Source organism: Tursiops truncatus, chromosome 6 (assembly GCF_011762595.2).
Source record: "Tursiops truncatus isolate mTurTru1 chromosome 6, mTurTru1.mat.Y, whole genome shotgun sequence".
NCBI lineage: Eukaryota > Metazoa > Chordata > Mammalia > Artiodactyla > Delphinidae > Tursiops > Tursiops truncatus.
Genome location: NC_047039.1, coordinates 18,158,608 through 18,280,503, shown reverse-complemented (window position 1 = coordinate 18,280,503; position 121,896 = coordinate 18,158,608). Strand labels below are relative to the sequence as shown.

The 121,896-nt window shown below is 47.3% G+C and overlaps 1 protein-coding gene across 3 annotated transcripts; it reads right to left on the bottom strand.

Moving 5' to 3' along the window:
* Window positions 1-7,383: 7,383 nt before the first annotated feature.
* On the bottom strand, window positions 7,384-56,984 carry LZTS1 (leucine zipper tumor suppressor 1). 3 transcript variants are annotated; one of them, XM_033857732.2, is made up of 4 exons: window positions 56,755-56,984; window positions 14,588-15,055; window positions 12,583-13,374; window positions 7,384-11,155 (listed from the first exon to the last, which is right to left on the bottom strand). In XM_033857732.2, the coding sequence occupies exons 2-4, from the start codon at window positions 14,930-14,932 to the stop codon at window positions 10,517-10,519; spliced, it is 1,776 nt and encodes a 591-aa protein (XP_033713623.1). In that variant the 5' UTR covers window positions 14,933-15,055; window positions 56,755-56,984; the 3' UTR covers window positions 7,384-10,516. The 3 variants fall into 3 exon arrangements, with proteins under 3 accessions (XP_033713623.1, XP_033713622.1, XP_073661971.1); XM_033857731.2 differs by having other exon boundaries at window positions 56,760-56,984; XM_073805870.1 differs by lacking the exon at window positions 56,755-56,984 and adding an exon at window positions 17,763-18,715.
* Window positions 56,985-121,896: the final 64,912 nt, after the last annotated feature.

Genomic DNA, 121,896 nt, shown 5'->3' with positions numbered 1-121,896 from the left:
TGCCTTTCCCCGTTGAGAAGCCCCTCCACCCCCTTCCCACCCACACCCACATACACACACCTCTCGGGCCCCAGTTTTCAACATCAACTTTAAAAACACTAGAAACTAGAGGAAAGGAGCCGTGTCTTTTTTTTTTTGCTGGTTTCCCTTCTGTGTGTGTGTGTGTGTGTAAGAAAAGTTAATTAACTTAATAGGCTTTTTCCTTTCCTGATAGAGTTATGCCCTTTGGGAATCTGTAGGTAGAAATACCCTATGAAACTAAGATATTTGAAAGATGGCAGTGTGAAATTGAGCCTGAGGACGGTCTGCTTTTCTCGGGCTCAGGAAGCAGGAGGAGGGAGGTGGGAACCAGATTGGGAAAAACAGGCTTTGGGCTGGGGAGACTTTACTTAGGTTTTCCCGTAGCTGTGTCCTTCTGTGATGCCAGCTCTCGCTGGGAGCTGGCCGGTTGGCCTCGCTGGGGCTCCTCCCGCTTTCTAAGTATAGTCTTTGAGGCCCAGCCGGCTGGGAGCCAGAGCCAGAACTTCCCTGGAAAGCATTTGCTTGCGCAGGGGCCAGGCCAGGGAAGCTGGTGCAGGAGGCTGGCGGGGCTGGACTGTGAGCAAAGGTGCTCAGATCCCCCCCGTTTCTTATTTCCTCGGGTGGGCCTGGCTCCCTCGGACTCCCTGTGTGTACATCAAAGTCTTGGAAGGATGGTCCTGAGGCTCCTTCCAGGCTGACCTCTGGGTGGGCGGCCCTCTCCTCCCCTCTGGTGGTGACCAAAGTGGGGACCGGAGCAGGCTGAGCTCCAGGCTGCTCAGCCGGGCGTTGGCAGGGGCTGGGGGTCAGCTGGCCCCCCAGGAGCCTGAGGCACTCAGGGGAGTGGGGGACAAAGGCAAGGTGACCTTGATGAGCTGACTCCCTCGCTGCACCCATGCCCAGCTCCCCCGACCCTGGAGCCCAGCAATCTCACGTGACCTCACTCTTCTCCAGCTTGGGAAATACTTCAGAAACCAAGTCACTTCCTCCGAGGTCACCTGTCCTGGGATATCTCTACTTCCGAAAGCTCAGCCCAAGGACGTGCATTGCTAACAGTGGAGTTTCAGGACTCTGTGAGGGAAGGGCCTTCTTGAGGGGAAGAGGGGCCTCTCAGCCTGTGGGAAGGTGGGGAAGACGAGTTCAGAACACAGCCTTTTATGGCTTGTCAGTGACCCGGGGGCTGTCGTAAGGGTAGAAGGAAGAGGCAGCCTCCTGTCAGAGCGAGAGGCTCGGCAGTGGCCACAGTCAGGCCTCACACACTGGGGGGTCCTGGTCTCTCCAAGCCACAGCTTCTTCATACATAAAATGCACGGTTGCCGTGAAGGGTAAACACAGTGTGGATTTGGTAAGTCATCCAGCCGCAGCCCAGGAACTGATAACTTCCCTTCTAGGGGTGGACCGCACCCGCTAGTTGCCACCCCGTGGCCTGCTCTGCTGTGCCCGCCTTCCAGCCTGGAAGAGCCAATCAAGTCAAGGGAACCCTGGGCCTTGGACCCTCAGGCTACGTGCTGCCTCGCTCTCGGCCCGCAGCCCAGGAGGGTGCCACCGGGTGATGGATGCTGGCAGGCAAATAGTCCTGTTATTTTTGTTGCAACGAATTTAATTTGCCTCACCTGTCACCGGTTACAAACGCTGTCGTGAGCCTACTTACCTCTAAATTAGCCGTAACTGAGGCAGTAGGGGGATGGGGAGAGCAGAAGGGAGAGTGCGGTGGGGACTCTGTGTGTGTGCATGTGGGCACGTGTGTGTACACGCGTGTGTGCAGGGCAGAAAGAGGGGAGGGGCCGTGAGAGCTGAGAGGCTGCGCTGGGAGAGACAGTGAACTGGGTTCTAACTGGCTCCCTTCAGGCAGGGGGTTTGATCATTGCCACAGGCTTGCTCGGGCCCAGGCCCTCTCCAGCCCCTCTACCCCAACTCCTAGCAAATCCCTCTTTGTTCCTTTCTTCCCCCAGCTGTGTCCTTTCTCCCAGGAGCTTCCCCTGACAAGCCAGCCTTCTGGAGTTGAGAGCTGGGGAGAAAAACTGGGGGTGGTAGGGAGACAGCTGACCAGAATAAAGTCAGCCGTTCCCCAAGGCGGGGAGCTTTGCTAAGGCTGCCGTAGCCTGGGCCACCACTGTAGTTTATCACAGTTTGAAGCAGTGACATTATAGTAATAAATAATAATAATTATGGTAACAATAAATTATGAAAGCAGTAATAAAATTAATAGCAACACTCGATCTAACTTTTATCGGCATCATCTCACTGAACTGTCAAAACCACCCTCTGAAGCACAGAGAGTTTAAGTCACTGATCCAACATCACACAGCTCAGCAGCAGTAGAGTCTGGAGGTGAACTCAGCTAGCTCTGAGGCTGCACTTGACCCCTTACCATGCTTGCCATTGAGGCTCCCTTGGCCAGTCTCACAGTAGAACACAGAACTGGGCAGCAGAGTGGGTTTGTTTTTTTTTTTTTCGTAAAGATTGTGACTGATGAGAAATGTCTTCTTGTTTATTGAGATTGTGTTGATCGTAGTTGTGCTGTTTCAGGGACCACGCTTTGACCTGTGGTTAGAGTCTGGTTTGCTGAGATAGGTGTTGTAAACATAAAATGTAGGGACTTGAAGCCGGCTAAGGGGACTGAACTTTATTCTGAGGTTAGAGGGGAGCCCCTGAAGGTTTGGGGTAAGGGAGGAGCATGGAGGGAGCAGCACTGAGGGGATAAACCTGAATGTTTTGTGTCAATGGATTTAATGGACCAGAGTGGGAGCAAAGAAACCAGCGGGGATCTGAGAGCTGTCAAGGTGACTAGCTCTGTAATTCCCCAGCCGCATGATCTTGAGAAAGTCCTCTCTCCTCTCTGGTCTCTCTTTTGCACATCTGTAAAAGTGAGATGGTTGGAATTAGAAGATATCTAAGATGTCTTGGGCATTCTGTGATTCTCTGGATGACCTCAGCTGGGCCAATAGATGCTGGAAGAAAAGAAGGCACTTTTTTTCCCAATTAATTATTAAGTTTTGGCTGCCTTGGGTCTTCGTTGCTCCGTGCAGGCTTTCTCTAGTTGTGGCGAGCAGGCGCTACTCTTCGTGGTGGTGTGCGGCTTCTCATTGCGGTGGCTTCTCTTGATGCGGAGCGTGGGCTCTAGGTGTGCGGGCTTCAGTAGTTGTGGCTCACAGGCTCTAGAGCACAGGCTCAGTAGTTGCGGCTCATGGGCTTAGCTGCTCCGTGGCATGTGGGATATTCCCGGACCGGGGCTAGAACCTGTGTCCCCTGCATTGGCAGGTGGATACTTAACCACTGCACCAGCAGGGAAGTCCAAGGGGGGAGGCTTTAAGGAGGAATCTAGAGAATCTAGGATCTGATTGGATAGGATGATGGAAAGGTGGAGTGTGGGGTCAATGATGGCTCCCAGTGCAAGGAGAGATTGATGGGACATCATGGGAAAACAGTCTGTATTATACAGTAGGCTGATAAACTTCTGCTTGGGGACCCAACAAGGCAGGCCCCTCCCACCGAAACAAATATATATATATATATATATATATATATAAATTAAAGCTGAACATTTCTCTGTCAAGTTATGTGGAAAGATGCTATTTTACATTTAGCATCTATGTAAGGATTGTGCCATTTCACAAAATTTGGTCCTACACATGGAAGAACAATGTTTAATGCTTCAGACTTCTCAAGGGTTTTCATAGGAATTGCTGGGCAGAATTGTCTTTGAGGGAGAGGAAGGTGAGGTTAAAGGCTGCTCAGGGCTGGGAATTCCCTGGACGCCCAGTGGTTAAGACACTATTTGCAGGGGGCACGGGCTTGATCCCTGGTCAGAGAACTAAGATCCCATATGCCACGCAATCAAAAAGTGGGCAGAAGACCTAAATAGACATTTCTCCAAAGAAGACATACAGATGGCCAAGAGGCACATGAAAATCTGCTCAACATCACTAATTATTAGAGAAATGCAAATCAAAACTACAATGAGGTATCACCTCACACCAGTTAGAATGGGCAACATCAGAAAATCTACAAACAACAAATGCTGGAGAGGGTGTGGAGAAAAGGGAAGCCTCTTGCACTGTTGGTGGGAATGTAAATTGATACAGCCACTATGGAGAACAGTATGGAGGTTCCTTAAAAAACTAAAAATAGAGTTACCATATGACCCAGCAATCCCACTACTGGGCATATACCCAGAGAAAACCATAATTCAGAAAGACACATGCACCCCAATGTTCATTGCAGCACTATTTACAATAGCCAGGTCATGGAAGCAACCTAGATGCCCAACGACAGACGAATGGGTAAAGAAGATGTGGTACATATATACAATGGAATATTACTCAGCCATAAAAAGGAACGAAATTGGGTCATTTGTAGAGACGTGGATGGATCTAGAGACTGTCATACCCAGTGAAGTAAGTCAGAAAGAGAAAAACAAATATCATATACTAATGCATATATGTGGAACCTAGAAAATGGTACAGATGAACCAGTTTGCAGGGCAGAAATTGAGACACAGATGCAGAGAACAAACGTATGGACACCAAGGTGGGAAAGCAGTGGGACGTGGGTGTGGTGGTGTGATGAGTTGGGAGATTGAGATTGACATGTGTACACTAATATGTATAAAATGGATAACTAATAAGAACTGGCTGTTTAAAAAAATAAATAAAATTCAAAAAAATCCAAGGTCAAGGTGAAAAAAAAAAAAAGAACCTGCCGTATAAAAAAATAAAATTAAAAGAAAAAAAGATCCCGCGACCAACAACAAAAAAAAGCTGCTCAGGGCTGCAGGGGATGTTTGGGGGCAATAATGAAAGATGCTGAGGTTACAGCAGTGCTGTGAGACACCTGGCAAGAAAAAGTCTGCTGAGACTCCCCCCACCCCGTCCTCCCAGAGAATGTAAGGTTTCCAGGAGAGAGAACTTGGGGTGCAAAGGAGTTCAAGTTAGGAAAGGACAATGGCACAGTCTCCCTAAATGTAGAAATTAGGGGATATTTTGGTTTTCCAACCTTTTGTCCCTGAACCAATTCCCCCCGCCCTTCTAGATACAGCACCGCCTAGGCCCTACCAGCTATATCATCCTGTTTACTTCCTTCATGTATCACTTCTCAGAATGCAAAAATCACTTGATTTATTTGTTTAGCTCCAGAGTGTAAGCTCCATTAGGAGAAAGACACGACCACTTTTGTTCGCCTCTGTACAATTTCTGGTCTCTAGAACAGGGCTCGTCATAGAGTAGGGGCTCAGTCAATATGTGTTGAATGGATCCATGCAGGCACACATGAGTAAACGTCATGGTGATATTTCAGGCCTTGAGCAGCCTGGGCTGGGGAGAAGTTTGGGGCAGCATGACCTTCCTCATATAACTCAGACCGCACCTGCTGCAGAGGCTGCTTGGGGACCATCGCTGGTTCGCCTCCCCTGATGGGCCCAGCACACAGTTTCTCTATGGCTCCGTGAGAAACCCTGAGAAACTATATATATATAATATATATATATTTTATATATATATATTATATATATTTTATATATATATTATATATATTTTATATATATTATATATATTTTATATATATATTATATATATTTTATATATATATAATATATATATATAGTTTCTCTTTTGTTCTATTTTTTTCTAAAATAATCAGGTTTACGGGGGCTGGCAGTACTCAAGGAGGGCTTGCAGCCTTGACAGCGCTCCAGAGCAAGTGGGGTGGGGAAATCCTTTGCCCCCCACTTTGCTGCCCTTCCTGCAGCTGGAGCAGTCTTCCCATGACCCCATCCCTTTCCAGGCACCCCGCTTTTCTGTTACCCCAAGCCCTATGGACGGAGAGAGGCTTGTTGGTGTGGCAAGTAAGGGGACTGCCAGAGGGCATTTGGGTTATCTTTTCCTATGTCACGTAATAAATCACCCTGGGTTTATTAGGTGGCTTAAAAACACTGCCATGTAATGTGGTCTGGTCAAGATTCTGGGAGGGCCGAACGGGGGGAAGCAAATCTCTGTTCCATGGAGGTTGGCTGGATCCTGGTCACTCACCTGGAGCCTCGGTGGGAACACAGGACCCCTCCAGCGCCATGGGGTCACCCCAGCAGACTGAAGGGGCTTCTTACATGGCAGCTCGGGGCTCCCAAGAGTATGAAAGGGGACGCTGCCAAGCTTAGGCTGCCCTCTAAGCTTCGGCTAGGACTGGCAGAGCCTCAGTTCTGCTGACTTTGACTGGTGAGTGAGTCCCAGGGCCCGCCTGGTCTAGAGGGAGGGCGCTGCGCGGCGTGATCCGTGGGAGGTATATTCCAGTGGGCGTCACCAATGAAGCAGCCTGCCAGCCTCGGGCCAGGGCCAGGAGAAGGGGAAGTGTCACCCCAGGCCTGACATGACCCCTTTGCCCCCACGCTAAGGCCTTGGAATTAAGACAGATGTGCGCTCCTGTCCAGGCTTGGTCAGCTAGCTGCCTCGCCTTCTTTGGGCTTTGACGGCTCACCGTACCCTGATCCTCCATCTCGCCGGCCTCCTGTGCTGTCCCGTCACCTGCACGGACAGGCAGGGAGACCAAGGCTGTGTGAACGCCTGCTCTGGAATACATTTCTTGTCTTTCCTCTCCTTGCCACTCCTTTTCTGTCCCACCCTTGCTGCCAAGGCCCCCGCCTGCGCACCACCTTCCTGGAGACCCTGATATTTCCCACCCAGAGGCACTGTGTCGTGTACTCTTCGTGTGTTCCACACGCTGCCCTGTGTTTTTAACTCCCTCGTTACACATCCCTTCTGTCTCCTGCCACCTGAGTAGAAGAGCCCTCTGAGCCTCGGATCTGGGCCCAGAGCAGTAGGGAATGCTTGTCGGGGTGAACGAGGCAGGTTGGCACCGAGAAGCCTGGACAGATGGCCACTGTGGTGACTGCACCTTCCCAGCTGGGAGGCCCTGGGGTGGTGGTAACAATAGCCACCCTGGTCTCCTGCCAAAGAGGCCATACGCAATAGGCCAAGGAGTTGGCTGGTAAGGTGAGCAGCTGGATGAGAGAGGCAGGGAGGCCTGAGCTTGGGGCTGGGGTTAGGGGGTCTCTGTTGGAGAACTCTCGGCCTTTGCAGGGGACCATGGCCCTTGGTCTTCTCTCCCCCCCTCCCCAGGGTCTGCCCAGGGCCTGGTCACAGATAAGGTCACAGGGTTGGTGAGGGGTAGGGACCAGCTGCAGGCCTATCTGATACCAAGGCCCCTGCTTTCCTACCAGCCAACACAGTCCTCATCAAGGCTGTCCCCCTGCCCCCCACCTCCACTCCGCTCCTTCACTGACGGGAAGGGACATCACCTTTCTTATTCCAAGTGCAAAGGCCCCAGGGAGCTGCCGCACCACAGCCAGGGGAAGGAGGGCTGTTGGGGAGGGCATGAGAAATGGCATTCTTTATTCATAAATAAAAACATAAAATTACCAGAAATAGTTTACATGGCCAAAAGGGGGCATCAAAAATAAGATAACTCAAAGCTGTGAAAAGCAGAGCAAACCAAACAAGACCCGACCAAGAGGAAAAGAACTCTATACGTATTCTTCCAAACGCCAGTCCGTCCACAGCCAGCCCGGCCCGGGGCTCCACAGAAGGGGTAAGGGGGGCAGCGCATCCGAGTGCACAGGTGCACGGCCTCCTGCCACAGCAGCTGCCGTTCCAACAGCCCAGCCTGCCTTCTCCCTGGGATCCCTCTCTCCCAAGAGATGGCCCAGCCTGGGCCGGCGCGAGAGCAGGGGCAGAGGCTCAGCAGGTGCTTGAGGGGAGAGGTATCCCCCTCCCAGTCCCCACGGAGCTCAGTGCCCCTGGGGGTGGGGCACGCTCGGCAGGGGTTACCCGAATACAGAGGCCAGAGGAGAAACCCAGGGTGGGCGCTGCATTGAGGGTCCGGTCACTCCGAGGCCCAGAGGCAGAGTCCCCTCTTGGGGAGGTGGTGCCGGTGTCGCTGTCTTGCTGCAGACAGTGGAGCATTTCATCACCCTGTGGGGAGCAGCAGGGGTGACCCTGCGGCTCTGACCCTGCGAGCAGGTGTGTCAGTAGCCGTGCTCAGAGGGAGGGGCGGCGAGCTCCCACCGGCCCCGGGCCAGGCTGCGGGGTTGACTTTACCCGTCCCCGCTCAGCCTCTGCAGCTCAGAGCCTCCTTCCAGAGAGACTAGGTGGGGCAAGGTCCAGAAATAGCAGGGAGCTTTTTGCACAGGGAAGGGAAGGGAAACCACACTGCAGTGAGGTCGCTATATTATACAACACTTGCACTCTGGTGCAACTGGTGCCACTGTGGACCACCCTGCGGTCTTGGGCTGGTGGCAGCCCAGGGAGGGCTCCGCGAGTTGGCCTGGGGCGGGGATGCGGGGTGCAGGGCACGGTCACACCGCAGTGGAGCCCCTTGGCCGCCTTCCCCGGGCTTAGCACCCACCTCTTCACAGCGTGGTCTTGAGGGCACAGCGACGGGCTTTTGGCTGTTCTTTGTGGAGGGAGGGGTCCTCCAGCCTGGGGAGGGGCAGCAGCCCCTTTCTCTATCCCGTGGGGCAGACTCACTGGGAAGAAGGACTCAAACAAGGCACAGGCTGGTGGAGATGGAGGGACCAAGGGCCGTGGCACACGGGGACGGACATCTTTGACTTGGGGGTTTGCATGTGCCCAGTGGAGGGGACTGGCCCCCAGGCAGGGAGAGGGCTCTTGGCCTGTCGATTCCAGGTTTAAACCTAGCCTAAGACTAAGAGTAACGGCTTGAAATTCCAGAAAACCTCCTCTGTTACCTGAAGGCAGGACAGGCACAGCTTAATGCAGGGATTGGAAGGCAGAGCCAGCAGCAGGGAAGGTGGCCCTGCCCTCAGCCCAGACTCAGGGAAGGAATGGTGGCCCTGGAAGGATGGGGGGACAGCAGGAGAAGCAGCTTCCCACTCCCACCCCGGGGCTGGAAGGGCCAGGAGTCGGGGACAGAACTGGGGGCACCGGTCTGGGACTGCTGACTACCCAGACGTCCTGGTCCCTCCTGCCTCAGTGAATCCCTCTCAGCATGCAGGAGTGAGGCCCAGGAATCCGGCGACGGCTGGCTGTCCCAAGAACAGCAGCTGCGGCTAGAGGCAAAAATAGAACGTGGAACAGCCTGGCTGCCTGCGAGATCGGGCTTGCTTCCGAAAAGAGAAGAAAGGAAAAAGAAGAAGAAAAGAAAATTCCCTGAACCAAGCAACTGAGGAACCACCTTTTCTCTGCACATCTTCGGAAGAGAAGCCCAGCCTCCTGCAGGGCCTGGGTCCTTGACTACGGGGCTCAGGTGGGGCTGCAGGTGGAGAGGGCCAGCTGGTACCCCCCGGGGCTGTTCGGAGGCTGTGTTGGCACCTCTTACTCTCTTTGGCCACTGGCACTCTGGGGCCCCTCCCTGACCTGTACAGACTCTGCACGTAGCCCTGGAGGTGAGAAGGGGAAGGGCGGACAGTGGGAGAGAGCTGCAGGTGAAGGGGGGGAATGCCCAGCCCAGACGACCCTGCACCATCTCAGGGGACACAGGTTATTCTGCATCCAAGCAAAGGCTTGGTTCTTGGGAAAGAAAAGCAGCTCAAGGTAGCTGCTGGCCAACTTGAAGCAGGTGGGGGAATCCCTACCTCTGGTCCCATGATGAAAGATCTGGAGGCTCCCCTGGGAACAGCTCCAAGTCACACCCTCCCTGTGTGAGGGACAGGGACGTCCTCAATCTTTCCCTCCCAGCACCCACCCCGGGGCCTCGGGTCTATGGCTTTGAGAAGAGTAGTCACAGAGGTCAAAGGCCACCAGCCATCCAGAGGCTGCTCATTTCTGGTCAGCAGGGCCAACAGGGTCTGGCCATTACTACCTAGCTTCTCTCTCTGACCCACTCTGGGTCTTGCTGAGTCTAGATAATCCTGGGCTGGCCCAGCTCTCCCCTCCTTTCTGTGGCCTGCCAGCGTCGGGAAGCTCTGATGTTGCGAAGTCACGTTCTCCACACCTCACTCCAACCCCTACCCCTCCGTGGCCAGGGGAAGACAGCTCAGGTTACGACCAGGTCAGATTCCAAAGCTTCTGGTCACCAATGCTTGTGTTCTATTCCCAAGGCATCCCGATGTGCTGGGGACCGGGGGGCAGGGGGGCGGTTCGGGGAGGGGGGGGCGAGAAAACAAGTTGTGGGAAGAGAGGTGGAAGGGAGCTTCCATCCTGGGGAGGCCACTGGCCTTCATGGTAGTCACCACCCTCGCGGGGAGAGGGTATCTCTAAGTAGTTTGAACAAAGGCCAAGGTTTAGGGAGCCCTTAACCAAATGATGGAGATCCGGGGACTCATCTCTTGGCAAAGCTAGAGGTGGGGCAGGCTGCAGGGATGCTAAGCATTGGAATGTGGGCAAGGCGGGGAGAGGCCGTGTAGCAGCCCCTCCCCTCCCCCCTCCCCTCGAGGTCTGTGCTTCTCTCAGAGGCCTGAGCAGGGGAGATGGGGAGGGGAACCCCCACTCATGGGCTCAGCACCCCTGTCTCCCAATGCCAGGTCCCCGGCTCCCTCCCAGGAGGCGCCTCAGATCTCAGTGGCGATGATGTCCTCATAAGGGATGTCAGCCCCTTCGAGGTCAATCTCAAAGGGCTCCCCAGCACCATCGGCGCGGGCCAGCTGCTGCAGCGTCTTTTCCAGGCGCTGGTTCCGCTGGTACATGGCCAGGTAGCTCTGCTGCAGCTGCTTCTGGTACTGGATCACCTTCTCCTTCTCCTCCTTCCATAGCAGCCGTTCATGCTGGAAGCCCGAAGACATCTGGTCATGGCCCTGCCGCTCCTCCCTGAGCTCGGCCCGCAGCCGTTCCAGCTCCCGCTGCAGGGCGGGCACGTCCTCGGCGGAGGCAGGCCCCAGGGCGGCCGTGTCCCGGCCCCGCGGCAGGGCGGCCTGGGCCTGAAGCTCCAGCAGGTTCACCTTCTCCCGCAGGAGCTCCGCCTCGTTCTTCTTGCGCTGCAGCTCGTTCTCGCAGACCTCCAGCTCCAGGCCCTTGGTGCGCAGCGCGCTCTCCAGGTCCTGCGTCTTCAGCTCCAGGCCCTCCAGCCTGCCCCGCGTATCCTTCAGCTGCGCCTTCAGGTTGAGGATCTCGCTGGCCTTGGCGTTGATCTCCGTCTGGGACTCCTTCAGCTGCTGCTTCAGGAGAGAGATCTCGCCAGACTTCTGGCACACCTGTCGTGGGGCGGGGACAAGAGAGAGAGCCAAGGGGTGAGAGGTGGCACCTGGGTGTTGTGTCCTTACTTGTAAACTGAGGATCAGTCATAGTACCTATTTCTTAGGGTTGCTGTAGAGATGAAATGAAAGAACCTAGGGCCTGGCATTAATAACCACTCTGTGAATTATTATGATAAATATGTTTGCAATATATTTCTGTGTTATTGTGAATGTTTGATTTATTTTATTTATTGTTTTACCATACAGCCTGACTGGATAACCTGGGAGTGAGGTCACAGCAATGTCCAGCTTGGCTCTGGATTAGACAAACAAGGATGGATGCGTTGTGAAGCCAGCACTGGCTTATGCCTCTGACATGCCCTGAAGTGTCCCAAGTCCTGGCTGAGAAACCATGGCTGGGGTAGGGTCTGCTGTGCCAACACTGATGGGAAAGAGGAGAGGGAGTGGTTCCATGGCTAAGGTCCTGTCCTCTTCGGGAAACCCGGCAAACAGAAAGCGACACTCCCTTCCCACCCGTCTAGTGCCTCCATCCGTCACTTCCACTGAAAGGATCCTTTCCTCCTACCCCTGATAACACCTGTTGCTCTAATTTCCAGGATGAGCACAGGCAGCTCAGTGCAAACAGATGCTGTGTGGCCAAGGGTGTGTCACCTCGACCTCGGGGGGTGATGCTGGTCTAACCAGACCCAAGGAGCCCTCAGCCCCTTCCCAGGGCAGGAGTCTTTGGGGTGAATGCCGTGCACACCCCCTCCCGGTCCCCTGCACCACCTCTCAGGTGAGAAAAGAGAGCAGGATGAGGGGTTAGGCTGTTCTCCAGCGAGGCCAGGCCCAGGCGCTTCACTTGCAGGTGTGCCTGAGTGGGTGCATGTGTACGTGAGCCCCTTTCTTCCTGTTCTACGTTTCCACCTCAGCCCACCAGATAGAAGCCCTTCTCGCACTTCTGTGAGGAATTCTGTCCCTGAGACCCGCACAGATGCGGCCACTCCTACCAATGGGTGGAGTCCCTTGCCTCAAAAGTCACAGACGATAACTGTGCTCTCTCGTGGCTCTGGGGCCAGCATGAATTCAGGATGGCCTGTGGTCCTCCTGGGCCTCTGTGAGCAGATGCAGTGAGTTGGCCCTCAGACAGTCCAGCTGGGACTCGGCTCTCTCGCTCCAGCTTCTCTGCCGACGACTCGGTTAGTAAGTTCAATTCTGGCCACGAGGCACCGGGGTGGGGAGAGGAGGAAGCCCGGACTAAGAGTACCCCCAACTTGGTTTACCATGGAGCCCCTCATCTGGGTCATGAAATGGGTACTTCAGCCCAGTTTTCCCGGGCAGTTGTGTTCCCCCCCATTGTCTAGAGCCTGCAGGAGACCTGGAGAAGGCTGGGGGGTGGGGGGCGCTGGCACCGAACCCCTGCCCGCCCACGCCCACATCCTCACCTCCCACTGCGTCTCCTCCAGCGCGGGGACGAAGCTGGTCTTCTCCTTCTCATAGGACCTGAGCTTGGTCTCCAGCAGGTCCTGCTCCTTCATGAGGCTTTCGAGCTCCTGCCGCAGCTGCCGCTTCTCCTGCTGGAGTTGGAGCACCTGCAGGTGCAGCACCTGCTGGGCGCGCTGGCTCTTCTGTGCCGCGGGCTTCAGCTTGCCCTTGGGCTCCAGCCCCTCTGGCTCGTCCTTGCAGCGCCGCGGTCGCTCCTCGTAGGCCTGGCTGGCGGCCAGCCCCTTCTCCTCAAAGCTGCGGTGCAGCTTCTGGAGCTCGCCCTCCCTCTCCAGCAGTTTCTGCTCCAGGTCCTGGACGGTGCACTGGTCCGTGGAGATGGGGGAGCGGATGGAGCCCTTGTCCGCCCTGCTCGGGTGGGCCAGCTTGCTGCCCCCGTCGGAGAAAGACAGGGCCTTCAGGCTCATCATGTTGCTGTCCTGGAGGAGGATGCCCTGAGTGATGTTGTGGGCTGAGCCCCCAAAGCGGCTGGCGGGCCCCACCGGTGTGACCAGCGGGTCCAGCTGGTAGCTGCTGGTGGTGCTGTGAGTAGGCAGGCTGGACATGGAGTTCCGGCCGGAGTCAGACAGTGCCCCGGAGCACAGGCCGGGCTTCAGCCCCTGCTCCTCGGGCTTGTCTGGAGGCGCAGGGTGCAGCTGGTGGCTGGCGCTCTCGGGGGACGAGTGGAGGATGGCGCCCGACCGTGGCAGCACCGGCTTGAAGGCCGTGGGTCTCACAGCACCCTTCTCCAAGTCCTGGGGAGGAAAACAGGCATATGGATCCCGCGGCTTCCCCTGATGCACCCCCAGCCGGGTAGGCGTGCCGGCCACGTGGCACCTTCCCGGTAGGGAGCCATAGGTGACCTCACCTGTTGCTCTGAAGGAGCCAAAGGTGGTGAATCTCTCCCGAGGAGGAGAAATTCCTCTGTGCCTGGGGACGTCCTGAAGGGTCATGAGGCACTCTGTATGGTGAACTACAAACCTGTCACCATCTTGACCCACCTTCCACCCCAAGATACCAAACGACTCTTAGATTCACTGGCTGAGACCCCTGTGCCAGGGCTCTGGGGCTCTGTGTGGTGCACGTAAGAACACTGGACGTGTGTCCTTGCCCCTTGCAGTCAGCCAGGAGCTGGAACACTGGCCGTGACCTGCCCTGGAGGCTGGGGGAATCTCTTGAAATGATCATCCTTTCCCTAAAGCTGTCATTTTCATTATTAGAGGACTTCACAGTTCACAGGCTCTTTACTTTCAAAAGCTTAAAGCTCTATGCAAACATATGGGGCCATTTCCTAGCACATCAACACCAAAGATTCATCTTCCCAGGTGAGGCCAGGGCACTGAATAGGAACAATGTTTTCAGTGTCCACTGGCGGGACCCGTGAGAGCTTGAGCCAGCATGAGGGCTGGACCTCTGAGTACGTGGGACTCTTTGCCCTCATCCCTGCTAGACTGATGATGAGAACAAATCCACAGGCCTTAACCGGTCAAAGATGCTTTGGGGCCAGCCTGAACTGGAGCTGCTGCCCAACCAGGGCAGAAAAGGAGGGGAAAGCCCACCTCCATGAATCCTCTAAGGAGGGAAGCTGCCAGCTCTCTCCAAGTGCCCTCTCTACCTGTTCCTCCACATGGTCAGCGAGCCCCCTCTCTTTCCCATGAGCTTGAAAATGTTGCTGTCCGTCCTACCCTGGCAATCCTGAGTTATAGCCCAGCAGAGCTCAGGAAGGCTTTCATTTCCCCTTTGCTCTCTACTGAAAGCTCACCCAGGACTTCTGCAGCAGAGGACTGACCAACGTGCCCATTCCTTTGTCCAATCTTGCTCTCTGCTGTGGCTGAGCACTCCTGCCCTCTCTGCATCACTCAGCCTCTTGGAGATGTATGCGTTTAGACCTCCACCGCCACCCCTCCCGGCCCCAGGCCTCTCTCCTGCCTTTCCAACCCAGCCACCCACACCAGAGACCCCGCTTACCATTTCTAGCTGGTTGGAGAAGGGCATGAGCTTGGGTGGGGTGGACGGGCCAAAGTCCACCCCGGCCTGGCCCCCTAGGTCCCCACTGGACAGTGCAGTGTAATCGGGGTGGTGGGAGCCCCGGGCCTTCTGGCTGACCTTGATATAGAAGAAGTCTTCACTCTTGCCCAATTTGGAGCTGGACTTCCCATGACCCGAGTCCTGGGAGAAGCCAAATCTCAGCAGGCCGTCTGAATAGCGATTGAGCTTCTTGAGGTGGGAGGACTTGCGCAGTTTGTACTGGGAGGCCCGGCAGTGCTTACTGTGGAAGCCATGGCCGGAGATGAGGCTGCTGACGCTGCCCATGGTGACGTGGGGCCGGGTACAGGCAGGGCAGAGCGGGGGACCTGGCGTGGCTGTGGCAGTCCTGGCTCCGCCAAGAGGCTGCGGTCATAGCAGAAGCCTCACAGAGCCCGGGAGAGCTGAGACCTGGAAGGAGACACAAGCGGGAATCAGCCTGGGACGGGGCCGGTCACTGCACAGTCCCCACCGGTGACTTACAGAGGAGGCATTCTGACCGTGAGATCTGGGCAACAGAGAAATGCATGTTTCTCCTAACAGAAGCTCAGCCCTGTCTCTGTTATTGTCTCTGTTATCTCATTCTTCCTTTGTCCTCTACTTCAGCAAACATCCACTGGGAGCCTACATCGGGAAGGCCCTGTTCTCAGCACTGGGATGCAGAGGTGACTAGAACAGTCCCAGTCCCTGCACTCATGGGGCTTGTGTGTAGCCTAGTGTGGACTGGCCACAAACAGGTCAATGTGTCCGACCTCAAGTGATCTAGGTGCTACGGGGAAAATAAAGCAGAGTGAATGGGATGGCATTCTGGGAGGTGGTTATTTTATGCAGACGGTACGAGGGAGGCCTCTCTGTTGAGTATCATTTGGAGAGACCTCAAGAAAATGAGGGAGCAAGGCACATGGAGATCTGGGAGGAGAAGGAAGAAGCTCAGAGGCAGCCCCAAGGACAAAGCCCTGAGTTCCTGTGTGGAGGAACTGGGCTGGGCATTTGTGAGATTAGCAAGGAGACCAGTCTGGCTGGAGGGTGGTTAGCAAGGGGGGCGCAGGGGATGTAGACGTCAGAGAGCTAGCAGGTGTCAGGCAACAGAGAACCTGGCTGGCCATAAGGGCTTTGGCTTTTAGTCTGATGAGCTGAGGAGCCCCCAGATGGCTTTAAGCAGCGGACAACCTGATCTGACTTCGGCTGTGGAGGGTCACCCTGGTTGCTGAATGGAGAAGAGGCCATTGAAGGGACTGGGTGGAAAGTGGTGGGCCAGTTAGGGCAGATGAGGGACTCACATGGCTGGGCCAAGGGCGGTAGTTATGGATTTAAGTTTAGATGTAATTTTAAGGTTGAGCTGATAGGATTAGTTAAAAGATTGGCTGCAGAGAGTGAACGAGTAGAGTCTAGGATGACTCTAATAATTTTGTCTAAGCAACTAGAAAAAGTAAGTTGCCATTTATTGAGATGCAAAAGACCACAGAAGGAGCCAGTCTGGGATGAAGTCGGGGTGGAAAATAGGAGTTTGGTTTAAGACATTAAGTTTGCAAAGCCCATTAGACATCCAAGGAGTGATGTGCAGTAGGGAACAGGATGGCTGTGGAGCGGGGGAAGCTGCAGATTTCCATGTACAAGGCGTTTGTGCGGAGAAGCCAGGTTTGAGACTAGATGAAAAAGCAAAGGCAGGAAGACAAGAGAAATGTGAGGACTGGTTCACGGAGGCCAGGAAGGTGAGGGGGAATGAGAAGGCTGTGAGAGAGATGCAGGAGACCCACGAAAAGCAAGGATGAGGATGGTGTCAAGTGCTGCTGAAATAAGATGGTGACTGAGAATCGGTCAATGGATTTGGCCATGTGGAGGCCACCAGTGACCTTGACAAGGTGGTGGAGTGGTGGGAAGAAAGGCCTGACTGGAGAGCGTTCAGGAGTAAAAGAGGGGAGAAATAATTGTATCCGTGGACACTGAAAAGTACGTGATAGACTTGGCTTGCATTCCCAGTTATGCTCCCTGCCAGCTATGACTCAGGAGGTAAACACTTTCACATCTTTAACCTTCAGTTTCACAGACACTTAAAAAATTCTTTTAAAGTAATAGGACTGCATCTCATAATCAATGCTGAAAACAGTAACAACGACCTTGCCAGTCACCAGACAGAGGAATGCACTGGAAGGCAACGCGGGCACTCTCGCAGACACAGGCAAATCGCGAAGCGTCGGTCACGTGATTTTCAGAGCTCGGAAAGGCTGTGTGGCTGTCATGCATTGGGAAGGGGTATTTCTCAGTCAGTCGAAAGACAGATGATCCAATTAAATGGGGGGACTACAAGTTTAATAAAATAGGAAATGCAGAAGGAACCCTGCATTCTTTATTATGCTCTAAATTACCCTGTCAATCCGAAAGGGGCGAGAGACAGCCCAGGTGGGTGATGAGGGTGTATGGGCACAGCTGAGGGAGCCAGAAGACTCTGAAGGTGAAGGCTCAGATTCAAACGTGCATTGTCATCTTGAAGAATAAAGTGGTTATGTTATGAGTGAATACATTCTCTATTCCTATCCTAAAAGTACAACACAACAAAACAGCATTGTGTAAGCGTAATGTATTTTTTCCTATGAAAAGCTTTTATTAAACTGATGGCCTCTTAGAATCAGGGAACCACGGTGATGCCTCATGCGGTCATTATGAGCAGTTTATTGGATCCCATCAGAAGCTAATAGGTCTGGTACATTTATTGAAAGCCTAGTACATAGTTGGTGCTCCATAAATGGGAGGTATTTTCATTGGTATCTATGATTTATATAACTATAATTGTTCTCTCCAGCATTCGTCATCCCTGTGTTGTCTTCAATGGCCATATCTCATTTTCCAGAACTAGTTCTCTTCCTTCCAAATGCAACTTTCCTGTATCTCATTCCCTGAGAGCACAATTTAGGAGTATGAAGTTACTCTGCTAATTTAACAGCTGACAGTGACAAAATGTGTTTCTCATGCCCCAGGTCATCCATCTCTTGCTTAGCTGAGGCCTCCAGGTCCTATGAGGCAAATATTCTATTGCTGTCCATGTGTAGGGAATCTGTTTTTGGCCAAAGGACTCTCCTGCACTCTGCACATTCTACCAGTTGGGCAACCGGTGACTTACTTTTTGTCCATCCAATTACACATTTGTGAGCATCTACATGGATAGTGTTGTAGAGATAAGGCCACTGGCTACGGCATCAGACAGATTTGGAGTGGAAAATTAACCTCTCTTGAGTTTTCTTTGCTTACAAAATAGAAACAGTCATTATTTCACAGGATCAGTATGAGGATGAAGCAAACTCACAGAAGTCAAGTGCAATGCTTGGCACATGGTGGGTGTGTGTGATCAATACAAGGACAGGACTAGGGTGCCATCTAGAAGCATGTAACAGTTGGAGCAGAACGATAACACTGGGAAGACATGTAAAATGAATCTGTCTGCAACTCATACAACTCAATAACAAAAAAACAACCCAGTTGAAAAATGGGCAGAAGACCTAAACAGACATTTCTCCAAAGAAGACATACAGATGGCCAATAGGCACACGAAAAGCTGCTCATCATCGCTAATTACCAGAGAAATGCAAATCAAAACTACAGTGAGGTACTGCCTCACACCAGTCACAATGGCCATGATTAAAAAGTCTACAAATAACAAATGCTGGAGAGGGTGTGGAGAAAAGGGAACCCTCTTGCACTGTTGGTGGGAATGTAAATTGGTGCAGCCACTATGGAGAACAGTATGGAGGTTCCTCAAAAATCTAAAAACAGAGTTGCCATATGATCCAGCAATCCCACTCCCGGGCATATATCCAGATAAAACTATAATTCCAAAAGATACATGCACGCCTATGTTCATAGCAGCACTATTTACAATAGCCAAGGGGCTTCCCTGGTGGCGCGGTGGTTGAGAGTCTGCCTGCCGATGCAGGGGACACGGGTTCGTGCCCCGGTCCGGGAAGATCCCACATGCCGCGGAGCGGCTGGGCCCGTGAGCCATGGCCGCTGAGCCTGCGCGTCCGGAGCCTGTGCTCCGCAACGGGAGAGGCCACAACAGTGGGAGGCCCGCGTACCGCGAGGAAAAAAAAAAAAAAAAAAAAAAAAAGCCAAGATTGACAGATGAATGGATAAAGAAGTTGTGGTGTGTGTGTGTGTATACACACACACACACACACACACACAAACACACACACACACACACACACACAGTGGAATACTACTCAGCCACAAAAAGGAATGAAATAATGCCATTTGCAGCAACATGGATGGACCTAGAGATTATCATACTAAGTGAAGTAAGCCTGACAGAGAAAGACAAATATCATATACATACCACTTATATGTGGAATCTAAAATACGACACAAATGAACATATCTACGAAACAGACTCACAGACATAGAGGACAGACTTGTGGCTGCCAAGGTTGGGGTGGATGGGGGAGTGATGGATTGGAAGTGTGGGATTAGCAGATGCAAACTACTATATATATAGGATGGATAAACAACAAGGTCCTACGGTATAGCATAGGGAACTATATTCAATAACCTGTGATGCACCATAATGGAAAAAAAATGAAAAGGAATATGTATATGTATAACTGAATCACTCTGCTGTACAGCAGAAATTAACACAACATGGTAAGTCAACTATATTTAAATAAAATTAAAAAAAATAAAACATATCTGTTTGCAGCTCTCCTGCTGCACCGCCATCTCCTCTCACTTGGGCCTTGAGTCAGCCTCCAAATTTGTCTTTTCCCAATCTGCTCATCCTAAGCATCTGGAGGGTCACAGTCCTCATGCTCCCTGCTGAAAACCTTTCAAGGTTTCCTACTGTTCTTAGAGTGAAGCAGACACTTCACGAGTCCTGCAGGCCCCGGCAGGCCCTGGTTTTGCCCACCACTCCAGCCACCTCACTGCAATTACAGCCACACTCATTTCTTTCTGCTGGTAGAACACACCAAACCTTTTTCCAGAGAGGAGCTTTTGTGCTTGCTGTTGTCTCTGCCGACAATTCTCTTCCCTTAGCTCTTCCTCTTAGCACAGATCTCCCCTTCTCACCCTTTAGTTTTCAACTCAAATATCACCTCTGCCAGGTGGTTTTCTCTGGTTACCCTTGGAAAAATCCATCTTCCTCATTCCTCTCTGTTAAGCCAACCTGTTTATTTCCTTCGTAACACTTGCTTTCACCTATAATAATCTTATTTTTAAATGTGTTTATGGTGTGTATCTCCACCAGAATTTCAGCTCTAGGAGAGCAGGGACTTTGTCTCTAGAGTCCTAGGACAAAAATGAGGGAAATGAGGTGAAAACTCAGAGAGGTTAGATGACATGACCCTTGTCATTCAACTGGCCAGTGACCAAGGTGGGATTTGAACCCAGACCCAAATTCCATGATCTCCATGTGATAGCAGATTGCTAGGGACTGTAGGTGAGGCTCAGAGATATTAGGGATCCTGTCCTGGAAACCAGGCCAGTTTCAATGGTTGGCAGAGAAAAAGCCTAGAGGGGAAATCAAGCTGTGGCCTCCAGCCATAGCTTCATTTCTCCTTTGGGCAGGTGACAAGGTCTCAGGTACAGGTGAGCTCCTTCGTTGACCTGAACGGCAGCCAGGATGATGTGCAAAGCACAAGTACTGTGCTGAGCCCTAGGGGACTGAGAGGAAGAAGACAAATGACGCTAGGGAGCAAAGGCGAGGCGTGGGTGAAGGATGCTGGCTGCGATCCTGAGTGCATTCCTGTCCCTTAGCCCCGGATCCCCTGCTCTCCACTCCCCAGGTCTTAACACACAGAGGCGCTTTGAAGTTTGAGATTATCCCCAGACGCACTTGAAGCTAAACTAATTACCTTTAAGTGTCTAGACTTGTTTGGTTTTCAACTTGGAGAGAGCATCACAGAAAAGTTGGCTGTGATCCATCCTAGTTCCCAAACCCTGGGTCTTCCCACCTCCACCCCACCGGACTTGCTGTCTCTGCTCAGACACAAGGGGAAAGGCACGTTTTTATTCTTGGGAAAGAAATCCCCACTGGCCGGGAGGGCGTACCTGGGGTGAAAGTGAGCAATCAGGCTGATCTTGGAGATTCAAGAAGGGGAAAGGAAGAGGGAAGAAGGACTGGAGAGGAAAAAGTAAGGGAGCCACAGCACCTCAAGCGGAGCACGGCTCAGTAACCTTCTGCCTGGCCTCTGACTGATATTACGGAAGAAATCCAGCAAGAATTAGACTTTAGGTCTTAAGAGAAGAGAGTAAAGAGAACAGCCAAAAACAGCTGGTGGAGGGACTTCCCTGGAGGTCCAGGGGTTAAGACCCCGCACTTCTAATGCAGGGGGTGCGGGTTCGATCCCCGGTCGGGGAGCTAAGATCCCACATGCCTCACGGTGCAGCCAAAAAAAACCCCCCACCACCAACAAAAAAAAAAACAGTTGGTGGAAAAGCACCCCCTAGGCTACACGTCTCAGAATCTGGCCCCAGGGAAGTCAGGAGACTTGCCCCCAGAACCAGTGGCAGCCTCCCCCTTCCCCACATGACCTATCCCACTGAGTGTGGCTCCTGAACCAAGACAGGCAAGGACCACGGAAGCCTGGGAAGCCCTTGGCTGTGAGCTGCTGCTACTCCCACCGCAGCTGCCCTCTCCCCATCCGTCCTGCACTCTCCTTCCCAAAGGGAACCAGGGCTCACACCAGGGTGACACATTCCTCTTCTGTCCCTTTCTGGAATATGGAGATTAGAGGCATGGAGTTGAAAAGGGATCTGTCTGGACTCAGGAAGTTGAGAAATACTACTACTCACCCTCCCATCACAGGCTGGAGGGGAAGCAGCTACGGCCTTGCCCACATCAAACCCCAAACCCACACTTCCGGGCTGGGGAGAGCAAGGATCCCTAGCTGCCCTCCTGTCCGCCCTCCCCATCTGGAAAGGTCACCCACGAGATCAGGATGCTAGCCTCTATGGGACTTCCCTGGCAGTCCAGTGGTTAAGACTCCACACTTTCAGTGCAGGGGGCATGGGATCCCTGGCCAGGGAACTAAGATCCCACATGCTGCGTGGTGAGGCCAAAAAAAAAGGATGCTAGCCTCTAGCCTTCATGCCTCCTCCTCAGCTTGGATCATTTCCCTTCCTGTTCCCATTCCCTACCTTCTCTCCTTCCTTCCTTAACGCCCTCCCCACCACCACCCAGGCCAGGCTGGGGGGCATCTCTACCAGTACTCTGCCTGGTACTCACCTGCCAGGGGCCTCCATCCAGGGCACCCACTGGGCATGGGCGGTGGTGCTGCCAGTGGAGCAGTGGGAGGGCTAGCTCGCACCCTGAGGGAGCCTCCGCCAGCACCCAGGGCTAGAGGGGCCGGTGCTGCCCACCCTAGAAAACACCCAGCCAGGTGTGTCCTCTATAAGTGCCGAGTAATGTCACCTGCAGGCTGAGCAGAGCTGATGAGGCTGCAGTGTCGGGGTTCATTTGGTCATTTATTCAACGAATATTTCTTCAGCATCTGACAAGTGCCAAGTACCCTGCAAAGTGCAGGTGGAGGGGCAAGGAAGGAAGGAGAGGAGTTAAGTGCATAGAAGAAAAAAAAGGAAAGCCAGCCATTTTAAATATGCTTTTGTGTGTGTGTTGTACAGTAGTTAAATTTCTGTGCAGAAACATAAATGTCCTGAATTCTTATATTGGTATTCTGTATTGGTTAAAGAATATCATGCATGTAATTTATTTAGAAATGCAGAACATTCTATTAAATGTATATGCATGTTGTTAGGATTATACCAAGGTTTCTTTCATTAGGAGCAGATTGTTTTGGCATAACTGTAACTTATGAATGAATGTTAAATAAAATACACAGATTTATTTTCATTATAAAAAGAAAGAAAGAAAAGCCAGAGATAAAAGGGCCAGGTGTGTGTGTGTCCACTACTTCAGCTGCGGTGTCCAGGCAAGGCCTCTGAGAAGGTGGCTTTCAAGAAGAGCCAGCCAGTAGAATGGTCCCCTGAAGGCGAACCACAGGTGCAGAGGCCCTGAGGTAGGAATGGGCTTGGGTTTGGGGGGTTTAGAGCAGGGGGTCTCCAGTGGGGTGATCTGGCAATATCTGGAGACAAGGCATTTTTGACTGTCACGATCGGGGGGTGTCACCGGCATCTGGTAGCTGGAGCACAGGACAGCTCCCACGACAAAGAATTATCTGACCTGAACTGTCGATAGTGCTGAAGTTGAGAAACCTGGCTTTAGAGAACAGAAAGAAAACATGAGTTTAGAGCCTCAGTTCTGCCACTGAGTGTGGCTTGGAGTAAGTGATTTCAGTTCTGTGCCTCTGTTTCCTCACTTGTAAAATGGAAGTAACCACACTTGCCCTGTCACAGGACTTTATTATGAACACAAAAAGAAGTGAGAGCGCAGAATGTACTGGAAAAAATCACCAATGCTGGTCATCGTGTTATGTCTCATTGTTCTCCAGGACAATTCTCTGAGCCATCTGATTATACAATGGGGTTTATCTGAGAAGAGAAGCACCCCGGGGCTGCACCCCCAGAACAGACCCTGGCCTGGCCACAGAGGTCTCAGCGTGAATGCTCACCCCCATTACACCCGTGAACTGGGGAGCAGGCACAGACTGGGCTGCAAGATGTAATCCTCCCCTCTGTTGGTGCAAAGCCTTGAGCCCTCTCTGGGCTCAGTTTCCAACCACAGCATGAGGGGCTAGATTCATTTCAGCTCCTTTTTGAGACCTAAGAATTTAATGAGAGTCATCGATCCCTTCCTCCCAAAAATGTACCCCCCCACCCTGCTCCAACTTTTTGGCTATAACTTCCTAGCATTCCTTGACCCCGAATACCCTTCGATGCACCCAGTTTAAAAAGAGATTAATACATCCTGCTCTGGGGGATCAAATGTGAGCTTTGGGGTTCCGGGGAGGAACGAATAACTTGGCCTTAGATTATTGACGTAACTAATGACTCCCTGCTTCCCTTCAGGGACCAGGGAGGTGGAAGCAAGGGGAGGAAGTGAACTAAAGAAATTGTGTGTCACCTCAGTGCAGCCCTACCTCCCACGCTCAGACCCCAGGGTCCTGCAGCCTATTTCCCAAGACTTGGACAGACCTCGGACCTACTTCAAAGGGAGTCAGAAGGTGGAAGGCTGGTCGGAGGAGGCAGCGACCTACCCTGGGATGAACCAGGCTCCCTCGGGCAAGGTTTTCACCAAAGCTCACCCCAGTTCCTGATGGGCCACTATTAGAGATTTCTTCTATTTCATTCTAATTTTAATCGATTTTTAAAATACCGAAATCCTATAAAAAAATCACCTAAGTAACTCGTGCAGAACTGACAACTGTTAAAATGTTGCCATATTTGTTTCGGAAATAAAACATCTCCAAGTGGAAATCCCCCTTCCCTACTCCTTTTTCCTGCCCCACATCTCCCTCCCCAAGGGGAATCCTGATCGTGAATTTTGTGGGTATATTTGCTTATCATTAAATGTATTTTTAACATATAAGGATACTCTACCTATTGCTTTGGTTTTTGCTTTATAGAAATGGTATCCTGTTTTGTGTATCACTCTGCGACCTTGATTGCTTTATTCAACACTTTATATCCGGGGTCCATTCGTGTCCCTTCTTTGCCTGCAGGAGCAATGATCTGATCCTCACACTTCCTTCACCAGTCCCTACTCAGATGTTCCCATTTCATTGCAAGAACCCTCTGGTAGATGATTACTTCTCCACATACCTCGGAGTTGAGTTTTTCTAAGATTTATTTTGAGTCTTGGAAGATGTCTAGTTTTTAGAGCACCCCCCCTACCGCCTTAAGCTGAAACCCCTGAGGAGAGGAGGCATCTGAGTCCCTTATAGACCAGTACATCAGAGGGCACAAAGAGTGGGAGGAGAGGCCCCAAATCACACTTCACCATATTATCCGGGGGTGGGGGAGCCTTGGCCAAACAGAGAGGTCATCCAGCTGCAGGTGATGGAGGACTTCCTTGCTCTGAGGCAGCCTGGAGGCTGAGGACAGCATCTTCCATGGCCGAATCCCAAACTCTGGAGCCATGCAAGACCTCAGAGATCCTTTACCCCAATTCCTTCACTGCACAGAGGCGACACGGAGGTCCAGAGCAAGGAAGGGACTTGACCAGGTCATGTCACAACTTCTGGACCCGAAACTAGTATGCTTTCCATTTTATCAACAGCACAGGAACAACTGGGTTCCATTTTCCAGACTGGAGGGCTGGGGACCGTTCCTGGCTCCATGTGGGGCATGTGTGTGAGGATGGGATGTGGGGAGTGTGTGTAAGGCTGCCTGATACACATGGGATTCCATCCTGTGGGCGGGCGGCACTGATCCATTCAGAGATGCTCAGCCGTGGGTGTGGTGCCTGAGAAGACAGAAGAAGCTGCCGCGGGCTCTGCGTGGGCCCCAGCCGTGGGTGGCAGAGGTGGCTGGCCTCCAGGAATGGCTGGTGGCTGCTGGGCTGGGACCGGAGCTCTGAGTGCATCACTAGTCCAGGACAACTTCTAATCTTGGCCATGGCAACCACACCTTTGCGTTCTCATGTTCAGTTCCATCTGTGGGACTTAGAGAACTTCACACTCACTATTATTCATCCACATGGTCCTCAGGGTAGACCACGTGCAAACATCAGGTGGCGAGAAGGAGAGGGGCAAGTCCTCTCACAGAGAACTTGAACGTGGACCTCAGCTTCCACGCATCATGCAGGATCTTAGTTCCCCGACCAGGGATCGAACCTGCATCCCCTGCAGTGGAAGCTCGGAGTCTTAACCACTGGACCACCAGGAAATTCCCTCAGCTTCCTTTATTTTAAAAAATTTTTACTGGAGTACAGTTGATTTACAATACTGTGACCCTCAGCTTCCTAAAGGAAGAAAATGACCCTCTTCCAGACCTGCTCTTGTCTCCTTACTGAAGGAAGCCCCGCCTATCATGGGAAACCCCTTCCTCTGGGCCCACAGTTGCTACTCAGCTCACTTGGCACTCAGCCAGCACAGTCTGCAGACAGTTCTTGCATTACTGAGTTTTTCAGAAGTGAAGGGTTATCTCTCCAATGATCTTTAAACCGCCTTGAAGGCCAGGATGGCGCCAAAGCTTCCTAGTATCTGACATCGTATTGAGTATAGTGCTAAGAACACAATCGGTGCTAAATAGATGTTTTTAATAAAATCAGCTCACAGGGAGCTCAGGCATTACTGGCCAAGCTCGTGGAAAGGAAGACATGTGACTTCAACTGGGGTCCCACACATGTGGATTGGAAGCCAAGTCTATAAAACTAGATTCCAAATCTGGTTTCAACCCAAACTTTCATCTCTTGGACTTCATTTGAGTCACCTGGTCACCTTGGGAAGAAGGAAATTTACCCTCTCCTTGACCTCCTACTCCTTTTCAAAGTTTTGGGCCAAGACAAAGAAATATCAGGCAGAGTCTCTGTTTTCAGTGGGTTGGTTGAAAGACAAGGCAGATACACTTAAAAAGAGTTTAAAAGGCAGCACCAGTATAACTAAAGATGCAAGATGAACTGGCAAGACTGTGCTGGATTAGAGCCAGCTCTCTGCCTCCAGCACGTGATAAGTTTTTAATTTTTTCTCTTGTTTAGAAGTGAGGTAAAGATTCTCACTCTACTTCCTGCCTGTTATGGACTAAATGTTTGTGGCCCCCTAAAATTCATATGTTGAAGCCCTAACCCCCAATGATGGTGTCAGGAGGTAATTAGTTTTAGATGAAACTGTGGGTGGGGTCCTCATGATGGGATTAGTGCCCGTATAAGAAGAGACTGGACTCTTGTCTTCTCTCTCCCTCTCTCCCCATGCCACTGCCCCCATCCTCCCCTCCTTGCTTCCTCCCTCTCCCTCTCCCCTCAGTGGGAGGACAAAGTAAAAAGACAGCCATCTACAAGCCAGGAAGAGAGGTCTCACCAGAGACAGAATCTGAAAGTGCCTTGATCTTGGTCTTCCCTACCTCCAGAACTGTGAGAAGTAAATGTCTATTGTTTAAGCCCCCCAGTCTGTGGTACTTTGTTATAGCAGCAGAGCCGACTAGGACACGGTGCCCCCCCCCCCCCCCCACTGCCCAGACACCTGGCAGAAGATGCTTATCTGGGCCGACAGGTCACCCTGTTTCTGGCATTGTCCCTTCCTTACATTCGTCCCTCCTGCTTCTCTGTCCACATGGTGCTGATAGCCCCAGAGTGTGCAGATCTGCCATTCTTCGTGGGGAGCTCTATAATGGATGGACACTCGGTGGGAAGTCAGGGACTCAGAGCTCTAATCCTGGTTCTGGGACCAGGTCTCTTTCTGGCTCCATCTGCTGTGACTTGCCTGCCCCTTCAGGTAAACTCCCTCAGGGCAGGGCCTGTGCCTGCACAGTTGTGGGTCCACAGGAGGGAACCGTCATGTACGATGCATTCATCAGGTCCCATCCATGGAGTGAGCTCTACCTGCATTATTGCATTAGGCCCTCGACAGAGAATCACAGATTGATGGATCTGTTTTGTCATCTGGCAGAAGAGATAACCTTTCAGCATCTCAATTTCCTTCTGTGTTAGATAAGCACAGCTGATACCCACCTCACAGAGCAACTGTGAGGATTAAATGAAATCGTGTTTATGAAAATGCTTGACCACAATAAGAAGAACAGTACACGATGGATGAATTTAAACCAAAGTGCTTGTGAAATAATAAAGCAGTACGGAAAGGTGCTAGACCTAGATCCTCCTATATCGTGAAGTTAAAAGAGCAGGTCTTTAGGGAAGGACTACATACCCCCGCCCCCACTATCTCCCTGTGGTGGCAGGCTGGGACTTGGCAGCTGCCAGACGGGCCTCTCAGTCTCCAGGAGGGTAGCTGGGGCTTGCAGAGATGTGACAGCAGTCCCGTGGCATCTGCCAGCTGGGCTTGGGGTGGGGGGTGCTGGCTGTACTACGCTGGTGGGCAGGCCCCCAGCCAGCTCCCAAGCAGAGGTCTCTCTGGGGCTAAATGGGGCGCGTGCCCAGGATTAATTGACTCCCCTTTCAAGATGTCTCTCCCTCTGCCCCTCTGCCCCTCCCCTCAGCATGTTGCCTGATTCAGCTTTCCTTATCTGGAATTCCAGTGCTAGTATTCCTGTCCTTGACCTCTCCTCCCATTTGCTGTTCTAAAGGAGGGTCAGGGCAGGGGTGAGCCTGGGAGCTGGTTAATCATCTCAGACTAGTCTGCAAACCTCCCAGCGCTTGGCTTGCTAATGCCTGGAGGGCTCCACTTGCAAAGCTCAGTACATTTTCTGTTTTTTTCTTTTTTTTTTTTTTTGGAGCGAATGGATGAATGAAAGAGAGGCGAGGATGGAGGAGGGAGAGGGTGGGGAGTGTGGGCAGCGTGAGGAGAGGTTGAGGGTGCGGAGGGGGGGCAGGGGCCCACGCGGCTCTCAATTAAGTGCACTTGGGTTCCGTGGAAAGGCAGAGTGAAAGGGAAATCGCTGGCAGGCTGAGTCATTCCACTGGGGTGAACAATCGGAAGCAATTCTGCTTCCCACTGCTGGGGAGGAATCAAAAGCCATTCTGCCCCGCAGCCTTTTGTGTGCAGGCCTTGGTGCTCAGCTGCTGGCGGAGCCTTCCTTCGACTCGGTGGGCAGCTTGTGTGCTAGCAGCGCTGATTGACAGTTCTCCCCAGGAACACTATTACCCACCGATCCCAACCTGCCCTTCTCCCTTCCAAAAATACAGCCACAGTTACATGCAAAGCTCATGCAAATTTAACCCCACAGCTGCTAGTGCAGCGGCTGCTCCCACATGAGGGAGCAGAAGGCGAGCCTCATGCACATTCATGACTTGGGTACCACCAGGCACCAGGGCCCTATGAGCTGGGCAGCGCCGGTGAGGGGAGCCGCTTCTCCTCCTAGCGAAGGGGGCAGCAGCTAAAGAACCAGATCTTAAATGGGGGAGTGGGTGAGACATCCAGGAGGTCTGGGAATCTGGCTGGACTCCTTCCCATCTCCTGGAATGTTCCTGGAACGTTCCTGGAATGCTCCTGGAACCCAGGACCATTAGGACTTTGGAGGGCAGAATGCAGGGGACAGATGGACCCCCTCTCTGCCTCACCCTTGCCACCCTAGAGTGCAGACTGAGTGGGTACCTTTTGGAAGGGTAATTTGCAGATACTAGGTCTGCATCAGAACCAACAGGGTCTCGGACAGGGATTCAAACTTAGGTTTGACCTATTTACCATCTTGGTGGTTCCCTAAAGGATTCTGAGTTCAGGTTCAGGTTCAGGTTCAGTAGGGACGAATCTGTATTAAATTAGCCATGTGGGCCCTGGGCTTAGGAGAGGGCAGTGGCGACCCACTGTTAGCTATGTGACATCCCTGGTCCAGGTACCAAAGTTGGTACCTGGTTAGCCTTTGGCAAATCATATGACCCAGCATCTTAAATTCAGTGGGAGGTGTCTCAAGTTCCCTCAGGATCTCTGACGCTGTGGAATGCCTTTGTGGCTCCACCTCTACAGAATTTTGACCCTTCCTTTCTCTGCCCCAGCCCCACACTGTGGTCCTTTTCACTCTTCAGACCAGGTTCCTTGGTCTGAGGAAAACCCAGCAGGGGAGCGACCTCATGTTCCATATCATCACAGGAGCCAGGGAGAGGGAAAGGCAGGGAGCCTCTCACTAATGCAGTGCCACTTGAGCAGAAAAAGGGCTCTAGACCCCTTCCACGGCATCACAGAGACACCCACCTAATTACTCCACCTGCGTATGAGGCCTGTCCTAAGGGGGCGGGAGCCCCCGGGCAATCTGCAGGATGGGAAATAAGTTGGTACCAGATCACAGGTGGAAAAACAGAATGCAGAAAAGCTCTTAGAGCCCAGAGGTGCTGCTTCAATGTTCCATGATAAGAGGCTATGAGGCCCAAAGAGGTGGGGTGACTTGTCCAAGGCCACACAGCGAGGCAAGAGCAGAGATGGGGCTGGAAGCCTGGTCTCCTGGCTTCCTAGCCAGCTTTCTCCCCACTTACAACTTTCTTTAACAAGAGAGAAGGAAGGGCTGGAGTGAAAATATCATTCTATGCTGCGAGGTACTGCTTTAAAAATACTCAGATCAAAGGATCTAGACCAAAGATGAAACGAAGTCCCCTACCCCGCATATCAGCAACCTGTGATGTGTTACCATCAGCCATAAACAGGGGCCGAGCGCAGGTGAGAAATGGTATCTTTCCACAAAAAAATCAATGGCAAACTGGAGCTCATAAGTTTGGTTGGTGCAGGGGCATGTCAAGGGACAGAGGTAGCAAAACAGAGTAGAAAGAAGCAGGTAGAGTAGAAAGCCCTCAACCACCTACAACATCCCTGGGAGAGCTCTGCTTCAGGAATAGAAGAGGGAGATCTTACAGCAGAAGGCACTGAGTCTTCTAGAAGGCAGGTAGGTGTGGGAGAAGGATGGCGGGTAGGTGGGGGAGGGGAGTGCTTGTCCTAAAGAAGCTCCCCTTCCCTCCTCACTTCTGCCCTCATCCCCACCACAGACTGGCTTTTATACACACTGAGTGTATTCAGTATGTGTGAATGTGTACATGGGGTGCAGTGGAAGGAGGCGGGGGGAGTACCTGGTAGGTTTCAGAACTCAGAAGGGGATTGGAATTGGGGAAGCCCTTGCTCTGGATGCCGGAAATGACCTAGAATAGCTTGAAGAGTTTAAACTGGTCCCTTAGGGAGTGTGGCCTTCGGTATTTGGAGTTGTCCATGTGCACCTGAGTGTGTTTTGTGCGCTCAAAGGCATGGCCTGTCTGTTGAGATCTCTGTGCACAGCAGGGGGACACGCCCCCCTCCCCGACCCCGGCCGCCACCATTCCTGATGAGTCTCGACATGTCCCGAGTTAATCCTCTCTTGACGCATCTGATGTGTCTAGCTGGGGAATTCTGACTTCTGTGTCACCTCTGCCCTGATTTCTCAGCCTCCTGCTTCCTCCTCCAGGGCGTGCTCCTGGCGGTGAACTGGCAGCCTCACATCCAGCAAAGGAGCCTCTGGTGAGCATCAGGCAGCCCCCCTACCTTCCCGGAGCCTGCGGCCCCCACTGGCCCTGACAGTGAGATAATTAACCTCTCTTCCAAGCCCAGGGATCCCACAGGGCTGGCCCAGGGCTGCCCCTAAGTCCTCACTACTGTCCACTCCACATCTGTGACACTTTACCTGTTAGGGGTACTACCTGACAGAGCCACAGGTGTGTAAAGGGGCTCTGAAGTGCCACGTGGAGACGCTGGGCCTTGGAGGTCCCTCCAGCTGCGCTCCTATCCCTCTTTGCCCTTCACGTTGCAGTGATGCTGAAGAGCTCCTGGTTCCCTGAATTGCCTCTCAGTGCTTTCTATCACACTCCTCCCTCTGCCGGGATGACCTCCCTGACCTTGGCTGCTTAGCGGGGAAAGACGGACAAGTACCCTTCCTCCCCCGTTGCCTTCTTCAATGTGTCTGAAGGAAGCAAGGCCAGCTCTACACCCTGCTAGCAAATCAAATCCAAGACCACAAATACCCACTTCCTGCACTCTGGGGGAGGAAGACGGCTGGGCACACGGCAGCTGCTGCTGGAGATCTCAGAGCAGATTCTGAGATCTGGGCAGGAAGAGGGCACCTCCACCTGGGGGTTCTTAAAGAACCCTCTGCAACATCTCCTGTGCTGTCGTTTTGAGCTGGTATAGCACATTGGGTCACCCAATCTCCCAATGCCTCTATGGACAAAAACCATATCTATTTCATTGGATTTCTATGAGGATTAAATGAGCAATGTCAGGAGAACCCTACACTCAGCACCCAGTACATCGTAAGCACTCAATAATTGTTAGCTATCATTGTTCAGTATCTCAAACACTATTCATCTTTCAAGGCCCGCCGCAAGTGCCGCCTCCTTCCCAGATGAATTCAAGGCATGTCAATCTCCAGATTCTTTTGGACAATGGATCTCAAAGTGTGGTCCCCAGACCAGTAGCAGCAGCTTCACCAAGGACCTTGTTAGAAATGCACATTCTCAGGCCCACCCAACCCAGACTACTGAGACCCAACAAACTGTTTTAATGGCCCTCCAGAGGATTCGGAGGCAGGCTAAAGTTTGAGAACCACTGTTCCGGTATTTTCTTTGTGTTCTATCATCATACTGATTATAGCCTGATTATAGCTTACAATAAGCTCCTTGAGGGTAGGCATCATGTCTTATAGTCCAAGGAAGCTGGGGAAGTCCTTGTATTTTGAGTTCCATGAACATTTAAATTAGATTTTACCTGAATAATTCCTAACCTTGCACCTCCTCCCCATCTTCCCTATCTGCTCAACCTTCCTATCCACCCGAGACCCTGGGGAAAATATTACTCCACTCAGTAAAAGACTATCTCCCTCCCTTCCTCCCTCTCTCTCTTCCATCTTCCCAGGTGGCCACTTGGGGCTCATAAAATTGACAGTGAGTAGAGAGTAGGGGTAGAGCACACTTCTGGAGTGTCAGGAAACTCCAGATATTTCAGAGTTTGGACGAGGGGTATAAGACATTGTCCCTGCCCCGGGACTGTTATGAAGACTTCTTGGGCTGAGCTGTCCTCTCAAAATGCAAAACCAGGGCACAGGGTTCTGGATCTCATTCCCTAGCACACAGATTCCTTCCAGGATACCTCTGAGTAGCCTGAGTATTGTGACCCATTGCATTGTAGCCAGGTGGAAAAGAGCAGAGGGTACCAGGACTTCCCGATCACCATTGTATTGGCTATGGGGCTCCTTTCCGGGGCTTGTGGGCAGTGTCACTGAAAGATGGGGGTGACTACAGCCAAGGAGACATGCATGAAGCATCAACATGCCAGCCAGACTTGGTTCTCTCTCTGTCCAACTAAAGCCACTGATTCGCAAGCATAAGCTTTCCCAGGGACACAGAAGCTTTGAACACAGCACAGGCTGTAGGTAGGGTGACCAGATAATTTGGACACTTTAAGAGCGAATAGGATCACTAGTATTAAATACACCAGGACAGCAGACATAAACTGGGATGTGTGGTCACCTTACGTATCAGCCATATTTACTCCCATGAGCACCAGGCCAGGGGTAAGGATGTCAAGGAGGGAGTCTGACATCTCTTGAGCCCTTGTCCCCTCCCCTCAGTCACTTAGCATTTCGTTGACTACACAAGGGACAAGGAATGGGAAGCAGCTAGGAAGTAGTGAGTCCCAGCCAAATGGACCACTTACCAGGTGCTTTCTGTACAGTGGTCCGTAGGGAGCTGTGGCACCATATACTTCAAGCACCTTTGCACTGGGTCCTGACCTCATCTGTCCTCACAGCAACCCTGGGCAGGTATTGAAAGCAGAGGGGTCACAGCTAGAAGAGCTGGTTCTAGAACCCAGGACTTGCTGGTCATGGGCCAGAGTTCATCCGCTGCCTCAGAAAGCCTAGTCACAGGCTAAGCAAGGTGAAGGCAGGATTGATACACCGGCGGGGCAGGCCCACCTGCATGTCAACCTCCCAGTACATGTGTCAGCAGACGCTGCTGGGAGCACCCCTGTCTTTGTTCGACGTTCCCAAGTATTTGGTGAGCACTTATTATGTGCGTATAATGATGATGATGGTGTGTCATCGTCAGGGCCCTGTAGATAAAGCAGTGAGCGAACAGAGTCTGCCCTTACCGACATGTAAAATCATGTCAGGAAGTAACAAATCCAGCTTGCCTTCAAGGCCCTGTACAGTCTAACCTCAATCTCCCTTTTCTCTTCAGCTCCCATTGTGGCACTTCCCAACTGGTCCCAATACACAGGGTCATTGACACTCAGGGGTGCACCTGACATCAAGAGTGACCTTGCCAGCATCCCTGAAGCCCTCGGGATTTTCCTGTCTCCATGCCTTTGCTCTTGGGGCTTCTTCCCATCTGAAGCACAGCTCCTTTCTCTCTCTCTCTCTCTGATCCAGCCCTCCCCAGTTTCTTCTGCTCAGCAGACTTTGTATTGTTGGGCAGTGCTTTTGTCAGCTAGTGAACTCCTTTGAGCCCAGATTCTGAGGGACACAGCAAAGGATCAAGATCTCCTAGTAAGCCTGGGCTTTGACTACCGACTTTTGTACTTCTCAAGTCGTATCTATTAAACCTTCTTCACTCTAAGCCCTGTACCCACCTCTGCATCTCACCCCCTGCAGGTGACTTCATTTCTACAATACAGAGCTAAGTAGAAGCATTGGGAGGAAACGCCCTCAATTCCTTCAACTCCTAAACTTACCTCCAATTGACACGATTCCTGCCTCTTTTTGCCTGTCACAGTGAACTGTCCTCGCATCAGGCTAAGCCTTCCAGCCGTGGTATGATTCCATCAACTCCAACCTTCCTAGACGTCTGGTTCTAAGAATTATGTTCTTTTCCCTCTATTTCTTCAAGTTCTTGCTTTCTGTTATTCTCCCCCACGAGCACTTAAGCATGCACGAGTCTACCAACTCCAAAGAAACATACCAGCTCTTGAACTCCATTTTCCCTCCAGGAACCATCGTCTTTCCTCCTGTGCACAGCCAAGCTTCTTGAGAGAGAAGGCTATCCTCACCTTTGCCCCTTGCTCCTTCCCACTTGGCCTCAGTCTACAAACGCCTGGCTTCTGTCCCTACCAATCCACTAGAACTGCTCTCCAGGGATGTTGCTAAGCCAACGAATAACTTTTCAATAATTATCAAACTTGACTTCCCAGTCACTCCATATTTTTTTTTCCCCACTCCATCCTTTTGGAGATACTCTTTCCTTGGCTTACATGATATTACAATCTCTTGACTTTCCTCCTATCACCTTTGACCTCTCTCACTGTCACTTTTATTTCTTTCACCCTGAAATGCTGGTGTTCTTCAGGGTCCATTGTGAACCCTGTTCTCTTCCCCTGGTTGGCCCATCTTTTCCCATGGCTTCAACTGCATCCACATGGTGATGAATTTTGCATCCAGGTCTGCAGCCCAAACCTTTCTCCCAAGCTCCTGACTTGAATATCCAACTGCCTGCTGGCCATCTTCACTGGGATGGGCTGACACATCTGAAACTAACATGTCCGAAATGGGATTCACCATTCTCTCCTCCCTGCCATTACCCACCTTCCCCCCACACGTCCCTCCTTCTGGGCTCCTAGGCTTGGAGAATGGCACAGCCCAGCCAAAAATCTTGATTCTGAGAAATCTGACCAAGCCAGGAACCCCTGATTCCTTCTTCTCTCTCACTCTTATATCTGATCAGTGACTAAGTCCTATCTTATTACTGATTTCCCTGCAAATCCACTGCACTGTCTTAGTCTAAGTTTCTATTCTAGTTCCCTTGGGATATTGACAGGCTTGTTTTTTGCTCTTTTCCAAGCTTGCCCAAGGATTCCCTAATGTGGCAGAGAAGGCCTTCGAGATTAGGACTGTTTATCTTGTATCTTCATATTATATGGTACCACAGCCCTCCCTTCCCTCACCTCCTCCCATTCTGACCGACTTGAGCTCTGTAATTGTATAGTATCTTCCACTGAGCTTCTCCCAGGTTTTCCCACACTGCTCCCTACACCTAAGTCCCCAGGACTTTGCTGAGACAGGGCTTCCAGTCTGAGGCCTTCCTACATGTCCTCAACATACCCTCTGCTTATTCTTATCACGGCCTCAATCACCCCACAGTGCAAGTCCTCTTCATTCATGTCTCTTTCTCCACAGACTATAAGACTGTTTTCTTCAGTGCTGTATTCCTAACTCCTAGCATCGTACATAGTCTACAGTTCCACAAACGTTTGCTGAATGAATGGAGAAGCATATGTTTAAAAATCATACTCTATTTCAGGGTGCATGGGTTCTGTGAGCTGCGACACCACAAAACAGTTCACAGCGGTGTTTATGAAAATTTCATCCCTAAGCCCCACCCTGGGGGGGGGGGGTCCCTGGAATGCATTAGGCAACCTGGAGCACAGCTGTGACCATCCCAGCCCTGCCACGCTCTAGAGGAGGCTCCTTTGTGTGGCACTAGTGCCTCAGTGGCACCCTCGTCTGAGTGTCCGGACCAGGGCTAGGGGCGTGTTGGAGTTTGTAGGCCTGTGTGTTAGACCTTCGTCGTGCACTAAGTGAACAGCTTAATGATTTGACCTGCTAATTGTGTGTGTGCGTTGCATTCAGTGCCCCTATCAGTGTTGGGTTTTTCTAAGTCATCTATACTCTGAGCTCCACTTTGTGCAAAGAATCTGGGACTCACAGAGTGACCACCTGTCCTGTTGTGCTAGGAACTTTCCTAGGATGCGAGACTTCAGCCCTAGAACTGGGAAAGTCCCAGAAAAACTGGGATGAGTTGGTGGTCTTATCGAGTCTGGAAGTTGGGATTAGTACAAGAGAAGATTGAATTAGTCCTGGTGATACCCTGACCTGCCCCTTGGCCTCTGAGTCGCTGCCTGGGGTGATGTGATCAGAAACCAAGGTAGCGTGGCTGCCTCCATTACCTCTCAGGCTGTGATCTTGGGATCGTGGAGGGAGCTGTCTGTCGGGCTGTGTCATGAATTGGGGGGCAGGGGGCAAAGAAGAATGTGTATGGAGGGGATAGGTGAATCATTAAGTTGGGGGGGAGAAAGAAAGGGAAGAACTGAGCATATGGGTTGGCCCCCATCCCCATCCTTCCCACAGACACCAGAGAGACAGGTAAGCAGCAAGTGGGGGAAGGACCTGAAAGAGGTGGAGGAGGTCTAAGAGGATCTGGGAGGGGAAGGGTCCAAAAGGCTGAGGGCAAATCTCAGGGGAGGGGAAGAGCATGGAAAGAAAAAGATGGAGAGGGAGGAAGATGGAAAGTGCCATTTGGTCCAGTCTGCTCTGGAGGGACCAGACAGGGATGCTGGGCTGGGGGTGGGGCTTCATTGTGATGTAAATGCAGTCATAGTGAGGAAGGGTGAGGGTTCACTGCAAAAACAGCAGTGGAGATGAATGTAGAGATTATATCAGAGCTGCTGGTTATGGAGATCTGATTTCTTTTGTGCAGATGTCACATGCCGGGTAAGCTGTTATTAACTAGAAGAAGTCAGGGCTTAGCAGAAGGGAGATGTGTGGTTGAGTGCATCTTAGCATGTCAGGAGAAATCACGTAGCCTGCAGAAATGAAGGCAGCTTTCAGGGACAGGGGCACATTTTAATAGGAAGAGACATCTGTAAAGCTAGTAGCTACTACTCTTTCTTCCATTACCAACAAAAAAAATTTTTTTAAATAGTAATATATAGATAGATAATGACAGCACAATTAAACGAATAAAAAACCAAAAATTAAAACAAAAAACAAATTTAATTAAAAAAATAAAATAATTTAAAATAAATAATGAAATCCTGGGATATAGTTGTTTTGGTTTATTCGTTTTTTTAAAAATTTTTAAATTTAATTTTATTTACTTTTTTATACAGTAGGCTTTTATCAGTCATCAATTTTATACACATCAGTGTATACATGTCAATCCGAATCACCCAAACTGTCCTAAAAGCACCTACCTTCTGCTCTGTTTCTACCCACCGCAGAGCCAAGAATCTCATGCAAGGTTCCCAATGACAGGATGTATCTGGGCCCTCTGTGTCTATTGCCAATCCTGGCTTAGCGCAGGGTTTGGGGCTTCTGGGACTGGAGGGAAGGGGGCAGTAAGAGATTGTGTGTGAGAGCCCCTCCATGCAACCAGGAGCAGCCCGTGCCTCAGCAAAGAAGGGTAGAAATAGCCCCACTGACTGTGAGTCCCTTGGAATGTCTCACCACGGTATCATTTAGCACAGTGCCTGGCACACAGTTGAGCTCAATAAATATTCAGTGAAGGTGTATATAAAATAGATACCCAACAAGGACTATAACACAGGGAACTATTCTCAATATTTTGTAATAACCTATAAGGGAAAAGAATCCGATAAAGAATATATATACACACGCATATATATATATATATATATATATATACACACATATATATATATATGACATAACTGAATCACTTTGCTGTACACCTAAAAGTAACACAACATTGTAAATCAACTATACCTCAATAAACAAAGTTTAAAATAACATGTTTTTTAAAAGTTCAGTGAATGAATGAATGAACTTCCTGACTTAGGTCTCTCCTAGCGCAAATGGATCTTCCCCATTGCAGCAGCTGGAAGTTTCATTTCTAAAACACAGACCTGATTGCTTGAGGCTGAGATCCTTTACAGCCCTTGGCAACAATTGTCCTAATTTCCTTCCTCAGAGACCTGCACTCCCAGGGTGCTCATGATTCCACATGATCTGGTCCCAGCCCCCTTTTCCAGCTCTGTTTCGCCTTTCACCCTCCCCTCGTTGCTCACCATTTCCTCCAAATACCACTCAGCACATCCTGCCCTCAGAGCCTTGCTCAGGCTGTTGGCTTAACCTAGAATCTCTTTTACCACTTGTCCCTGTGACCCCAGCCTTCAGCCTGTGATAACCCACCCTTTAAAGTCCCACTCAAATATCATTTCCTCCGGGAAGCCTTCCCGTGTCTTCCTTGCTTCTTTGTGTGTCATTTCACAACAGGGGGCCTGGAGAGAGCTGATGCCCCACACTGATTTCACCTTCCCTTGCTAAGTCTCTCGTTCTTTACCTACATCCTACACTAGTTTTTGAGTTTCCTGAACACTAATGCTGTTTTCTGTGTCTCCACAAACTCGGCCAAACGACTCTTAAAGGAAGGAGGAAGGGAAGCCAAAGAGGTTGGAAGAAGAAATGTTAGTGGGTTGGTATTTAAAATGGCAGATCCCTAGCTTTTTGCCTCAGAAATTGCTGTCGTCAGCACTGAACTTCCTTCTCCTGGTTCAGCTTCTAACCCAAGAAGTAGAATGGCTACTGAAAGAGTGGCGCTGAAGGAGCCCTGGACCACCCTCCTATCAGGGCGGTAGTGAAGATGCACTCATTCCCTTAGGCCCACCCCCCCCACCCCACCCCCACCCTGTTTCATCAGAGAAAAGAATTGGCCTTGACCCTCTTAGAGCATACCACAATCAGGCTGCGCCCTTCCTCCCGCCTTAATCTGCCCAGTAATAGTGCTAATTGGAGGGACTTGGGCTCCTTCTGCAGCCTTGTTTTGTCAGGCGTAAAAGTCCTCTCTAATTTTCTGGATGCGGATACTGTTCAGGCTGGCACCCTTCCTCGCGAGTTCCACTGTCATTCAGGCCTCATGAAAGGCCCCTGCAGCTCACTCATTCACTGTACTTCATTGTCGCCGACCGTTCATTGACATTCATTGGGATAATTCCTCCCCGGCGGCACATGCATGGAGGCGTGTGCACATGTGTTCAGACCCCATGTCCCATTAGCAGTGAGGACACTTGAAGTAAGAGGGCAGCGCCGCCTGAATGCAGAATCACCCTCCCCCTCTAATGGCTGGGGAGTCCACCGCACTAATGTGATTTCAAGAAGGACCAGGAGAATTGGTGGCCTCTGCGGAGCAGGCAGGGAGGAAGGGTCGGGGGTGTTCCTAGTCTAAAACACTGTCAGCTACATCACTCTGGACAGATGGCTTTCCCCTCCCGTTCCTCCCAGGACCAGCTGGTTCTGGAGACCCAATCTCCACCCTCCTTCTTGGCTGTTAGCCTGGCACTCAAGGCTCTTCAGAAGATGGCTCTCAAGTGCCTTCCAGGCATTTTTGCTGCCTCCTCCCTGCACTGAATTCTACTCCAACCAGCCAGGTCTGTCCCTATGATCCGTAGCTTACACTTGCTTATATATCCTCTCCAATCACTGCTTAGGGACTGCAGTAATGGGCAGAACACTGCCAAGCGTAATGGCAGGACAGTTGTTCCGTCTCCGCAACTCAATGAAAACAGTGTCTTTCAACATTTTTAAGGTAATAGTTAACAAGATGGTTGTTAGGACTATGGAGAAAGTCATTAGAGGCGGCAGAGCAAAAGTAAGTCCATGAAATAGATGATATAAGAAAAAACAATCAGTGGAACGGTGGTGCTTTCATCATGGCCTAATTCTATCACCTGCGCAGCAAACTACAGCCTCAGCCCCTTACCCACCTAGCCCCAGAATCAGGCTCATTTCTCCCTGATGTACTCTCTTGAGTAATGAAATCCCACCACCAGGCCTTCCAGGACCTACTCTAGCCCTGTCCTTCCATGAAAGACACTCCCTGATTCCCACCAGGATTCACAGTCCTTCTGATGCCCGTGGGCTTCTTGGCAGTACCCTCAACCGGCACTTAGAAGGCCTCTGCATGTGCACTATCATAACTACTCAGATGAGAGCCCCGATTTCTGGAGGCAAGAAGCAGGGGCTCATACCTCTGTAACTCCCCAGAGCAAGCTGTGGGAAAAGTCTGCACAACCAGCAGCTGCTCCCTGGGCTTCTAGCTGGCGGTGCAGATCGGTGCTTGCTTGCCTTGTGAGAAACAATGACGTTTGTTCTGCCAGGACAGATAGGACCTGGTGGGCCATTGCTCTTGAATGGGAGCATCTTGTAAGCAAAAAAGCAGAGGCTTTCAGGTCAGACTGATGTTGACTGTACTGTCACTGGTCATTGACTACTAGCTGTAAGGCCTTGGGGAAGCTACTCAACTGCTTTGAACCCCCAGCTTTTCCTTTTGTGTTTGTAAATTGCAGTTGAATTTCCTGGGCTAAGAAATTCTTTATTATTATCAGTGGTCCTATGTATTGCAGGAAGTTTACCAGCATCCCTGGCCTCTATATACTAGAGGCCAATCGTACCCACTCTCTGCCTCCCTCCCCTGCAATTGTGACAATTAAAAATGTCTTAGATGTTGATGAATGTTTCCTGGGGGCACAAAATGGATCCCAGCTGAAAACCACTGATATGTATACCCTGGGGTGGTTCTGAAGATAAGATGATGTGATAGCAAATGTAAAATAAAGTATCTGCATATAATAGGTGCTCAATAAGTGCTAGTCCCATTTGAAATTTTAAGTAGAATTTGGCATTTCCCTTCCACCCTTTGGGGCTTCGGAAGTGGGTGGGGTGGGGATGGCTCTAGAGAAAAGCTCTATAGAGGATGTCTGAGCCCAAGGACCTCTCCGGTGGCTTCACTGGTCTCAGAGGAGAGCTTTCACGGATGCTCAGGTGTCTTGTAAGTATCTGATGAGAAAGAGGTGGTGGGAGAACTCCCTGGTGGTCCAGCGGTTAGGACTCCACGCTTCCACTACAGGGGTCATGGGTTCAATCCTTGGTCGGGGAACTAAGGATTTTTGGGCGGTGCAGCCAAAAAAATAAAAAATATAAGGAAAGGGGTGGTGGACCTGGAGGCCCAGAGGGGCATGCAGGTTCAGCAGTTTCCTTGAGAAGACTTTTCCAAGCAGGCAGCCCATTTCTGCTTCAATTTCTCCTCCCCACCTGGTTGTTCAGGGGAGACATATGGTCCATTCCAGACAAGGGACCATGGCTCACATAGAGAAGCAGTTCATACCAGGAAGGAGTGTAGAAGTACTGCTGAGATGCTAGCTTGGCTGGAGCATCCTGGCTGTACCGCAGGCCCCCGAGGACAGACTGCTGGCCCGCCTTGTCCCCAGCACATCTGGCCTGTGTAGCTGCCAAGTTCTGTCTGCCCAGCTCCAGGCCTTTCCACTGGGGTGGGAAGACAGAGGAGAGAGCTCTCCAGAGGCTGCACTTCCTTCTGGACTAGAATCCATGGAAATCTTCCAAGTGTACAGTTGGGCTTTCACGAGAGGTAAAACTGACCCAACATAGGGAATCTCGGAGTTGCTCAAGCTATAGCTACCCCCTAACTCCTGCATGGGCTTTTCGGTTTGGTTTTGTTTTTTAACAGTGGAATAGTAATGACAATGGACAAGAGGCTTGAACTTGCTCCTCTGGGCCATCGACTAGTGTGGTCTTATATGGTCTTGAGTGAGTCATTCTCTCCAGGGCTCCCCTCAGTCATCTGCTCGTGGCCAGTGTGGTAACTGCTCTCACCAATACAGACACTTTGAGAGGCTCTGGTGAGATCAGTGACCAAACATGCTTTGAGTGGAAAGAAAGGATTGTTGGTGTACATCCACTGCCAAGTTCAGCCTCATGCTGAGGGAGCACAGGTCACAGCACAGCCATTTAAAGGGAGTCACTGGATGTAAGGACCGAGCTAAAAGGGTGAGCACAGACCAAAGCGGGCCGTCTCTGGGAGGCCGGAGGAGACTGTCCTCTGAAGATTAACGAGGTCACCGTGTTAGAAGCTGGGAGCCCGCAGCCCTCAGCTGGAGAAAGGGGTCCAGCAGAGCAGATGAGGGGGGCCAGCAGAGCAATGGATGAGGGGGAAAGAGTTTATTGTGTTTTGGTTTGGTTTTAATCATGAGAAAGGGTAACAGATATGTACGTTTCACATTTTTTTAAATGGGAAGTTGAGATTCAGAAGCCCCAGAGGTGTGTTCTTCATGTGGATGTGTCCCATGCATACGGAGCTGTGGTCCTGACCGGGTGGGTACCTGGCCCATCTGGGGTTCCTCCCTCTGCACCCCCTGCTTTGTCCTCCCTGAGTGCCTGCATCATCTCTGCTTGGCATGTGGCAATAACCTTTAAGAGGGCCTGCACCTCTCTTCCCACTAACCCTTCTTCTGCACAAAGGTCTTCTAAACACAGATTTCAACACTCACATCACTTGTCTTCCTGATAACCTTTCCTGCTCCCAGGGCCTATCTCATCAAGACCCACAGCAGCATCTGATAGTGTCAGCAAACCTCTCTTTTAAGATGGGAAATCAAAAGGCTTGCGTTTGAAACCTATCATACCATTGACTTCCTCATGGACAGAACTTGGCCAAGACTCTTAACTCTCTGAGCCCCCTTCTTATCTCTAAAAAGGGCATAAAGATCTTACATGTGACCTCATAGCTGTGCAGTGAGGATCAATGACACGGTGGATGTGAAATGGCTTTACAAACTGCAAAGTGCGGTACCAACATTCCATCCTATTCAGGTCTCCGGGACCTTTCTCAAGGTCGATTCAAGGTGGTTTTCTTATGGTTCTTGTGCTGTTTCTCTCCATTGGGATTCTCCCTCCTTTAATTGGCCCAGCAAATCCTGCCCTCGAGAGCTCACTGACTTTCCCAACCTGATGTTCTCCTTCCTTTACTAACTGCACCCTTAGTATCGAGTCCCTGCCGTGCCTCAGTTCTTCTGCACACAGGTAAGAGTTAGCAAGTCCCCAACAAGGTGCTTGGGGTTTACCCGTTATCTCAGCCCCCAGAACTGTGAGAAATGAATGTTTGTTGTTTAAGCCACCCAGACTACGGTATTTAGTTATAGCAGCCCAAGCTGACTGAGACACTCAGTGAGAAACTAAATCTATAAACTCGCCCACCTACTCTTTCTCTCCCTCCTTGTACTCTCCTTTCCTTCCTGGCTCTCGAGTGTTCCTGAGCTTGCCTGGTTCTTGACTCAGCCTCCCTATCTGGCGGAGTGATGTCACCTTTAGGACGAGGTTGGCAGTGAGGCCTCAGTAGTGCCCAGAGGTGGAATGGGAGGGAGAAGGGGGAGGGGGAATGCGGTCCTGGCTGTCTTCCTCTCCCTCAGGCTACCTGTGGCTAAGCCACCACCAGGCAGGGTAGGGTCTCCTCCACTCAGCTGCTCCCGGTGGGGTCCTCTGGGCCAGGGGGGGCTGCACTATCTTGCTCAGCTCCCCTCTCCCAGCCTCCAGGGCTTGGTCTTCCGCCTCCACTTCAGCTCTTTTCGTCCTTCCCAAAGAGAAGAGCGGGTGAAGCTGTCTGTGATGACAGAGCACTGAGCAGGGCTTCCTTCACACTGTCTTCCTCCCTCCCCCACACAGCTGGGGAATTCTTGAGTCTCTGCCTTGCTGAACAATCAGGACCTGGATGCCGTTGGGAGCCTCCTCTGAACAGGCTGATGGCCAGCCTCCCACAGCTCAAGAAGGAGGTCACCGCTGCCCAGGAAAGGCTGGGTGGGGGTGGGGGACAGCTGCCCTCTCCTTTCACCTCCTCTGGCCAGAGGAGGATGCCCAAGCTGGACAGCAGAGTCCAGGGATGTCAAGCAGGGGGACAGAGCTTCCTCTTAAGCTCCCATCTGCTATTTCCTTAGGCACTGGACGGAGCGCTCTATACACAAGACTGGATGCAAGCTGCACCCCAAGGTGCCCTGAGAAGGAGCAATAATATTATCCCCATCTGACAGATGCAGAAAACGAGGCCTCAGGTTTTATACCTGGCGAGTGGCAGTGCTTGGCTTTGAATGTGGCTACAGTCAACAGCGCACTAGTCCTTTATCTCCAGTGGTGTCAGGGTCAGGCACGCAGCCATCTGCCCAAGGCAGACCTCACCACCAGCCGGGGACACCGGCTCCCACGCAGGCTTTGCCAGCTCCTCCAGATATCACCCTAACTCTGGTCCCTCCTTCACCAACCCTTGTGCTCTGGGTTAGGTCTGTAACCCCCTTTATCTCCTTTCAGCCCTAGTCTTGGGCCCCTGCCGCAGCCTCTCTAAGCTTCAGTTCCTTATCTGTAAATTGGGACTGACAGTAGTACCTACTTCATAGGGTTTCTGTACTTACTGAGTGAAGTTTTATTAGTAAAGGAATGAGGATATAATTAAGAGGTCAGTAAATGGCAGCTAGGTTTTGTTTTTTGTTTTTTTTTAACATACGGGTCTTGAGATGCTACTGGGGTCTAACCCTAGGCTCAATCTCTTGGTATGTTTTCCTCAACTTTGCAGGTCCCTAGGCTCTATTTCTTTTCTTCCATTATCTAAAGAAATGGGGACACTTCCATTTTGGGTCTTTAGAGATTAGATTAAAAAAAAAAAAGATGAGTAATCACCTATCACTTGTTAGTCAGAATTGCTCTTAAAGTGCTCAGAAATCACCAATAGATAGTAAACTCCCGAGGACACTCTGATATCCCTGGGGACTAGCACAGAGCCTCCCAGGCAGGAAGAACTCAGCATATTCAAGGAGAGAAGATAGTCACAAACACGGTATGTCCAGCCTCTTGTCAGGGTAGTACAGAGGGTTAGAAGCTGGGGTGTAGCTAGAGCCACCTTCTCATGCCCGCCCACCCCCACCCCCAGCCCCAGGTGTGGATGAGATCAGACGCCTCTGTCTTCCCTGGAGGCATTTCTGTGAGTCTCTGGCCCTCGTGTCCATGCTGGCCTCCTCTTATCTCTTGCGTCTACTGTTCAGCCCACACTTTCTGCCACTACCTCCTTGAGGAAGACTGAACAGGACCTCCTGTGGGCATCCTTTTCACCTGAGTCCCGGGAGGAAAGAGGGGAGGACAGAGTGGGGGAATCCAGGGCACCACCTCCACTCAGTGGCTGGGGGCAGGAAGAGCCACTGAGTGGAGGAATGGCCCAGAGGCGAGTCCCATGCTTCCTTTGTTCTGGGCAGCTCACTTAGGTCTCTTCAAGCTCCCTGAGTCCTAGCATCTGACACCCCACAGCTGAGCTGGCATCCCCTCTCCCAGATGTTCCTAAAAGTCACGTGCCTTCTCCCCAACAGATCCCAACATGCTAGAATGGAGAAATTGCTGGACTCTGAAGATAGGATCTAATGTCAGATCAGGTAGAGGAAATCACCTCAGTTCTGTTTTCTGCACTAAACACACACACACACACACACACACACACACACACACACACACACACACACATCCACAGAGGAAGAGGAGAAAAAAGGCAATATTGAGCTCTCCTGGAAGGAGCATTAAACACCAGCTTGCTTGTTTCACTTGGGAGGATTCCGGTACGTGATCCTGGAGGGGAATGTGTGTCCCAAACAGGAGCAGCTTCTCCTGGGTCCCCCAGGTTGCCTGCTCCCGTCTTGTTTAAATGCCATTTAGGCAGAATAGAGGTCCCTCTGATTTTCCAATGCAGCATTCGATCCCTCAGTCTTTTGCTTTCTCCTATAGGAGCGTCAGCCAGACCTGGGCCATCTCGCAGCTGTACATCTCCCATGAACACAATGCAGAGAGAAAGGTTTCATTTTATTTTTCTTTCTCCCCCTTTCCTGACCTTATGTGCTACCTGATCCAGAAAATGATCCAGATGGGAAAGACATCGGCTTTGAAGCAAGAGGCAGGAGGAAGGAAGAAAGGGGCGCAGGATAAACCCCTCCTATCCAGCCGTTCACCCTGGGGAGAAATCCTCCCCGCCTAAACTCTGTCCCACACGTGTGCTCAGGATGATGTTGCAGGGTCTTCCTGAGGCAGAGGGAAACCCCGCTGACCGGCAGGACCCCTGAGCCCTCACCTCTCCCCCCTCCTCCCCTGCACACGCATTTGGCGTAAGCCAATGTGAGCCAGAGATCCACTTTCAGTGCTGAGTCTTGACATCAGGGCATTCAGTGATGTCTTGCTCATCTGTTCTACATAATTTCATTAAGTCAATTTTAATTTAGTCAAATTGACAAGGGGGATGGAGACCCAGAGTGACAGAGGTGTCAGGGATTCCCTCCCATATGTTAGCTACAACTAGCCCCCTTTGCCAGAGTAAGCAGATAAGGGAAGCTGTCACAGGTGGCATCGCCTGACCCCTTGGACATGTGCCTGGACCGAGGGCTCGTGACCCTCCTGCATAGACAACTCAGCCTCCTGCTGGGTTCCCTTCCATTAGAGCTGATGGAAAGGGGATGAGACTGACATAAATTGAGCTCCTAGTATGTTTCATGTGCTTTCACTTATACTGGCTCTTGTACTTTCCATAAAAATTCTATGTGGGACACAATACATTTTACAGATGAGACAACTGAGGCTCAGACAGGATAAGTGACTTGCCCAATGCCACACAGCTATTAGGTGGCAGAGCTGGGATCCGAACACTGGTCTGTCTGATTCCCAAATACACATTCTTTCTGCTGTCCCCTTGCAAACTTGCCCACAGGATTGGCAAGCATGAAAAAACCCATGCCTCAGCTTTAGGACTCACCTGCTCTCTCTACTAGGACTGTAGGTTGCATTCAGGTGAAGATGAACTGCTCTGGGAGCCTAAGGGCACAGGGCACGGGCTGGAGTGTTTCCTGGAGGAAGGGCCTGTCTCCAGGTATCACCTCACTGGAGACTTCACAGGACATTGCCACAGCTTTGCCCCTCCCTTGGCTAGCTGGGTTTTCAGCAGGCAAAAGGGAAGCTCTTGGGCAGGTACCTGGTTGAGGAAACTTCCAGAGGAAGGTGGGGAATGGTGTTCTGAGAGGTTCAGAGCTGTGGGCAGGGGATTCCTGGTACCCTGTTCTTCTGAGACTGAAGGAGGTCCCCGCTTGATGAGAGCTGCCTCTCCTGACACTGGGATGCACATCTGCCTCCTGTCTGGGAATCTCTCCTGATGTGGCGTCAACGCGCTGGTGGTCAGTGTGGCTGGGGGCACCTGCAATCCTCCCGTTCTGTCTGAGTTTGCTTTAAACTGAGTACACATGATACAGAGGCAAAGACCTTGTTTTTCATTTTTGAAAGGTTTTGAAAGGTGCCAACTGGTAGCAACAGCCACTGGCCTCGTAAACCTTCACTGTCATGTCAGCCGGGAGCTCCTCAGAACACTTAGAACAAAGGAACCGGCAGAGGAACAGAAGGAAACAGAACATCCGAAGCACTCAGAGAAACAAGAAGGAAGACAAGAGAGGAAAACGGAGGCCGTGGGTATCAGCTGTCACTGGAGTGCAGGGAGAAACCCACAAAGATGACTGAGAGCATCCCACTACTGACAAGCTCTCATACGTCCCCTGGGGCAAACCTGCCTGACACCCCAGGTTTGAGGATCTGATGAATCCTACTGGCCCCCAGTCCTTGTCCACAATTAGCAGTGGGTGAGTGCAAGGAGTCTGAAGTGGGGCACCAATCCTGGTTCTGCACTAACCAGCTGTGGGACCCTGAGCAATTAAGTCCCTTTCCAACCCGGGCCTCTGTCTCCATCCATTAAAACAAAAAAAGGCCCCCACCCCCTCCCTCCATGATTCCTTCCAGGTCCAAAGCTAGGAGGTGTTCCCTATGTCTCCTGTTATAAATAGGGCCTAGACACAAAACATCAACCTTTGATCTTGGACTAGGAACTTCCCTCTCCTTGAAGCCTTGGCTACCCCACATTTCCAGGCTGCATGGGATCTCTGGGAATGTGTGCTATCAGCTAGGAGATGGGAGGAGGCTAGAAAGGTGTTCTAATAACTAATGTTATTCCTAGAAAGAAGCCTCTCCACCTGAAATCCATCCTACACTCCACTGACAGATGAACTTCCAAAAACAAAGGTCTGTTCCACACCACTCCTCTGCCTATGACTCCAGTGACTCCCCACTGCCTACCAAGTCACATGCAAACTCACGAAAGGCCCTCCTCGACTTGACTCAACTTGCCTTTGTTTCCCTGCCACTTCCGGTCCCTTACCTGTGCCACCTACTCCTCCCATCTCTTCAAATCACACCCAGCCCACAGGGTCCTTCTCAAATTCTGTATCTTCCAAGAAGATGTTTTAGACCAACTGGGCTTTGTACTGTGATTTTTTAAAATGTGTCTGTCTCTTGTCCCAATACCAGGCCAGTGATGCCCCCCGGATTTCAGCAGAGTATTTGATGTGAACCTACCATTCTATGACTTTAAAAGAATTGAACTAAAAGAGAATTAAGTGGGTTCCTGGGGTCCAAAACGGCAGCTCTTAGAGCTAAGTAGAAAAAAGACTTGAGGAAGAAGATTTTGAGGGGTATAAAATGGTGTTTATGGGGATTCCCTGGTGGTCCAATGGTTAGGACTCTGCGCTTTCACTGTCGAGGGCCCAGGTTCGATCCCTGGTTAGGGAACTAAGATCCCTGCAAGCTGCATGGTGAGGCCCCCCCCAAAATGGTATTTAAGGGTCCTTTCCGCCCTGAGATTTTGTGTTCTATGCAGAGCAGAGGTGCATTGCTTCAAGGCAAGCTCTTTAGTTTCCCGATAAATCTTGGAACCCTGGCCTTGGAGGTCCTGATACAGCTCTAGCATAGAAATGAGTCCATCACCCAGAGAAGTTTCTAAGTCAACACTTGGCTGAGGCCCTGCTAGGAGGCCAGGGGAAGCTGAAAGCCTGGTGCTCCTGGTTATTCTGGTAGATGAGATGTCATCTCGGGAAAAGCCAAGCATCCTGCCCCTACCCGCCCACAGCCGGTGCAGAGCCTTTGAGCCGGGCAGCTGCAGGCCCTCCGAGGGGAGGAGTTCAGGCAGCTGGGACTCCTTCCTGGGCCCCTTGGGGTGGAGCCCTCCCTTCCCAGTGCAGGTGGAGGCTAGGGGCTCTGCCCAGCGGCTCTTGTTTTCCCCACCTGCCTGCAGTGCGGTTTGTCTACTGGCGCCGCTGAGGCGTAGGGGCTGGGGGAATTTGATCAGCCAGAAGGAGGAGGCTGTCTCCCCAGGATGTGAGCACAGCCTAATCCCTCCCCTCCTCCCTCCTCTGGGTGTACTGCTGAGATGCCCTGCCAGGCGGAGGAGCAGAAAGGAGCCGAGGCTGGAGTATCTGAAGGTGGCAATAAATCAGGGAGATGCCCCGAGTCCGTAAGCGTCCTTCGGAAACTCTGCCGCCCCTGACCTCGTCCCTGAGGTGGTGAGGCGGACACAACCCAGGCATCCTCCAGACACTCGGGACAGAGCTGCCCCTCGGCGACTGGCAGAAGGTCAAGGGTGGCCTCAGGGCTCCTTCGCCCAGACTTGTGCCCCTTGACATTCTCAGTGTGGTTCCCCGGTGTCCCTGCCTCCCTAGATGTGTGGAAGCTTCTGTTCTCAGGGTTTGCCCATTATCTTCCTTGAGAAAAGGGTGGGAGGGAAGGAAGCTGGGTTGGGGGGCCCACCGGGTTTCAGGGAAGCTTGGGTTGGCACTGAGTTCCCCTTCCAGCCTCTCCCTGGGAGACCAAACAAACGTTATCAGGGACTCAGAAAAGCTCCTGTCAAGGTCACTCTGCTCTGCCTGATGCTGTCGCTGCTGTCAGACATGAGAAGCGACTCTGTTGTCCACCCCCTGCCAGCCCCAGGGCACTGCCTGGGCTCTGGACAAGCTCTCCAAGACAGCCCCATCTCCTGGCTGGAGATCACTCCAGCCTTCAGCTCCAGGACAGAAGGCCTCCAAGTTTCTGCTTCCCTCTCTGATCTGTCCTTCTGTGATATTAACCCTTTCCCTCCCTGAAGTTTCCTCACGCAGATAGTAGACCAAGCCATGAAAGCTCCCTTGTGATTCCTCCTCTTCTCGTGTGCCTGGGATCCCAGACCCCATGGCCACTGGACAGCACAGGGAGATCTGAAATGGCTGGGTAGGAAGGGCCACCGTAGGCCTCACCCCCACCAGGCTCAGCCATGTGGGGGGCTGAGCCCTGACTGTGTCCAGGGCCTGGTGCTACACACTGGAGGCATGACACACTTTCTCTTTCAAGAAGTTTATCATCGGGAATTCCCTGGCGGTCCAGTGGTTAGGACTCCACACTCTCATTGCTGAGGGTCCGGGTTCAATCCCTGGTCGGGGAACTAAAGATCTCACAAGCCACACGGCACGGCCAAAAAAAAACCAGAGAAGTTTATCATCTAGGCAGGGAGGAAGGACAAGCTAAATTTTAATACATGGGAACAGATGCTCAAGGGGCGTGACAGTACCTATTGGAGAACTAAAGGACCAGACCAGGCAGGGGCAGCCCCAGTAGCGAGGGCTCCCCTCTCACCCTGAAATGCCTGGCTCTCCTCCTGGTCTCCTCCTCGCCACTGGGCCAGCACTCACTCACCTATGGCCCACTGCCCCACCACCCAGGGTGACTGGGGTCACGGGAACAGGTGTTGGCAAGCCCCAGCTTTGTTTCCCTGCCTCCTTCGATTTCTGTTACCTCCTTCCCTCTCCCCTTTCCTTGCGTGCCTATGCTCAATTCTCTCTCTCTTCAGCAGGAATATAATGTTCGGCTGCTTTCCACCCACTCTCTGAATGCTGCCAGGGAATAATGACTAAGGTGGTGGGTGGAAGTACAGCAAGTTGAGACCAATTTAGCAATCCAGGGTGCCAGGAGGAGGGTGATTTAGCAGCAAATAGCTTTGCAAACAGCAAGGAGAGTGAAGATGCCCCCAGAGCCAACAGACCAGCGAGCCAAGTGCGCAGCCCTGCCCGGGTGTCCAGGGCCGGGATTGCCTCAGCCACCTGGCAGTCTGTGCATAAAGGTTAGGTCAGGCATGGAGCCGGGTTTGTCCTGAGACACTGACTGATTTTCAGAGCCATGTTCACCCCCAATCTCAGCTCTACTCTTGACACCTTTGAGAGAGGTGTGTCCTTGTACACCCCTGGGGCTCGGAGTTTCATCCAGATGGACCCCTCTTCTTCTAGTGGATGCTGGGGCCTGGGAGGATATGCAGCCCTGAAGCCCGAAAGACTGCTCGGGGCATGGCAGAAATGGAGGTTCTGTGGTCTTGGGGAGGGGGCTGCCCAAGCACACTGCCGATCGTGCCCCAGAGAGAGGCCAACCTAGTGGACACAGGTGTGGAGCTTGCAGGGCCTGCCAGCCAGGAGTCTGAGGACTGGTGTTGTGGGATGTGACTGCGAGTGTGGGTATCAGAGGAGAGCTTCTCTGAGATGCAGAGATGATGAGAATGCAAGGGGTGTGTGTGTGTGTGTGTGTGTGTGTGCGTGTGTGTGTGCGTGTGTGTGTGTGTGTGTGTGCGTGTGCATGTGTGTGTGTGTGTCTGCCCGCAGCCATGTTGAAGGCAGTTATCTTCTCCCACAGTGATTAGCTGACATGGAAGCAAATCTGTGGGTGATCTGGGGAGGGCAGCTCTTTACTGCCTTCGTTCCAGACACTGAAAGAAGCCTACATCATATCTGTTCAGACAACCATTTGGCCTGTCACTTAGTAAGAAAAATCACCTCTCTGTTGGATTGATTAGGACAATTAGTTTTAGTTGTTAGTGCGCACGCTCACACACACACACACACACACACACACACACACACACACTCTGTCCTCTGTCTCTTCTATCCTCCCTTCGATCCTCACTGCACCCTCTTGCCACCTTCCCTCCATCCAATTCTGTCCTCATCTGGGAGGCAGCCTCCATGTGTGATCACCTCCCAAATCTGGTTTCCACACTGCTTACATTACCAGCAAAGAGACTGCTAATCTCTTTTTAGTTTGGGACTTATTTGCATATGGATAAGGTGGAAACACTGAATTAGATTATGGAATAAAGTTTGGTATTCTAATGAAATGTCGTTAATTCAGATTCTGTGAAGTCAAAATTTGCATAATTTCACTGTGGCGTGGACTAAACCTTATGAGTTGGCTAGCTATAAAGAGAAAGAACCGACATAGGATACATTACATTCCTTAAAGTGATTCTCAAGTAGAGACCCCATTATGCCAGATACTTCCTAGTTTATCACTTACTGAGCTTAACCTATATGCCTAACAAGTGCTTAGGGATAAGAAGTGGGGGGGCACAGAAAAAGGGAAGAAAACTCTTTAAGACTCTCATCAAGCTTGAATTATAATAATTACGGAAGAAATCGAGTTCTTGTAACTTTAAAAATCTCTTTTCTTCTGCACTTTAAACACCTAAATCCATTTAATGAGGCCTAATGGTTGGGTGGTTACAGCCCTGATGGGGAATCAGGATGGCCTGATTCAAATTCCAGCATTCCACTTAAAGTCTTGGGTGAAACCCCTTTACCTCTGACAGGCTCACTCAATTTTCTCATCTGTCAAATTGTTGAAGAAATCTGCGTTGTAAATAATAATATTGATAATAATAATATTCCTTTTAAAATTAAAAAGCGCTACTAAAATCACTACAACAGGAAGCCTAGGGATGGTTAGGCCGTCTTGTGGGAGTCTGTGTCCAGCAGGAAGCAAGCACGTGAGAGAAGCAGGATGGAGATCGCATATACAGCGGCAGCTTTGCCGATCAGCAGCTAGAAGCCCAACTCGCCCCCGCCGAACTTTGGCTGACACATCCCTGCCCACTTTTCTGGACCCTGGGAGGGGGCCATCCATGGCCAAGCTGCACACTTGTTCGGCTGGAGGCAGTTATAAGAGGTGAGTGACCACCCACCCTGCATTCTCCAGCTCTGTCTGGTCCGGGTGGCTGGCTAAGCCGGGCAGAAGGAGGTAACAGGCTCCTTCTGGGGCTCCCCTTGGAGAGAGAGAGATCCATCTCCTAGGCTCTCAGCTTGCATCTGGGAGCTATGACCTTGCTGCTGCTACGCTTCCTCTCTAAAGGGAAGGTATAAATCCCTTCCTTAGGTTCAACTTCAAGGTTCCGTTCATGGCCACCTCCACCCTGGAGAGTTCTAGCTTACCTCCCCTCCCGGGGAGCAGCTGCTGTGTTCAAAGTTAGCATGATCCAGTTTTCAATGTACTTGTCACTGATTCATGGGGGCTGGTTCCTCTTCAATCCTCCTCACAAGTTTTAGTCTCAAACCATTACTTAGCCATTTTGTTTATCCCCCATCTCCCTGGCACCTCGCATGGCTAAGACCTTTAGTAAAGAGTGAAATGCGGAGCTTTCAAACTTGAGCGATGATCTTTGAAAGGAAAACGAAAATTGTCATGGACCCCTGAGAAGGTATGTGAAATCCTGATATGAGAAATAATGGGGTGGTGCAAAGGGCATGGGAAGGGAGTCACCAGACTCTGAACCGTGTGACCTTGGGCAAATCACAAGCCAGATGACCTCCCCAAACATGGTAGCAACTCACACTCCCAACAGCACAGTGAGAATGTCCATTTCAGAACAGTGGTTTTCAAACTGCAGCAGCACAAAGATCTATTCAAAAGCAAACTCAAAGACTTAACCATGTAAATCTCCTAAAGATTCCCCAGGCAGTTGGACACTTTTTTATTGGCCAAACCCCAGAAACACCTCATCATTGCCCTGGAACCACTGCCCCCTGGGATTCCAAGTGCAGGATTTTAAAACCCCAAATCAACATCACATCTAGCACTTCCCACTTGTATAATTGTACTTCTCGGTCGATGGACCTGGAGATAGAGTGCGTAGGTTGGCAGGGTGGGTGAAGGCTGGGTTTTCTTTAGGCTCCTGAACTACTGGAGGCAGGAACCAGGATGGAGAAGGCCCATGTAGGCAGAGGCCCTGAAAGCGTTGGCCCAGTAATAGCAGCAGGAAGTCAGAGGTCACTCCAGCAAAGTGCCCCCAAGCAGAAATCTGCTGCTAGGAAAAGTGCTCTCACCAAGAGTCTCTGACAGCTCTTTTCTCTCCCATTACTTTATTAAACACGCATTTCCTATGGGATTCCTCCTAGCAGCCAAACACCACTCTGAGCTGGGAATTCACGACAAGATCTCTGCCTCTAGGAACTTTGGAGGCTCTTCAGGGGCCCGTGGGTAAATGCTAGGAGAGCAAGGAATGATGGACTCGGAGGAAGGCATGTGACCCAGACTTCAGGAGAGAAGAGGGGACAGGTTCTTGGAGGAGTCGATCCTCATGGTTAAAATCTGAAGTGCCAGCAGGGGCTGGCTGGGTGGAGGTAGAGGAACAGGGTAAGAATATTTTGCACAGAAGAAACATGTTCAAAAGTAGCAGAAGAGGGCTTTCCCTGGTGGCGCAGTGGTTGAGAGTCCGCCTGCCGATGCAGGGGACGCGGGTTCGTGCCCTGGTCCGGGAAGATCCCACCTGCCGCAGAGCGGCTAGGCCCGTGAGCCATGGCCGCTGAGCCTGCGCGTCCAGAGCCTGTGCTCCGCAACGGGAGAGGCCACAACAAAAACAAACAAACAAACAAAAAAACAAAACAAACACTAAAACTAGCAGAAGAAAGTGGAAAGAGCCAGAGGCAAGGCTGAGCTGAGTTCAAACCCTTGCTCCCCTATTTCCTATCCTGGCAACGTTATTTAAGTCTCCTCCTCTAATAATCATACACACCCTGTGGGGCTGTGCTGAGCATTAAAGGAGATAATGAATAAAAAGTACTGGACACACAGGGTACTTAGTGAAGGGTATTAAATGTTGCTAAATATTCCCCATTACACTATTCTGTAAGCTGCATAACCACAGGTTTGCCATAATCACCTTCTTTGTCTTTGTAGACTCACTTTCTGCTCCAGAGCCTTGCATTTTGTAGGCATCCAATGAATATTTATTAAATGAATGTTGAAAAAGTGCAAAGGCATATACATACATTTTGGGGACTAGAAAGCCATTTTCCCGTAGCTGGAGCCCATCCACCTCTGTGCCCATACAGGCAGACACATGGTTTCTCGAAATGGCACGGCGCATCTTTCCCTCACACATTCCCAATGCACTGGCTCTCCCCAGCCTTCACTGCACAACAGCACCCCTTTGACGGCAGCCACCCTGACACACATCTACCTGGACACAGGGGCAGACCAGATGAGGGGCTCCTCCTACAGACAGACAGACACACAAGCTGAACTATTAAAACAGGTTCTACCTTGTGAATCGCAGAGACTGCCATAAATGTTAAAAAAAAAAAAACAAAAACCACCATCTCAAATGTCCCATCCTCCTGGCTCACACACTGATACCTTCAAAGAGACACTCTGCTTTCTACACCTGAGTTTCTTCTCATTACTGGCAGAGCGAGTGTCCCACGTTCACATCTACCCAGCTGAACCCTCGTGCCTGGGGAGTCCACTTGCTACGCCTGACTTTGCTCCAATTAGCTGTGGACCTTGGGAAAGCCCTGCTGCTCTGGGGCCTCACTTTTTTCACTGGCAGAACACAGAGAGTCAGCCATGCTTCATGCTCACCTGGTAGTTATGTCACGAGAGTAAAGGAGATACCAAATGAGGTAACGTCTATGATGCGCAGAAAACACCTCAAGAAGAAAGGCGCTGGATAAATACAAGGTGTAAACCCCACACCTGATTAGTGTTACGCTTCTGTCCACAGACTTCACCCACAGACTGTGCTCTCTTCAACCCTTGAACGCAAACAGCCTTCCTCCCCGTAAATGCTGTCTCAGATACCCATCTTCATGTGCGTACATATATACATATACTTCCAACACCTGTATTTTCCTCAGCATGTCCAGGGAAAATTGTTTTTGAACTTAGAGGAAGCTCAGGTTACAGACGCTCTCCTGCCCCTACCTACAGGCTCTTTTGTAGGGTCTCTGGTGCAGACAGAAGTGCCAAGCAGACAACTCATCTCTCTGTGGCTGGGCGTCTCAGCTCCCATGATTAGGCTGCACTGCTGGCAGAGCAGAAGATCCTTACCTGGCACAGCTCCTCCCAAGGGCTCTGCAGAGCTTGGTACCTCCTCAAACTTGCCAGAACCCAAGACCAGAGCAGAGGGGCTGATGGCAGCGAGAGGATGTGCATGGAATGGAAGAGGAAGGACCCAGAAACTTCAGACGCTCAGCGCCCTAAGTACTCCTTGCTCCTGGGAAATTGAGGACCCTGAAGCTAACGAGTCTGGAGCACTTTCCTAGGCATGACACACCCATGGGCGAGCAGAATGCTCATGTCCTTCAGTTTAGTCCTTTCCACCTGGAGGAGGAAGGGGAAAGCCCTTGGTGTTGTGGTCCTATTGCTGCTGAGTTGTGTGCTCTAAAGGCTGGAGATAAGCATGTGGAAGGGTGTGTGTGTGTGTGTGTGTGTGTGTGTGTGTGTGTGTGTGTGTGTGTGTGTGTGTGTAGGGGTGGGGAGAGGGTGAGGGGCTGGCTGCCTGCGGTGGGTGAGAGAAAGAAATAAATGTGGTGTGTGTGTAGGTGTGAGACTGTGTGTGTGTGTTGCTTTGGCTGAATTGCTCCAGGGGGCCAGGTTCATCACCCCCACTATCCACCTCATCCCCTGCGACCTACTCCTTCAGTGAAACAATCCAAACCTCTAACCGCATCCGTGTCCCCACCACCAGCGCGGACACAGCCCATCTTCAAAGTTCCAGACAGCAAAGTTCAGTGCCCAGGCCCCAGCTGTCAGACCCTCACGCACACCTCCTGCTTCCTCATCTCTGGACATCGGTGTCACCCAACACCTATGTCCCCCCAGATCAGATTCTGGGCTTGCAGTAGATAAACCCCGTCTGCAGGAGACGGAGACAAAGACGGAAGGACGGACGCACCCTGCTTTCTTCCGGGCTGGTACCAGACCCACCGCACGCGCCCAGGCAGAGGGGAGACCCTGACAGTTACATGCGGAGACAAAGACACCTGGACAGACGCCGGCACAGACAGACAAAGACCGACGGACGCGCTGGCACGCCGCGGGGAGCGCAATTTCCCCGGAGCTGGGGCGCCCTGTCGGGGCCGTAGACCCTCCTCTGGAGGGAGCGAGACCCTCGTCCACCGCACCTTACCTGCCCCTGCGCCTGGGGCTGACTTCAGTTTTTGTTTTTCAGTGCGTTTTGCGATGTGCTCCCGTCTTTCTTCTCCCAGAACTGCCGGGCCGGGCGGATACCGCGGCTGCTCGCGGCTCCGGCTCGCTGGACTAGGCGGGCAGAGAAACTTTCGGTCTCGCCGCCCTCCCGGCGCCCGCCCGCTCCCGGCGCGCCGGCCTCCGCGCGGGTCCCGGAGCCGCGGGCTGGCGGGAGGGCAGGGCGGGCCGGGCGGGCCGGGGCGGGGTCGGCGCCGTTCATTGGCCAGGGTGGGCCGGGGCTGGGCTGGGCGGGGCCCGAGCCGGCGCCGCTCATTGGCCAGGCGCTGCCGGCGGCTGGTCCTTGCGGCTCGGCGGCCTTTGTTCCCAGCTGACAGCTGGGGCTGCTCTCGACCTCCGGCTCGCCTGCATCCGCCTCCCGCGCGGGGTCCCGGCTCCCCCAACTCTCCGATCTCAGCTTCAGCACATCGCTGCGGACAGACCCGTCTGCTCAGTCTTTTTCCTCCCCCTCTTTCTCTTTCCCCCATTCCTTCTTTTTGTCCTTTTCTTCTTATTTCCCCACTTCTTTTTCACGTCCTTCCTTATCACCCCTTCTTCTTACAAGTTTCATTTTCTTAGCACCATCTCCCCACTCCAACCCCCAAACCCTGCAAAAAGGCTGGACTTCTAGGTTCAAAGACGGCACCAGCAGCCTAGTGAGGGGCATTGGTTCACCGTGCCAGGATTGCAGATTGGAGCCTAGACCACTGGCACTCCCACTCCGAAGACAGTTCAAAGGCAAAGGTTTCCAACTCCTTCCCAGGGACTGAGTTTCAGGTGAAAGTTGAGGCCTGTTTACAGATTGTAATCTTACGCAGTACCTTTCTAACGCTATCATTTTCTCTACCACCCTCACTTTCAACTTCTAGCATTTGAGCTAGGAGGGGACCTAACCTTACAAGCTTTGGTTAGACAAAGGGTCAGTTAAGTGGGGTTCCAGGTGTTGCATGAAGTTCGGGTCCTGAGGGTGCACTAAGGCTAATGCGTTAAAACCAGGCATGGCTCTGCCCAGGGAGTGTCAGACGGGGGAAGACTGGGGTGGCTGACTTCTGATTATAACTGGAATGGGGGAAGACAGCCTGAAGGGAGGTACACCAGTTTGTTTCTGCCACTCCTCCACTCAAACCCTCTAGGGCAGCGGTCCCCAACCCCCAGGGCAGCACACATGTGCTGTGTGGATGGATGCAGCACAAGAGGCACGGATGGAGCTTTAGAGAAAGGAGCCGTCATTCTACCTGGGATGATCAGAGAAGGTGTGAGTAAGGATTGCATTTTAGGTCTCAAATTTTGACAAAGAGAGAACGGCTTTTCGAATGAGGGATGAGTGCACAAAAAGGTGGGGAAGAAGTGCTGTTCAGAAGAGGCTGAATAGCCTTGGGGTTGACACATAGAAATTGTAGTATTACTTGTAATAGCTACCATGTGTATGTATTGGGTTGGCCAAAAAGTTCGCTCGGGTTTTTCCGTAAGATTTTGGAAAAAAATAAACGAATTTTTTAGGCCTATTAGGAACCAGAACACACAGCAGGAGGTGAATGGCGTGCAAAGGAGCAAAGTTTCATCTGCTGCTCCCCGTCGCTCGTATTACCACCTGAACCATGCCCCCGCCACCACCCATCCGTGGAAAAATTATCTTCCACGAAACCGGTCCCTGGTGCCAAAAAGGTTGGGGACAGCTGCTCTAGGGGATCCTCACTATTTCCAGTTCTTGCACAGCACAGGCTCCGGACACGCAGGCTCAGCAGCCATGGCTCACAGGCCCAGCTGCTCCGTGGCATGTGGGATCCTTCCGGACCGGGGCACGAACCCGTGTCCCCTGAATCGGCAGGCGGACTCTCAAGCACTGCGCCACCAGGGAAGCCCTGTCTCCAGTTCTTGACTGTGAAGACTCCATCTCTCAATTCCAGGCTTCCTGGGAGGCAGCAAACCATGAGATTTAAGAGGTCAAACAGGCTCTGCTACTTATCAACTGTATGACCCTGAGCCAGTACCTTAACTTCCTTATATGTCAGTTTTTTCCTTTACAAAATGGGGGTAACAATTCCCGAATGTAAACTCCCTGAGGGCAGGGACTTTCTCTTTTGTTCATGGCTGAGACAGTTGGTGCATTTTGTTCACACATGTATCCCCAACACACAGAACTTGGTTGGCACATAGTAGGCACTCGATAAATATTTGTTGAATAAATGAATTTCGTGTTTATAGATTTGTTGTGAGGCTTAAACAAGAATCCCTAGTAAGTATTGGGGTGGCCAAAAAGTTCGTTCGTTTCCCCCGAAGGATCTTACAAAAACTCGAACGAACTTTTTGGCCAACCCAATACATACACATGGTAGCTATTACAAGTAATACTACAATTTCTGTGTGTCAACCCCAAGGCTCCTCAGCCTCCTCTGAACAGCACTTCTTCCCCACCTTTGTGTGCACTCATCCCTCATTCGAAAAGCCGTTCTCTCTTTGTCAAAATTTGAGACCTAAAATGCAATCCTTACTCACACCTTCTCTGATCATCCCAGGTAGAATGATGGCTCCTTTCTCTAAAGCTCCATGCATGCCTCTTGTGCTGCATCCATCCACACAGCACATGTGTGCTTGCTTGCATGGTGGTTGTGGCTATAGGGCTGGCATTCCTTGGAGCTTGAGCTATCTGGGGTCAGGTACTGGACTCTACATCTACCTCCAGGGATAGGTGTGGTTACCTCCACACATGAGAGTTTCTCAGTAATATTTGCTGAATGGGTTAATACAGATCAAACATCTCAGCACCTTCAAGAAAGGGTAGATTCTTGGAAGGCAGAGTAAGGGACCCAGGGGTCTTCAGACTTCGATCAAACTAATTTTTGTGTCTTCAGATGTGGAATTCCATGAAAGGGGCAGAAGGATTCTGGAGGCCTGCTTCTGGTTCTGGCCTTACCACTGACTATGTAAATGCTTTTGGACAAGCCATGCCCCTGGCTAGGCCTCAGTTTCCTCAGCTGCAAAGTGGACAGTTTGGATGAAACTCTTTAAGGGTCCTCCTCCAGCACTGATGTACTGTGGCTCTGTCAGAGACATTCTAGGCAGACATTCTAGGGCTTGACACACAGCCCTCTTAGAAGGAATGAGTTAGGCAAAGGGCCTGGGCAGAGTTTCGGTGGGTGTGTGAGGGGTGGAATCCAGAAACAGTATGGAAGAATAGAAACACCCTGTGCAGGGGCTGCTTCAGAGATAAAGTGGGGTGTATGGACAGTGGGGGCGGAAGTAAGGAAGCAGAATGGGAGAGGAGAGCTGTGATGGTGAGCATGTGTGTGTGTGTGTGTGTGTGTGTGTGTGTGTGTGTGGTCACAAGAGCCTCAGGAATGTGGACTCCAGAAGTACAAGGCCACAATTAGCTTCCTGATTCAGCTGTTGGGTATGGTAATGCAATGCCTGGGTGTGTCTGCCCCTAAAACCACTGGTGAGATTCTCACTGTGGCTCCTCTTCCTTTGTCTAGTGAAAGAGTGCTGCCCTACTAGGCCCTGGGTATCCCATTTGGCCCTCTGCATCACACAGGCTCTCCCTTGCCTGAGCTGAGTCTAGAAAGCTGGGTCACAAAGTATGTTCTTATAAAAAATTCCCTGCCGGGAAGAGATATGGGAACACATGTATATGTATAACTGATTCACTTTCTTATAAAGCAGAAACTAACACATGATTGTAAAGCAATTATACTCCAATAAAGATATTAAAAAAAAATTCCCTGCCATCTTCATCTGCTCATTACCTGAGGGCCAAGTAGCTTACTGTTCTAGCTCATCACTCTGTTATCCATCTCTAGGACCTCAGATCGGCCACAGAGGACCAAGCCCATGGACCAGTTAACCCAGCAGCTCGTCTGAACTAGAAACACCTCTGCTTTTTTCAGTGTACTTTTTTTTTTTTTTTTGGCTGTGTTGGGTCTTCGATGCTGCACTCGGGCTTTCTCTAGTTGCAGCAAGCAGGGGTTACTCTTTGTTGCGGACCACGGGCTCTAGGGCATGCAGCCTTCAGTAGTTGTAGCACACAGACTTAGTTGCTCCGTGGCATGTGGGATCTTCTGGACCAGGGATCGAACCTGTGTCCCCTGCATTGGTAGGCAGATTCTTAACCACTGTGCCACCAGGAAAGTCCCTCAATGCACTTTCTCCTATCACAATTTAAATAATTGCCTGGCTTCTTGTTTGTCTTCAACTCTTCTGTAAGTTTCTTGTTCAAAGACCAATATCTTCTTTGTTCAATATTGAATCCCCAGCACATTGTTGGTACACAGCAAGCACTCAAAAAGTACTTAAATAAATTCCATGGTGGAAGGCAGGATGATGTTGCAGAGAGAGCAATAAACTCATATACAAAAGATTCACACCTATTCCCACTTCTTCAAACTTGTGGTCTTGTCACAACCTGTTTGAGATTCAGTTTGCTCATCAGTGAAATGGGCATAATAACATTTGCCCTATCTGTCTTGTGGCAGTGACACAAATATGAAAAGAATTGCTGACGTCAAAGTTAGTAAGAAAAGTAAAAAATGTTAAATAATTGTTTAATATTATTTCAAGTCTAAAAATTCAGGGCCTTGGGTTGGGAGGTAAGAAAGGCTGACTATATTTAACTGAGGCTGGGTAATCTCCAAAAGTAGGCAAGAATCTATTATAATGCTAGAGAATTGAGAAAAGCTTTAAGGAATCAACAGGCTTCCACTACTTCTATCTTCCAGCTACCCCAGGAAAGTAGAGGAAGGCTGGTTTTCGTGTAGGCCAAGCCAGTGCCTCCTGATCTTAGAGGATGCCTAACCAGTATCCTGTCTCCCTCCAGGGTAGAAAACAGTTGCCCTGGAGTTGCCCTGGATGTTAAGCTCTTATAACCAGAATTTACGTTTCTTACCTGTATGTCCCTGGGCACCTTGCATCTCTTATCTCTGGATATCACTAAACTCCTTTGCTTTGGGAGGGACATCTCTTCCTTGACTTCTCTGGGTGTTAAGAAAACAAATTAGATAAAATGCAAGTAGTGTTTCTCCTTTCCTCGAAAGCACTTCATGACTTTCAGAAATTGTTTATCGTTATCATTATCACCATCATTATCGTCAGTGGCATTATTATCTATAACTTCATTCTGAGTACTTAACCTATGTTCAGGTTCAGGAGACCACGGAAGTTGTAGACAGAACAAACACTCCTTGATGCCCTGGGGAGAACTTGCTGACCTCAGAATTCCTATCCTGGGCTGACTCAACTCCACTAAGATGCTCAAGTTACCTTAAGAAGTATGTCCACCCCACTCTTTCACTGAAAGGAAAACTGAGTCAAAGACCAAGACAGGAAGTTGGCCCAGCCTCACTGGGACACCAAGGTCTTAAGGCATGGGCCTTAAGGCCTCAGCAACCATGTGACTGATACAGTATGTGATGTGCTTTGGTTTGGGCAGTGTAGACCACAGGCAGGCAGCATTCCCCTGAGCAGAGAATAGTAAACCAGCCACCTTAGCTAATGCAAAGGACTCAAGTGACACTAACTAGCTTCCAGTGCTAATAAGCTTTGTTCAGCCACCAGCTGACAAGGCTCATAAGATAACTGTTTAGCAAACCTTTCAATGTAAATGCAGGGTTAAACTAGATTAGGGAAAGACAAGAAGGAAGTGTTCTGATTTGATTCCGCCCACCCCAATACCATTTTCAATAGTACACCATAGGCTGTTTCTAATTCAACATCCTTGCTCGGAAAGGTTCTGGGCTATCACCTGTTATGCAATCTATTTCTTCCAGGGTTTGGACTAGTTTGTCTAAAACTGTGAAGCCGGCGGATGTTTCCACTTACAAGTAATAGAAAAGCTTGAATCAAACTGGTTTAAAAAATAGGAAAAAAATCTCATGAATGAATAAATGAAGTGATCAGCTCCCTGGTTAGTTCATACCGTGGCTTCACAATGTCATCAGAGATCATGTCTCTCCATGTCCCGGTTTGCTATCCTCAGAGTAAGGGTTTTGCCCTTCAGGACTACAGGCTGGATCTATCAGTCTAGTTGTCACACCCAAAACCAGCAATGCTCTGAGGATTAAAGGACCTTTGTTTCTGCATCTCTTTCCTAGGATCAAGAAAACCTTTCCTGGAAGGCTCTCTGCTGATGCTGGACAGGCTTAGCCACATCGGCAAGCAATCATTGGCAAACTCAATGAGATTACTTTGACTGGCTTTGACCAAAGGGTTGGAAGTGGAATAGATATTGGGATATATCTGTATCTCTTGTCTTCAAGGGAGAAGGGGGAAGCTATGGAGAGAACTAACAATCACTGCTTGTCTGTTATGTACCTCAACTTTGCTGGACATTTTATCTACAGTATTAGATATTTAATATTAGATATTTATCTACTTAATTGTGGAAATCATTATTTCTATTTTCCAAGTGAAAAAATTGCAGCTCAGAGGGCTTAAGTAATTTGCCCCAAATCCCACCACTAATAAGTGGAAGAAAAAGGACTGGAATGCAGTTCCACCCAAAGCCTTTGCTCTCTCTACTCTTCCTGGCCATCTCTGTAGAGTTGATGCTTCTAAGCTCTACCCAAGGTTAGAGACCCCCCACAATGAAGTGGAGCCTTCCAGGACCGCTGTAAGCACGAGATAAAGCCGCTTCCTGTCCACCATCAAGTTTATACTTATTTCTTAGCATTTCTACAGTGAGCCACTTCCTTACCTGTGCATCCCTTTTTCTCCCTCTTTCCAACATGTATGTCTCCTCATTTCCACATGGCCTCCCCACCTCCATCAAGGCCACGTCCACCTCCGTGCCCTTGTCTTCCTTCTAGCCAGAATGGAAGTGTCTTTCAAGGCCCTCCCCAAGCTCTGACCCAGCCCTCCTTCAGCCCCTACTCCCACCTCACCGAAGTCCTATTGAATCATGTCACATCCATGTCCTGATCTTCTTTCCTTCATTGTGCACTTTGTAACTTGTGTTTTATTGTTTCAGGTGAATGCATCTCATTTTCCTACTAGATTTTGAAGTGGTCAGCTCCATGCTTGGCCCATGATAGGTCCTCCACATTTAATGACTAAACAAGGGCAGGGACCACCTCTTATTTTTCTCTCTTATTTTTCTATCTCCCTCATAACACTCAGCCTGCTGCTGCACGTGGGTGGTGAATAATGGACTAATTGGCTTTGGGCTAATTGCTCCCCTAGGCTGAGGAATGACACGCAGACAAAGAAGTTGGCATGACCTGTGTCAGTTCTGAGAGAGGCCTTTGGTAAATGGGCCCTGCCCAGCCCACATTTGCTTGTAGCCCTAAACTCATTTAAGCAAATAGAGCATATGAGACCATGACTTCCGGGAAATCATTTAGTTCCCCTTTGGAGAATGTTGGCACGCTCATTTCCTCCCCCCAGGGGGGTAGAAAAACATAGCAGAGAGGGGGTTTCCCTGGTGGCGCAGTGGTTGAGAGTCTGCCTGCCGATGCAGGGGACACGGGTTCGTGCCCCGGTCTGGGAAGATCCCACATGCCGCGGAGCGGCTGGGCCCGTGAGCCATGGCTGCTGAGCCTGTGCGTCCAGAGCCTGTGCTCCGCAACAGGAGAGGCCACCACAGTGAGAGGCCCGCGTACCGCAAAAAAACAAAAAAACAAACAACAACAAAATAGCAGAGAGGCTTTTGAGACCCCGTGTGCTGAAATGGAATTTACACATTTCCTCAGTTGTTTCTGAGGAAGCAGCTCTGGGAGTCCTAGACTGAAAGGCTGATGCTGTCCCCTCAGAGTTGGTGGGATCAAGACTGGTCAGCTGGGACCTGCCCTGGGCTTGGGCTCCTGCTGGCCTGCCTGGCTTTCTAATTAAATCTTCCAGGTCACTCCACTCCTCAGTTAGCACTGCCATTCTCCCCTCACGTCTTCTGGTATTGACTTCACTCCCTTCACTTTGTGTATCAAATTCTCTAGGTGTTCACCCTATATTTTGCCTTTGTTCCCAGACTGTATTCATTACATGTTGACCATTTCTTTTGCTTTTGTTGCCAGACTGATTGAGAAGGCCTCCATCTCACCAGCTGCAAAAATAGAAGAGGAGGGGAGGGGGACAGGGAAGGGAAGGTAGCAGGTGGTTGTACCAGGTACAACCAGGTCTGAGGTCGCTTCTGGCATTTTCTGACTCTGTTTACCTAAGGTTGCTGGGAGCAACAAAGAAGGACGGTTGCAGCTACCAAGAGAGCACCTTGGTGGGAAGAGGCTCCTGGTAATCTTGGACTAATTGTCCCTGTGAAGGAGCCTCAGTTTGCTTGAGGTTCCCGAGTACCACACCTGCCTCACAGTGTTGCCGTGAGGGTGTAACGGGTCAACACTTGTGCTGTGCCCAGCCCAGCATCCATCCTACAGGAAAACCCTTCAGCTGCTGTTGTTCTCTGTGCCACCTCCCCTCCCCCCATCAGAAACCCAGGGCCTTTTCTACCCTATTTCTTCCAATTAGAAACCCCCTCATGATTTGGCCTGAAGCCCATTCAGCGTGGTGAAGTGGAAAAGAGAGCAGCATTTTGAGTCTACAGACTGGAGCTGGAGACTTGGGTTTGAATCAGACTCTGCCCTCAGTCGCTGTGTGACCTTGGCCAAGTCTCTTGCCCCCATATCCTCTGTTTCCAACACTTTTGAGTGATATTAACAATATAATTCCACAGGGAGGGATGCAGAAAAAAAGTACAGATGATTAAAATAACATCTCCTACAATTCTGGGGGTACCGTGATTGTTATGAAAGAGCACTTCACACTAGGGTGAACATGTCTCCTTGACAACTTAGGGCTGCTTCCTTCCTGCTCCAGTTCCCACTCCCTTCCCTAAGGTCTGAATTGTATCACAGAAGATAACCAGTCTCAATGTATGAGTCAGAGGACACTTCCTGGCACAAGCAGTGAGCAGAGGAGGTGCTCGGGTGGACGATGGGACTCATCCCGTTCTTGAGATCCTGAGGTTAGGTTCCGAGCACAGCTGCAATGCCGAGTGGGAAAGAAGTAGCTGGAAGTCAGAGGGGCAGCCAGGGGAACGGGTCCAAAATGGCAGCTTGAGAGGAAGTCGCCGGCTGCCTGTTCTGGAACCCTGCAGAGCAGTGTTTAGAATGTTCTCTCTCGTTAATCCTATTTAAAGTCTGGCTGCTGAGAGGGAAGTGGAGAGTCCTGTTTCAACTTGCAGTGGTGCGGTTCCCTGCCACCCCCGCACTGCAGGGCCGAGCCCCGGCGCTGGGAGGGGGAAGGGGCTCTCTGGGGACACCTCTGCTGGCTCTCACAGCCTCTCAGAGGAGCTTCTCAGGCTTCCCCTCCCCTGAGACCTGCATTTCATTGGCCTGCCCCTGGTCCTAATCTGCGTCGAGGGAGGGGCTGCTTGCTAAGATGTCAGGAGGTGTGGACTGGCCGGCCCACTGCTCTGGTGAGGAAGGGGTGCTGGAGAAGGCGAAGAACACTTCACCGAGGTGCAGATGGGAGAGGGAGGGACAAAACAGCGGGGGCTCTTGTGCAAGAGTGCCTTCTGGGAAGGTCCCTCTCCCTCTGGGCATAGGGAGGTTTCTAACTGGTTGAAAAGCTAAGAACAAACATTCCCAGCTTCTCTCTGAGATTCTCATGGAAGAGCTAGGTCTAGGGAAAAGGGGCCTCCCTGGCCTTGAAAAGGAAAAGTGTGAGTGAACCTACCACTAATAACATAGGGCCAGCCTTTTGCAGAGGGAGAATAATGGACAGTGTTTACCTCTGTGGTATTATTTCTGGGAGACCAAAAAGAGACTTCCTAAATATATCCCTGTGAATGTGAGTCAATCCTTGAGATTCATATATGGACAAAACAACTTCTAGTGTTGTTGTCCAAAGACCAGAGTTCATGGGTAGCTCTTTACTAACTGCATGACCATGGATGTCATTTAACCTCAACTGATTATCTGTAAAGTGGAGAGTCTCCCCCTCCTCCCCCCCTCCCCCCCTCCCCCCCCATCTAACATACATCTCACTGGGGTGTCACCAAGACCAAATCATGTGACAGTGTGAAAGTGCTTTTACTTTTTATTTTATTATTTTTTATTTGGTTGTGCGGGTTTTAGTTGCGTCAGGCAGGCTCCTTAATTACGGCTTGCCAGCTTCTTAGTTGTGGCATGCATGTGAGATCTAGTTCCCTGACCAGGGATCGAACCTGGGCCCCCTCCCTTGGGAGCATGAAGTCTTACCCACTGTGCCACCAGGGAAGTCCCATGAAAGTGCTTTTAAATTGAAAGTCACTGTATACACGTGGTGGGTGCATCCCCTTCCCTCGGACAGACTTTCCTCCTGCCTCAGACAGACTTTAAGCCCCTACCTTGTACTTGTTGCCCACTATTCCAATAAACTGTAAGAACCAAACGCTGAAATTTCACAACAGAGACAAGCTTGCTCTCCTGGTTACTTCCTCCTGTTCTGAGGATCCTTTCTTTGCCTGGGCCTCTCTTGGGTTGTGAGAAGGTGCCATGAGAAAGATCAGAGCCTTTCCTAACAAGACAGGCCAGGGTTGAAAGGTCTGCATGCCATGATCCTAAAAGTGAATTGGGAGTAGAGTCAACCCATGGGAAAGGCAGAATCATCAGAAGATGTCTGAAGATATAGGAGCAAGAGTAACGGGCCAATAGGAAACCAGATTGGTAAGCTTAGGTCCAGCACTGGTGAGGCCAAGGTATTTTTATAAAGACACTTAGTTGTTTTGTATCTTAGTTTTCCTTCTCAGTTAAATAGGGATAATAAAACCCATCTCGTGTTCCCATTTGGCTTACATGAGGGTGACAGGGGATGGTGAATGAAAGGCTGCAAATGTAAGGTTATTGAGACCCCTGGGATTGTTAGGCTGCCCTTGATCAATGCCCATTTGATGGTGCTCTTGCTGTCTTGAAGCACAGCCAACTTCACAATGATTTGCATTAAACTCCCATCATGCCAGGCACCATTCTCATTGCCTTGAAAGCACTAAAGCAGTCAGGTAGAATATGTTATTTTTAGCACTTAAAACTAAAAAGCAAAAAAAAAAAAAAATCAATGTGAGCATAAAGGGATAATTTAACAGGATTGTGTTCATGAGGGAAGGGAAGACATATATTAACTTCTACTCAAATGGAACTTAACATTTATGTAGCAAGTGAAATCACCACAACTAAAAGAACACGTTAACAGCCCTATTATCACCAGGCAGGGGAATAGAGAGAGGAACAAACTATCTCTAAGATGTCTAGGGGGATTTGAGGAGAAACACTCTTGTTTTAGACTGACAGAATCTTGGCCTGGGCATCAGAGATGTGGTCCTTCAAGATTCCCTTTCTCTCAACAGAGCGGAGACTTAATATATTTGTAGAGCACTTTGTACTTTTGAACTGCAAACATTAACTTATTTGATCTTTGCCAACCTTTTAATGTAGAAAGGGTATTATTTTTTAAATTTTATGTGATTGAGGTATACTTGACTTACAATGTTGTGTTATTTCCGCTGTACAGCAAAGTAATTCAGTTATACATATATATATATATTCTTTTCATATTCTTTTGCATTCATATTCTTTTCCATTATGATTTATCACAGGATATCGAACATAGTTCCCTGTGCTATATGGTTGGACCTTATCGTTTACCCATCCTATATATATAGTTTGTATCTGCTAACCCCAAATTCCCAATTCTTCCCTGACCCACACCCCCCTCCGGCAACCACAAGTCTGTTCTCTATGTCTGTAAGTCTGTTTCTGTTTCATAGATATGTTCATTTGTGTCATATTTTAGATTCCACATATAAGTGATTTCATATGATATTTGTCTCTCTTTGTCTGACTTCACTTAGTATGACAACCTCTAGGTCTATCCATGTTGCTGCAAATGGCGTTATTTCATTCTTTTTTTGTGTAAAATCAGCCAGGATCATTCAACAAGGATCCCTGGATCCTTTTATTGCAGAATGATATTAGAAACCAGGATTTGCTCTAATCTGCTCATCATTGAAATTGGGGTGTCATCATCTTTAGGCCCTGTCAGAAAGTAAATGTATATATATTACCCTGTATATGCATACATATCTGTATTATTTCTACTATTACTCATCAGTTTCTAAGCTAAGCTAAACAGGAGTTCCCACTGATGTCTCAGACTCTAGTTCAGAACTACATGGTTCATCTTAGCCTTTTCCCCTTATCTGTTACCTCCCATTCCAACAGTGAGATATCTAGTTTCTACCATTCCCCATATTTTTACTTATTTTTTCAATTCCAGTGTACAGAACTCAGGGCTCTGACTGCCAGTCCGGCACTATAGTCCCTACCACACTGTGCTAATTCTGCTCACTTGAGCAGCCCTAATAAACCTACTCCCTCTTCCACCTGAAAATCTTGCAGATATTTGAAAACCACAATCTGGTCCATTTGAATTTCCTGTTTCTAAATTTAACCTTCCCATTTTACTCATGCAGTGTGATTTTCTCATGTATTCAACAAATGTTTCAAGAGAACCAGCCATGCTTGTCATTGCGCTAAGAACAGAGCAGTGAACAAGACATATGTCCTTGTCTTCATGAAGCTTACAGTCTGGTAGGGAATATGGTCATTTAGTAAATAAAATAAGGTGTAGTGAATGTGATGATATAGGAGGTTTAGGGAGGTCTGGGAACTATGTTGGGGAGGACACCTAATCGGTGCCACTGCCAGTCATTCCTGTAGTTGTGTGCCCACATGCTGTCTAGTTAGGAGCTCCATAAAGTGTGGGGTCCTTAAGAGGTCATATTAATTCAAATATTTGTTTAAGGCACAATACAACCATTCTTCTCTCTCTCTCTCTCTCTCTCTCTCCCTCCACACACTTAACTTCTGGTAAGGCAAGCTAAGACGGAGGTTGCTCTTTCACCAGATGCATTGTATTGCTGGCTTCTCATAGATTGAGGTGCCCTGTCTAGTCAATTTACAAATTGACTAGACAAATTAAACAAACTAATTTTTTTAATTGAAGTATAGTTGATGTACAATATTATATAAGTTAACAAGTGTAGAATATAGTGATTCACAATTTTTAAAGGTTATATTCCATTTATAGTTATTAAAAAATATTGGCTATATTCCCCGTGTTGTACAATATATCCTTGTAGCTTATTTTATACATAATAGTTTGTACCTCTTAAGCTCCTATATTGCCCCTCCCCCCTTCCCTCTCCCCATTGATAACCACTAGTTTGTTCTCTATATCTGTAGGTCTGCCTCTTTTTTGCTATATTATTGTATTTTTTTAGATTCCACATATAAGTGATATCATACACAATTTGTCTTTCTGTGTCTGACTTATTTCACTTAGCTTAATGCCCTCCAAGTCCATCCATGTTGTTGCAAATGGCAAAATTTCATTCTTCTTTTTATGGCTGAGTGGTAGTATTTCATTGTGTGTGTGTATATATATATATATATATATATATATATATATATATATATATATAAAACGCATCTTTTTCCATTCATCTGTTGATGGACACTTAGGTTGCTTCCATATTTTGGCAGTTATAAACAATGCTGCTCTGAAAGTTGGGGTGCATATATATTTTTGAAATAATGTTTTTGTTTTATTTAGATATATACACAGGAATGCAATTGCTGGGTCATATGGTAGTTCTATTTTTAGTTTTTTGAGAAACCTTCATACTATTTTCCACAGGGGCTGCACCAATTTACATTTCCACCAACAGTGTACAAGTGTTCCCTTTTCTCCATATCCTTGCCAACATTTCTTATTTGTGTTCTCTTTGATGATAGCCATTCTGACAGGTGTGAGGTTATATCTCATTGCGGCTTTGATTTGCATTTCCTTGATGATTCGAGATGTTGAGCATCTTTCCAAGTGCCTGTTGTTGGCCATCTGCATTTCCTCTTTAGAAAAATGTCTATTCAGTTTACCTGCCCATTTTTAGATTGGGTCGTTTTTGATGTTGAGTTATATGAGCTGTTTGTATATGTTGGATATTAACCACTTATCATACCGGATTAATGTGTGTTTTTTTTTAGCAACTTTATTGGATTATAATTGCTTTACAATGGTGTGTTAGTTTCTGCTGTATAACAAAGTGAATCAGTTATACATACACATATATGCCCATATCTCCTCCCTCTTGCGTCTCCCTCCCACCATCCCTATTCCACCCCTCTAGGTGGTCACAAAGCACTGAGCTGATTTCCCTGTGCAATGCAGCTGGTTCCCACTAGTTATCTATTTTACATTTGGTATTATGTATAAGTCCATGCCACTCTCTCGCTTTGTCCCAGCTTACACTTCCCACTCCCTGTGTCCTCAAGTCCATTCTCTACGTCTGCGTCTCTATTCCTGTCCTGCCCCTAGGTTATTTGGAACCTTTTTTTTTTTTTTTTTTAGATTCCATATATATGTGTTAACATACGGTATTTGTTTCTCTCTTTCTGACTTACTTCACTCTGTATGACAGACTCTAAGTCCATCCACCTCACTACAAATAACTCAATTTCGTTTCTTTTTATGGCTGAGTAATATTCCATTGTATATATGTGCCATATCTTCTTTATCCATTCATCCAATGATGGACACTTAGGTTGTTTCCATGTCCTCACTATTGTAAATAGAGCTGCAATGAACACTGGGGAGCATGACTCTTTTTGAATTATTGTTTTCTCAGGGTATATGCCCAGTAGTGGGATTGCTGGGTTGTATGGTAGTTCTATTTTTAGTTTTTTAAGGAACCTCCATACTGTTCTCCATAGTGGCTGTGTCAATTTACATTCCCACCAACAGTGCAAGAGAGTTCCCTTTTCTTCACATCCTCTCCAGCATTTTTTGTTTGTAGATATTTTGATGATGGCCATTTTGACTGGTGTGAGGTGAAACCTAACTGTAGTTTCGATTTGCATTTCTGTAATGATTAGTGATGTTGAGCATCCTTTCATGTGTTTGATGGCCACCTGTATATCTTCCTTGGAGAAATGTCTATTTAGGTCTTGTGCCCATTTTTGGATTGGGTTGTTTGTTTTTTTGATATTGAGCTGCATGAGCTGCTTGTAAATTTTAGAGATTAAGCCTTTGACAGTTGCTTCATTTGCAAATATTTTCTCCCATTCTGAGGGTTGTCTTTTCATCTTGTTTATGTTTTTCTTTGCTGTGCAAAAGCTTTGAAGTTTCATTAGGTCCCATTTATTTATTTTTGTTTGTATTTCCCTTTCTCTAGGAGGTGAGTCAAAAGGATCTTGCTGTGATTTATGTCATACAGTGTTCTTCCTAAGTTTTCCTCTAAGAGTTTTATAGTGTCTGGCCTTACATTTAGGTCTTTAATCCATTTTGAGTTAATTTTTGTGTATGGTGTTAGGGAGTGTTGTAATTTCATTCTTTTACAGGTAGCTGTCCAGTTTTTCCAGCACCACTTATTGAAAAGGCTGTCTTTTCTCCATTGTATATTCTTACCTCCTTCATCAAAAATAAGGTGATCATATGTGCATGGGTTTATCTCTGGGCTTTCTATCCTGTTCCATTGATCTATATTTCTGTTTTTGTACCAGTACCATACTATCTTGATTACTGTAGCTTTGTAGTATAGTCTGAAGTTAGGGAGCCTGATTCCTCCAGCTCCGTTTTTCTTTCTCAAGGTTGCTTTTGCTATTTGGGGTCTTTTGCATTTCCATAAAAATTGTGAAATTTTTTGTTCTAGTTCTCTGAAAAATGACATTGATTGTTTGATAGTGATTGCATTGAATCTGTAGATTGCTTTGGGTAGCAGAGTCATTTTCACAATGTTGATTCTTCCCATCCAAGAACATGGTATATCTCTCCATCTGTTTGTATCATCTTTAATTTCTTTCATCAGTGTCTTACAGTTTTCTGCATACAGGTCTTTTGTCTCCTTAGGTAGGTTTATTCCTAGGTATTTTATTCTTCTTGTTGCAGTGGTAAATGGGTTTCCTTAATTTCCCTTTCAGCTTTTTCATCATTAGTGTATAGGAATGCAAGAGATTTCTGTGCATTAATTTTGTATCCTGCTACTTTACCAAATTCATTGATTAGCTCTAGTAGTTTTCTGGTAGCATCCTTAGGATTCTCTATGTATAGTGTCATGTAATCTGCAAACAGTAACAGCTTTATTTCTTCTTTTCTGATTTGAATTACTTTTATTTCTTTTCCTCTCTGATTGCTGTGGCTAAAACTTCCAAAACTATGTTGAATAATAGTGGTGAGAGTGGACAACCTTATCTTGCTCCTGATCTTAGTGGAAATGGTTTCAGTTTTTCACCATTGAGAACGATGTTGGCTGTGGGTTTGTCATATATGACCTTTATTATGTTGAGGTAAGTTCCCTCTGTGTCTACTTTCTGGAGGGTTTTATCATAAGTGGGTGTTGAACTTTGTCAAAAGCTTTTTCTGCATCTATTGAGATGATCATATGGTTTTTCTCCTTCAATTTGTTAAGATGGTTTATCACAGTGTTTGATTTGCGTATATTGAAGAATCTCTGCATTCCCGGGATAAACCCCACTTTATCATGGTGTATGATCCTTTTAATGTGCTGTTAGATTCTGCTTGCTAGTATTTTGTTGAGGATTTTTGCAGCTATGTTCATCAGTAATATTCCCCTGTGGTTTTCTTTCTTTGAGACATCTTTGGTTTTGGTATCTGGGTGATGCTGGCCTCATAGAACGGGTTTGGGAGTGTTCCTCCTTCTGCTATACATTGGAAGCATTTGAGACAGATAGGTGTTACCTTTCCTCTAAATGTTTGATAGAATTTACCTGTGAAGCTATCTGGTCCTGGGCTTTTGTTTGTTGGAAGATTTTTAATCACAGTCTCAATTTCAGTGCTTTTGATTGGTATGTTTATATTTTCTATTTCTTCCTGGTTCAGTCTCCAAAGGTTGTGCTTTTCTAAGAATTTTTCCATTTCTTCCAGGTTGTCCATTTTATTGGCATAGAGTTGCTTGTAGTAATCTCTCATGATTCTTTGTATTTTTCAGTGTAAGTTGTTACTTCTCCTTTTTCATTTCTAATGCTATCAATATGAGTCTTCTCCCTTTTTTTCTTGATGAGTCTGGCTAATGGTTTATCAATTTTATCTTCTCAAACAACCAGCTTTTAGTTTTATTGATTTTTGCTATTGTTTCCTTAATTTCTTTTTCATTTATTTCTGATCTGATTATATGATTTCTTTCCTTCTGCTAACTTTGGGTTTTTTTTGTTCTTCTTTCTCTAATTGCTTTAGGTGTAAGGTTAGGTTGTTTATTTGGGATGTTTCTTGTTTCTTGAGGTAGGATTGTATTGCTATAAACTTCCCTCTTAGAACTGCTTTTGCTGCATCCCAGAGGATTTGGGTCATCATGTTTTCATTGTCATTTGTTTCTAGGTATTTTTTGATTTCTTCATTGATCTCATTGTTATTTAGTAGTGTATTGTTTACCCTCCATCTGCTTGTATTTTTTACAGATTTTTTACTGTAATTGATATCTAGTCTCATAGAGTTGTGGTCAGAAAAGATACTTGATATGGTTTCAGTTTTCTTAAATTTACCAAGGCTTGATTTGTGACCAAAGGTATGATCTATCCTGGAGAATGTTCCATGAGCACTTGAGAAGAAAGTGTATTCTGTTGTTTTTGGATGGAATGTCCTATTAATATCAATTAAGTACATCTTGTTTAATGAGTCATTTAAAGCTTGTGCTTCCTTATTTATTTTCCTTTTGGATGATCTGTCCATTGGTGAAAGTGGGGTGTTAAAGTCACCTACTATGATTTTGTTACTGTCAATTTCCCCTTATATGGCTGTTAGCATTTGCCTTATGTATTGAGGTGCTCCTATGTTGGCTGCATAGATATTTACAATTGTTATATCTTCTTCTTGGATTGATTCCTTGATCATTATGTAGTGTCCTTCTTTGTCTTTTGTAACAGTCTTTATTTTCAAGTCTATTTTGTCTGATATGAGAATTGCTACTCCAGCTTTCTTTTGATTTCCATTTGCATGGAATATCTTTTTCCATCCCCTCACTTTCAGTCTTATGTGTCCCTAGGTCTGAAGTAGGTCTCTTGTAGGCAGCATATATAAGGGTCTTGTTTTTGTATGCATTCAGCCAGTCTATGTCTTTTGGTTGGAGCATTTAATCCATTTACATTTAAGGTAGTTATTGATATGTATGTTCTATTACCATTTTCTTAATTGTTTTCGGTTTGTTATTGTAGGTCTTTTCCTTGTCTTGTGTTTTCTGCCTAGAGAAGTTCCTTTAGCATTTGTTGTAAAGCTGGTTTGGTGTTGCTGAATTATCTTAGCTTTTGCTTCTCTGTAAAGGTTTTAACTTCTCCGTTGAATCTGAATGAGATCCTTGCTGGGTAGAGTAATCTTGGTTGTAGGTTTTCCCCTTTCATCACTTTAAATATGTCCTGCCACTCCCTTCTGGCTTGCACAGTTTCTGCTGAAAGATCAGCTGTTAAGCTTATGGGGATTCCCTTGTATATTATTTGTTGATTTTCCCTTGCTGCTTTTAATATTTTTTCTTTGTATTTAATTTTTCATAGTTTGATTAATATGTCTTGGCATGTATCTCCTTGGATTTATCCTGTATGGGACTCTCTGTGCCTCCTGGACTTGATTGACTATTTCCTTTCCCATATTAAGGAAGTTTTCAACTATAATCTCTTCAAATATTTTCTCAGTCCCTTTCTTTTTCTCTTCTTCTTCTGGGATCTCTATAATTCGTATGTTGGTGCCTTTAATTTTGTCCCAGAGGTCTCTGAGACTGTCCTCAATTCTTTTCATTCTTTTTTCTTTATTCTGCTCTGTGGTAGTTATTTCCACTATTTTATCTTCCAGGCCACTTATCCATTCTTCTGCCTCAGTTATTCTGCTATGGATTTCTTCTAGAGAATTTTAAATTTCATTTATTGTGGTGTTCATCATTGTTTGTTCGCTCTTTAGTTCTTCTAGGTCCTTGTTATACATTTCTTGTATTTTCTCCATTCTATTTCCAAGATTTTGGATCATCTTTACTATCATTACTCTGAATTCTTTTTCAGGTAGACTGCCTATTTCCTCTTCATTTGTTTGGTCTGGTAGATTTTTGCCTTGCTCCTTCATGTGCTGTGTTTTTCTGTCGTCTCATTTGGTTATCTTACTGTGTTTGGGGTCTCCTTTTTGCAGGCTGCAAGTTCATAGTTCCCATTGTTTTTGGTGTCTGCCCCCAGTGGCTAAGGTTGCTTCAGTGGGTTATGTAAGCTTCCTGGTGGAGGGGACTGGTGCCTGTTTTCTGGTGGATGATGCTGGATCTTGTCTTTCTGGTGGGCAGAACCGCATACGGTGGTGTGTTTTGGGGTGTCTGTGACCTTATTATGATTTTAAGCAGAGTCTCTGCTAATGGGTGGGGTTGTTTTCCTGTCTTGCTAGTTGTTTGGCATAGGGTGTCCAGCACTGTAGTCTGCTGGTTGTTGAGTAGAGCTGGGCCTTAGTGTTGAGATGGAGATCTTTGGGAGAGCTTTTGCTGTATGATATTACGTCAAGCCCGGAGGTCTCTGGTGGACCAAAGTCCTGAACTCAGCTCTCCCACCTCAGAGGCACAGGCCTGACACCTGGTCAAAGCACCAACACCCTGTCACCCACACAGCTTGGAAGAAAAGGGAGAAAAAAAGAAATAAAGAAGGAAAAACATAAAATAAAATTACATTATTAAAATAAAAAATAAAATATAATTATTAAAAATTAAAAAGTTATAAAAAAAGGAACGAAAAGAGAGCAACAAAACAGAAAAACAAATCCACCAATGATAACAAGTGCTAAAAACGGTACTAAAAAAACAAAATGGACAGAGAGAACCTTAACACAAATTGTAAAAGCAAAGCTAAACAGACAAAATCACACAAAGAAGCCTACACATACACACTCACTAAAAGAGAAAAAGGAAAAATGTACATTTTATATATATATATAGGAAGAGAGCAACTGAATCAATAAACAAATCTACCAATGATAATAAACTCTAAATACTAAACTAAGATAAACATAAAACCGAAGCAAATTAGATTCAGAAAGCAAACCCCAAATCTACAGTTGCTCTCATAGTCCACCGCCTCAATTTTGGGATGATTTGCTGTCTGTTCAGGTATTCCACAGATGCAGGGTACATCAAGTTGATTGGGGAGGTTTAATCCGCTGCTCCTGAGGCTGCTGGGAGAGATTTCCCTTTCTCTTCTTTGTCAGCACAGCTCCTGGGGTTCAGCTTTGGATTCGGCCCCGCCTCTGCGTGTAGGTTGCCTGAGGGCGTCTGTTCTTCGCTCAGACAGGACGGGGTTAAAGGAGCCGCTGATTCAGGGGCTCTGGCTCACTCAGGCTTGGGGGAGGGAGGGGCACAGAGTGCGGGGCGAGCCTGCGGCAGCAGAGGCCGGTGTGACATTGCACCAGCCTGAGGCGCGCCGTGTGTTCTCCCGGGAAAGTTGTCCCTGGATTCCGGGACCCTGGCAGTGGCGGGTTGCACAGGCTCCCCGGAAGGGAGGTGTGGAGAGTGACCTGTGCTCGCACACAGGCTTCTTGGTTGCTGCAGCAGCCTTAGTGTCTTATGCCCGTCTCTGGTGTCTGCGCTGATAGCCACAGCTGGCGCCCGTCTCTGGATCTCGTTTAGGTGGTGCCCTGAATCCCCTCTCCTCACGCACCCCGAAACAATGGTCTCTTGCTTCTTAGGAAGTTCCAGACTTTTTCTCGGGCTTCCTCCCGGCTAGCTGTGGCGCACTAACCTCTTCAGGCTGTGTTCACCCAGCCAACCACAGTCGTTTCCCTGGGATCCGACCTCCGAAGCCCGAGCCTCAGCTCCCAGCCCCGCCCGCCCCGGCGGGTGAGCAGACAAGCCTCTCCCTGTTGCTGCGCTCTCCTCCGTGGCTCCGAAGCTTCCCGCCGCCTTACCCCATCTCTGCCAGTGAAGGGACTTCCTAGTGTGTGGAAACTTTTCCTCCTTCACAGCTCCCTCCCAGAGGGGCAGGTCCTGTCCCTATTCTTTTGTCTCTGTTTTTTTCTTTTTTCTTTTGCCCTACCCAGGTACATGGGGAGTTTCTTGCCTTTTGGGAGGTCTGAGGTCTTCTGCCAGCGTTCAGTAGGTGTTCTGTAGGAGTTGTTCCACGTGTAGATGTATTTCTGGTGTATTTGTCGGGAGGATGGTGATCTCTACGTCTTACTCTTCTGCCATCTTGAAGGTCTCCCCACTGATTAATTTTTAAATGGAAATGAAGCCATTCACAATTTCCCACATTACAGTTCATCTTTTTGGTTTGGGCCGAAGATTCTAGTCTATAACAATTTCTTCCTGTCTGTGTTTCTACTAACAGAGATACGTTTGAAAAAAACTAGAAATTTGGTCAGGTTATCTCAATTTATGGGATTTTATTGTAAGGACAAGAAAAGCTTCTGCGGGCTCCCAGTGCGGGCTCTCAGAGGAGAGTAGGGGAGGGGACCACAGCAACTGCAAAAGAGAACAACCCTGGGGACCCACCTGTCCCTTACGTATTCTCACTCCTCCACCTCTTCTTCCGTCTGTACTCTCTATGCTCTTTCTTCCTATTTCTGTCTGTGGTTTCTTTTTATTCTTGTTTTCTCCTGTTGCCTTTTCTCTGTGTCTTTCTATTTCTACACTGTTCTGTCAGCTGCATTTGCCGCTTTTGAACCCCCAGAAGATCTGATTAAATCAGCCGTCTCTCTCAAGAATCAAGTGCGCACATGGCCCTGGCTCTTTGGATCAGACACGCCTCCTGATCTAATCTGCTATGGGCAGGACTGTGGCCTTCTGTGGGAACAAGTACACTTACCTACACATAAGGAATCTCTCAGAAGAGGCATGTGGATATGCTGGCCCCAGAGCACAGACTCTTAAAGACGCTAAAAGTGTCTGAGTGCTTCATAATTATCTCTGCATAGAGATTTAATTCACTTTGTTTTCTGTTTTCTGGGTTTCATCAATGTATGTCTCAGTTTCAGACCTTGTACCTCCCTTACAAAATGAGCACTTTCACTTTGCCTCCTCATGTATGTGCTGAAAGCCAGAGCCATGATCCCAACCACTTCTCACTTGAACAGGAGATTTATTACTTTTCATCTAAACGATGCCTGTTATAACAGGAATGTCTTAGGCATTATCAAATGTATTATCCAAAGTTGCGGTGGAATTGGCACCCATTCAGTTTCTCTTGTCACTTCATACAGGCTTTGAAGGACAACCGAGAAGAGAGACTCAGAGGCTGGTTCTCTGAAGAGGTGGATATATCTGTGGTCCAACACTGTTTATTTGTCTGCAGAACTTGAAGGCTGCCATTCAAGAACACTTGGTACCTAACCAAGTGTTCATTGGCTATTGCCTGCTTCAAACACGGAATACAGTTACTCCTCCAGTTGAATGAAGGTGAAGTAAACCACAGGCTGGCCTTCATAAATGCTGAGCTTGGTTATAAGACATTATAACATATATTGGGTTGACCAAAAAGTTCGTTTGGGTTTTTCACACCAGCTTGCGGACCCGAACAAGCATTTTGGTCAGCACAATATTAAGTTCAATAAGGCAAGAGAGGTCCTTGAAGTATCAAATCAAAGTGTTATCCAAGCATAGATGTATCTGTGGGATCAATATACTCTTACTGTTAATGATTCCTATCATTTTCTAAGAGTGGGAACTTATTCAAGATGCAAATTCTTCGGCACCACCCCCACCTACTGAATCAGAAACTCTGGGGGTGGGGACCACCAATCTGTGCTTAACAGGTGGTTTTGATGCACACTCAAGTTTGAGAACCACTGCTTTCAGTCTGAGAACTGGGGTCATTTTTAGTTTTGCAAATATTACTAGCCAAGGTAAAGGTCAAAATAGATGGACATTCTAGATGTTTATAATGGTGAATAATGAAAGTGTTGTGCATAGGTACTGTATGTGTATACTTATTATAATATATTATATTTATATACATCATATATTTCTTATGTATATTTCATATATGACAATATGTATTTTCATATTTTATGAAATTATTTTGTATAATATATGGAACTATATGATAAAATGTAATATATTTTTATTGATAATATTTATAAAAATTTCATTTTGTATAATACACATGTGTGCGTGTGGGTATACAAATGTGAAATAAGCCTTGTAATACTTCTTTTTTAAAAATAACTTTATTTATTTATTTTTAGCTGTGTTGGGTCTTCGTTGCTGCGTGCGGGCTTTCTCTAGTTGTGGCAAGTGGGGGCTACTCTTCATTGCAGTGCGTGGGCTTCTCACTGCGGTAGCTTCTTTTGTTGTGGAGCATGGGCTCTAGGCGCGTGGGCTTCAGTAGTTGTGGCACGCGGGCTTCGTTGCTCCGTGGCATGTGGGATCTTCCGGGACCAGGGATCAAATCCACGTCCCCTGCATTGGCAGGCGAATTCTCAATCACTGTGCCACCAGGGAAGCCCCGCAAGTATACTTCTCAATATACCAAGAAAGCTTCCTTTGTGGAGATTGAGAGAAAACACTTCATGTTGAAGGAAATATCAAGAATGGGGACAGGGACTTCCCTGGTGGTCCAGTGGTTAAGAATCTGCCTTCCAGTGCAGGGGACGTGGGTTAGATCCCTGGTCGGGGAACTAAGATCCCACATGCTGCAGGGCAACTAAGCCTGAGCACCACAACTACTGAGCCTATGCACTCTGGAGCCTACGTGCCACAACTAGAGAGAAGCCTGCGTGCCACAAGGAAGAACCCACATGCCACAACAAAAGATCCCGCATGCCACAACTAAGACCCGATGCAGTCAAATAAATTTAAAATGTATATATATTAAAAAAAAAAAGAATGGGGACTAGTAGGGAGGGATAAATTGGGAGAGACATATTCACACTACTGTACATAAAATAAATAACTAATAAGGACCTATTGTATAGCACAGGGAACTCTACTCAATATTCTGTAATGACCTATACAGGAAAAGAATCTAAAAAAGAGTGGACATATGTATATGTATAACTGATTCACTTTGCCGCATACCTGAACCTAACACAACATTGTAAATCAACTATACTCCAATAAAAATTAAAATAAAATGAAAAATACTATATTGCTAAAAAAAAAAAGAAAAAAAAAAAGAATGTGGACAAGTATTTCTTTCCAGTAACCCTGGATGTTTAACCCATAAGGCTTAGCCATTAAACCAAGAGTCAACCAAGAATATGACCCTCCTTGTCAAGGCTGAAGAGCAGCACTAAATCAGGGCAGTGATGTTTCCTCACCTCAATCCCCACTTCCCAGGGACCAGCTATGGTTTCTCTGAGAACTTTTCTGGAACCTCTGCAGGGCAGTTTACAGTTTATCCTCAAAAGCTCTGTAATGGGTCAGAACAGGCCCCTAGTGGAATAAACCCAAGACTACTCTGTACCTATGGTTGACAACTGACTCCCTTTCCCATCTCAAATTATGTCTGACCATATTTTCTAGTAAAGCATATCAGAGGTTCTTTAATGAAGTTAAATGATCCACTAAGATCTTCCAATTATAAGCTGTGTAAAGACAATTCAATAACAAAATGTCAACAATTTAGGAATGCCTCAGATTTGAATATAAATGCCCCTCATTATCGTATTCCCAGGGAGAATTTAAAGTTCAAAGACTAAATTTCCTTGCCAAGTCAAAGTTCAAAGAAGCTAATCTCCACAATCAAATTCCGCTTGCTTTTATAAGTTAAAGGTCAAGGAAATTAAATTCATCCTCTTCAATTTCTTACTCTGCCTAGACTCACCCAGAAGATGGTTGGGTTAAACAAGAATTCCTTCAGCAGCTGTACCCAGGACTCTCCCTGGATGGTGTAATTCCTTCAGAGCCTCAGGAGTTTTATTAATCCAGTTCCAAGCCACAAATGCCTCACTTTTAAAGAGCTTGTTTGCTTAATATCAATAGAACACAGTTTATAACAATGGGGAATTCATATATCCCCATACCACTGACAAAGATTCTCTCCTTGACCAAACTTTAATCAGTCTACTCTGAGCTCCTTTTCAACTAGGCCTGGTCCCCGGGCATGTTCTCAAGAGTCCAGTTTTACAAGAATCCTACTAAGTCAGTTTAACCAGAATCCCCCATCCTTGATATCTGATCGCTCCGGCCAGCCTTCAGCAAGAATCTTATTAGGATGACATAACCAAAACCTCCCCTTACTCCTGATGTTTCCTCTTAGTAATTTTCCTTTCACTGACGCCACCCATCCCCCACCAGTCCTGCTCCTTGGCTATAAATTACCACTTTTCCTTATTGTTTTCAGAGTTAAGCCCAATCTCTCTTCCTTACTGCAAAACCCCCTTGTAGTAATTCCTATTACCTATTGTGATAGTCCCTCTGAATAAAGTCTGCCTTACCAATTCTTTAACAACCAGAATGAGTATTTTTTTTTTCTTTAACATCTCCAATTAAGAAAACCACTCCACTTCCAGTAGTTACCCTAGGCAAGATTATATACTCAGATTCTAATATTTAGTGCCACAAGGACCATTCTATCTTAGGAGGTGAAGGAAAACCAAGATCTTGGTTTCTACTTCATCATTACATCTCTCAGGTGATATCCCTTGTCTGGAATACATAGCTGATGAACTTAACATCGATTGATGGAAAGCTCCTGGTAAGAGGTTAACTTTGGCACACACAACACATTGATTTTGGCACTATGTGTTTACCTAAACTGGGCAGGAATCCCCTTGTGCACGCTGCCTGCACGCTCAGAGAAGGGCATTGAGATGTCGTTGCCCTCCTGCAGAGCATGCAAATATGCGTTAGCATTGTGCCTCTAGCCCTGGATTTCTGGAATTTCAGAATTTCATTGAGGGTGATCCCCATCTGGTAACATGGCCTCTGCTCTGCCTTGTGAGCAGACATTTAAAGTTTTGGGCCACACAGGAGGCTACTACCTCTTGTTTTGGAATTATTCGGGACCAAGGACCTTCTAGAGAAAGTTTTCACTTCATGCCTACATTTGTTTCAGTTGGAAAATCACTCTCTGCTGGTTCTGTCCAGGAGCTACTATGGGCTTCCAAACCTTTTGCCCTTATGGTTTAGAAAGGACCAATTCCTTTACCTTGACTTCTCAAGATACTCTGTTTTCTTCACTTCTGAATTCCATGAATTTCTTGGGCAAATTCCCTCAGGGGCCCAGTCACCTATAATAACTGTATTACCTTGTAATTTTTTTCTTTCTTTTTTTTTTTTTTTTTTTTTGCAGTACGCGGGCCTCTCACTGCTGTGGCCTCTCCCGTTGCGGAGCACAGGCTCCGGATGCACAGGCTCAGCGGCCATGGCTCGCGGGCTTAGCCGCTCCGCGGCCTGTGGGATCTTCCCGGACCGGGGCACGAACCCATGTCCCCTGCATCGGCAGGCGGACTCTCAACCACTGCGCCACCAGGGAAGCCCTACCTTGTAATATTTTTATGATTTTCTTCTCTTGTACCTGAGGACAAGCCTCATGAATGCAAAATCAGCCCTTTGAAAAACACCTCCTTGACCCTGAAGGCAGAATGGAATTTGGGGCAAATGTAGCTTTGCCGACTTGGGCCTGACACTGATGATGAAACATTAGAACCTAATTAGTGTTCTGTAGCACGCAGGGAACTGGGCTGTCTTACCAATATTGTTCTTCCCCACCAAGGACTGAAAAGCTCTAATCTCATCTCAGCCTGGCCTGTGATACAAGTCCAAGCTGCTTCTGCAGGGTAAACTACAGCGGCCTGGACAGAGACGGCTGATTCTCTGTTGAGGCTGGGATGGCTACATTTGGTTGGTCAACCAGATGGCCCAAGCACCTTTGCTTAAGACAGCCATGGCCTGAGCCACATTTGCTTGAAGCTGCCCATAATTCAATCATAATTCAATTGCTTCTGGATACAGTCACTCTCCTGTGGACAAAGCCATCATAATCTCCTGCTCTGGGTGCATTAGTCAAAAGCCACCTAACTGCACAATGGTAAAAACCCAATTAGCTCAATGTAAGTCTCTACAAAAAAAGCCTAAGTTCCCAGGGCCTTGCTCAGCCCAAGACCTATGTACCTTAGCCCCACCAAAAGCTTTTCCATTTATTATTCTGGTCTGAAAACTCAATTTCCTGGTCTATGCACCAAGCGATGGGGTCTCTGGGTGAACTCAATCAATGACATTTCTTTTTCCCACCTCGGTTCTGATGCAGATAAAGGCAAAGTCACAAGACATGGCTTATATCTGTGGGCAAGTGTGTTTCCTAATTCCCGGAATTAAACACACATACCTAACCTGTCACAGAGAATGCCAACCTGAGTAAAGACTCCCCACCACTCACCTCCTCCTCCCCATGACATAAGACCCAACATGGGGGCAGAAAAGACCGGCAATTCCTTATAGGCAGCTCACTCCCAAGGGGAAAAAGGGAAGAAATGAGTTAAGATGAGCATACCCAGTTTATTTTTTTTAAATCATTAATCCAATTAAATTATACTTTTTCCCTGGGAAGTGAGAAATAGAGAAGAGGAGTGTCACTCCTCACCATGGAAGAAGCATCTGGAGTGAGGAGAAAGTGCCCACCCCCATCCATGAGGGAGACATTGCATTATATAAGAGTATCAGAGTGGTGCTTAATAAATAAACCATTCAGCATGATTCCTAAACAGGGAGTCCATTCTTCCTTTTCCTTAGTTTTTGTTCTAAAGGTATATTAAAAACAAATGAATAAAACCCTTTATACTGTTATGTCTGAATACTGTAAGCTATATAGTTTACTCTGCCTCTAAACCTTCTGTCATTCTTACCATTGCTTAATTTGTCTCAGAAATATTTAATCATCTGAATGTTTTTCCTTAAATCTAACATCAGAAATACCTATCACTACCTCAAGCCTTGTAGAGTAGCTTGTCCTTTTCCATTATGTAACGTGCTTCCCAAACAAGATGGTAAACTGGTTGATTGATTTTCCACATGGAAGTCAAAGCATTCAATGTGGGAAAGAATAGTGTTTTCAATAAATGTTGCTGGGACAACTGGTTATCCATATGCAAAAGAATGAATCCCATATCAGAGAAAGGAACTCAAAGGGATAATAGATTTAAGTGTATGAACTAAAACTATAATACCCTTAGAAGAAAACATAGGTGTAAGTTTTCCTGACCTTGGGTTAGGCAATGATATCTTAGAAATGACACTAAAACGATAATTGATAAGACAAAACAAATAAACAGATTTATTTTTGTGTTGGAAAAGATACCTACAAGAAAGTGAAATGACCACCCACAGAATGGGAGAAAAAAGTTGCAAGTCATATATCTGATAAAGGGCATCAGAATATCAGAATCTGTATATGTCTTACAACTAGATAATAAAAGACAATCCAATTTAGAAATGGGCAAAAGTTCTCAATAGACATTTCCCCAAAGAAGACATAGAAATGCCCCATAAACATGAAAAGGTGCTCAATATCATTAGTCATTAGGAAATATAATCAAAATGCAATGATATACCATACTCTTTAGAACGGCTATAATCAAAAAGACAATAATAAGTGTTGGTGAAGATGTGGGAGAAACTGTAATCTCATACATTGCTGATGGGAAAGTAAAATGGTATATAACTTCTTCAGAAGCCAGTCTGAAAGTTCCTCAAAAAGTTGTACACAGACTTACCGTATAACCCATACATTTCATTTCTAGTTATATAACCAAGAGATATTAAAATTTACATCCACCCAAAAGCTTGTACATGAATATTCATAGCCAAAAAGCAAAATTAACCCACTGTCTGTCAACTGATGAATGGATAAATAAAATATCCGTACCATGGAACATTACTCACCATAAAAAGGAATAAAGTATGGACAAGCGAATTCTTAGAAACAGAAAGATTAGTGGTTGCCTAGGGCTGAAGAGAGGGTAAAGGGCAATGGGGGAGTACCGGTTAATAGATACAGGGTTTCTTTTGGGGGTGACAATATGTTCTAAAGCTGATTGTGCTGATGGCTTCACAGCTCTGTGACTATACTAAAAACCACTGAATTGCACACTTGAACTGAGTGAACTATATGGTATGCAAATTATAAATCAATAAAGCTTTTAAAAAACAAATTGTTGTGCTTCTTGGAAGCAGAGGCCATGGCTCATGCTTCTTTGTGCAAAGGAGTCACTGATTTTGCCCTTGGTTGAGCTCCCACCTAACAAGGCTTGATAGCACTGAAAACAATGAGAAGTTTCCATTGCTTAATGATAGTTCTGAGGACTGCGCTCTGCAGAGGTAGAGTTCACCTCCCCAGGCTCAGCTTCCTCCTTTGCGGTTTTATTAAAGCACTTGGAGAAAGCTGGGACCAGAAATACCAAGAACAAGCACTGGAAGGCCAGCCCCCTCCCGTCTGTGCCCATGGCTGTTACACAGTCCATCACGGTTGAATTAGACCACAGATGGAGCCCTGTCCCCGCTGGTCCCCTCATAGTGTCACTATCATTCACCACGGTTCAGGGGCACAGTGTCAGTGCCTTAATTATGTCTAGACAAGTTACAGACCCTCCATGAAGCTTCGAAGCATGAGGTTTCACAGGACCTGCTGGCGGCCCTCCATCCCTGGAGAACTTCTGCCCAAGAGTCATCCACAGACATTCCCCTATCACTCTGTGCTGAGCACTGATCCCAATGCCACCTCCAGAAGAGCAAACCCAAGGCTCTTACCATGTTGACCCCAGAGCATCTGCCCTTCTCCTCTTTCTCCCTGCTTCCACCATCATCCTCTCCCCACCTCCACCCTCTTTCTAGAGTTTCCAGCTTCTTTTCTGCCAAGCGGGATCAGGTACAGAAACACCCAGAATTTGAAGTCAGAAGAACCCGCATTAGCACCTGCCCTTCTCCTTTGCGCAGCACAGCTTGCCCACACCCCCCCCCCCCCACCAGGGATGGAACCCGCCCCTGGGCATTGAAAGCACGGAGTCCTAACCACTGGACTGCCGGGGAAGTCCCTGCCCTCCTCCTCTTGTTATCTGTGTAAACTCAGTAAAGTTACTTAACCCCCCTCTGAGTCTTTTCTTTCCTCATGGTTAAGTAGAGATAATTATAGCTTCCTGGGGTGAGGGGTGCTATGGGGAAGCAGAGTGATGGTGGTGTGATGATTAAATGAGATAATGTAACTAAGGCTTTTAGTAGAGTGCCTGGCCCTTGGAAAGTGATCCAAACTTGGTAGCAGCTGTTATTATTTCCAGCTTCGACTGGGCCGGAAGCTCCCCTGAGATAGTGGGTATGGAGGTGCCTTAAGGGGCTCAGCTCCACGGTCTGTGCTGTACCCGGGAGCTGGGCTTGCAGGATCTTCCTTCCCTTTCTTTATGAATTAGCCCTCACCCCACCCCTGGGTGCTTTGACAGGGGAGAGGCAGCTGGCCCAACCCCCTAAACATGAAAAACAATGCTTTCCCAAGTTTGGGGTTTCTGGACTTGTTCCTGGGATAGGGCTGAAGGAGAGCAGAAAGGGCTACATAACCACCACCTCATGTATTTCTGCTGCCCTGCCTCAGGACACTCATCTGTATCCTCCAAATCATTCAAATTCGGAGAAAAGGCCATCCTCCTGGGACATGTTTAAAAGGGTTAATGCACTGAGGCCCTTAGTCATAGGCACTTTCTAGCAACTTCCCATCCCAGGACTCTCCCAAGCCCCAGACCCTCCGATGGCCAAAGTGTTTCTTTCTCAGGGCTGGTGGGGTCCTCACAAAGTCCCCAAGCAGCTCTGAAGCCCTGGGCTTGAGATGTTTCTTCTTGTTTCCTTCTAATACACGATCCTTTGGCCATGCTCAGTAAATATTTCTGGACCGATTAGTCACCGTGGGCTTCGTTCCTTCCCTTCCTCCTCTGAGAGCCCAGCTGAGTATGGAATGAAAGGGAAATGAAATAAACATCTCAGGCCCTGCAGCCCACTGGGGTCAAGATATTCACAGCGCTGCTGAGAGTCAGAGCTGACCCTTCTTTGTCATCTACCGAGGCACCGGAACCCAGAGAATAAACAGAGGTAGAAGAGGACGAGGCATTTCAGAACAGGGGGATTTGTTCCTGGGTAATGCACTATCAAAGCCCACAGTTTTCAACAATAAACTTCCAGGAGAAACGCTTTCTAGGCCAGACCAGTTGGTGAGATTTTGTACACAGCATCACATGAAATCCTCATAATGCCTTAGAGAGGGACGCGTTTTGACAATAATTCAGTCGGAGCCACGATCAAGTCCATCAAATGATCTTTTCCTCTGCTTACTTTCAGAGTTTCACTTCACTAGAGAGGGAGGTATGTGATCTGTCTGGTCAGATATGTGATCAGGGTTTGGAAAAGGGGAGCAGATGTTTCACCATTAATTGTCAGTTATTGGACAGTCTGGGGGGTCATGATTCAAAGTTAGGTTTTCAATTTTGTCCATAGGCATTTAATGGAGGCATTTAAGGTCATTTCCTCAGGGGTGCATAATAAATGATGTTGAATTTAAACCTTTCCTTACCCTTTTTGGTTTACAGATGCCCCCCAGCTGGGGTTAGAGAGGTTTAAATGACTTGCTCAAAGCACTGCAATAAATTAGGGTCAGTGGTAAGACCAAAACCAACATTTTCTGATTCATGACTCTTCTCAACTTATCGGGCTGGTTGCTCCCCTCATCTGTGCCCTATTTCCCCTTCAAAGGCTGTGTGCAAAGACTATGGAATGCTTGCTGGCCTCTCCTTGGTGGTAAGGGTGGTGAGGGATTTCAAACCTTAGGCCCAACTCACTGTTGTTCAGCATTGGGGGTGGGATAGACATAAAAGAATAGATTAAATCACCTTTCAAGGTGAGCTTTCAAGAACACAAATTGTGGCAAACGGCTCAGAAATGCAGGGTTCTATTAATCTGGTTATTGCCAGTTTTCTATAACAAATAATCCCATGCAATAAATGATTCTTTTGGTCCGTGTCTATGTAATGTTTTACAATGAAATAACATATATGTGAGCACTTGCATCTGAGGAGACACGTTTGCACTTAGTCACTAACCAGGCATGGTTAATATCACCTGTATGTTGATCTTGGTTTCCTAATCAGATCATAACTTTTTTTTTTTTTTTTTCCAGTATGCGGGCCTCTCACTGCCGTAGCCTCTCCCATTGCGGAGCACAGGCTCCAGACGCGCAGGCTCAGCGGCCATGGCTCACGGGTCCAGCCGCTCCGTGGCATGTGGGATCCTCCCGGACCGGGGCACGAACCCGTGTCCCCTGCATCGGCAGGCGGACCCTCAACCACTGCACCACCAGGGAAGCCCAGATCATAACTTTCTTGACTTCAAGGACTATTCCTTAAATTCCTTTGTAATTTCACAATATCTAGCAATGCTGGATGTTATGATTTTTGTATTGTCAAGTGCTAGATTGTGTTGCAGAGTAGGTGCTGAACAAACATGAATTAAGTGGATTATAAACAGAGCTGAGCTGAGCTCTCTTAGGTCCCACTATCAACTTGTGTCAGTAATTCAGCTTCACTTACCTCTCGCCACCTCAGACTTGAAAGTAACAGACTAGCCACTTGCAGATCAACTTTAAAAACCATGAGCTAGGTTGGAGGAGGGAAAAGAAAGCTTTGGGCTACATAGGGAGATTTAATGACTGAGAAAATGTTAAAAATATGAAGACACCATAGGGGTGAAGTAGCTTGAAGCTTCTCATTTTTTTCTTCTGAAGGCAAAGCAGAATAAACATTTCCCTAGGAATTGTACGTACAAATTTCTTTGAATTTGTGTACTTTTTATTTTAAAAATCATGTATCTATGCCTGCTCCCTTTCTCCACCCACTGGTCCATAAGGCCTGCCTGCAAGCAACTTTCTCACCTTAACTAATGTATTGGCAGATCCCTTGCCCAGGCCACGTTATTCAGATGCTGTCTATTGGGAATTTAGAATTTAAACCCAAAAAGACCAGGAGCTAGAAGGAGTCCTGCTGCTGAGGCTTTCATATTTGCCCTGGCTCCTACGCTTACTAATGCCACCTTGTTCAGACAATGAGATTCTCCAGTGTCCTGTCAATACTTCCCTTTTGGACTTAAGCTAGCTTGATTTGATTGGACGTCTATTCTTTTGCAGGTACCAGCCCTTTAACAGATATATGTCTGTTTCATACTCAGTTCTGCTCTCACAAACAATTATTTCTGACATTTTTATTTAAGTAGTGAAATCCTTTGTCTTTGATTAATTTAGATATCCTATGATTCTACTAGTGTAATATGCTTTGCTAAAGAGTAGTTCACAAATAATTGGGGGAGAGTGTATCAGACTGAATCATTTTAAATTGCTGATCTGTGACTATTTTTGAACCTCCAGCAATTTCGTGTGGTTCAGACTAATACATTTTAAATTAACTGGAAGGAACAACAACGGGTATATACAGGCATCCAATCAATCATTCATCCTCTCAGTAAACATTCACCGAGTATCCTTATGTGCAATTCAGTCCATTAGAAGCTTAAGAACCACAAAAAGGAATGATATATGGACACTATGCTCAAGGTGTTTACCGAGGAGGTTATAATATAAGGCAGACAGTGATGCATATGGTAAATGAGGTTTAGATTGAGTACTATGAGAGAGGAGAGGGAGACTTCTTTGAAGAATATTAAAGTTTTCATGCATGTGATTGTGTTAGAATTGGGCTGTTAAAGATAGGTGATACTTTTACATTCAAATATTTCAGATAAGAAAAGTATTCCAGAGAGAGGAAAGAAACTGTGAGCTGAAAGGGAAAGAAGAAAGCTGTGAAATTATGATTTGTGCGCAGAGGCCAGAAATAAATGTCTTGGACAGAACGCATGAAAGGAAAATCATGGGACAAAACATCAGAAGAGAAGATTGTGGCCAAATTACATAGAATTTTGTAGCAATGAAGAATTATAAAGGTTTTCCAACCAAAGCATGCTGTGATTAAAGTCAAAAAAATTATAGGAAATATTACCAAACAGCATGAAGAGGGTGAATTGGAGTGGAGATGGCTGGTGACAATAGTCCAGGGGCAAGATGATGGGGGAGAGCTAGGGCCATAGCTGTGAGACAGACTCTTGTGGCTTAGCTTGGTCTAACTAGACCAAGGGGACCACACACAGTGTTGATTCTCTTTGATGCTTTGATGCTTCAGAATGAAGATTTGTCATATCTCCTTCATTCTATGAGATTCTTAGAGAAGGGAATTGAAGGTACTTGCCTCCAACAGGCAGCTTGCATTAACTTGAAGTTACTTTTTTTAAAAAATAAATTTATTTATTTATTTGGCTGCATTAGGTCTACGTTGCTGCACACGGGCTTTCTCTAGTTGCGGTGAGCAGGGGCTACTCTTTGTTGTGGCGAGGCTTCTCACTGCGGTGGCTTCTCTTATTGTGGAGCATGGGCTCCTAAGTGCACGGGCTTCAGTAGTTGTGGCACGTGGGCTCAGTAGTTGTGGCTCACGGGCTTAGTTGCTCCACAGCATGTGGGATCTTCCCAGACCAGGGCTCAAACCTGTGTCCCTGGCATTGGCAGGTGAATTCTTAACCCTGGCACCGCCAGGGAAGTCAGTCAAAAGGGCTTGTATTAAACAAGAAAAAATATCCATTTGTAACTCATTTATTATAAATTTAAATACTTATTTAAATATACATATAAATTTTATATCTATAAAAATATACATTTGAACTCACTTCCCCCTTGTGAGGCCTCAGTTCACTTCCTTTATTTGCTCTTGGGCATTTGCAATACAGTGCTTCTCAGAGCCGTGAAACCAAACAGTGTACAGAGAATTCTAAAGTTTTAGACAAGAAAGGCTCTCCAGGTAAAACAGGGTGACAATAAAAACAGCTCTGAATTTTCCCCCTGTATTTCATCTTCTTGGAGGTCTCTCACATTTAATCCTGTTGGCAGAGCCATACTGGATGTTTGGTTGCTTGTTTTGGAGCTCTCTGTTGCTCAAGCCTAGGAAGGTTTTGTGGCTTAGTTTACAAAGCAGATGTAAGACTTCCACATTGGTCCATGTTGGAATAACTGGGACCATATACTTATCTCACTACTGTAAACAATTAGAAAACTAGAAAAAAAAATGAGGCAATAGTTTTGTACATTGGACAATAAGTAGTACAGGACTGTGGTCCAAGAAAAAGAGAAAAAAAAAATAAGGTAAGCTCTAAAAAAATAAGGTAAGCTCTAAGATTGCTCCAGTTTCCTGCCTGGAGGTTTCTGGATGTCAACATAGGGAAATAATCCCAAACAGAACAATCTTTCTGAGTGGAGCAAAGAGAGACCAGAATTTGGGAAGGCTAAGGTAGTCAGAATTTCTGGGACAGTGTGCCAGAGATGAGGAAGCTGCATGGCAAAAGAGACCCAGAAATCTGCATAGTAATCCCCTTAAATCTGTTGCTTAGTATTACACTATACATGCATAGGTTGAAACTCCACCAGGCCAGTCAAAAGAAAATTCAGGGAAACACTGAACTGAATACAGTCTGGAGGTAATTGAGTTCTGACTAGCTGGAGTTGAGAGTCCTCACTGAGCACTCAGGGCTTCCTATGGAAACTCCAGAGGTGTCCTGTCTTAATAGTGGGGCTAAACTAGTGATAATGTAAGGGCTTCTCTAAACCCACTCTAATAAAGTTTAAAAACAAGCTTTGAAAGAATCAAGCAGACCCACAAGGAACTTAACTGTCTGTCAGAATAAAGTCCAATACTCCCAATACCTTAAAAAAAATCCAGCACACAAAATATAAAACGTCATAACTAGCATCCAGTTAGAAATTACTAGACATGTGAAAAAGCAGAAATATGTGACCCATAATCAGGAGAAAAATCAGCCAATAGAAATAGACACAGAAATGATGGAAATGATAGGGTTAGCTGACAAGGACTTAAAACAACTAACATAAATATGCTCAAGAATTCAAAGGAACATATAAGTAAAAGAAAAAAAATCTGTTAAAAAAGAAACAAGTGGAACTTTTAGGAATAAAAAATAAAAAATATGAACGTAAAACTCCACTCAATGGAATTAACAGAAGTTTAGAAACTGCAAAAGAAAAGATTGGTGAACTTGAAGACATAACAATAGAAACTCAGTCAAATAAGCTGGACTTCTACATTGAAGCTAGGAAAAAATGAGCAAATCAGACCTAAAGTAAGTATGTAGAAGGGAAAATAAAGAGCAGAAATCAGTGAAATAGATAATCAGCAAAAAATAGAGAAGATTAGAAAGAAAAACAGAACAAAAGCTTATTCTTTAAAAAGACAAATAAATAGAAAAAGAGACACAGATGTAGAGAACAAGCATTATGGACACCAAGGGGGGAAAGCAGGGTGGGGGTGTGGTGGTGGTGGGATGAATTGGGAGATTGGGATTGATGTATATACACTAATAGGTATAAAATAGATGACTAAGGAAAACCTGATGTGTAAAAAAATAATAAAATAAATTTAAAAAAAGAAGAAACAAATATTTCAGATGTGGAAAACACAATATATTGGCTTCAAAATTTTTAAAAAGGCAAAATTAAAATGAATAAACATTAAAAACAATGACTCTTTCCCCCTGTGTTTACTTGTTAATCAAAGGCTAAATTTAAAATTTAAAGATGTTTTGGGACTTCTTTGGTGGTGCTGTGGTTAAGAATCCAGCTGCCAATGCAAGGGACACAGGTTTGAGCCCTGGTGTGGGAAGATCCTACATGCCACGGAGAAACTAAGCCCATGAACCACTGAGCCTGCACTCCTAGAGCCCATGAGTCACAACTACTGAAGCCTGCATGCCTAGAGCCCATGCTCCACAACAAGAGAAGCCACCGCAATGAGAAGCCCACACTCCACAGCAAAGAGTAGCCCCCGCTTGCCACAACTAGAGAAAGCCTGCATGCAGCAACAAAGACCCAAAAAAACCAAATATAAATAAATAAATAAATAAAATTTGAAGATGTTTTCATTTGAATAGTTTCAATAAATATCCACTTTCTTTAAAAAAAAGCCAAATAAAATTTATAAATCTCTATTTAGAGTTATCTCAAATAAAAAGGAGAAGACATCTGGAATGAAAGAGAGTATATCACTACAGATACTGACAAAACTGGAACATTTCCCTGTCTGATGTGTGGTGAGGAGGTTATGAAGACATTGGACATGTTAGAGGTCTTTGTGGAGAGAGTCTTATGGGGATCTCTGCCATCATGAGGAAGCAGATTGAGAGTAGAAAGAGTGGGTAACAGTAGTGGGCAACAAGCTAAGGATGAGTTAACTATATCTTGGGTCACCCTCATAAAAATCTTAACTTACATAGTGTAGTCATGGAGCTATGTCACATTTAAAGAGTAACAAGGAAGATGTCAGATTCTTCCTGGTGTCTCCTACAGTTGGTCAAGGGGATGATAGGACAGTCTGTAGAATCTCTTATATAACATCCCCTCTCCTCACCTATTCTTTAGCATTCAGCAATTCTGGGAAGCCTCTAATTCACCTAGCCTAAAAAATAATCTTAATCTCCATGCTTTCCTGTTTCCACAATATTGTTCCCTCCTCCATCTCTCTCAATCTGGCTATGTTCTACAGAAATATGTGCTTCAAATACTTGACCCTTCTACCCTCCCATGCAAAGCTCCCTAGGGAGGAGTGCATTTCATCTTCATCTGATTGCTTTTTATTTTTGGAATTCAATTGTTTGGATTTAGTCCATGTCTTGCTCTTAAAATAGAGAAAAACATGAAGCCTATGGTGGTGGTGCTGATAGTGGGATAAATTTTTGAATTCCCACACAAACGTTTTTAATTGACATACTTGTAAAGCTTGGTTACTTAGTTTGGTGTTATTTTAAGCATTTCTTTTTCTTTTTTATTCTTAAACTTTTAGAAATGTTTTGTTAAAAATTTTATCATTTGTGCTATTAGAAAAAAAATGTAGAGGAAAAATTAGCATAGTGTATCAAAAACCTTAAGAATGCATTTCTAAGAAAAAATCTTAATGAAATTATTAGGAAGTTATGTAAAAAATCTATATACAAGGACATTTCTACAATAATGTTTATAAATATGTATTAGAAAGAATCTGGTGTGGAAAAAGGTGGAAACAAAGTGGAAAAATGTTAATAAAATAAATTATGATAGGGATCACTGAAAATCATGCTATGGAATACTTCTTGATGGCAAGGTTTTAAAATGATCATAAAATATATGGTTAAATAATTATGGAAAATAATAATTAAAAGGTCTCTTTTTTAAATTATTTTTATTTTTTTTAATTTTTGTGGTACGCGGGCCTCTCACTATTGTGACCTCTCCCGTTGCGGAGCACAGGCTCCAGACGTGCAGGCTCAGTGGCCATGGCTCACGAGCCTAGTCACTCCGCGGCATGTGGGATCTTCCCGAACTGGGGCACGAACCTGTGTCCCCTGCATTGGCAGGCAGACTCTCAACCACTGCGCCACCAGGGAAGCCCCAAAAGGTCTCATTTTTAATTGAAGAATGTAGTTTATCCTTATTCAGAAAAAATATTGTCATGTGCAACAAAATATAGTGGTTGGGTGACAAGTGATTTTTCATCTTTGTGCTTTTCTCTGTCTTTGACAATGTACATGTATGTATATCCGTTAGGAATGCTCTTGGCTGCCTATAAATTAGACACCTGACTTCAGTGGCTTAATCAAATAGATTCTCCCTTCTTTAATTAGAAGCCTGAAAATGGATGGCTTCTACTCCTGGTTCAGCATTTGACAACGTTGGGGAGGACTAGCATCTTTGAGATCCTTATGACCTTTATTTCACATTTGTCACCTGAGCCACAAAATGGCTGCTGAAGTTCCGGCAGTCAAGCTTGCATTCCTGCAGAATTCTTTCTGCAGTCAGGCAGAAAGAAAGAAGAAGGGGAAAGTGGCAACACAACAGATCACCACTTCAATTGGCCAGAATTGCTCCTCCTCAGCTCCAAGCAGTGCTGGCAAAATTGAGTGCCTTAGCTTTTCCAACGTTGTAACTACAGACAGACAAGGGACAATTGTCTAGGAATGTTTGGTTAAGCCAGCCTCTGGTGTTTGTACTATTTTGCTCATAATATGTATGTCTGTTAGTATGTATTACTTTGATAAAGAGATTAAATTTTAGAAAGAGGTTACTAAAAATCAACAAATCTTTTTGAATGGAGGCCAAGTAAATAATGTAGAATACAGAATGTGATGATATCATTTCAACAAATTGTTTTGTTTATAATATTTGTTATGTGCACAACATTGTACAAAATGGTGTGAAGGAAAAGGACATTTCTGACAGGGTGGGTCACTGGAACACATAATCTGGTCTAGGAGGTATGTCCTATATTCAGAAAATAGTCTAGTATAGACTAACCACAGGGAAAAAGTGTCAAACCAATGGTAAAAGCAAGTATTCCCCTGAAATGTCAATAAGGAAATAGGTATGGCCAGAGAAACCTCCTGGAGAAGAGAGCACCTGAGTTGGGTTTTAAAGAAGGTAAGAATTCAGAAAGGTGGGCTTAAGGAAGGAGTCTTCAAGCTCGGCAACAGCCCTGGGGAAGACTCGAGGTGTCAGTGAGAATGTCATGTATGAGTCTGCGTGGGGTTGGGTGAACTTGAGGAATAGGGAGTGCTATGATGAACTTGGAAAGGTTTTCAAACAGATGTTAGAGTATTTTCATTCCAAGGTGATGGGAAGGCCACGTCGTCCTTACCTCATTCCTATGACATCCGTCTTGCTGACTCAGCGTCTTTGCTGGCCTATTCCCGTTGTTTCCAAGGGGCCCAGGTGCCAAGAGCTGATTCCTGCCATCAGGCACCTGCCCGCACTTTCTGTCTTGTCAGGGGCTGCCCAGCTTAGGCCTGTGCCTCCTGGCCTCACACACCTGCTTTGCCAACTCTGGTTTTCTACCACCCACCAGGAAGAGACCAGGTCAAGGCTTTGTGAAGCCCCTTAAAGTGCCAGCACCTGGGGTTTGTGCTTTATGCTCTGTCACTGGGATCCTTTACAAGATGCTTGGAGAAGGTGATTTCAGCCCCCCTGGACACAAGACATGAACCACATGTATTGACGCAAGAAGTATTATTTGGCGGGGGCGGGGCGGATGGCCATAAATGTGACTGCCCTGCTGTGAATCCAATACACTTTCACGATGGTCCCTCACTGTTAATACTTTCTGGGTCAATACTGCACCTCAAGTTGCTCCCAGCCTGAGGAGGCAGGCACGTATATCAGTATTGCAACATAGCGAGGCTGCCCAGAGTTTAGTCAGGGAACCGAGGGTGTGATTTCAGGAGAGGTTCCATAGGGGAGGTGAGGTCCGAGCTTAGGCTATTGTGAGGAATAAACATTGAAAAACAGAGTGGTGATCAAGTCTAAGAGAGAGTTATTACCTAAAACAGCTGCCAGGGACACAGAGCATGGACCACTCCCTGTGATTGGCTCTAACTGTTTCACTAGTTTCTTCTTTTACACGTAGCTGAGTGGGAAGAATATGAGACATGGACACCTGGATTCTTGTCCCAGCTACTAGTAATTGATGATGTGACCTGGGGCATTCGCTCCCTCCGTCTGGATCACAGTTGCCTCTGCTGTGAAATGGGGTGTCAATGGATGTTTGCCATTGAATCTCTCCTTGGTTGTTGAATCCCCACCCAAAGACTCTTGGTCAGAAGCAGAGCCCACATTTCACTAAAGAGAGTAAAAATATACTTGTTTCCTGCCCTCCTTTGCAGCTGGGGTGGAGACTGGTGATCTAGGCTCTCCTGGTCAGATATGCACTGGCCAGAATCTGATCCAACGGAAGCAAGGACAGTGGAGGGTCTTCCTGGGGGTGGTAACGTCACAAACAGGGCTGTGTTCCCTGGCAGTAGAGGCCACAGTGAAAGCTGAGAAAGTGCTGGGTCCAGAGAGCGGCAGCGGTTTTCTCACCTGACTGTGATATTGAGCTTCGCTCCAGGCCTGGGTCTCCGGCTCTCCCACTATCATTTTTTTTTTTTTTGGTAGGTAAGAACTAGATTTATTAATATCCTTTGCAAAGAGGTTGCAGGAAAATGGGGCACAAAGAGGATGGTCATGTCCCAGGTCTCGGGCGAGTTCCTGGGACGGGCCGCCAAACATCCTTGTCTTCCTGCAGGAAAGAATACAAGAGCGAGCCACAGTAAAGTGAAAGCAGGTTTATCGAGAGAGATACACATTCCACAGGCAGAATGCGGTCTGTCTCAAAAGGTGAGGGAGGGCCTGGGAGATACACACTCCATAAACAGTGTCTCCCACTATCCTTTTAATAAATTCCTTTCCTGGTCAATTAAGCCTGTGTCCGTTTCTGTTGCTTGCAACTAAATATCCTAATTGATACCAGGGTTTGGACCAGATGCTCTCCAAGGTTCCTTCCAGCTCAGGGTTCTGTGATTCTAGAATTTGTCTTCAGACTGGCAGGTGCAGTGCTGGCCCCTTCATGAATTCTTACTGACCAAAGGACCAAGTGGGCACAGGATCTCAGCTGTAGACTTTCCCTTTCTCATGCTTTTCACTATGTCACTCAGTGATCTAAGTGACACCCACGTGGAGGCAGCAGGAGCCACACCAGCAAGAAAGAGAAATGCTGTCCACAATGCCCTCTACTTTTATTTATATTTTGACAAATCAGTCAACACAGAAGCACTGTCTCCCTGCATGGTGCTCACCCCAGGAGGATGCAGAACATGAGGAAGGCATGTTGTTTGTCCCCAAAGAACTACTAATTAGGGAGATGAGACTAGCCTATTTTAAACTTTTGGTGCTAAGCAATGTGGAAGAGACATAAGGACTCAGAGAGTGGAGAAATCAGTGAATGGAGAGAGAGAAAAAAAAGGTCAGAGTAAAGTGTATATGAAAGTTTGAACGGGATTTAGATTAGCAGAAGGGAGTTTGTGTTTGGTGGGGGATGCAGCACCAACTGGGCTGGGGGCCCAGAGGCAAGAATGAGTCAGAAAAGTATGTAGTTTACATAATCATGGGGCAGAGGTTTCCCAAAGCAGCATCGCAGGAATAGAGGTGAAGCCTTTTTTCCAAGGACATCGATCTCTCAGCAACTTTGGGGGAAGAGCACATTTTACTTATGTTTCCTTTCTTTCTTCCTCCCTCCCTCCCTCCCTTCTTTCCTTCCTTCCTTCCTTTTTTAATTGAAGCGTACTTGATTTACAATATTGTGTTAGTTACAGGTGTAGAGCAGTGATTCAGTTTTCTATATTTCTATATATCAGATTATTTTTGCATTATAGGTTATTTCAAGATATTAATATTGTTGCCTGTATTATACAGTAAATCCTTGTTTATCTATTTTGTATATAGGGGTGTGTCTGTTAATCCCATACTCCTAATCTATCCCCTCCCCCTTTCCCCTTTGGTAACCATAAGTTTGTTTTCTATGTCTATGAGTCTGTTTCTGTTCTGTAAGTAAGTTCCTTTGTATTATTTTTTAGATTTCATATATAAGTGATATCATATGATATTTGTCTTTCTCTATCTGACTTACTTCACTTAGTATGATCATCTCTAGGTCCATCCGTGTTGCTGCAAATCGCATTATTTCATTCTTTTTTATAGCTGAGTGATATTGCATTATATATACATAAATATATATATACATATCACATCTTCTTTATCCATTCATCTGTTGATGGACACTTAGGTTGCTTCCATGTCTTGTAAGTAGTGCTGCTATGAACATTGGGATGCAGGTATCTTTTTGAATTAGAGTTTTCATCTTTTCCAGATATATGCCCACGAGTGGGATTGCTGGATCATATGGTAGCTCTATTTTTAGTTTTTTAAGAAACCTCCATACTGTTTTCCATAATGGCTGCACCAATTTACATTTTCCCAACAATGTAGGAAGATTCCCTTTTCTCCACACCTTCTCCAGCATTTATTCGTAGACTTTTTGATGATGGCCATACTGACCAGTGTAAAGTGGTACCTCACTGTGGTTTTGATTTGCATTTCTCTAATAATTAGCAATGTTGAGCATCTTTCCATGGAGCACGTTTACTTATGGGTTCAGAAAACAAACAAACAAACAAACAAACAAAATCAACAACAACAAAGAAAAAATCACTAGGCCCAGTTCAGAAGGAAATTATTCAGAGACTAGGGAGGAGAATTCAGTTTGATTCTTTCTATAAGTATCTTGAGTGCCTACTATGGGTCAGACACTGTTCCAAGCAGAGGGGTACAGTGACAAACCAAACGAGTCTGTTCTCATGGAGCTTGTGTTCTATCAGGATCAGATGGATCACACACACATACACACACACAGACATATACATATTAGGAGGCCATGAGTGTCTGGAGAACATGAAGCCGTGCTAAGGGTACACTAGAGTGCCACTGTGAGAGGAATGCCACTGTATACGTGTACTATATATATGTACACTAGAGTGCCACTGTGAGAGGAGTGCCACTGTATATGTGACGGTCAGGTCACCTCTCTGATAAGCTGACATTTGAGCAGAAGCCAAAAGGAAGAGAACAAGTTATTTGGATAACTTATCTATTCTAGACAGAGGAAACAGCAAGTGCAAAGGCCCTGAGGCAGGAGCATGCTTGTGTGTTCAAAGAACAACTAGGAGGCTGGTGTGGCTGAAGCAAAATGAGCCAGGGCCGAGTGGTAGGGGAGAAAGTCAGAGAAGTAGTGGGGTGGGGGGTAGATCCTGATGGGCCATGGAAAAACACACTTAAGGAAAATAGCCCACGTGGTGCACCAGAGGGACCCCCTCTGCATTTCAGTGAGCTCCATCATTGCGTGAGGTCTTCCTCAGAAAGCCCCACTTCTTTTTCTCTTCTACACTGTCAGCAAATCTCAAACCATCAGGCACGAAGCTGGCTTGGGCTTATGCTATCCCTGGGCCTATCCTTGTCTTTGACAACATGAAATGGGTGCTGATTTTCCACAAGTGACTATAGAACCAACAACCGGTGAAGGTTTCCTCAGGAATTATTGCTTTGTAAATCTATCTGGGCCAAGTCAGCAATCTCCACGTGGCTGGGGTCCTGTCGTTCCTGTATCTAGACCACTTCACGCCTCACTGTTTTCTCAGCCATAACTGATGACAACAGCCTTCAGTCTGCGTTAGGGCACAGCCATAACTGCACTCAACATTACTTTAGGCACAGCTATGAGTTTCTCTCCTCCTCTTTAAGAGGACCCACCAGGGCCTTGATCCCTATCTGCCTAAGCGGTGGTGGCCCCTTGTCTGCAACCCAGTTTCCCCGGCAACTAATGCTGATGCTACGAGCATCCATTCTTTTCTAGCACCTTCTGATTATCTCTCATGTCCTCATTGGACTTCCCCCTTTGCTTTGCTACCACTCACCAGCAGGACAGAAGAAACAAACTGTGGTTGTTACTAGGTGATTGGAAGGTTGCAGAGTGGTGGTGTCTTTGGGGATTTTACAAGATCAGAGCAGAGTGGAACTGCATAGAAGTGTAAAGGTGGGTTTTGGAGCCATTGGGGGTTTCTCTTTTGGGGGCCTGGCTAATCTCAGACAGGCAGGAATGCCAGGCTGCCTCTCAGAAGCCCTGTATCAGTTGACTCAAAGTGAGAGCTCTCAGGAGGGGCTCAGGATGTCCTTGTAAGGAGAGGGCTCCCAGCGGTGAGAGGGGTGGCTTTGACCGAGGTGCTGGTACTCTGCAACTGCTCCCCCTCCCCAGGGCTCTGCAGTCTCTCAATGATGTCATGCCTTTCCCTGAGTCCCTTCACCCTCGGGCGCCCTGTGACTCTGACCTGAGAGGCAGTACAAAGTGGAATGCTTAAACACACAGATGGCCTGGCTTCTATCTGACGCTGTAGCTTGCTAGCGTGAGACCTTGGGGAGCGACCTATCTCTATGCCTCAGTTTCATTATCTGCAAAGTGGGCATAGTGATAGCCCTTACTTCAAAAGACGGTTACAGGGTTCATACAGGTAAATATAGGTAAACCTCTTAGAATCGGTGATGCATGGAAAGCATCCAGCCCTTATTACTGATATAGATGACTCTGCAGCACTTCTTGTCTCCATCCATCTCAAGGTCTGGGGGACCAGGCTTGTGCCCATTTCTGGCCAGAGTCCTCCCAGCCAGAATTATGCTTGGTAGATACAGGTACTCTCCTCTCCTTTTTTTTTTTCTTTTATTTAAAGAAGATGTTGGGGGTAGGAGTTTATTAATTAATTTATTTTTGTTGTGTTGGGTCTTCGTTTCTGTGCGAGGGCTTTCTCTAGTTGTGGCAAGCGGGGGCCACTCTTCATCGCGGTGCGCGGGCCTCTCACTATTGTGGCCTCTCTTGTTGCGGAGCACAAGTTCCAGACGTGCAGGCTCAGTAGTTGTGGCTCACGGGCCTAGTTGCTCCGCGGCATGTGGGATCCTCCCAGACCAGGGCTCGAACCCGTGTCCCCTGCATTAGCAGGCAGATTCTCAACCACTGCGCCACCAGGGAAGCCCTCTCCTCTCCTTAATGAACAAAAAGATGAATGAATGAACAACAAAAAATGAATGAAAATGAATGAATGAAAAGCCTCAGATCTTCAAACAAATGGATAAGTTCTCCTTTGTAACCATCTCCTTGGAGCTATAAGTTCATTTTGCCTATAGTAAGAGAATCAGGATGAGGGACAGTTCAGGAAAGTGGTCTTGTGCAAAGTGAGACCTCTCAGTTCATATTTATACTTGCCTTTGCACTAGGCCACCATAGAGGAGATTTAAAAATAAACCAGATATGACTCCTGCCTTCTAAGAACTTACAGTCTTATTGAAGGACAAGATGAAAAGAAATGAGGTGTTGAATCACTGTGAGAGTTTAGAGATGAATATCTATGGGATTAGAGTAATAGGCTTCATGGCAGACATGGGAACTGTGGATGGGGACATTCGAACAAGTAGAAGGGAGATCTTTTCGGGGGAGAACAGGCACCAAGGCAAGAATGAACATATAGTTATTCATGAAGAGAGCCAGGGAGGGGCTTCCCTGGTGGTGCAGTGGTTAAGAATCCTTCTGCCAAGGCAGGGGACACGGGTTTGAGCCCTGGTCCGGGAAGATCTCACATGCTGTGGAGCAACTAAGCCATTGCACCACAACTACTGAATCTGCGCTCTGGAGCCCACAAGCCATAACTGCTGAGCCCACGTGCCACAACTACTGAGCATGTGTGCCACAACTACTGAAGCCTGTGTGCCTAAAGCCCATGCTCTGTAACAAGAGAAACCACTGCAATGAGAAGCCCGTGCACCACAATGAAGAGTAGCCCCTGCTCACCACAACTAGAGAAAGCCTGCAATCAGCAACGAAGACCCAGCGCAGCCAAAAATAAATACATTTATAAAAAAAAAAATAAAAAGAGAGAGAGACAGAGAACCAGGGAAGCAACTTTACCTCCTGGGGATGGTCCCAATCTATAAGAATATGCATCATTTACATTCCTCTCCAGACCTTCCTCTTAGTTTGGGGTAGACCAGAAGTCTGGGAATATAAGATTACAGAGAACACTTAACACCCTCAGATTATAAACATAGTATGAAGAACAGATTGAACTAATAGCTGTCAGGCCGGTACCTTTATTTGGCTGCATTGTGTCTTAGTTGCAGCATGCGGGATTTTCCGTTGCAGCATGCGGGCTTCTCTCTAGTTGTGCTGTGTGGGTTTTCTCTTCTCTGGTTGTGGCGCACGGGCTCCAAGGTGCATGGGCTCTGTAGTTTATGGCACGTGGGCTCTCTCGTTGAGGCGCACGAGCTCAGTAATTGTGGCATGCGGGCTCAGGTGCCCCGCAGCATGTGGGAACCTAGTTCCCTGACCAGGGATCGAACCCATGTCCCCTGCATGGGAAGGCGGATTCTTTACCACTGGACCACCGGGGCAAAGCTATACATCCAGGCTGCAGAGCTGGTGAATGGCAGAACTGAGATCTGAACCCAGCCCTCCGCTTGTGTGTTCTTCCTACGACACCTCATTGCCTTACACACACTGAGGTCTCTGACTTCACTTGCTGCAAAGGAGGGAGAGAGGGCCTTTAGGGTTGCTCCCTCTCCCCCAAATGGGGAGCCCTTGAACAGCCATCTCTGGACCATCTCCCACATGCCTCTTGTCCTCCTAGTTGCCTTCCCTTCTTTGCAGCAGACTGTTTCATGCATAGGGAACCTGAGGCCTGGAACTACAGGGGTAATCATCAACTCAGGCTGAGAGAACTTGGCAGTGAAAGTCAACAGGAAACGAGGGAGGAAAGTACAGGCCTGGGAGTCAGGAGAGATGGCTTCATGTCCTGGATATGCCATATGTCACCCTCATTGCTGAGGTTCTGTTTTCTCATCTTTAGAATAAAAGGTTTGGACTAAAGGAGAATGTGATTTTTTTTCTTCTCTAGAATTTTAGGGCAGGTGAAGCTGTGTGAGTGAAATTGCAGGATTTCTCCTTGCTCTGTGCTCTCAGTACGGACGGACACCCCTTTTGTCCTAGTTGGGGACTGAAGCCTTCATCCTGGTTTCTGTTCCTCAGCCTTCTTTTCATCTCTCCTATATCAGCAGCCTGAATTGTCTGGATGCCCCCAGGAGCTGTAGAATCAGTAGCCAAAATCTTCTTTCCTGCCCTAATGCAGTTGCATTTCCCCAGGGTGGGGTGCAGGAAATTAGACTGGCTTGGCCCTAGCTCTCTGGTTCAGGCAGGTGGGGGAAGGCAGAGAATTGCTGGTTATATTTGGTGTCGGGGGATTTGGGGGGAGGAGCTGGGGGCTTGGCAGAATTTCCTCACAGCTTGGAGGCCCCCGGAGTCTAGGGGCACTGGCTGCCTGATTCCCAGGACTCAGACACAGATGGTCCCTGTCAGTCTTTGAATGGGGGCGGGTTCTCACTCCGGTGAGTCTAGGGGGAGGGGTCTCCAGAGGCCTCTGCCCAGCTGGCCATCTCCTGCCTGAAAATGTTTAGTGTCGAAGGAGGAGGGAGAAAGACCAGATGGGCCACAGCCTTTGGGCCTCAAGGTGCAAACTCAGTCCCAAATCTCTGTTCTACTGGGAAGGGGAGGAGAGACACCTCCTTGTTAGGCAGCTGTTTGTTTGGCAATTAACGGGGGGGGGGGGGGGGGGGGGGGGGAGGGGCTTGGAGGGCACTCAGGATTAACACCAGAGTGCGGCAGCCAGCCCTGCTGCTGAGAGCTTTGCGGGGTGGGGCGGGGGTAGGGAAGAACCCTTGCAGGCAGGCTGGCCCATGCTGGGTGCCTGGACACCACATGTGAGATTTCCGCTGTAGGTGGGAGGGCCACTTGGAAGGGATGCTCTGGAAGGGAAGACAGTGCTCAGGGAGAATGAAGGAAGCACTTCCCCAGACTCTGTGTTCTGGCTCGAGGCTTCAGGGGAACGAGTACTCCACAGTAAACGGTCCAAGAGAAGCTTCTCAGGCTTAGCGGGTTAGAACACCCTCGGCAGTCGCTCTCCTCCCAAGGCTGCTGCCGTGATCCTTTGCTGCCTAAAGCAGTCATTCCTTCTGCACAAAGGCTGTTCCCGTGTCTCCTGAAGCCTCTTGGGATGGGAAATAGAGAGCAGAACTGTCCCTACCACCAACAGGGCTGTCCTTTCATGCTGATGTGGCACCTCATAAACCAAAACGGCTGGAGAATGAGGCTGTGCGGGCAGGGACTCAGGCACGTGGGTGTTCCACCCATGCCAACAAGCCAGGGCCCCTGCTCCGAGCTGGCCAGGAAACCGCCATCACCATGGCCATAAGGGAGGCGATGGACAGGGGTGGGGTAGGCTCTAGGGAGGGAATGAAGCACACCTACAGTTCTGGATCTTTCTTTCCCACCCATGAGCTGAGCATACTTGAGCAAGTTGCTTAAATCTTTCTGAACCTCAGTGTTTTTGAGAAAAATAGCAGTAATAAAACCCACCTGGGTCAATTTGAGTATGAAGGGAGCCAATATAGGTAAATATGCTGTGTAAACTGTCAGGTACTATAAAAAGATTGCTTTTGCCATCATGTCATTTATTGCTAAGGAAAGAAGAGACGGTCAGAATAAGTCTGGGCACGAGGCCCTGCGTGTGAAGAGCGGGAGAGGGTTGGACAGCACTGACCGTGCTGGGGGTGCAATTCTAGCTTGTAATAAAGAAGAAGAAGAAAAAAAAGAAAACCAAAAGGTACCTTGCAAGTACTAGATTTCCCTGCTGGTTCAACAGGTAGGAGAGATTATGGGATGGAAAGCAGTGTCCTCAGCTAGTCCGAACACCTGGGGACTTCAAGGTGAATTATTTCCAGGGATTTTCTAATTCAGAGGCAAAGGGAATATTTTAGTCAGTGTGAATAAATAACGTTTCCCTGCGAAACTGTTTTTCAAGTGTGCATAGATACTGTTGTGATTACTAAAATATAGATGCATTTCAAAGCATCATAGAATTCATGGTGTCTGTTTGGTCTGATGAATGTTCTTAAACAAGAGAGACTATTTGGTGGGGATAATGGATGATTTGGTAACTCTAAAGGATGGATGGGACCACTGTGGCAGGATGGGGTTTCTTCATGGAGATAAGACAAGATGCATCTGAGGACAGAGGGGCTAAGGACCTGGGGCCTGGATGTGGGGTGAGGGTGGAGGCCAACTGGTGGGCTGTGGAGAGACCTGTGCAGCCTCACCCCAGGAAGAGCCTGGGCTCTGGGGTCACCCAGGGCCGACTTCACATCCCAGTCCTGCCCCCATATTGGCCTTGGGTAGTAAACAAACATATGCTGTAATCTTCAGCCTTTATAGAATTTATGAGGATCAAATGGAAGATTCTTTTCAAGCCATACTCAATCCTTGAAAATGTGAGTTGAATAATAAAAAGGTGGCATCCTCTCTTTGACAGAATATTTTCCTTCTTGTATTTTCTCTAGTCCACTGTTCTTAGATTAGGAGCTCAAAGAAGCAGATCTAAACTTAGAGAGTTTAATGAAGAAGAAGAACAACCCACGATGTTTATTTTCTCTCTAAGAAGCAGGGATGGGGAGGGAGCCCATTATTTAGCTCTTGTTTCCTTGAAGGAAGGAGCTGCACAATTTTCAGTGGGTTTTCTGGCTCCATCTCAGTCGTTTGGTTGACAGGGATGTTCCCAGGGTTTCAAGGCATGGATTAAACATCCCCCCCAGCATCAGGAGTCCATGAGGCTGCCAGTGGTACAGGATGATCAGAGCATCCCTGCTCTGAGGTCTGGGACTGTCATTCATCTTCAGCTCAGAGAGGGTGCTCATACATTCAGCTGAGGGATGAATAAGTGAAAGAAAGATCGAATGGTCAGCCCATGCCTTGTCTCGCCTGGGCGGCTGCTAGAGCTTTCCTAGTGGTCCTGTCCTCCTTCTCCGGCCCACATGCTCACCCATGCCTCAGAGTCTAGTCTGGGATCAGGACCTGGTCCGAGTTTCCTTCTCTGAGGTGTTCAGATCCCAAATGCAGGCTGCTGGGAGCAGCGCTCTCACTGGGCCGTCTGACCCTAGGACTTCAATCTCAACCTCGTTCCATGAGAGCAGGAGAGGGGGTGCCTTTTTTCTGAGGCAAACTGTAGTTTGAGGGAGGCCGCCAAAATCACAAAGTCTGCCCCTCTCCTACCCCTCCTGCACCCCAGTCCAACCAGACAGAGTGCAATTAACAAAAAAGATGTTAGACTAATTCACATCACTAATATTAAGATGCTAATAACTGGGAGTGAGACCTCCTGGGGAACATTTACATTTTATTTTATTTTATTTTTTGCGATACGCGGGCCTCTCACTGTTGTGGCCTCTCCCGTTGTGGAGCACAGGCTCCGGACGCGCAGCCTCAGCGGCCATGGCTCACGGGCCCAGTCCCCCTGCGGCATGTGGGATCTTCCCGGACCGGGGCACGAACCCGCGTCCCCTGCATCGGCAGGCGGACTCTCAACCACTGCGCCACCAGGGAAGCCCTATATTTTAATAGACTATGCTTGGGGCCTGGCATGGAAGTTTGTGAACAAGGAGCCTGGAGATTTGGATTTGGTCCCCAGGGTACGATAGAGAGCCCTTCAACCTTGCGTGAGTGCTATTGGTGTCTCTCTCTCAGTTCCTCTCTGAATCTCCCCCTCTCTCAGTCTGTAAATTAGAAAAAATTGGACTAGATAAAACACCCAATATAACAGAGTGCGGATGAACTGGTGCATTCTTTGTAACACTTTTATGAGAAAGGTACTATTAATGGCACCATTTTACAGATGAGAAAACTGGGGTCCAGGGAAGGGAAGTGCCTTGCTTGAAGTCGAGAGAGGTTTAGGAGCAGAGCCAGGTTGCAAACCCAGGCCATACTCTGCCGGCATCTACCCACCGCTCACACCTTCAACCTCTCCCTCTCACATTCAAAAAATAAACAAACCTGTGTTGTCACAACAAGGAAGAAATCACAGTGGGTGAGGGCTGAGGGAAAGTTTGCTTAGAGTCTGTCGGGTGCCTCACCTCCGCCTCCCTTCCCGCCCCCAGGTCGCACATGCTGGAGCTGGGTAGTTTGCTGGACGCAGGTACGGTGTTTACAGTTTCATGAAAGGCAGTCCCAGGCCTTTTAACCATCTCTGTCGCCTGGCTCCTCTTTCCTGTATCAGGTAACGTCTTGCACACACCGTCAGATCTGCATTTTTGTCAGCAACAGTTTCTAATGATGATAGTGGGTTTCATGAAAACAAAGATCTCCCCCCAGATCCTGTGTGTGAAAATGAAATAACAAACTATCAGAAATAACAAATGGAAGTAATCAAAGTAGAATTAGATTATTGGGTATGCTAATGGTGTGGGATGAAGGATTGAAGCTGAGAAGTGTGTCCAGCAGGGGTGGCCCCCTTCCCGGCAGGGGCCTGGAGACCCAGGACAGGAATGAGCACTGGGTGGTCCTGATGCTTGGAGGTGCGGGTGGGAGCAGGGAGGTGCGCACACCTTGGCAGGGGTGGTGGGAAGGGGAGCGAGACAGGGAGGGAAAGTCGAGGTCCCTGGAAGATATGTGCCGGCTCCTTAGGAAGCTGTTTCAATGGAGTTCAGAAGTCCATGAGCATAGGTTTAAACTCAGAAGCTAGTGGTCACCTAGGGGACAGACACTGTCTGAAGACCTAAAAGAGAATATGCAGTTAAACCAGAAAGGAACATGGAAGACATCTAGTGTAAACCTCCCTGGAATAGGACAAAAGTGCTGACAGTTGTGGATCCTTCCAGGAACAGGCAGGGCTCTAAGCGTGGGCACCGCCCCCCCAGTGGCTCTGTGCTCTTGTTATCCCTGCTTTAGATGGGGCCGCAGAGCACACAGGGTAAGACGCTTGCTCTTGGTCAAGGCTGGAGCCTGCACTTGAACTACATGGGCTGACTTAGAGCCATGCTCCTGAACTCTCTTCTGTGCCTAGAACAGCTGGTTGACAACGTGGCAGAGGAAATGACAGTGGATGTTAGAGGAGAGGCCCAGGGGACCACAATATCCCAGGCAGGGCCTTGGAGGAGCGCTGCCCTCCGCACAGGGCAGCGGGGACATTCTCCCGCAAGCACTGAGGCCCCTCAGGCTGGCTTCATTGGGGTCCTCTGGGCCTCCTTTTGTCAGATTTCTTAAAGATGAGGAAATCCTGATGAGCTACACAGATGGACAATTGGGTTTTACCGGCTTTAAAGATCACGCTCATGGCTTTTCCTCAATTAGAATACCTGAATCTAGCCTCCCGGAGGGACCTCGGGCTGGGTCATTTTGTCCTGAGTCCAATCTTGGAGGAGCAGGTACCACGGTGGATGAGGTAGGGTAGGGACCTGGGGGTCCAGGCGCTCTGTGTATGGACTTTTGTCTACCCCGCTTCTCAACCCTGCTTTTTGGGTTCCTGGAACCTCTCAGGAAACTAGAGGCAAATTGTCTCTTATCTTCTGGGTATTCCTCTCTTCAGGCCTTAAGCTGTAAATGCTTTACTCTGATAAAACACTTATCATTCCTGCAGCCACTCCTTTCCAACAGCTTTATTGAGCTGTAATTGACATACAATAAACAATACCTGTTTAAAGTGTACTCCTTGAAAGATACGGTGTGTGTGTGTATATATATATATATATATATATATATATCTCAATACAATGGAATACCATTCAGCCATAAAAAAGAATGAAATAATGCCATTTGCAGCAATGTGGATGGATCTAGAGATTATCATACTATGTGAAGTAAGTCAAAGACAAATATCATATGATATCACTTATATGTGGAATCTAAAAAAATAATACAAATGAACTTACTTACAAACAGAAACAGATTCACTGAGGTAGGAAACAAACTTATGGTTACAAAAGGGGAAAGGGGGGAAGGATAAATTGGGAATTTGAGATTAACAGGTACACACTACTATATATGATAGATAAACAACAAGGACCTACTGTATAGCACAGGGAGCTGTATTCAGTGTCTTGTAATAACCTGTAATGGAAGAGAATCTGAAAAAGAATATAAATATATATAACTGAATCACTGTGCTGTACACCTGAAACATTGTAAATCAACTATACAATTAAAAAAAAAAGTGTAGTCCTTGATAAGATTTGCCAGATGCATACACCTGTGAAACCAGCAGCACAATCAAGATGGTGACCATGGTCCATCACCTCCAAAGCCTCCTCATGCCTCTTGTAATCTGCCGTCCCATCTCTCCCTGAACCCAGTTGTCCAGACACCATTATCAGCTTTCCCTCACTCTCCACCTGGTGGCATTTTCTAGACTTTATGTAAATAGATTCATACAGTAAGTACTTTTTTATCAGCTTCTCACTAAGTGTATTACTAATTCAAGTATGTTAGTTGTAGAAAACAAGTTCCTACTTAAAATAAAAAAGGAAACAATGCATCCATTCAGTTGCTAAGAGATTTTACATCTCCAGCACAACTGTGTCTGCATCCAGAAACAGTCCTTCGTCCTTGTCGTGACTGCTCCCGGTTAAGAACAGCATATTACTTTGAGATTCATCCAGTAGTTGCATGAATCCATAGTTCACACCTTTTTATTGCTGAGGAGTATCCACTGCATGGCTGTACCACCTAATCAAGGCATCCGGACCCCAATCCAACCACATTCCTTATCTAGAGGCAAACTACAGTACCCTGACATCCTCATTTTATTATTTTATTTATTTATTTTTTTACATCTTTATTGGAGTATAATTGCTTTACAATGGTGTGTTAGTTTCTGCTTTATAACAAAGTGAATCGGTTATACATATACATGTGTTCCCATCCTCATTTTAAAAAATTCAGCACAATTGTATTTGACAGATAAACTCCCAAACACACTGTTTTAGATGGTTTTAAAATATTTAAAATGGCAGTGTTCTCTTAGTAATAATAATAAATTATACTGATTGGCTCCTCCCTCATTATTTTCAAAGCCTGGATGCTTTGTTTGGCTGGTTGACACCAGGCAGTTTCTTCCTGAAGGCAAAGTGTCGCTGGATGACGCACTAATCTTTTTTCCCCTGATTTTACCCATTTCCAGGACGATGATTATAAAAACAAGGGGTTTTATTATTATTATCATTATTGTATTATAGGGCTTTATTTTTTTTTGATCAGTTTTAGATTCACAGCAAAATTGAAAGGAAGGCACGGAGTCTCTGTAACCCCCCTGACCACCCCACAACATGCATAGCCTCCCCCATTAATCAACATCCCCATTAGAATGGTACATTGTTCCAATTGAGGAACCTTCATTGATACATCATTATCAGCCAACGTCCATAGTTTACATTAGGGTTCACTCTTGGTGTTGCACATTATACAGGTTTAGACAAATGCACCATGACATGGATCCATCATTATAGTATCATACCAACTTTTTCACTGCCTTAAAAAATCCTCCATGCCCCACATGTTCATTCCTTCTTTCCCTCAACCCCTAGCAACTGCTCATCTTTTTATTGTCTTGATAGTTTTGCCATTTCCAGAATGTGATATAGTTGGGCTCATACAGAATGTAGCCATTTCAGATCGGCTTCCTTCACTGAGGAATATGCTTTTAAGGTTCCTCCATATCTTTTCATGTCTTGATAACTAAATTCTCTTTAGTGCCGAATAATATTCCATTCTCTGGTTGTGCCACAGTTTGTTCATTCACCTGCAGGATGTGCTGGTTGCTTCCAAGTGTTGACAATTAAGAAAAAACTGCTGTAAGTATCCATGTGCAGGGTTTTGTGTGGACATGTTTTCAGCTCTTTGGGGTAAATACCAAGGACAGCAATTGCTAGACTGTTTGGCAAGAGTATGATAAGTTTTGGGAGAGACCACCAAACTGTCTTCCAAAGTGGCTGTGCCATTTTGCACGCCCATCATCAATGAGTGAGAGTTCTTCTTGCCTCACATCTCCACCCGCATTTGGAGTTGTCAAGTTTCCAGATTTTGGCCATTCTAGTAGGTGTGTAGCGGTATCTTGTTGTTTTAATTTGCATTTCCTTGATGACATATGATTTGAATATATTTTCATATGCTTATTGGCCATCTGTTAATCTCCTTTGATAAGGTGTCTGTTAAGGACTTTGGCCTATTTTTAAAATTGGGTTCTTTGTTCTCTTATTGGTGACTTTAATGTGCTCATTTTTACCAAGAACTGTTCATTAAAGGGATAAATGCCTAGCCATCAAATGCGTACCTTCCTTTCAATTTTGCTATGAATCTAAAACTGATCTAAAAAAGTTCCTGGTTCACCATCAGAGATATCAAATGTCAGAGCTGGAATGACTCTAGAGACCAACAAGCCCCTGATCTGAGCTGATTTAGATCCTCCCCAAATTTCTATGTCAAAGACCTAACCCCCAGTAGTACCTCAGAGCATGATTATAGTTGGAGATAGGAACTTAAATAGATAATTAGGTTAAAATGAGATTAGTAGGGTGGGCCCTAGTCCAATATGGTTGGTGTCCTTATAAGAAGAGGAGATTAGGGCATACGTGAAGAGAGAAGAGACCATGTGAAGACACAGGGAGAAGTCAGCCATCTACAAGCCAAGGACAGAGGCCTCAGAAGAAACCAACCCTTGCTGACACCTTGATCTTGGACTTCCAGCCTCCAGAATTGTGAGAAAATAAATTTCCATTGGTTAAGGCACCCAATCTTCAGTACTTTGTTATGGCAGACCTAGCGAACTAGTACAGCCTCCTAACCCCCATTTAATTCAGCCAGCATTGACCAAATGCTTTCTACATAACAGGCTGGGCAGGAGACATAGTAAGAGAGAAAAGATGAGGTTTCCATCCTTAGGAACCTATGGCCTAGTTGTTTCATATTGCATTTGAAGAAACCGAGGCTCAGATGGGTGAACTGATTTGCTTGAGTTAATAACACAAACCCTCTTTACTTCCTCTTAATCCCTTTGGTCCCTTCCCCCGACATCACAGGCTGACTCTGCTTGTGGGCTTGGAGGACACTGATGTAGTGGAAAAGTGCCCTGAAGTAGGGGTCAGAAAAGCGAACGTCTAGTCCAGATTCGGTCCTTATTAGTTGTGTAGCCTCTAGTTTTAAACATGCCTCCATGAAAAAGACATGATAATCCCCACCCAGCCTTCTCCCCAGGAGGCCATGTGGACCAGAGGAGATAATGTAGGCAAAGCAGTAAGAGGAAAGTATAGTTACTGGGAAGGTGGATGCCTGAGGGGCAGCCTCTTGGGTCTTGTCCAAGATGTAGGGCCCCAAGTCTGCACTTGCCCCCAAAGCAAGTGTTTGCCATCTGGCTTCTGTGAGAGCTGCTGCTCTGAATGTGCTAATAACACAGGCCTGGGCATCCCTCTGCAATTACCTTCTGCAAATCTAGATGCAGGAGCCCCGGCTCCAGAGACAGCGTTGGTCTTTGTGGCATTTTAAGTATGTGGCGTGTGTCTGAGGAAGTGTGCCCAAGGTATGCACATGGGGACCTGTACACTGCTTACCTTCAGTCCCCCTGTGACGGTTAATTCTACATGCCAGTAGGTGTCAACCTGGTGAGGCCACAGTACCTAGATAGTTGGTCAAACACCAGTCTAGATGTTTCTGTGTAGGTAGTTTTTAGATGAGATTAACATTTAAATCTGTGGACTTTGTGTAAAGTGGATTAATCTTCATAGTGTGGCAGGCCTCATCCAATCAGTCAAAGGCCTTAAGCGAAAACAGATTGAGGTCCTTGAGGAAAAGAGAATTCTGCCTCCAACCTGTTTTCCGACTCAAGCTGCAACATCAACTCTTCCAGAGGTCTCTAGCCTGCCATCCTATCCTGCAGAATTCAGACTTGCCAGCCCAAACAATCACATGAGCCAATTTCTTAATACACACACAACACACACACCATATTGGCTGTCCCTGGAGAACTCTGACTAATATGCCCCCTGACTGGTGGGCTTAGACAACAGGCTTTGATTTCTCACAGTTCTGGAGGCTGGAAGTCCAAGATCAAGATGCCAGCAGATTCTGTTCCCAGGGAGGCTCTTCTACCTTCTCACTCTGTCCTCACATGTTGGAGGGACAGCAAGCTCTGGTCTGTCTCCCTCACAAAGAAACTAGTTTCTTCATGGGGCCTCCAGTCTCATGACTCATCTAAACTTAATTATCTCCCCAAAAGCTCACCTCCAAGTCTCCTAATCTCCATCACACTGAGGGTTAGGGCTTCAACTTACGAATTTTAGGGGGCCACAAACATTCAGTCCCTAGCACCTCTTTATCCCCATTCTCAAATAAATTGCACTTATTGAGCAGTTACTACACTCACTAGACATTGTTCTAAGCACTTCATATGTATTAACCCTTTTAATTTTCATAGCAGCTGTATGAAGTGAGGATTAAATCGTCCCTATTTTACAGTTGACGATGCTGAGGCACAGAAAGGCTAGGAAATGTGTTCAATGTTGCACAGCTAGTGAATACCTCTGGGGTCTGCTTTCTAGACCTTTGTGCTGTGCTGCCCCTCCAGTGCAAGCCCACATCCTAGACGTGGAATGGGCGCTCACATCTGCCCAAACAGCAGAGACTGCATCGTCCCACAGGTGAATGCATTAGTCATCTCAGCCACGTGGGACACACACACTGCTGGGAATGGTCCCTTGTGATGTCAAGACATTCCTGCTCAAGGTATATCACCTCAGATCGGTCTGCGGCTGTTCTGTGCCTGCTCCTGCCTTGGCTCACGGTGGCTGGATGGTGCCTTGCATGGACGCCGGCACTCAGGGGTTGCTGATGGGCAATCAGATGGATGGCCTGATGTGACACTGCAAAAGCAAACCAAGGCGCTGTCTCACATCTGGCCTTCCAGGTGTGGAGCAGTGGGAGGTTGACATAACCTAAAAAATGTGAGGCGCTTCTGGCTCCAGCCTGAGTTCACATGCTTGCCTCCCCTGCCTCCCAAATCCCACTGAAATGACAGCAAAGCTATAAAAAGGATATCAATCCATGACTGTGCTGAGAACAGCATGTGTGGCTCTCTGTGCCCAGAGATGTTGATGAATCTCTGAAAGACAGGAAGGAGATGGGAGCATATGGATGGGTAAGCTAGAGAAGAACTAGCTGTAGCTTAGAACATGCTCAGAAAAGTGCTGTACATGACCCTCAAGTACTGCTTGACCCTGTGCAGTATTACTTTTGTGATGATCCTGATAAATAGCAGAAATAATATATTTCTTCACTTTCAATCTGCTATGGTTCCCAGTAACATTGAGATACTCTTTGTTAAGGTATATTAACCGAGTCTGGGCTGCAGGAATTGTACGCCTGCTTCTGGGGGCGGGTGCTTTCAATCTAGGGGTCTAGGGACTTGCTAGAGGCCCACAGATAGGCCTAGAGAGGTTGGGACTCTTCTGGGGTTGTGTGCAAACATTATTGACTCCTTGGGTATTTTTCTGGGGCCTTGAGTCCATTACTTTGGTTAGATTTGCAAAAACTCTGTGACCTAAGGCCATAGTGCACTATTAGAGTTTTATGACGACTTTCCCAACTTCCCACAGCTGGTTAGTTGGTAGCTGAGCAGCTCCTTTGGGCCCTTAGTCAACAGTACCTTTGGTCCCCACTATTAAAATTGTGCTTTTCAAAATGCTTTTGTGTATATTGTCCTATTTGAGTCTCACAATAGCCCATAGAGAAGGATCAAACATGCATTGTTATCATTACTTGACAAGTGAGGAATCTCACACACAGTGAGGTTAAAGTGTATCTCCAAGGTCACACAGCAAGGTGATGGTAAAGCCGCCATGGGGCCAAAGGTCTCAAGACTCCAGGTCGGTGCTCTTGGCTGCTTCCTTATTCTCCTTAATAAATGAAAAAAGCACTTCTCTTCTCTTAATGTACACCAGTAGCTCTATGTTCAGACTCCTCCAAAAACCTGGTCCAGCAACCCAGGGTATGACCTCAAAAATCCTCTCCAGAGCCCAAATCCTTCACATATGCCTTTCCTCAAATAAGAACTATCATTACAAAGGGAGTGGCAGAGGCAAAGGAAATGCCATTTCCTTTTTTATCCCCTATGGCATCCAAAAGCACTTTCTACCTCCAAACGCCCAGGAGGAGATGGCCATCCCCTCCTTCTGCACTCCCTCTCCGAGAGCCAGTGCATCCCACTGAGCCCTTTCCTTGGCTTTAATTGATGCCATTGGATAATAGTTGATTACTGCCCATAGTCCCACAGCATGTAAGGAGCGGTGAGCTGGTGCCACTGGGGTCAAAACAGCAGTCCTTAAAATCTGAGCTGCTCTCCTCCTCTCTGCCCCTCCCTGTCTCAGAGCTGCATCAGGCCGGAGAGATTTGTCCCATATCTGCACCTTGACTAGCAGGGGCTGCCGATGCACCTCTGTCAGCTATCCTGGCCAGAAACCACAGCAATCAGCTGGAATGGGCTTAACTGACCCTTCCTTGTCTCAATCTGTAGGCACATCTAAAGATTTGGCTTTGGAAGTTTCCCAGCTAATTGCCTGACAGCTGGCCTTTGGATAGACAACTGTCCTGTGTGTTTATCTCATCCCCAGACTAGGAATTTTCAAATTCCAGCTGAGCTTTCAATCACTCACAGGCATTTGGTGTGGATGGAGAGGCATTGTCTAAAGTGCCATGTTCGAAGTTCTTGTTGAAGGCAGCTTGGTGCTAGAGGAAGGGTATGGGCTTTGGATTCAGACATCAGCTTGTTGGGAGGATTAAATAAGTTAATACACATTTAAGTGCTCGGAGTATTGACTGGCCCATAGTGAGCTCTCTGAGTGTGTTAACCATTGTCACAGAGATTAGAGATCATGCCTCCAAAGCCCAGTGCATATTGGTTATTATTATTATAAGCCTAGTTCAATGCAGGAAGCCTCCAAAAACAAAATCATCCTTCTTCCCCACCCTGAGCTTGGAGCCAGGTTGGTGCTCATTAGAGACATATAGGTGCCTTAGAAATCAGTCTGGATGTGGAAGCAAAAGGCCTGAACTACAGTCTTAGCTTTGCCATTAATTGGCCCTATAATCTAGACCAAGTCACCTTAATCTCTAGGATTTATTCCCTTCGGGTGGGTTGGACACCGAGGACCCTATATGGGATTGAATATTGTCCCCCTCCCTCCAAATTAATGTCCACCCAGACCTCAGAATGTGACCTTATTTGGAAACAGGGTCTTTGCAGGTGTAATTAAGAGGAGTTCATCTAATATGACTGGTGTCCTTATAAGAAAAGAAAGGACACAGAGACTCAGGGAAAGAAAGACCCATACGGAAAATGCCATGTCATGGTAGAGGCAGGGATTACAGTGTTGAGTCTATAGAGTAGGAAGCCAGGGATTGCCAGCGTCCACCAGAAGCTGGAAGAGGCGAGGGGGAGTCTCCCTTGAGCTGCCAGAGAAAACACAGCCCTGCTGACACCTTGAGTTCAGACTTCTGGCCTCCAGAACTGTGGCAAAATAGCTTCTTGTTGTTTTCAGCAAACTGGTCTTTGGTTCTTCGTGATGCAAGCCACAGGAAACGAATACACACCCCAAAGAGCCTTCCTTCTCTAATAGACTTAATTTAATGAGACACACAAATTCCTGTCCCCTTATTTGACATCATCCACCTGTTTTCACCAGCCTGATCCCTAGAAGTGCCTGAGACCTGGCTGTCCCTTAAAAAGCAAGGAGGGGGACTTCCCTGGCGGTCCAGTGGCAATATTGTAAATATTGTAAATATTGTAAATATTGTAAATATTGTAAATTAAAAATATTCAATAAAGACTTTAAAAATGGTCCACACCAAAAAAAAAAAGCAAGGAGGGGGAAGGAAGGAAAGGAAGCAAGTTTGAAGATGGAGTGGGGGTGGTGGGCAGCAGAGGACAAAACGCCAGAAGAGGCCCTGTAGGGCTTGGAGAAGGGGGATGGAAGGAAAGAACTCCATGGCTGGGGGGAAAGCCCTGCTACATTAGTGGGGTCCTTCCCAGAGGCAATGCGTCACCAGGGAAAAATGCCTTAAACGGATCAGTTAAGCACAGATGGAGATCTAGGAGCCTCATGGTTTGGGGAGAGCTCAGGCTTTGCCATTGAATCAGCTTTGAGAATTTGGGACACATGGACCTATATTTGCCAGTGAACTTGTGGGACTCCTCTTAGCAAAATGCTTAATGGGCTACTTGTCTCTGGAAGGTGGGGAATGAAATGACGTTTTACCCCTAATATAGGATGGACATTGCGCTGGGAATTTTTACAAACGTTTTGTTCATTTACTTTTGAGAATAACGATGTGGTAGTAGTTACTAATAATTCTAGTTTGCAGAGGAGACTCAGAGCTGTGAATTTGCTCAAGGTCACAGTGGCTTGTCAAAGACCTGTCCTGGGGGGAAGCTAAGGTCTGTACGACTATGAAGACCAGCCTCTTAGCACTCAAAGTGGCCATTTCCCATTTTTGTCCCCATCCATCTCTCTTTCCTATTCTTCAAGCTCTTATCCATCCATTTAGAGTTCCCACAGTGCCATTCTCACTTGCAGAGGAAAATTCAAAGAATCATAAAATGTCATAACAAGAAGGAATTTTACCACCCTTTCATTTTAGAAATGAAACTCTTTTCGTGCTTTGGTTTCCCCAAGGTGAGCTGTCTTTTTTTTTTTTTAATTTATTTTATTTTTGGCTGCATTGGGTCTTCGTTGCTGCATGTGGGCTTTCTCTAGTGCGGTGAGCTGGAGCTATTCTCTGTTGCGCTGTGTGGGCTTCTCAGTGCGGACCACAGGCCGTAGTCACACGGGTTTCAGTAGTTGCAGCACGTGGGCTCGGTAGTTGTGGTTCATGGGCTCTAGAGCGCAGGCTCAGTAGTTGTAGCATACAGGCTTAGTTGCTCTGCGGCATGTGGGATCTTCCCAGACCAGGGCTCGAACCCGTGTCCTCTGCACTGGCAGGCAGATTCTTAACCACTGTGCCACCAGGGAAGTCCTGAGCTGTCTTTTTAATCCTTGAAATCTGTTACATCTTTGAAGTGTCTGATTTCCCAAAGACACAGTGAGAGGAAATGACCACACGAAGGATGCTCAGCCAGTGAGGGTGAGCCAAGGTTGGACCAGAGAGGTCTGGTCCCCTAAACCACACTAGCTCTGGAGAAACTGTGTCATCAATGAAACGGCAATGGACAGGTCCCTTCTTGGCATCCCTGAAGTTTCTAGGAACCAGAAGAAATTCTTTGAAGGCCTCTTCCACTGATGAGAAAATAATGACAGAAAAACAGAGTTCCCTTTGCCTGAATGGTCTATAAAGGGACTTAGGAGGCAATGTCTACAAATGGAGCCTATCAAGGCCCTGAACTCATTCACTCATCTGTTTACCAACTTTGATTATCTGAAAATCACTGATGACCAGAAACATCAATCAGAGGCAAGCCAGGCACAGATAGCTCATCTTTTTTTTTTTCCTGGAGAAAATTTCAAAATCTCTTATTTAGTTCATTTTATTTATTTAAATTTAGTTTTGGAATTCTTTTTTTTTTTTTTTTTTTTTTTGCGGTACGCGGGCCTTTCACTGTTGTGGCCTCTCCCGTTGCGGAGCACAGGCTCTGGACACGCAGGCTCAGTGGCCATGGCTCGCGGGCCCAGCCGCTCCGTGGCATGTGGGATCTTCCCGGACCGGGGCACGAACCCATGTCCCCTGCATCAGCAGGCGGACTCTCAACCACTGCGCCACCAGGGAAGCCCTGGAATTCTTTTGAGATATTGCTTATATGCAATAAACCATACATATGTAAGTATACAGGTTAATGTTCTGATGTATGTGTACAGCCATAAAATCATCACCACAATTAAGATAACAAACATTTTCATTACCCACGTCTAAAGATTTCCTGGTGTCTCTTCCCTGCCTCTACTCCCATTCCCCAGGCTACCCCTGATCTGTTTTCTTTCACTATAGCTTAGTCTGTATTTCCTAGAATTTTATATGAGTGAATTGTACAGTATGTACTTATATTCAACATGATAATGTTGAGATTCATTCAAGTTGTTGTCTGCATTATGGTTTACCCTTTCAATAGATGGGTAGCATTCCACTGTATGGATATACCAGCTTGTTTATCCATTTTTCAATGGATGGACTTTTGTGTTGTTTTCCGTTTCACCATCATTTTTAAACATATATACACAGGACGCTCTAATACGTCTTCCCTTTTGTACCCAGGTGTGCTGAGTGCCTCTGACTGGAGCACTCTGATTCTATATCCCTCTCTGGGGACAAGGATGTGACTTTTTAAGTCTCCAGAAACCTGTGATTCGAAAGTCACCTAGTTCCACCCAGAAACCTGGTCATTGAATCTCTTTATGAGTAAGTAATGCAACTCTATATAATAAGATTAGGACAGAACATTACCAGGATGCACTAAAACAAAAGGATCAAGCAATAGGTCTTGAAAAATCACTGAACAATTTTCAAATTTATATGCAAAGACAGAAACTGGAAAACCAGCCCCAAAAGTAATTATTTCTCAAAGCTTTTTGTATAAAACACTGGTTGCTCAGGATGATAATAGATGTTTTGTAAACAAACAAACAAAAACAAAGCAAACTAACAAAATCAGATTTCTTGATTACTTAAATTTTAGAAACACTGAGTAAAATTAAACAAATTTAAATTTCTTTATTGCAAGACTTTTGAGAGCCTTTAACACATTAATGTTAATGTTCATATACATTCAAAGGGAAGTGGTATGGATGGGGCATGAATTTAATTTAAAATTTCCCAAATGTATTTAACCACCAAACATTTTTTTTTCCTTGTAAACTAGTATTCCACAAGAACATACTTTGAGAAATGTTCTTCTTGAGACTTAATCATTCCTCAAAGCAATTTTATGTAAAGGAAAAAGAAAGCAGATAATAAAATATAAAAAAAGAAAAACTAAAGTGAGTTTGATTCAAGATTGTTTTTAATTGGGGGACCCCGTTTCCAGGGAATCCCTTGAATCACAAATAGATGACTGTTAGCCACTAAGTATCAACTCCTTTTTCTAAGTCCTTTTTTGCCCCCAATATGACAATCTTAAAGATTTGTATTATTTTTAATCATAATAAATGACTCTTCAGTGGAAGCTTTTCCCTGCGAGCTCAGGATGGTTCTATGCCGTGTCCTCTCGGGGAGCTCCTCTTGGTCCTGGTCCTTCCTCATCGCTCCTGGAGGTGAGCGGCACTGGGAGGCCATCTCTCAGCGGGTGGGGGACCCACCGCATGCACTGGTTCAGCTGCATACAACAGGTATGCTCTTCGTGATGAGAATGTGCTAGTGCTTATGGGGGTCCATAAAACACCATCTTCTCAATTTATAAGCTCTCTACTGTAATCTAGACTCCACAAATGAGCAATTCTCTTGCATAATGAATGGAGGAGGATGTTTTATGCACTTTTATGTTGTTCCAAGTCTGTGGTTTCACTAAATTTCCACCTCAAAGATATGTAATTAGAGCCTTAACAATCTGCTGTCTTGGTCCTCTCCACCCTCCTCTGGAATCCAAGGCAATCTCACAGGCTGGTTTCTGACAGGAACAAACACAAAGCGTGTGTGTGTGTGTGTGTGTGTGTGTGTGTGTGTGTGTGTGTGTGTGTGTGCGCGCACACGCGCGCACATGCATGTATCTGTCTTGTAGGTTTGTGTGGGTAGAAGGCATGACTCAGTCTTCTAGAAAGTGAGATGGATGGGCGGATGGGGCCTGGGTGTCAAACATCTCCCATTTGCTGACCTCTGGC

Coding starts and splice junctions, on each gene's coding strand:
- LZTS1 (XM_033857732.2), bottom strand. CDS start 14,932: ATGGGCAGCGTCAGCAGCCTCATCTCCGGCCATGGCTTCCACAGTAAG. Junction 13,375..14,587: donor TCTCCAACCAGCTAGAAATG/GTAAGCGGGGTC, acceptor TTTCCTCCCCAG/GACTTGGAGAAGGGTGCTGT. Junction 11,156..12,582: donor TGGAGGAGACGCAGTGGGAG/GTGAGGATGTGG, acceptor GCCCCACGACAG/GTGTGCCAGAAGTCTGGCGA.